Source organism: Cotesia typhae, unplaced genomic scaffold (genome assembly GCF_013202065.1).
Source record: "Cotesia typhae breed Kobodo isofemale line unplaced genomic scaffold, CoteBio_Ctyphae contig_28, whole genome shotgun sequence".
NCBI classification, from domain to species: Eukaryota; Metazoa; Arthropoda; class Insecta; order Hymenoptera; family Braconidae; genus Cotesia; species Cotesia typhae.
Window position 1 is genome coordinate 501,370 of NW_027423736.1, and position 140,239 is coordinate 641,608.

A 140,239-nucleotide genomic window follows, 5' to 3' on the forward strand; every position below is an offset into this window, starting at 1 on the left:
GCCGAAAAAAAATTATACGCCCTTTCACCTTTAGATCACCAAAATTTCGAATTCTTAAAAGTAAAAGAGCGTATAATTAAAGGCATATGCCATTTTACCTTTATAATTTTTTATTCAATTGTAAGCGTAGAATGGGTCTACTACTCGATTGGCAAAAAAAAATATTTACGCCCTTTTACCTTTAGGCACATGAATTATTATTCTCGATTAACTATTTTTTTACGAATTGATTATTACTATAAATTATTTCTAATCAATTATTATTATTAATGACACTGATGAAGTAAGCAGACGTCTAAAAATTTTTTTTTATTAATTAAATTACAATTAAAAGGATATTTTTAAACAATTGCACTTATAGTTTTTCAAGTTTTTTACATGTGAAATTTTTTTTTAATTGAAATTTTTTCAATAAAAAATCTGTAAATTTTGAAATGTCAGCTAACTTCATATTTATTATTATTATTATTATTATTATTATTATTATTATTATTATTATTGATAATTATCCCTAATTGATTATTATAATTATTGATTATTACGATAAAATCATATGAATTAATGTAAATAAATATTTTAAATTAATTTTAATAAAATATTTAAAATTAATGATTATTTGGAGTTTTTAAATAAACGAGCCGTGCGCATGCGTAAAAAGGGCCGCCAAGTCCGTCAAATATGACAGCACGGGTACGGTCAGATTTCGGAGCAAACGGTAATTTACCCGTGCGCATGCGCGAAGAAATGGCAGAAATGACCATTTGCCCCGTGCCACCGTGCCCCGTGCTGCCCCGTGCCATCGGGCGAATATTCACTCTCTTTATTATTCAATGATAACGATAAAATCGATATACCAATAAGTTGATATGCAATAATAAAAATGTAAGGTTACACATAATTTTTCATAAGTCTATGAATATATACTAATATATTACATAATTAACTCCGACAAAAGTTCCTTAAACTAGAGGAACAAGTATTATATCTTCAAAAGAACTGATTAAGTTAATAAGCCAGCTGAGCCTTAAACAAATATTATAAAATTATACTCTTATTTAATTATAGCTAAATCTTGTGTGCTTCGATATGTTAGGTCTCATACACTTGATATCAAATATAGATGTACTTAAGTTTAAGAAATCCCTTGCGACTGCGAGTCCACTCTGGAACCACTCTGTTTCCAGAGTCAGAGTGGAATCATACTAGATCCAGAGTGTTTCCAGAGTGGTTTTGTGCCTTTTTTTCAGAGTGAAACCAGATTGGATACAGATTGAAACCAGACTGTATTCAGAGTGATTACAGAGTGAATACAGAGTGAATACAAATTGAATACATAGTGGACCCATAGTGAACACATAGAAAATTCAAGATCGATACAGAATGGAATCAACGTGAAGCCAAAGCGGAGCCAGATTGGTTATTCAGTGAAATTATAGTGGAGCCAGAATGAAACCAAAGTGGATACACAGTGGATTCACGATCGATACAGAATGAATTCATAGTGGACCCGAAGCGGGTCCAGATTGGTTATCGAGTGAGACCAGAGTGGATGCGGAGTAGAGCCAGAATAAAACCAAAGTGGCGTCGGAGTTGAATCAGAATGCAACCTGAATAAAATTCGATTGGAATCAAAATGGAATGAGAGTAGATAAAGAATAAAACCAGAGTAGAACCAAAGTGAATACAAATTGTTGCAGAGTGAACTTTAATTATTTTCTTAGCAAATCCTTTATGAATTTTGAGTTACTCCAAAGTATTTTTAGATTAAATCCAAAGAATTTTTAGAACGGACCTGTCATGTTTACACTTCAGTATACCTACTGTGAATTTATATCGATCTTGTTTCGTCTGATCAAAATACATATGGTTCAAAACGTTCGTATTGCTACATAATTTTTAGTAGATTTCATAAAAATCTAACTATTGCAGCCGTCCTCATGGCGCAACTTTTAAAAAATTTAGCCATTTTCTGACTCAGTTTTTTGAGCTGATTCAGAAAATGTAGTTTATTCAAAAGTTTATATATATATATATATATATATATATATATATATATATATATATTGGCCACGTCTAATCATATATAATCAGATTTACTTATGCATTATTATATATGATCATATATAATTATTTTTACTCATATATGTCTGATAAAAAAATGCTTTCGAGAATAACAAATTCATTTCATAAATACATAGAGAAATGGAATAGTACGGTAATGGTTCGTTACAATATTAGGATAATCAATTCATGACAATATTAAATAAAAAAATCGCAGGCGTATGGAGGGCTCGAACTCAAATCTTTTTAGCTGGAAGCCGTCTGGAACGCTGCTCACTCGTCCAAGTCACCAGCATTAATATTGAAAGACATAAATTTATTAGACTTTTAACAACAGAAAGTACTGGTTTTTATAAAAATTTTTGCAATTTCATCAAATTCCGGAATTCAATAGATTTTTGTAAAGTTTAAGAACTTATTAAATTTGATAAAATTCGCAAAGTACAATAAAATTACAAAAAAATTATGTCATTATTAAAAAAATTAGAAAATAGTCACTGTCAATAAATTTTTCGGTAATTATTGACAAGCTGTATGTCAGTGTCAAAACAATCGTATTGCCAGTCTAAAAAAAAACTTTTAAGGTCCCAAAAGTATTATCGCAAGATGTTTTGATCATATATGTTTGATCATTCCAAACCTCATGTATAATCATATATGATCAGACAAAAATTTTTTTTCATCGTATATACGATACTACTTGACGTACAAGTTCATAGAAATTGACGTGATAATTAATTTGGATATCTAAATCGAAACATTGTCAAGTTTGGTAACTAAATAAAATTGTGTAATATCGTTATAATATTCTGATCGTTTCATTTTGTTTATAATTATTGGACCTACTAATTCTTGAATTTCATTTTTTCACTGGAAACCGACGAACGAAATGCTACTACGTTGGTCATCATTAATTTTTGACTTCTTTAAACCATAAAATTTGAAAGTAAAGTAAGAATGAAAGTGAACTTTGAAGTATTACGACAAATTTATTTTTACTTTAAATAAAAGTCATTGGAAAATTAATTTTTTCAAGTTCTATATTTTTTTCCTGTGATTTTTAATGCACAATTATAGACTGTATACATATAGTGAATAGGTTCATGTACGAAAAGCATTTTAAAAAACAGCTGTAGTAAAAACTATGTCATGATTGATATGTAATTTTTTAAGAGAATTTAGGAGATAAATTGAAGCATACATTTTTACCGACATATATTACGCATGACTTTATTTTCTTCACCAGATATATTATATATAGACATTTACAATTTTCTGAAACTTACGTTCTATATGATAGGAATTTTATATTTTCTATTTTTGATTTTAAATACAATTTTCGATGCTGATCAACTCATAATTGATATAATAAAGTTTTTATTAAAATAGTTTTAGTGTACGTAAGATTGGGAGAAATCTTTAAATTTGTCAAAGATGAGATGAATAACAACTTTGATTATAAAAACTGATTGAGAAGAATTAATTTTTAATACTCTTTAATCAACATTTTTAAATAGAGATGTGACTAAATAAACAAACTGTTAATGTTGATTAATATATTAATATATATCATTGAAATTATAAAAGGATACGTTTTCCACTATGTAACATCTTATTATGTACATTTATATAATAAAGATGGAAAAAACTTTAAGAAGTATATTAATAATTGATTAATTTTTTCCAATGAAGGTAATTTATTATTTATATTAAATTATTTACACATTCAGATCCCTATGAAGTTTTATCGGGTCTGACTTTAGTTTTGCTGTAGTTTTATCTTAATTCATTTCGATTTTATCCGAACTTATTCTAAATTTACTGACAGTTTAATCTAATTTTTAATAACTCCATTGTGACTCATGCAAATTTCACGTTGACTTCACGCTAGTTTAAATCTGAATGAATTCTGATTTGATTATTATTTTACTCTGATTTCATTTTAATTTCATGTTGATTCCACTTTGAAGCCATCTTGATTTTATGTAAAATTCACTTTGATTCTAATCTGGTTCCATTCTGGTATCACTCTGGTCCACTTCGGTTTCATTCTGGATTCACTTTGATTCCACTCTGGTTCCACTTTAATTACATTCTGAGTCCAATTTGATTCCACTCTAGTTCTAGTCTGGGTCCACTCTGGTTCCACTATAGTTTCATTCTGAGTCCAATCTGATTCCACTCTGGCTTTAGTCCGGGTTCACTTTGGTTTCACTTTAGTTTCATTCTGAGTTCAATTTGATTCTACTCTGGCTTTAGTCTGGGTTCACTCTGGTTCCACTTTAATTTTATTCTGAGTTCACTTTGATTCCACTCTGGCTTTAGTCTGGGTGCACTCTGGTTTCATGCTGGAAAATAGGCACAAAACCACTCTGGAAACACTCTGGAACCATCATGATTCCATAATGTTTCCAGAATTTTTTCAGACTGATTTGAAAGTCGCAAGGGAACTGAAATAACAAGGGTTTGGATGCATTGACAATTTCATTATTTAATGATGTAGCAATAAAATCGATATTACCATTAAATGGATTTTCGATAATGATTATGTAAACATACTTACGTTTTATTAAGGTCTATAAAAAATATGTAATATTGCTATTATAAAATTAAAGTGCCATTTCTTCAATAAAATTATTTTTGAATGTATAGTTTTAAGAAAAACTACTCAAAATACTTTCATATAACTGTACATGAATATAATGGTTTTATAATAACATATATAAGTGATACATAATTATATATAACTTTATCTATCAAATTTAATTGCAATGCATGCATATATTTTTATATAAGATATATAGCTATATATATGTTATATCTACTTATATATAAGTTATATATAATTAGACCTGGCCAATTTTCAGGTCTAATTATATATAAGTTACCATATATAATGTAACAGGCCGCTTTTAGCGTCACCTGTTAATCAGTTGTTTCCTATTTAACTTTAATTTTATTTTTAAATAAGCAATTTTCCAGTTGTGAGGAAGGTCATTGGTTGGATTCGCCGCGACCGAGTCGCCCTCGCGCGGGTAAAAAAAAAACGATCGAAACTCAACTGCGCGCGAAATCAATTTAAATTACGATTGATCATTTGAGTTAGATAATAAGTTAGTTTTAAGATAAGGAGTATTGTTCGGTACTATAGACGACAGCCATTTTACCCGAGAAGAGGATCATCGACGAGCATCATCGACGTGGGATAACCCCGAGAAAATCACCGACGACGGAAAGCTGACCCGAGGATCAAACGACGGACTGGTCAGTCTACGGGGCTGAACGAGTGGCGCAGGCGCGAAGTTGTCGAGCTGGCTGTTGAGCGAGCCAATGCTCCAGTCAATAGATCAAAATAAGATAAGTCGATATTGGAAAATTGAACAGGCAGAGCCATCTCTGGAGCGTCAAGCGAATCAAGTGTCCAGAGAGAGGGGAGTGCAGCCAGGCGGGGAACAACCAAGCCATGCTTCTTCCTTCCACGTGCTCCCGCTACAAGAAACAGACGCTGATATTTTGAGGTTTTTTTACACTGCGATATTTCTTGTCAGTTGCTGTACACTGGTTTATTTTTTGTTACTTATTGATTTAAAGTAATTATTACGACGACGTGAATAATTATAAATATTCTTACGACGGATTGTCGATAATTTTGAGCAATCGACTACGACGTGAGAATTGCTTGTCAACTATTGTGATCGCCCTGATTAAAAATATTGATTGAAAAGTATTGAAAATTTTTTCAATTCTTTTCAATCCACACAGAGATTTTGAAAAATATTGAATGGAATTGAAACTTCAATTATTTGAATACTTTCTAATATCTTATAATGGAATTAAAAAGTATTGAACAAGATTCATTCTTGGATGTCTTTAATACTTTTTAATTCTAAAATGGAATTCAAAAGTATTGAATGGGACTAAATTTTTTATCGTTTCAATACTTTTCAATTAAGAAGTGAAATTCAAAAGTATTGAAAAAGATTCATTCTTGGATGTCTTTAATACTTTTCAATGCTAAAATACAATTTAAAAGTATTCAATATAATTGAAACTTTTATGATCTGTAATTTATTCTTATTTTTTGTAAAGAATGAAACCCCGGAAAAAATAATTAGGCCGCATAATACGTGGAAAATAAACGTGTCAGGTAAAATCAGAAGGCTATAAAAAAAATTGCTCGTCCAAAAATTCGAACCGTGCATCTCACACTCCCCAGAATGACAGCTTCCCAGTCAACCCAATATATATATATTGTTGTCTAGAACCATCGTGTATGATGTCAAGTTCAGCTAAGAATGAATTTTATCAAATTTCAACCTCAAAAGGGATTGGGGGCGTTTACTATGAAAATCTTTCATAGCCAAACAATAGTTTTTATGGACTCAAAGTTTTGTTGGAACCTTTTATTTATAATGTGAAAATCATCTCTAATAGGATCTTACGAAATTTCTCTATCACATAGGTGTGCGGGAGTGATAATTGTCAAAAAATTAATATTCTTCAAATACAGTTCCTGTAGATCTAAAATTTAATAAGAATCTTAAGAGCAATAGGAAATTGCAGGGATAGCCTCTAAGGTCAACAGATTTAAATATTTTTTTTTTTTTAAATTATATTTTCTTACAACTAATGTTACATAAATTATTGCAAAAACTAAAATTGGCGGTATTACAAAAATAAAATTTGTTTTTAAATAATGTATTGCATAACAATAAATAAAAGTAAATAAAAGTAAACAAATATCATGATTCTTCATGATTCATCAATAATAAATGCAGTCGAGTCCTCCGAATCTGGCTCTTCGTTCAAATCGTCCATTTCTCCATCAACACCGTTATTAATTTGGATCTCCCCTTCATCTTCAGAATCATGATTTGATCTTAGCGGTGGGGTTGGTTCTTTGACAGCTTTTTCAGTTTTGGTTTTAATTGTATTGCCTTTAAATTTAGCAATGAATTTTGAAATGTAACGTTCCAAAGAGCCAAGGTGTTAAAAATGATATTTTCATGCATACCATGAGTAAACACTGAATTTCGGAGATAATGTTCGAAGAAACCTAAATGAAAAGAAATATTGTTAGACTAATTATTAATAACTATTAAAAAACGGAAAGGAAGAGTCAGGACAGGGAAAAGTCATTATTGTGGGAAATGTTAATGCAAGAACATGGAATTAAGAAAGTTGGTATTCCGGAGTGGAAGAAGATGTTAAAAGAACAAGAAATATGACGCAGAAAAAAGAACAATTTCTGGTTAACTATGCTATAGTAGATACAGAATATATGAAAAAAATAAAAGAATTTATAGTACTAGAAAATCGAACGTGCGTTGCGCGCTTCTGTCAAAATTTTTATTATCGACAATTTAATTTATCAATATTTTCACAAATTTAACAATTAGAGATAATCATAAATTTTTTAGCTGTAGAGCAGTAATATTTAATTACTGAACACAAAATTATCGTGAATTATACATTTACACGGTCGACGGTGTAAAAATATTCAATTCACACCGCCTAAATTTAACACCGTATTTAAAAAGTAAAGATGGTGCATTAATTATGGATATTGTAAATCAATCATCAGCGGGGTCTATTTCATTTTACAGTCGATGTTTAATCAATGGTAAAATGTATCACAGTCAGATGTATAATCAGGCTAAAAAGACAAATAATTCATTTATTAAAATGACAGATGGTAGAATGGCCCAAATCATACGATTTTTAATGAAAGATGACTATGCTTTCGTAGAAGCTTGCATTCTGGATGTTGACATGATGGAACAATGTGATCATTTGTGGACAATAACGGACCGTGCCAAAGAAACCGTAATAATGCCGGTAACCATAATTGAAAGCAAAATGATATACATATCGATAAAAGCGATGACATGTAATGAGAAAGATCAGAATTACTTAACTCAACAGCCGAATGACTTTGAAGTTCAGTAGTGTAGTAGTGATACTCCAGATGTAACTTTGTATATAAAAAATAATTCAAAAAATGTAACTTGTAATCAAAATGAACTCGTTTTTACTTAATATTATGTAAATGCAAGAAAAATTTGTAAAAATACAACAATAAAATTTATTATTACATAAAAACTCACATTTCATTTAGTGATTTAGATTTATCATTTGATAAGGTAATTTGTAACGTAGAGATCAAACTTTCTATTCGATAATAAGAAATTAAAATTTTACAGCTTCTAAGCAAAAAAAAATTTCAATTGATTTCAGGAGATAAAAGATTGGAAAATTTAAATTTTGGCTTCAGTTAATTAATTAAAAAAAAAAAACAGAAACATTGAAAACTCTGATTAATTAAAATTTTTTGTAATCCTACACGTGATCCAAAATATTAAACTATTAAACTACTAAACTATTAAATATTAAACTATAAATAGGAGAAAGATTGAAAAAAATTCACAAATTTGAATTAATATCAATTAAATTTGAAGCCAACGCGTCGGAAATTTAGGACTATTGTAATATTGAGAATGATGCAGAAAGATTCACAAATTTCAATAAATTTTAATTTTTTCAATCTTATATGTGACCCGAAATAAGTGACTATTTTGTTATTGAAAAAGATTCAGAAAAATTGACAACTCTAAATTAATTTTAATTTTTTCAATCCTGCACGTGATCGAAAATTAAAAATTATTTTGGTATTGAGAAAGATTCAAAAATATTCACAAATTTGAATTCATATCAATTTATTTGAAGTCAACGCATACTTAGAAATATAGAACTATTGTGGTATTGAAAAGGATTCAGAAAGATTCAAAAATTGTTATTAATTCTAATTTTTTCAATCTTATGTGTGACCCGAAATAAGTGACTATTTTGTTATTGAAAAAGATTCAGAAAAATTGACAACTCTAAATTAATTTTAATTTTTTTCAATCCTACACGTGATCGAAAATTAAAAACTATTTTGGTATTGAGAAAGATTCAAAAATATTCACAAATTTGAATTCATATCAATTTATTTGAAGTCAACGCATACTTAGAAATATAGAACTATTGTGGTATTGAGAAGGATTCAGAAAGATTCAAAAATTTTTATTAATTCTAATTTTTTTCAATCTTATATGTGACCCGAAATGAGTGACTATTTTGTTATTGAAAAAGATTCAGAAAAATTGAAAACTCTCAATTAATTTTAATTTTTTTCAATCCTACGCGTGATCTGAAATAAGAAATTATTTTGGTATTGAGATGGATTCAGAAAGATTGAAAGCTCTCAATCAATTTTAATTTTTTTCAATCCTACACTTGATCTGAAATAAGAAACTATTTTGGTATTGAGAAGGATTCAGAAAGATTGAAAATGTTAATCCATTTGAATCTTTCTTAATCCATCTCATAACTCGAAATGTGGAATTATTTTGGTATTGAGAAGAATTCAAAAAGATTGAAAACTGTCAATTAATTTGAATCTTTTTCAATCCCACACGTAACCCGAAAATACGGAACTTTTTTGTTATTGAAGAGGATTCAAAAAGATTAAAAATATCAATTCATCTGAATCTTTTTCAATTCTTTAAGAGTTCAGAAATTCTTATATTATTTTTAGATTCAATATAATTGAAAAGTATTAATTTTATGTTCAGATGAAAAACTTGTGGGATAGGATTTATTCAAAAGTATTCAATTCTCATCTTTTTCAATACTTTTCAATGAGTATTTTTAATCAGGGCGACGCACTTCCCATTGTTGGAAAATTCTTTTTGTACATCACACCGTGTTGAAACGCGGGGGTCAATTCGACGTGGAAGCCGAGGACGACGGAGCCGTGCGACCCAGCCCGGACAATATTTAATTGCTGTAATTTTTTTTTTGGGAGAACGACGCCTTCTACCAGGGTAAGTGGCCTCGTCTTTGAAAAATCTCCTGGGATTCACCTACTCGGAAGAAGCTTACGAGTGACTTAATTTTTTTTTGTTGTTCTTAATTTTTTTTAATTTTTATTTCAATTTTATTTTGTGCATTTATTCCGGAGATTATCCCACGAGGTATTTCTGGTACCAAAAATAATTGTTGTAGTGATTATTCACATTCTTATGTGTTACTGTCATAATCCCGATTATTGAGCTTCGGTCGTGCGGGTAATGCGCCGGTTGAGAATGTTATGTTGACAGAATCAATCGATTTAATTGGGTATTTGCATGATTTTGATATTCATAAACTTTTGATATTTTTACATTCTATATAATTTTTTAAAATTTTTGGAAAAACAATTTTTCGATTTTGTTCTTAAAAATTTTAATAATTTAATAAATAAAAATATGCAGATATTTAAATGAATAAGTAGCTCCATCTCGTGTATGTGACGTCATAGTGCTTATTTCATTTGAAATTTTAAGCGCCAATCTCTTGTAAACACGTGGCAGGTGTAAACAATTGTTGTGTTAATTGTGATTGATTAAAAAAAGATCCGGTTGTGTTGTTTATAATAAAATAAAATTATTTAATTACTCGAAATGTCGTCAAAAAATGAGTTTTATTGGTGTATAGTTCCAACGTGTAGAAATACTGGTAAATCGACACCAGAAAAAATTTTTATAAATGTTCCATTAAATTCTGTTAAACGGAAAAATTGGTTAGATGCATGTGGAAATAAAACTCATTATTCATCATCAACTCGGCTTTATTGTTGTGAAGATCATTTTGACGTAAGTATTTATTAAAAATTTATTTTAATGTTTACATAAAATCATAACCTAAATTTGTGATTTTCGTCTCATTGCATGAATTGATGTTGAATTTTATTCATTTTAGCTCAAAGTGGATTTAGAAAATTGGCTGGAATGGACAATGGTTGGTGGTAACAAACGTATGAGGAATAATGTTATACCTCATAAATTTATTGAGCAATCAAAATCATTAAGCATGGGTGATGGAAGTAGAGAGAATCCTCAAGCTCCTTCAATGAAAGTTGATAAAGTAGGTACTGAAGCAATGGATCTAAATATTGGCAAGTTACGGCTGGATCAAAACTTAGGAGGTATAATGGACGATTTACATTCTGACCTATTAAATTTCAATACACCAGAAGATTTTCAAAAGAATAAATCCAATGTTTGTGACGATCCCCCTGCCACTGGAGGTCAAAAACTCCATGTTGGTGTCCAAGTAAAAATAAGGAGTTCATACAGAAGTGTAAAAGTTCAATGTAAACCTGTGACTAAAGATCGTTCATCATCTCCAATTGAGCAGTTGGTTGATGATATAAATGCGCATAATTTTATTTCTCAACCAGCTAATAATGATCAATTATTGAATCCTTCACCTAATACTACGAATTTATCTTCTAACACAACGGCTAGTTCATTCCCTACTTCATCAGATAATTTTTTAACATCAAATGGAAGTACAGAAAATAAGTGGAAAAATGCATTTCAACAAGGAGAATTTCAGAAGCGTAATTTAAAGCAAACATTTGAAAGAATTCGGCTGTCACCTCGTAAATACATCGGGATTCCAAGTGATTGTATGATATGCATGATATGCATGGATATTATCGATATTTTACGTATGGCTAATTTAAGTGACATTGATATATTTATTACGTTAAAAAAAATAAGATTGAATGAGAGTTTTGCGATTTTAGCTGATGACTTTGGAATGTCCACTTCTAATATAAGTCGTATCTTTACTAAGACTTTGCCAGTCATGGCAGAATATCTAAAAGACTTTATTATATGGCCTTCATCAGCAAGAATTAAACTTCAGTTGCCAATAAGTTTCCGAAGCCGTTATACAGCAGTAGAAACAATCATTGATTGTTTAGAAATTGAAATTGAAAAGTCAACAGATCCTGTTAAACAATCATTAACCTGGTCTAAATACAAAAAATGCAATACGGTCAAATATTTAATTTCTTGTACACCTGATGGCATAGTTAATTTTATTTCACCTGGATTCGGTGGTAGAACATCGGATGCTGAAATAGTTTCTCAATCTGGATATTTGGATTGTTTAAAACCAGGCGCTGCTATACTGGCTGATAGAGGCTTCAAACACATAGAAAATTTTGTAGTTGAAAAAAAATGTACATTAATTAGACCACCAACAGTAAGTTCTGAGAAGCAACCAAGTCATGATGAAGTGTTAACAACAAAACGAATCGCGAATCTCCGTATTCACATTGAAAGATTAATAAGAAGAATACTAGAATTTGAAATTTGCGAACCTCATTCATGTGTAAATATTAAACTTATTCCACAGATGGATAATATAATGACAATCGCCGCAGCTTTAACTAATCTACAAGAACCATTGATCAAAAAAACATAAGTTTTAAAAGTTGTTGTTCAATAAAAATGTAATATTTATATTAAGAATTCAATTTTTGTATTTTTTTTTTTTATTAAATAATTTAATTTATTTCAATGAATTAAATAAACGCTTGAAAATACAATTTTTCCAAAATTTACTTAGGTCTTTTAGTAATTTTTCAACTACTTGTGAATCATAATCCATAATAATAGATTTGAATTGCCGTGTTTCTTCAAAAGTTGGGTCTGCTACGATAAACATTGCTTTTTTTCTTCCTGTGAAAAGCATTTGCATCTGCATTTGAATAAAATATTTTATTGCAATTTTATTGTAATTGTCAGTGTCAATATAAGTGCGAAAGCTTTTTTGAGACGTCGGGCATTTAATTTCTACCACGAATTCGTCATCTATTGCATCTGGAGAAGCTCCTAAGTACGGGTGATTTTGGGATAAGAATAAACCACACTTTTGGAATTTACGCTTCAACTTCTGCTCAACTTGTTGTAAAACTGTAGCTTCCAGCTCTTTACCTCGTTCCATAGCTTTTGTATTGCGTATTTTTTGACTTCCAACTAGCAACTCTACTAACGTTCCATTAGGTGTATTATAGCGGGATGCTTCATAAGCTTTCGACGCTGTTATTCGTCCATACCGCAATGAAAACCAAAGATCACAATCTGCTTGGTTTTGAGTTTCCTTTTCTATATTATCACACAAGTCAGAAGACATTCGATTTGCACTAAATTGTATAAAATTATCGCATAATGTTCCTCCTAAATTAATAAAGTCCACTAATAAATTGTGTATTGAGAGGCTTTTTTCAGTATTCTCAGAGTTGAAATACTTCAAGATTTGGCTCTGTACGTTTTTTTGTTTTGTTCTATTGACAAATTCTTGCAAAGTATTGAAAGACTTAGGTACAGCAGTAATATTTGTCTCAGAATCAAAATCTGTCACTGGAATGAATTTGATTGCTGACCCAACTTGAGATAAAACTGATTTACGCCAGTAACATTCAACATCAGTTGGAGATGGTTCTTCCGATCGTCTGTGTAGCCACATTAAAAACGCGATTGAGTGCTTACATCCACCTAAAAAAAGTATAACAAGAAGTGATTATTGGTTATAATATTATCAAAATATTTATTTTAGCATATTATATAACGTGTGTATTAGATATGAATGTTTATGCAAGAAATTATGAAACAAACAATAACCGCAATGATTTTATTACTTGAATATTGTTAAATTATTTTATTTACCTGACGATGCGGCGCAATCATGACACTGAATCAATAAAATTTCTTCATCAACAATATTTATAACTACAGTCACTCTATATGATTTATTATGTACTCTGTGTTCAGGACAAATAAGACACTTGAGAGTACATTCAGGTCCCTAAAGCTTAATTTGTACATATTCAATGGCTGCATCTCCATATGACTTTCTCCCAGATCTATAATTCAAAATATTAAAATAAATATTATTTATGTAACAGCTAATGAATACTTTATGAACTTGTTGATAAAAAAGCACCGATTTATTTATAACTAATATCTAAATAAACAGCTGTATTAAAATATACGAACATGCTAGCTTTTGCTCCTTTCATTTCTGCTGATACAAAATCAGAGTTTGTAGCGAGATAAGTTGCAACCATGAATGCATCAACTCGCGGTAAATTATCAGACCGTGCTTCACTAAAACCAGGATCCACTTTTCGCCGAGGCATTTTTATTAATTCGTTGATAATCACAAACTACACTGTTGAACTGATGCTTCTCAAAAGTCTTAGTATAATAACATTGACATGTTCATAACCTCCAAACACATTCACTTTAAATTTAAAAAACATTTCACAAAAATTTATTTCACTTTTAATTATTTTCAACAAAATCTAGCATTAAAAATAGGATGTATAAAACTTAAAATTGAAAAAACTTAACTTTAAGTTTTTAGCAATGTAAAATATTATACATGACTTAAATGCTCATTCAAATATACGCGCTACAAACAGCTCAATGACGTCACACCAATCACATCACGTTTTACATCACGTGACTTTTATGTAATTTAGGACCACTTTTATTTATTAAATTATTAAAATTTTTAAGAACAAAATCGAAAAATTTTTCTTCCAAAAATTTTAAAAAATTATATAGAATGTAAAAATATCAAAAGTTTATGAATATCAAAATCATGCAAATACCCAATTATATTTACATTATCAATCAATAAAATTTTAACATTAGCTCATACAAGTGACAGGATGTTTATTGAATAATAATTTTCAATTAGTGATCATTAATATAACATAATTTTTATTACATTATTTTACTTGCAATAATAAGTTATTATTGTAATGTTTTGTATGAATAAATTTTTCAACACTTAAATTATTAGAACCAAAAGCTACGCTTTTGGTTCTAATAAACCATCATCAGCAATCAATTTTGTCAATAAATTGTCGATCAGTAATACGCATATTTTAAAAATTTTTTCGAACAATATGTCATTTGATTGAAATTTCAATCGTGATGTAATTTTCGGACATTTAATGTCATTAATGGATGATCGTCTCGAGAGATATTAACATAGCCATTAACATTCTCTCGAGAAATATTCTACATTCAATTCACTCTAATAGTTATTTTACGGTAAATTTCTTCGCCTTCCTTTCTCAATTTTACCTATATTGTTTTTCGTTCTAAATTCCACAAGAGGACATTTCTAGCTCCCATTTAAAATAATCTAAATTAAATATAAATTCGCACTTCGCTGGCTGGTAGTGTCACCTGATGGAAGCATCTAGAGGCATTACAATAGATTCCCAAGGCTCACAATAAAAATATTGACTTCTTGGTAGACTTTACTCAACAAGAAGTTAAAAATTAATAATCGTCAACTTAAATTCAACATAAAATTAGTGAAAATAAATTAGTGCCGCTTGGATTTTGAAATTTTGAAAATTATTCATACCGAGGATATGAGTATAAAATTTTCTTTTTCGAAAAATGCATTTATTTCCGCACAAATGAAAAGTTTAATGTGCACAAGTGCGTTCATTAAAATGAAAACATCACTTTAGAACGATTCACGAACATGGCCTTGTCACAAAACACGAGTTTTGTGATGATTTGGTAGATAATCTGGACAAAACACAACCAAGAATCACTTCTCCACATTGAAAGTAGTCGTGAATACATATTCAGAAATAAATTTTTATTTCACTATTATTCATTTGTTTTTTACTTAACACGATGGAAATTCAAAATCTGAATACCCCGTTCGGTGAATTTCTTTCTGGAAAATATGAAAAGTTAGTTGTTTTTATTATTTAATTGAGTTTTTAATGTTAAGATTATGATGATTGATTAAATATAGAGTTATAATAGTTTGTGATAATAATTGACTGTTTTATTTCAGAAGCTTCGCTTATAAAACGATAAAAGATCGCTTGCCTGTCATCATCACAAGTATTATTGATAATATAAGCCAATGCAAAGATTCAATAATAACAAAATATGGTTTGGTAAGATCAGTGGAATTTTTTTATCAGTTTAACCCGCTAGCAAATAATATAATATGAATGTCCTTTTTGAAGTGAAACTTCTTTAGGCGCATGAGGGTAAAATTTTTACAGATGAAACGTCACGCCGGTATGCAACGGAAGTGTCGGAAAAGAGAGAGAGAGTGATCGAGACCGATTGAGAGAGAGTAAGACAGGGCGAACGTAGCATGAGCAACTAGCCGTGGAGTGAGAGTAGGGAGCAAGCGAGTGAGAAAGATTGAGAGAAAAAGTGAGACAGAGCGAACGTCGTATCACGCATAGTGCTATGGAGTGTGAGGTGGGAGAGAGCTATAGTGAAAAAGATTGAACAAGAGAGAGAGAATACGGGATATCGAGAAAGAATACACGCCTTATTGGTTGTGTATTCGTTTACTAGTTAATTATTAGAACTTTAGATGGCATTTCTGTCGCATAGCGTAATATTTACAATATTATTAGGCACTTATACAGTGAATAAACAGTAAGTGAATTTTATAAATAAAAACTTTGTGAAAAACTTTGTGAAAAAACTTTGTGAATAAATTTGTAAGTTGTCCTGTATCAAGCAATTATTCGAAGTAAGTAATATATCTGTTATCTTTTTGTTTATTTACAATTTTTTATGATAATTGGTTTGAAGGTTAAGTAGTTTTAATATTTACAAATAACATGTGGTATTTCAACTTGCCGCTCGTCATTTGATAATTTAATAAATCATTTACCATAAAATAAAAATATTTCATAAATTCGCTTTTCTAAATTTTGAATTCAAAAACAAAACTTAATTAATAATTTCTAATATTCGTCATTTGAGATTTCAATAAATCATTGTGCATAAAATACTAATAACAATATTTCATAAATTCTTTGACGAAATTTTAATTTAAAAATTGGAATTTCTAGAGTTATCATTAATTTACAAAAATTTTGTATAAATTTAAATTGGATTAGGTATTTTTAATATTTACAAAAATCACGAGGAATTTTAATTTAATATTCAACATCTGAGATTTGACTATATTATTTTTCAAACAATATAAAATAAATTTATTTTAATAATTCTCTTTAATTATTTTTATTATTAAATATTAATTTCAAATAACTTTTCATTTTCAGATTGCAATGCCAAAAATTGTGGTGCGAGAGTGTGAAACACTTAAAAATAAAATATCTATTAGACGGCCAGCTAAAATATCAACAGAACGTTCACGAGAATTTAGAGAGCGAAAAAAGGCTTTAAAAAATGCAGCTAGCCAAGAGTTGAATATCTCATCGTCCATCATTACAAAAACTACACCAAAAACTCCAGCAGAGCGTAGTCGTGACTACAGAGCTCGAAAAAGACAAAAATCTGAAGAAACTTAAGAGTCAAATGATTTGACGCGAATCACTGTTGAAGTTGAAGTACACCAAGAACAAGACAATTCTCAACCTTCGACTTCGATTTTACCAATTAAAAGAAAAAAAACTTCAACAGAACGTGTTCGTGAGTTTAGAGCAAGAAAAAAATCATTGACAAGCCTTTCAGAAAACATCATTGAAGATTTTCCAACATCATCAAATATTATTAATGCTAATAACAATAATAATAATAATAATAATAATAATAATAATAATAATAATGGTGATAATAATAATATTAATAATAATAATAATAATAATAATAATAATAATAATAATAATATTAATAATAATAATATCGATGATGAGAATCATGTCAATATTACAAATAATACGAGACGTATTCAAGATAATGATTTACGAGTACCTTATCCTACTTTTCACAGGCATCAAAATGCTGACAAGGAATTTAAGGAAAAATTTATCAATAACTCGTTTGAGCATGTTTGCTCAGTATGTGAGAGATTGTGGTTTAAAGAAGATTTAAAATATGCATCTATTCAACACCAAGAGATATTAAATATAATTCTTCCTCATGTATCAAACGACAAAATTGCTTTATGTAACACATGTCTTAACGCATTAAACAAAAATAACATTCCAATAATGGCTGTATATAATGGGTTCAAATATCCACAGTTTCCAAGTCATTTACCGCCACTAGATATTTTATCTGAAAGATTAATTTCACCTCGTATACCTTTCATGCAGATCAGAAGATTAAGACATGTCAACGGTCAATATGGAATTTTAGGGCAAATCATTAATGTGCCTGTTGATGTTGATACAATGATTAAAAGTCTACCACGAAACGTAGATGATGATTATTGTATTAATGTCCATATCAAGCGAAAACAAATTCATAAATCAAGCTATTTGCAGGGCATAATTAATAAACGCACAATAAAAACCTGGCTACAATTTTTATTAGCTACACCACTTTATACTATGTATGAAATTACAATGGATCAATCATTTTTTGACAATAATTCAATTTCAACGGAAATTCCTTTAGAAGATATTAGTGAACATATACCTATTGAAGAAAGTCTAATTGCTCAACAACATACACTGTCATGGGATGAGGAACAATATCTTTGTATTGCACCTGGAGAACAAAATGTTCCACGGAGCTTACTGTTCGATGAACATGCAGAAGAGCTTTCATTTCCGTCAATTTATTTGGGTGAATTTCGGAGATTCAGAGAAGGAATTAAAGCAACACCATTCATGATGGCATCAAGTGAATTACGAAGATCTGATCGACGAGCTGTGACACCGCATCATCTTTTATACGTAGCAATGAAAATTATGAGATTGAGAGTTCGGGATTCCCTGACGATTGCTTTTAAACATGTTGGTAAAAATACAACGGTCACTCGACAACAAATTGAAGACGAACATTACATCAATAATTGTATTGAAACAAATCTTGCTTTTTTACGATCAATTCCGAATTCAACGTGGTATTGGTCGAATCGTAAAAAAGATCTTTTTGCTATGATAAGGCAACTAGGCAAACCAACGATTTTTTTAACATTAAGTGCAAATGAAATTGGTTGGACAGATCTAATACAAATATTATATACATTGAAACATAGTGGAGTTGAAATTTCGAAATTTCGAAAAATTCGAAAAAAAGTTGCTGGACATGTTACGGCAAATAATATAAGTCGAACTGTCGTACCAATCGGTAGACGATCATCAACAATACCACTAAATAACAATAAAACAATAAATGTGAAAAGGTCCCATTTGCCATTAGTTTGTGCTTGTGCAACAACAATTCACAAGTCTCAAGGAAGTACGTACTCCGAAATTGTCTACGAATATAATAAAAACAGTCACAATCATTGGTATATGTTGCATTGTCTCCTGTCACAACTATCGAAGGACTACGGATTACTACAAGAAACAATGATTTGACCTTTTACTATGGACGAAGACCATCAACAACAATGATACATTTACGAGATGAATTTAGAAGACTTTCATTAAATTGTGTAAAAACGGTTGATAGTGACATGCTATATTTCATACGACAAGAACAGGGATTAACTGTATATACTCTTAATTGTCAAAGTCTTCGAAGTCATTCTCAAGACATTAAAAAATCAAATTATACAAGAATCTAACATCATACTTTTATCTGAAACTTGGATAAATAACTCTGAAGAAATAAGTCTAATTAATTTTGACTGTATTGTTAAATTTAAACGACCGAACGTTCGAGCAGGTGGAGTGGGTATTTATTTCAATAAAAAAAACAATACGACAAATATTGTTACGCCAAACGTTACAATGACAGCAATTAATTCATCATCACAGCAACTAGTATCAACATCAATTGGTGACATTTGCATGGTGGAATGTCAAACTCTTCATGGAAGAAAAATAATTTTCGCTGCTGTATACATATCAATTAATCAAAAAATTGAAGATATAATTAGTTTCTTGCATCACCAATTACTTCCATACAGCCACGGAGGTGCTGCTATTCTCGGTAATGAGAATGATAAAATATCACTTGTTTTGGGTGGTGACTTTAACATTAATTTTGCAGTTGATGATTCCAAACCATTAATTAACTTTCTAGAAGAAAAATTTAGTCTACAGCTAAATAATAATCCAAACACACCAACTACAAATTCAGGAACGACAATAGATGCTATTTTTACAAGATATTTAGATAATGTTGAAACACGAACTTATGTTGCATATTTTACCTATCATAATGCTTTAGTCACAATAATACCAATACAAACAACGTCAAACAATGTAAATATTGAAGAAATAAATTGAAAAAATTAAATTTATAATTTACATTAATTTTCAAAACTTTTTTTATTTTAATGACAATTAAATTCCTAACCTATCTTCCTTTTTCCCTTCCTCTTAATCTTGGAAATTTAAAGTTTTAGATTTGTATAAATATAAACAAGATTTATAAATTAGTTCGCCAAAGAAGTTTCACTTCTGACATGTGTACTTTGTACGCACGCATGTTTTTTTATCTTACTGTCGCCAATTACAACTCACACATGTACAATAATATTAGAGAAGGACATTAAACTCACTTCCATGACTTACATATTGAGACTCCCGACGTCGATCTGTAAAGATTAAGAGTCTAAAATAACTTATTTTTGCAACAAAAAAATCTTGTTAACAGAGCAAGATCACTTAAATTGGACAGCCCATTTCCCACTGAATCCTGTAAATTAAGTCTATATATTTTTTTCTCTAGTAGTCACAATGATGAAATTAATCCCGCAAACGACTTTCAAAATTTTTATCTTGACAACAATTTCTTTTACAATGAAAATTTTGAGTACTTTTAATTAAAAAGTAGATTACAAATCAACGGTTAAAGATAAATTAACGAAATTTTCAGGATTTATCGTTAAGTATCTATATCATAAAAATATCAATAGTTTAAAATTGTTAGTTTATTATCCTATTGTTAATCAACTGTTAAGTTGACAAATGAAAACTTCATTTTTTTTTTTTGCCGAAAAATCAATGAAATTTTCATTTGTCAACTTAACAGTTGATTAACAATAGGATAATAAACTAACAATTTTAAACTATTGATATTTTTATGATATAGATACTTAACGATAAATCCTGAAAATTTCATTAATTTATCTTTAACCGTCGATTTGTAATCTATTTTTTAATTAAAATTACTCAAAATTTTCATTGTAAAAAAAATTGTTGTTAAAATAAAAATTTTGAAAAATCGTTTTACGGATTAATTTCATCATTGTGACTACGAGAGAAAAAAATATATAAACTTAATTTTCAGGATCAAGCAGAAAATGAGGGGTCCACTTGACGTGATCTTACTCAACATTAATTATTATCAAAGTGGAGAACAATCAAATTTTAATCTTGACGATAATGATTGTCACAGATTTTCTTCTGAATTAGTGGAAGTTTTTCCTGATAATAGAAGACAAAAACTGTAATTGAAAGCAAAATTCTTTAATTTATCGGTTTTTCGCAGAGTAAAAGCTACTGTTTCATAACGCACACACTGAACTGCTTAATCTTATAATAAAAAATGCATATCTCGTAAACTATTGGCTATTTTAAAGGATTCAAAAATTAAAAGTCCAATTTTAATCTTTTAATCAAAGTGAATTTTGTTCGTTAATCTCTTTTCTAAATTTTATCTGCGGCGTATCAAATAAATTTCAGTAGCTTTACGACATATTTTAACGTAAATTTAGTGTCAATATTATTATTTTCTAAACAAATTAAAATCCAGCCTTACTTTATGTTCATGGTCGAAGAATTGTTTTAGAATTAGGAAAGATAAAAAAAGTTTAAACCATAAATAAACTAAAACTTTCCAGATTTGCAAATACGGTCATTGTATTTGCAAATCAACTGGATTATTAAGTTTCGATATCACCCAATTTTCTTTTACCTGTATAATGAAATATCAATTGTTAACGTTATAGAATTGTTCTGAAGAGCTAAAACAAGTAATAGGGCAATTGAGTGAACTAAAAAGTGAAATGATGACAAATAAACCATTAAAATTTATCGATTCATCTGACAATGGGAAAGAAGATATCTCAAAATGGAATGAGTGCATTAAAAATCAACAATTTCAAAACGAAAATTTGTTAACATGGTATAATTCTGTATGGTTATTCAGTGAATGTTATATGTATCGTCGAGTAGCTCATATTTTTTTATCAACGTGAGTAAAAATAAAAACCAACATTAATAAGTAACTCTGAGACTTACAATAAGATGTATTTGATAAATAATTAAAAATTTTCAAACATGTCGATAATCACGATAGTGCTACATTATTCACTTACGATTATTTTGAAAAACAAAAGCACGATAATTTTACTACGTCTCTAGAAACAATTTCTGTGTTGGCAAATTACACTATGAAGGTGTTAAATGAATCAAAAAGTAATTTAATAGAAAATCAAAAAAATTGTTTTACAACTCTCCTGAAATCAACTCTCTGGGGAAATAAGTATGTTTTATTATTGTTTAATTAAATTATGAGCTCAAATTTTTTAACTAAAAAGAAAATTCTTAAATTGCAGATGTGACCTGTCTCTGAGCCAAGGTAGTGCAGTTAAAATAGAAGACATGGTAGATCAAACAAAAACGTTAGATGAGAATATTTTAATTGATCATAGTGATTTAATTTGGACTCGTCTTAATCATTTTCATGCTGATTATAAAGACACTACCATAGACATCGTTCTCGACAATGCAGGATATGAATTATTCACTGATTTCTGTATTGCTGCATTCTTAATTGAAAATGATTTCGCTAAAAAAATTAGGTTTCATGTGAAAAGTATTCCCTGGTTTGTCAGTGATGTAACTGAACGGGATTTATTTTGGACAATTGACACTATGAAAAATTCAAATCATAAAAATTTAATGAAATTGGGTCATCGTTGTTCAAAGTATCTAGAAGATAATAAATGGACTGTTGAAGTATGTATGAAATTAGATATTACAATATTTTGAGTCAGTCCGATCGAAAGTACTTGTGATTTCAAATATTTTTATCCTTCACAACTCACAACAATTACAACTTGAGTGAAAATAGTATTTCTGATTTGCTGAAAATTTTTACACTTCATTAATTATACATGACACTTTTTGAAATGCTTTAACTGCCCATTGAAATAATCTAAAATGTATTTATGAATATAATTTTTTTGTTTTAATAGTTATGAATTGTACTACTTAAAAAAAAAAAAAATAAGCTGAACTAAAAAGAGCACAAAAAGTGTTTATATTTAAATAATTAAAATAATTCAATTGCGCAAATCGAATTGTAAAAAATCATCGGAAATGTATAAATCTCGTAAAAATATTAATTATTTTTGTCCAGAATGTGTTTTAAGAAAAAATTTTGTGAATTAAAAATCAAAAAGTTACATTTTTAACTTCCCGCTAAAAAAATTGAAAATTTTCAAAAATCGAGAAGTTAATTTTTGTAAGTTACTTTCTCTCCACAATTATTGCCAGTAATTTGGTTATGAGTTTTTCTAACCTCGTGCCATTTTCAGTTTTTTATCTAGCTATTGATAAAAATAAGAATAAGTATTTTTAAAGAAAAAAATCTTTATTTTCGATAAACTTTATTAATTTTTAGATTTCATAACAAAATTTATAGCAAGATGGTTTTTTACGAGAATTTCCGATTTCTTTCAAAAGTTCATGTTTTTAAAGCGAATGATAAATGTGTTTTTGAATTTTTTCAAACTTTTTTTAATCTTTTATTTTAAAAATATATGATTATATTTTTAAAAATCTACTAATTCAGTAAAAATTTTCAATAAATTCTTATCTCTTTGGAAACTCACTATACTAACAATAAAATTTTACTATCATAATTTTTCATTTCAAATGATGACTGTTCACGATAAATAATGAGAATTATGTGACTTTAAGATTATTCTTATCATTAATTAATTTTTATTTAGTATGATAATCAGGTATTAAAGCAATCTCTAATTATATTTTAATTTTTTATAGATTGAATCTTTTTGGACGGAACCATACGATTTTTCACAAATGAAAGTAGAATCACTACAGCTGTATAATAAACTATCTGAAGCTATTTTAATTATATTTAAAGGAGATTTAAATTATCGAAAACTAATGGGAGATATCAACTGGGACTATGAAACTGATTTAAAAACAGCACTCCGAGGATTTCAACCGACTAATATAGTAGCATTAAGAACAGTAAAAGCTGATTTGATTGTCGGCGTGCCTCATAAAAAAGTAAATGAACTATTTAGTAAACAAGAAAATTGGATGGAAACCGGCCAATACGGTCTCATTCATTCCTATTTCGTTGATAATAATTTATGAAAAAAACAAGTTTACTTTTAAAATAATATTTTCTGTAAAATAAAAAATAGGAATGTAAATATTGTATGAGCGTTTTATTTTATTGATTTATTTCATGATATTAATGATTAAAAATAAAACATGATCTTGATCTATGTAAAATCATATTTATTTCTTTTAATAATATAGTTTAATAAGATAATAATCACTAAGAAATGTGACATTAAGTAACTAGTATCCGTAAATACGTAATATTTTTGCAATCTATGAATATTTGTACAGTTATTTATTTTATATTAAATAATACAACAATATTTTTCAATTTTCGACAGAACGATCTTACGAACAATTGTAAGATGATTGATTTTAAACATTATACACCGATAAAAATAAATTAATTTGATCAAAGATATAAATTCTTAAATCAAGTAAGATTTACTCGAATTAAGAATACTTTCTCACACCAAGATTTTATTCACTTGATCTAATCTATTTAACTTTAAAATTTTGTCCTTTGCTGAAGAATTTTTTTTCTTGATTTAAGTTAATTGTTTTATCAGTGTATAAATGATTTAACATATGTTTGAACTAATTTGATCGTATAATACATTTTAAAATAATTTTTTTATTTATCTTTAACGAACTAATTATAACTTAATTAATAAAAAAATTGTTTTTATGGAAATTAAAGATACATTAGAAAAAAATAACATCAATTATAATTTGCGATATTAACTACAATAATATAATTAATCTGTGTTAATGAATAATAATTTCGAATCATTACTAAAATATTCTACATTAATTTACAATTATATCATATAAGTTGAAATTAATACTGGAATGAATTTTGGACACGGAAAAAATGCCATTACATTGGTTACTGTTTCCTATAGTATATTTAAATAGCGATTTTATAATAAAAAAGTTCGATGTGCTTGGACAACGATGAACGCTTTGTAAAAATTTTGTAATGTATTCACTACTGTCGAAGTATATCCAACCTTGTTATTTTTATTGCACTACTTACTACTGTGCGAAACAGTATAGTAAGCCACTATGTTCTTTTTATCTGGGTAAAAATGATCATTAGGGAATAAAAATTATAATAATAAGTGAGTGTAACAATATCGTCAACGTATATGTAAAAACACATATGTATTTTTTTTTTTTTTTTCAATCGACATCTTACAATAAATAGAATTAATATTTCCTCAACATTACTTTCGAACTCAAAAAAGAAAAAATTCCATATGAAATGTTTAACCATCATCTTTTTTGCTTAATTTCTTGCCAGCAAGTGTTGGGAAGATGAATCATTGTGGAAGAATTATTCCATTAAAATTAGTACAATTATAATAGCTTTAACCACTTAATCGTGATTTATGCCACGTTTAAAGAAGGATCCTGTTAACATATGAATAAAAATCAATCATTTTATCAATTTACTCTTCTATATAATTCTAAAATAATTAATTAAAATATTTCTCGCAATGTAGATAAATCACAATTATATTGGGAAATTGTTAAATAAATAATAACCCTTTGAAGAGTATCAATCTACCAACAATTTTGAAATACGTGTTGTAATAGGTCAGAACAAATTTAAGGATTGTGACCGTTCACTACTGACAATAAGATTATAAAAGTAAAAATGATCTAGAGAAATTAATGAAGCAAAAAGAAAAAAAAATACTAAAATTCATTTGAAAATACGATATTTAATTTTGTTATTAAAAGCCTGAAAATTTATTTTTTTTAATTAGTTTTTCAAATTTCCAAAATTACAATAAGTATGTATGAGTTTTTATAATCTTTGAAATCCTAAGAGGTTGAGTATTAGATTTCACTACTTGATGGGAAAAATTTGAGGTTGTCTCTTTACTAACGATAATGAAAAAATATTCCGGTGAATCTGTCAATTATTAGATGATCTTCAAAAATAGTTAGTTCAAGTACAAGTTCTTTAGTTATACTAAAAGATAATTTAATTGGAATTTTGTAACTGATAACTTGTCTGAAAAAAATTTTTTTATTGAAAAAATTTTTCCTATGAAGTTTTTAACTCAAAAAATTAAAGTTTTGATGTAGACAACGTTGAAATATTTATTTCTTACGGATAACATTATTTTCTATTATTAAAAAAACTTTTGCGGCAATTAACTAAAAATTAATAAATTCGAAGTTGTGTGAGTTTTCGGTAATGATGCATTTGATTTTGAAAAGAGTTTGTACTCGATTTCAAGATAGAATAATACCGTATTTATTCCTAAAATTACAAATATCGTTTTACTATAATGAATGAACAAGGTTTGCAAAGAACTTTGAAAAACCAAATACCTTTTAATTAATATTGGCATTAAAACTTGGTTTTAATGTTTGAAGTCTGTTGAAACAGGACGATTATATCAAACTAACACACATAAGTATTAAATATTTAGCATAAAACTTTGAACCCAAATTTTTTTTTGACGCGATAACTCAAAATTTTTTACTGTGCACAAGTAATTAAAAATTTACTATTTTATAGGGCTGTACAATTTAGCCGGTTAAGCCGGTTAAAAGAGTTAACCTGACTAATTAGCTGGCTGACTGCTCGGCTTAGCCGGTTAAGCGAAATTAGCTAGGATAATTAGCTAAAGGTTAAACCGGCTAATCGGCTCCTTTAAAATTTTATGAAATATCTATGTTTTCAAGTATTGAAAGAAGTATTTTTTAAATATGACTGAAATTCATTAAAATTATTTGAATTTGGCGGCTTAGTCTTAGCACATTATGGCGGTGCTCAAAAAATATTTAGTACGTTTTATCGACTATAGGGGCGTAAAATGGCGTTTTTTCTTTTAAAATCATTTGTTAGTACATATTTTTGAAATATATATATATATATATATATATATATATATATATATATATATATATATATATATATATATATATATATATATATATGATATACATTCAAGTTTTGGATCATACATTCCTTATCAATAATATTAGTGAGTTAATTGTTTAAAAATGTCGTTACTGTGGAATCAGTATATACGTATTTCAAGTGGAATAGCTCAATGTGAATATTGCAAAATGCAATATAATACGAAAAAACCACGTCATCATTAAGATACCATATTAACAATAAACACTCGGAAAAATATCAAGCCACTACTCTGATCGATGAGATTGATTCTGATTCTCAGTAAGTAAATTTCGATTTTGTTTCAGTATTTAATATAATAATTTAGTTATGGCTTATTAAAAATAAAAAAGCATTTTTATCAGTATTTCTAACAAATTAATTACTCCATAATTTTCGCATATAATAGATCCGAAGCGTAAAGCGGCCCAAGTACGCAAGCAAATTTAAATAAACGACCTAGACTATATATACCTAGAAAAGAGTATTATAGTCGTAATGTAAGTAAATTTATTGAAAAATTCATTGAATATTGCATACAATAAATTTGTATTTAGATTTATAAATTCTCTAATTAAGAAAAACAATTTTAAATACCCTGAATTGGATCCCACATAGATAGAGATATACACTTTGCATCGATTGAATCATTTTAAATTGATTTTCTTAATCAGGGTTTAGAATAGTTACGAATACTAATAAATTTTATTTTCCAGAATCCTAAATCAGAAGCAATAACAATTTCCCTGGTGTAAAGGATTGCAGAGGATATGCTGCCATTATCATTTGTAGAAGGTCTCTGAGAGCCAGTCTACTCTTTCTATGCTACGGCCAACTGTCTATTCATTATTGGACAAATTTTTACAGCAGCAAGATCATGATAGCGAAAACATTTCATGACTAAAAAAAATTCTTGAAGAAGAATTAACAACTCGTTTTTTAAGTAACATAAATGTAACTTGTTGTGCAGTTGCATTTTATTTAGATCTACGGTGATTATTTTTTTAATTTTTCAATATGACTAGCCAGGTCAACCGTATTTTACAGTTTTTTAACTTCCCGCTAAGAAAATTGAAACTTTTCAAAAATTGGAAAGTTATTGGTTTTACCCCGTTTTTCGAAAATCGAGATTTCATCAGATCTCGACGTTTTGAGGTCCTAGGAAGCTTCCCTGACTATTCCCGCGAAGGTGTCACTATATCTGTATGTACGTACGTACGTACACGCGCGCGCGCGTGTGTGTGTGTGTGTGTGTGTGTGTGTGTGTGTGTGATAAAATGTGTGTGTATGTATAAAAAGTAAACCTCTTATAATTTTTGAACGGTTGAATCGATTTCATCGCGGTTGCTCCCATTCGAAAGGGCTTTGCCAAAATTAGATCTCCTGAAAATTTGAACCGATTCGGATCGATAGATTTTGAGAAATTTGGAGAAATTAAAAAAAAATAGAAAAAAAATTTTTTTCAGAAGTGGTTTTTTTGGAATAACTTTTAAACGGCTCAACCGATCGATTTAAAAAACTAATCAGCTCTCAACCTTGAAAAACCATGTCGCTCGCCGCCAATCCGGTCAAAATCGGTTGATTTGTTCGAGAGACATCGTGAACGAAAAAAAAACCGAAGAAGTGTTTTTTCGGAGTTACTCCGAAATTTCTAGTTTGACCAATTGAAACTTAAAAATTCTTTATGAGGCTTAAAAACTGCGTAGAATGCCGCCAACCGCGTAAAAATCGGTTCATTCATTCAAAAGTTATTACGGTTTAAAAATCCAAAAAATAGTGTTCTATGAAACTTCTATCAGCTTTTAAGCTTAAAGAGCGCAAAAGCACAGAAAAGGTATCTTTTTGAGCTCGAAAAGCTCAAAAAAAATGGCCATGTATTAACGGAATCAGCGGGAAGTTGCAGAGATAGCCTTTATGGTCAACCATTTTCCTAATTTTTTAATAATCATTTTTATAAATATTATAGTTACCAAGATTTAGCAGATGAAGAAGAACCATTTCAAGATAAGATCAAGGAAAAATTGATAGAGATGACAAAGAGAATTATAGTAAATGAACCTGATTTTAGTAAAAATCAAAAGGAGAGAGATTAAGATTATTTTTTTGATCCAGTACGCGGGTTGCCTGGAAATCTGCAGAGAATGGCAAGTCTTGAAGACCTAAGTATCGTTGAAAAAGAAATGATAAAATTTGACCGAGAGCCTATAATTCCAAAGGCAGACAATCCACTACTTTGGTGGAATTTCAAGCGAAACGAATTTCCGATCCTGGCAAATTTCGCCCGAAAATTTTTATGTATGCCGTCTTTCAGTACACATTCCAAGCGGGTTTTTTCAACGGCAGGCAATAAAATTTCTGCCAAAAGAAGCTGTTTGTCACCAGAAACTGCTAATGTACTAATTTTTTTATACCAAAATAGAGATATGATAGAAAAACTAGATTAAAAAACTTTCATAAGTGTAAATTGTTGTTATTAATATTAAATACTACGTAATCAAGTTCATTTTCAGTCGAATTATGTCTCTTTATAAAATATAAAATTAGCCGATTAGCCGATTAAACCTTTAGCTAGTTAGCCTAGCTAATTTCGGTTAACCGGCTAAGCCGAGCAGTCAGCCAGTTAGTTAGCCAGGTTAATTTTTTTAACGGGCTAAATTGTATAGCCCTACTATTTTCTACTTCTGTGAATTCCGTTATAAATCGATAATAAAACTTTCATTAAATGTGTTAATTTTTAATTTTTATAACAACTAAGTAAGTTTTTATTATTATAAAAATTAAGCTACAAAAAATTTAAATAATAAATTATCCTATACTCGTATGATTACTGGATCAGTTATTTCATAATTGACAACAGCCAAGTTTACTATTTTTTAAATAAGTTTAATGTAATCTTATGTTAATATATAATACATATTTTTTCTCTATCTTAGTGGATTTGATATGTCACAAATATTAAAATGCCGATGTTATTTCATAAATTTAAATTATTTTGTAAAATCATTAATACTTTGATGATAAGATGTTAAACAAAGTTAGATAAATAAAATCAATACTACAAAATAAAATTTGATTAAGATGTAAATTCATACCTCATATTTATTATTTATCGTATAATGTTACTTCGTAAATGCAGCAAATACTGCCCATAAAACTTGGTTTGCATTGGGTTTATTGGCTTCTGCTTCAAAATCAAGTTCTAATAATGTTCTAACACGACGCATAGCTACTTCATAATCATCATCTGATAGAGGTGCAAATGCATTTTCTAATACATCTGCTGCGTGAGCTAGGAAAACAAGTGCGAGAATTCTTCTATCCATACGACTGGCATCATTTACCCAGCGACATAAAACAGCTTCTTGTATCTAAAACATGTATTGTAAATGATGTCATGCTTGAAAATAAATAAAAAAAAAAAAAACATGTTTGTGTACCAGAGTACAAAGGTAGGAAGTGAAAATTTTTACGACATATAATTTTTCTACTATTTACAACTTCAGAGAAATTGGGTAGATAAGGCTTAAGAAAACAATTTTTTTCCGTATCAAGGGGTTACATGGGTTTCACAGTTTCAAAAAATCGATTTTTTTTTAAATGTTTAAATGTTTTAAATTGAACAATAGTTTAAATATTGTATCTCCGAATAATAGTTTCGGAGATACAATTTTAAAAAGTTGGGCGCTCCAGGCGCTGTTGAATTGAAACTCAAAACTTTTGAGTAAGCGCGTTTTTCTAAAAACTATGTTTTCAAAAACGGTACTCACGATTCCTCGAGAACTACTCAACCGATTTTGATGAAATTTTGGACAGGTCTTCGAGCTATAATTTACAAGGTCTCGAATGGAAGATTTTTTTTTTTTTTTTTTTTTTTTTTTTTTTTTCAATTACAACTATTTAAAAAAAAATCTGAAAAACGGTTGACCCTAAAGGCCATCCCTGCAAATTCCCGTAAATTTCACATCTAAACACTTAAAATTGCACTTTTATGACGTTTTTGAACTCTTCGAGCTCAAAAATGTACTTTGTGTATTATTTTGAGCTCTTCGAGCTTAAAGAGATAGCTTTTCTCTGCTTTTGAGCTCTTCGAGCTCAAAAGTCTGATAGAAGTTTGATAAAATACTATTTATTGAATTTTTAAACTGCAATAACTTTTGAATGAATAAACCAATTTTCAAGCGGTTGGCGTCATTCAACGCAGTTTGCTAAGCCCCATAAAGAATTTTTGAGTTTGGATTGATCGAACTAGAAACTTCGGAGTACTGCAGAAAAAACACTTTTCTTGGTTTTCTTTCGTTCACGATATCTCTCGAGGAATTAACCAATTTTGACCGGATTAGCGGTAATCGACGTGGTTTTTTAAGGTTAAAAGCTGATTAGTTTTTGGAGATGGTCGATCAAACCGTTTAAAAGTTATTCTAAGAAAACCACTTGAAAACAACATTTTTTTCACATTTTTTCAGTTTTTTTGAGATTTCTCGAAATCTATCAGTTTGAATTTTTTATTTAAAATCTAGGTTTGGTCGAGCCCTTTCGAATGGCGTCAACCACGATGAAATCGGTCACATCGTTCGAAAGTTATAGGAGGTTTACACACACACACACACACACATATATATATATATATATATATATATATATATATATATATATATATATATATATATATATATATACACTAGTCACAAAAATTAAGGGATATAAAAAAATTCCAAATTTTTTGGTGATTTTCAGCGAGCTGTAACTCCGAGGAAAATGATCGCACAGAAAAAAAAAAAAAAGCAAATTGTAGCTCCAAGTGTTTAGTTTTTAGATATGACCATGAAAATTTTTGTCATCGTCAGGTCTGGAGAAATCCTAAGAAAACTACTGAAAAAAATTTTTCGAAATTTTTTTCGTCTTAAAAAAGGTCTACGGGCTTCAAAAAAATTTTTTTCGATTGTTTCGTTTAAAAGCTCTTTTAGTAAATTTAATACCCTTTAATTTGACGTAATCAAAAAGCCTGTACGATAATTTGCCGCGGAGTTATCGTCAATCAAAGCAAAAAGTTTTTTTGACTTTGGAAATCAATAACTCTGGAAATAATGACCGTATAGGAAATCGAAGGAGGGTTTTGAAAACTACACAATATTCTCTATAAGAAAACGTAAACCGCTTTTGAAGAAAAATTTTTTTGAATTGAAAACTCGGACTGAAAAAAGACAAAAATTCGCATAATTAAGGATATTTGGATAACTTGGTATAACTTTGGATAAAATGGATGAACGAAGGATATCGTTGGTAATTTTTAACTTCAAAGTGTCCCCTAAAATCCCTAAGAAATTCAAAGCGCTGCGATTTTTTGTTCATAGTGCCCAGAAGCTTCAAATTCTGTGTTTTCGCAAAAATCACCATTATGAGCAATTTTGTGATTTTTATTCATTTTTCCATTGAAAAAATTTTTTTCAAAATTCTTTATTTTTCGATCAAAGAGATTGATTTTTCAAGAAATTTAAAAAAAAAAAAAAAAAAATTTTCAATTTTTTTCGAAAATTTTTTTCGAAATTTTTTTTATCAAAAATTTTTTTTTAATTTTTTTTTATCGTCTTCAGAATGCTTCACTATTGTTAAAAAAATTAACTCAATTTTTTCTGTCCGCTACAACTGCCTTAGTTTTAAATCTCATTTTAAAAATTCAATAAAAACAAATTGATATACCCCCGCGGAGTTCGGCTTTTCCTCACACAAAACTTGAATTTTACGTTTTCTTTTTAGCCTAAATTCCTTACGTGAATTTTATGTAAGCTTTTCTTTGATAATCACCTTTTGATATGCCTCGTCGACATTTAGCTGCCACAGATGTGGCTCGCATTGTTACCCTCCTTCAAGAGGGCTACAGTCAGGTGGAAGTAGCAGCTTCTATGGGAGTGAGCCAGTCCGTTATCAGTCGGGCCTATGCCCGATTTAACGCGACTCAAAGTTACGATCGTCGTCCGGGTCAAGGTAGACTACGAATCACTACCGAGCGTGATGATCGAGCTATCATTCGAGAAGCTCGTCGAAACCCTACTGCGCATGCCCACACGATCGCTCATCAATTTCGCAATCGTCGACAACGTCCTCCCCAACAACACATATCGGCATCGACGGTTCGAAATCGCTTTCGAGAGCAAGGACTACGCGCTAGACGCGCAAATCGCGTGACTATGCTCACTCCACGACATCGCCGAGCCCGATTGGCCTATGCTCATGATCATCACCATTGGGGTCGTAGACAGTGGACCAGTGTATTATGGACTGACGAATCTCGATTTTGTCTTCATGGCAGCGATAGACGATCTCTCGTTTGGCGCCGTCGTGGAGAACGAGATCGGGATGGTTTTACGAGACCAGTTACAGCTTTCAATGGTGGATCAGTCATGGTGTGGGCAGGCGTGTCCTTCAATACCAGAACCCCGTTGGTCATCGTTCGTGGGACGTTGACTGCCGATAGGTACGTCGACGAAATTCTGGAGCCACACGTCCTGCCTATGCGCACACGCATGGGGGCAAGACGGTTCATTTTGATGCAGGATAATGCTCGTCCTCACACTGCAGTTCGTACGCGAACTTTTCTCCGCGCCAACAACGTAACAACGCTTATTCATCCAGCGATGAGTCCTGATTTGAACCCAATTGAGCATGTTTCGGACATGCTTGGGCGTCGATTGCGGCGAGACTATCCGCAACTGCACAATCTTCATCAGTTGACTCAAGCGTTGTTACGTTGTTGGCAAGGAATTTCGCAACGTGATATTCGACGATGCATCAACATGCAAGAGCGTTTACGAGCTGTGATTCGGAACAGAGGTGGCAATACACGGTACTGAGCAGTTACTGCCGTGCGTACAGAGGTCATTCGGCAGCTGCAAACAGACAAACACGCCGACAAAGACACACACACACACACACACACACGTGTGTGAGAAGCGTAAATCCGACCGAGCAACCTCCACGTGGTACGCTTTGGGTAACGCTAATGCCGGCGGTAAAACAACAGTCGAAAAAAATGAGAAAATTTCGAAAAAATTTTCGAAAAAATTAAAATTTTTTTTTTTCAAATTTCTTGAAAAATCAATCTCTTTGATCGAAAAATAAAGAATTTTGAAAAAAAATTTTTTCAATGGAAAATGAATGAAAAATCACAAAATTGCTCATAATGGTGATTTTTGCGAAAACACAGAATTTGAAGCTTCTGGGCACTATGAACAAAAAATCGCAGCGCTTTGAATTTCTTAGGGATTTTAGGGGACACTTTGAAGTTAAAAATTACCAACGATATCCTTCGTTCATCCATTTTATCCAAAGTTATACCAAGTTATCCAAATATCCTTAATTATGCGAATTTTTGTCTTTTTTCAGTCCGAGTTTTCAATTCAAAAAAATTTTTTCTTCAAAAGCGGTTTACGTTTTCTTATAGAGAATATTGTGTAGTTTTCAAAACCCTCCTTCGATTTCCTATACGGTCATTATTTCCAGAGTTATTGATTTCCAAAGTCAAAAAAAACTTTTTTGCTTTGATTGACGATAACTCCGCGGCAAATTATCGTACAGGCTTTTTGATTACGTCAAATTAAAGGGTATTAAATTTACTAAAAGAGCTTTTAAACGAAACAATCGAAAAAATTTTTTTGAAGCCCGTAGACCTTTTTTAAGACGAAAAAAAATTTCGAAAAATTTTTTTTCAGTAGTTTTCTTAGGATTTCTCCAGACCTGACGATGACAAAAAATTTTCATGGTCATATCTAAAAACTAAACACTTGGAGCTACAATTTGCTTTTTTTTTTTTTTCTGTGCGATCATTTTCCTCGGAGTTACAGCTCGCTGAAAATCACCAAAAAATTTGGAATTTTTTTTATATCCCTTAATTTTTGTGACTAGTGTATATATATATATATATATATATATATATATATATATATATATATATATATATATATATATATATATATATATATACATTCATACAAATACAAACATACAGACATAGTGACAACATCGCGGGAGTCATCAGGGAAGCTTCCTGTGGGCTTAAAACGTCTAGATCTGATGAAAATTCGATTTTTGCAAAACTGGGTGAAAACAATAATTTTCCGATTTTTGAAAATCTTTGATTTTTTATCGGAAAGTTAACAAATCCGCGCAATTTTAGCCAAATTTTCATTTTTTTTGTTGAAACCTCTGCCAAAAATCCAATTTTTATTTTTCTTTTTTCTTCCGTTGAAGTGTTAATTACACGGAAAGAACAAAATGACACTGCATATCCTCCTATATTATACCCAGTGTAATCTGTGGTAAAAAAAATTTTAGATAGTAACAAAAATAATCCAGATTATTCTAACTTATCTTTGTATTATACTCAGTGTAATCTCCGATGTGACCAAGTAATTTTTCTGATTATACCGCCCCATATTACACTGGATATAATCCGAAAAAATATCCCATATAATTTGAATTATACTCAGTAGAATCTTGTATTATATTATTTTTTCAAAAATTGTGATTATCAGGTTTTTTTTAATTGCGCATTGTTTTTTTTTTTTTTTTTTTTTTTAATACATCAATTAAATTAAATAGAAATTTCGTTCAAAAAAATAAAAATTAAAATGGTGATCCCACTTGAAAATATTTACCAAAAATTTTTCAGCCCCAAATTATCTGAAAAATTGTGCTTAAATGATCCTTAAATATTTTCTATCCAAGCATTGCATTGCATTTTTGAAAAATACATAAAAAAAAAATGAACAATTTAAAAATAAAAATAATTATTACAATTTTAACAAATTTTCAAGAAAATTTATAATTAAAAAAAAAAAAAGTTGAATATCACAATTTTTGAAAAAATGATATAATCCAAGATTCTACTGAGTATAATTCAAATTATACGGGATATTTTTTCGGATTATATCCAGTGTAATCTTACGCGGTATAACCAGAAAAATAACTTGGTCAAATCGGAGATCACACTGAGTATAATACAAAAATAATATAGTATAATCTGGATTATATTTGATATTATCTGAAATTTATCTTTTCCGAAAAACTTCATTTTTTTACCAAGAAATCAATAAAATTTTCATTTGTCAACTTAACAGTTCATTAACAATAGGATAATCAACTAATAATTCTAAACTATTAATATTTTTATGATATAGATATTTGACGATAAATCCTGAAAATTTCATTAATTTATCTTTAACCGTCGATTTTTAATCTATTTTTCAATTAAAAGTACTCAAAATTTTCATTGTAAAAGAAATTGTTGTTGATATAAAAATTTTGAAAACTCGTTTTAGGCATTAATTTCATCATAGTGACTATGAGAGAAAGAAATATATGGACTTAATTTACAGGATCAAGTCGAAAATGGGAGGTCCAGGTTAATTATCGATTCTCTTCGACTGTGAGGACTTGGCTCATTGCTTAACAAGCATTGGCTGTACATGATATTCATAGAGGCCAGCTTGACGTTTTAAGGCCACAGGAAGCTTCCCTGATGACACCCGCGATGTTGTCACTATCTCTGTATCTGTATGTAAATATGTGTGTATATGTATGTATGTATATGTGTGTATATGTACCGATTTCATTGCGGTTGACGCCATTTGCAAGGGCTTGGCCAAACTGAGATTTTGAATACAATTTGGACCGATTCGGACTGATGGATTTCGAGAAATCTCAAAAAACTGAAAAAAAAATTTTTTTTTAATGGTTTCTTAGGAATTACTTTTAAATGGCTCTATCGATCAACTTAAAAAACTTATTAGCTCTTAACCTAGAAAAATCACGTCGATCGCTGCCAACCCGGTCAAAATCGGTTGATTCGTTCGAGAGATATCGTGAACAAAAGAAAACCGAAAAGAGTGTTTTTTCGAAATTACTACGAAGTTTCTTGTTTGACAAATTTAAACTCAAGCATTCGTCATGAGGCTTAAAAAACTGCGTCGAATGCTGCCAACCGCGTGAAAATCGGTTCATTCATTCAAAAGTTATTGCGGTTTGAAAATTCAAAAAATAGTGTTTTATCAAACTTCTATCAGACTTTTAAGCTTGAAGATTGTAAAAGTATAGAAAAGCTATCTCTTTGAGCCCAAAGAGCTCAAAATAGCAAACAAATTATATTTTTGAGCTCAAAGAGCTCAAAAACGTCATAAAAGTGCAATTTTAACCGGCCAGATATGGAATTAGCGGGAAATTGCAGGGACGACCTTTAGGGTCAACCGTTTTCCTAATTTTTTTATATTTTAATATTATTTTTGCACTTTGCTATTTTTTTTTTTTTTTTTATTTATTTATCTTTTCATTCCAAGTTTTGCGTGCCGTTTTTAACTGATTATGCAGACTGAGTGTGTGCCAGCATCAATTGTCATGCACATCGGTAGAACATTTACTGATGCGGATATTTATAGATATACAAACATTCATGTGTATTTTTTTTTTATTATTTTAGTTTTTCATGTCTAACGATTAAACAACATTGAGTAAGATGACTATTTGCAATACCAATCTCCGCAAAGTGGATCTCAAGTTAATAAAAAAATAACTGATTGAATTCTCGAATTTTTACGCAAGTTATTGTGTTTCAAACGGAAAATGTGCTGATTGACAGAAATTTTTTTTCAACTATTTTGGTATTTTTTTCTGGTTCTTTTATCTTAAATTGATTTTTACCACTGACAGAATTAATCTTCATGAAATTATCTATCCAATGATACGCAAATTAATTAGACTAACTAGGTAACTAGTCAAGTAGTTAATTAAATAATTGCGAAACTAAGGCTAAACAAATTTTTCGATCGTAAAGCACTCTCTGATGTTTCGCATAATGAGCCGTGCAAAAAAAGTAACCATATATAGTCATGGAACTTGACCAGAGCAAATGTTTATTTTTCATAAAAGTAATTATTGAATCCTCTATAATGAGTAACCACTAATTATAAAGAGGCACATGACAGATCATTGATTACTAAGTCCATTTCTCAGTCAGTTCTCACAAATAGTAAGAACTATATGGAAAAAATTGACTTTTCAAAAAATTGTACAGAAAAAAAGGTTCACTTGAGTCAATAAAATATTTTTCTTCCTAATTATTTTCTTGAGCGAAAAAAAAAATTTTTTTTTGACACAAGAAATTTCACTTATTCCAACAAAATTAATTCTCTTGCTTTAATAAATACGTATCTTGATCCAAGAAAATTTATTTAAGTCAAGAAAATCTTCTAGTTTTGAGAAAATTTAGCTTCTTGCTCCAAAAATCAAATATCTCGATAGTAAATTTTCATTAATATTTTTATTGACTAACATGTCAAATTGGAAGATCAAATAATATTGAATCATTTTTTTTCATTTAATATGCAAAATTGCATGCTGAAATTGTATAAAATGGGTATCAAGAAAACATGCAAATTGAAAAGACAGCCATCTTTGAAATTGGAAATCTCTAAACAAAGTTATTCGTAAAGGTCGAAGTCAAAAATGGTCGATTTGGCATGGAATGCCCCATATGTACGATATAATCGGTATTGTCTATTCTCTAACTCCCGCAATTCTATACGGATCTCAATAAAACGTGACATATTCTTAGGACGATTTACGAGATCAAGTTCAAAGATGAACCAAATCGATCGATTTGTTTAGAAATAACAGCAATTCAAAAATTTTCAAAAATTGCAAAAATTCGGACTTACTGTTTTTCTGCGTGATTACAATTGAATGCGATACCCTATTAAATTTTTTCTATATATTGTATCTCAAAGCTTGATAAAGAAGCTGTAATTTGCTTGCTGATTTTTTTTTTCTAAATTACATAATTTAGGAATGATAGCAATTCAAAAATCATCACTTTTACTTTTTTTTCACACAATAACAATTAAATGCAACATCCTTTTAATTTCTGTAAATTGCATCTGAAAGCTTATGAAATAAGCTTTAATTGGCATACTTTTTTTTTTTTTTTTTTTTTTTTTTTTTTTTTTTTTTTTTCAATCAAATAGTATAGGTCAGTTATTTAAATTCTTTAAAATGTTCAAAAATTGTAGAGTTTTTTTTCGTATTAATTACAACTAATTAATTACAACAAGTAATTCGTAGAATTACAACAAAAGTAAAACAAAAGAGTACTTGCAATCTTTTTTTGCAAAATAACTATTGAATACAATAGCTTGTAAAATTTTTGTGGATTGCATCTAAAAGCTTAATAAATGAGTTTTAATTTGTATATCTAACCATCAGTCTAAGTCAAAAATTACCTAATCTCTCAGACAGATTTAATGAAATTCTACTTTTGCATTCGTTTTGATGTCATTGTTTTATTGTAACAGAAATTTATTTTTGTTTCTTACATATGTATTTATGAATTTATTATTTTTCTGTATACGATCCTAAAAGTTTTTTTTTTTTTTATTTATTTATTATGAAATCGAGTTCCATTTCAGCTGCCGAATGGCCTTTTTTAGACTAAATATGGTAACTATTTTATCAATTCTATAAATTTAATAATATTTTTGTAATTTTCGTAAAGTTCCTATACCTCTTTAATAAAAATTAATGTATAATAATGAATACCTTTTTAACAAGCCGAGTTTTAGCTAAATTGTCAGTCAATGGGTGGGTGGTCATATCAAATAATAAAAAATTTTGCTTCTCAGTTGTGAGAACACCCTTTTCAACTAAGTTTTTAGCCAATCGTTCTCTAACATTTTTTAATTGATACCTCAGTTTTAAGGGATTCCATGTTTCTCCTAAAAGCAAAAATTGAATTTAATCAACAACAATACATAACAATTATACCTAGTAAAATTATTTTCAACAACAAACCGCTCAAGTATTCAATCCAACTTTGAACTGGTTCCGGTGGTTCATATTCTTTCAGATGTTTCAAAGCTTCATCCAATAGTACATCTCCAGTAGGAGCATCATTTTTGACTAATAATTTTCTAGCTAACAAACCACGTTTTCGCATTCCAGCTTTTTCCAACTCGACTCTGCCGCGAAGACCTAATTCTGCTAATATGCAACCTCTCAGTCCAGAACTTATGCAGTCATTCCAAAATGAAGTATAACCCTGCGTAAATAATAACAAAGTATCAATATTAGTTTCAATTAGTTGTCTTACGATCATGCAAACTTTCGTAATTAGCAGTCATCAAAATTTTTAGTCATTAGATCCTAATCTGATTTCATGTCTGCCGATAGATAACAGTAACAAATTATTTTTTAAAAGATTTAAAAATTATGGTGTTCTACCTCTTTATCCTTCAATCCAAGCAACAGAACTTCTTCCATCAACGTTAATCTGGTCTCTTTGTCTGAATCTTCATCGACAGTTGGGTTGCAATTAAAATCTTTCAATGAATTACCCTCGACGTCAGGTGCGTGGCCAGATGACTGATCATTGTAAACTCCATTAGGATCAGAATATCCATCCTGACCTATAGTATTACCACTATTAACTACTCTTCGTCTTTGAACTAAACCATCAGTACGATTCATCTTATTTTTCTTTTAACGAAACGTTTTATTCTGTTTTGTATCTGTTATCACGTAACAAAATTTTAACTACTTGATTCTAATCTTCACGGCTATAAGTTTGATTAACATCTACTGCACAATAACAATACTTGTTGATGTCGATAATAACATTAAATTCATTTCAAAATGGCTTGTCTATTACTGTTCTGCTGTCTTTTAAGGTTTTTCATAATAATAATCAGCAATCGCAAATGACACGTTTGAGTAATAAGTCTTTATCCACTAGATGTCATTGACGGTCAATGACACTTTCTTTTACAACGGAAGTGATGATAATTTATCATCATAGTTTTTTTCTGTTTAATTTGAATTAATTTATACCTTTAGTAGAATGTGTATAAAAAAAGCCCCACAACTCTATACAAAATATATATTTTTGAACTCTATACAAGATATATTGTGAATTGGATTAAAACAGAAAATTCTCTAATTTATTCTGTCACGATATTCCGATTTTTATGGATGCTCTAGCGGAGGTGATTTTATCTAAACATACAACTTATTTTGGAAACAATTATGTGTGAAACTTTAATAACGTTCAATTGGTAAGCTCAATACGTTTTCGAATTAAACTCGTTTGGAATATAATTCAGTAATTTTTGCAAACTTCGCTAACGGTATACAAAAATAAAATTTTCAAGCTATTTATAATGTAATATATAATATATAATACTGCATGACAAGTATATAAAATTATATGTACATATTAATATAATTATCTACATAAGTGAAATGAAGGGTAGATATTGAGTAAATTATAATGTCAACATGATGGCAGATTTTTGCTCGATGCTAACAAGAGAAATGCCAGAAGAAAACAAAAAATAAGGAATCCCCCTGATAGCCACCTTACCTATAACTTACTGTCAATCTACGTCCGCAATTTGAAGCAAACTTGACGGAAAGAGTTGGCAAAGCGAGCGATTACCTATTAGTTACCTATAACCTACTCTGCAAATAGACGTCAAAACTTGCTCTACAAGTATTTCCTTCAAATTGTAGTAAAGTTGAAAGGAAATTTAACTACAAATTTGATTATTAACTTGTATTCAAGTTGCGGCCGTAGATTTCCGTCAATTTGCTTACAACTGTTGTTGAGAGAAGAATTACCGCCAACTTGGTGTATAAATTAACCGTAACTGCTGGAAGTCAATACTTACTGAGAAAGCGCTGGCTATCAGGGCCACTGCGCTGGTCATTTGACGATAAAACAGTTTAATACAAACGAACGACAGTATGAAATTCGAAAATATCGTTTCGTACCTCCTCCTTACATGCTATTTTTTAAAGATTTTAAAATTTTACCAATTTTTTAATTCTAAGATCATATTCCATCCATGAAAATGCACCCAAGTCATTAACAATCGTGTTTAATAGATTTAATCTCATATTTATAATTGCAATTTTCCCGATTTTCTTTGGTTTTTTGATATTTTTCAAAATTTTAAAAAGTTCATGAGATAAGATTTCGTCAAAATACATGTCCGTAAGTGGGTCCGGTCCAAAGTAGAAACAACTTTTTTTTTGTGTGCCGTCGTCATAAATTAAGTACAGAATATTGATTAATAATTAATTCATTTAACTTAATTTTGTTCAACTTCAATATTATATAAAATCATATTTAATTATAAATGTTATTTAATAATCTTATTTTCTTTAATTACATATCACTTGTACTATTACTTGTTTCTTTAGAACAAGGGTCTATTGAATTTCAAGCGTGTCCTTTACGACTTTTCCTCAAAGAGTTTCAAGTTTCATGAGGCGAAAAATAGTCCTCGAATTACTCAAGTACTTTTTATGGGTTTTGAGAATTCGGCTACAATGTTCTTTTGTGTCGAAATATAAATTTTTATTTTATTTCATTTTATAAATAAAACAGAGTTAACTAAGAGATATTTATTACAACTAGTAAAAGTAGAAACATTAGATAAATGATTTGAACATTTATTTTGAACTTAAAATTACATTGATTTTGATTGTTTAATATTTTGTTATTTGAATATTTTATTTGAATTTCCGCTCCTTCAACAGGTAGCGTCACCTGCTGGATGCAACCAGGTGCTCACACCTGTAAAGGTGTAACCTCATGCTGACGCTTGAGGGTGCCATACGAATGTCCTAAACCTTAGTTTATTCCAGTCTAAGGATATATCAGGCGCTAATTGTTCCTGTCGTAGAATTGTTATGCCTCCATCTAGTTGCGAATTGTTTTATTGACTCGAGCGTTACCTACCGTCGTTTTTTCGCCTGGGAGTATTAAAATACTCGGTTCCAGTGCGGGAAAAGGAAATTTGAATTTAAATTAATTATACTGAACGACTTGTTATTTAGTTATTAAATCGTGTAAAATATACTTATTTCATTTATTGACTAAACATTTAAATATAAGATTATGATTTGAATTACAGAGGGTAGATTATACAGTTCTGGGCTCTCAAGGAGAAGTGAGTTACAAAAATGTCGGCTCGAAACCTCCGACCTCACGTCTCCGCTCCATACGTCACACATATATACTCAACTATTACAATTCGTACTTCGCTTGACGCTTACACTAATACATACAACTAAACTTATCTCGAAATACACTTATACTTATTGCTTTTTACATGTATATCTACAATATAAGAAACTGAGAATATATATATATATATATATATATATATTAGGGTAGGGGTTGTCTTATTACACCAAGTTTCTTATACCTTAAGTTTCTATTTTATTAATTAACTTAGATTACTATCATCATATCTACTTTAAATATCGTTAATATCAACACTAATTATTATTATTGTTACTACAATTGTTCGTATGTTTGTATTTTGTAATTACTATTATTGTTAACATTATAATACTATTATACTAACTTATTATTATTATTATTATTATTATTATTATTATTATTAAGTTAATTTTGAATACTATCATTTACTTATCAACAGTGATATTATTATAATAACATAATTATTCATTAATTAATTTCTATTGTTGCGGCTGTGGTCCGACTTGTGCATGGTGTATCGCATTTGCCCTGCTCCTCACCCCTTTCTCTCAGGCTCTTGGAACAGTGACACGGGGAAACCACAGAGAAAACCCATGTCGATACATATATGTATAAAAATGAATCGATTATAAAAATATATTACTTATTATAGAAGTACAATTTCCAATTTACGATGAATATTTAAAAGTTATTTTAATATTTCCTTAATTATTCATGTAACAACCGTGCCATTGTTATTTGAATGTTATAATTTTAAGTTTTCTTATTTTGTATTTATATTTTATTGCTTTTGGGAAATGTTGTTGCAGGATATCTAAATGGTTAAGGGAACCCCTTGAAAGGTTCAACATGTGTTTTCTTTTTATGTGTTTCCACAAAGGTCTAATTGTTAGGCGACACGTGTGGGTCATATTCGAGTGTATATTTTTTCGTTTTGAAGAGGTTTACAAGGATTTATTTATTTATTGTTTACTCCAAAAGAGTGTTACCCAAAATTTATGAGCCATAAAGATTTCTTTTTGGACGTCGATTTAACCGGATGTTGTATTTGTTATTAACAATTATAGTTTTACATATTATCGGACAATTTAAATTCGCGCCTCCTGATTGCAGCGTCATCTTACGGATTCCGCTGATGACATTACAGTATTGAAACAAGCAGTATTAGACCTGTATAAACCTGGTATCAAATAATTAATTTTAATTAATCGGATCTATACAAATCGTTTGTTCGTCGTTTGTTCTTATTTGTTCGTTAAAAATATTTATTTGTTCGGTTATTGTTTATTTATAAAAAATTAAACAAATTTTTTTTGTTAAGTTAGCGTTTTATGGCTCGAATTAAAAAAATTTTTTTTTTAAACGATAAATTAATTTTTTTTATTGTTTGTTCGATTAATTTGATTGTTCGATCATTTTTCCATTTTAATTTAATTTTTTCTTAACAATATTTTCAGTTTTTTTTAGTTAGTTCGGCGCATGCGCAGACTTGTGAAGCTGTTAAGCGACTCTTGGTCCCACGGAGGCTAGATATATCTAGCCTCCGTGCTTGGTCCCTTAAATGTATCTACGTTAGCTCCAATCAGCTCCAATATTGTATTTATGGCAATATTGCTAATTAAATTTATTGAAATAGAAGTATTACGGAATATAATCCACTCATGTATTCAATTGTGATAATGTCGGTTGGTGTTTAGTTATTTGCATAATAGTTTGGAGTATCTATTATAGAAAAATCTGCTGATTGATTTATCAAAAAAATCCTTAGCAGTACAATGAGAGGTCGAAAAATTATAGCTGATTAATTTATTAGTAATTGTAAAGATGAAGTTTCGTTTTTGTAAGTATGCATTTTTTTTTATCTAATAAATTTTTTATGCATTCAAAAATTAAATCCTTACAATTTTTATAAATTTTCAGATCTCAGTGAATAATCATTTACATATAGCCTAAGTATTTAAACAAATATCACATGATCATAAAAGATCGTAATAAAGTAAATATAGGCTTTAATTTAAGCAATTTATTAAATTTGTTATCGACAAAGGACATACTGTGAAAGTTTAAGATGAACGGAGTACTTATATTGAATGCGTCAACAAAGTGATACATATGTTAAAATGTTTTAACATGATTGGAGTAAGTTGATAAATTCTTTTTAAAATATTTAAACTACCATTGACAATCTCTTTAGAAGAAATTTCTTTAATCCAATCAGTAATTATTTTTACTAATACTTATTTTTATTCCGTTATATCAACAATCTTATATTATTTTTTTTCATTTTCAATATATAATATTAATAATAATATATTAGTATAATATTAATTAACTTTACCGTCCATCTCATGGATAAAATCAAATTTCATACTACTTTTTATGATTTTGAATTTAACTGACATCCGACTATTTGTTGGTTTAAATAAAAAATAAATTAGTATAAAAAAATATTAATAAGAGTTTCAGGGACAGTTTTTTAAAACTTTATCAGATGGAATTTTTGTAAAAATAAATTATTTGTTGAGAAAATCTGAAAATTTTCCGATATCTGCTATATTTATTTTACATCAATTTTTGAATTTTGTTCATTTGATAATTATAGTCATCTTAAATTTATACAATAAGAGACAATAATTTATTCCTGCTCGTGTTGCTTTGGTATCGATGAAAGTTTGGATTTATGAAAATTTGTCCAAATAAATATGAAAGTTTAAAAAAATGCTGATAAATATAAATGAATAAAAGCACAGAAAAATTTGTGTATAATTGGATATAAATACAAATGATTCTATGTAAACTAGATCATCATCTGTTCAATTTTACAGTTGTTCACATGACCAACTGAACAAATAAAGTTCCCTATTTTTAAAAATACGTATAACTAATAATATAATAATAATATGTTTATTTGATTTCAATTCCAAAAGTATAAATGGGAAAATGAACATTACTATAAATGAAAATTTATAAATTTACTAGTTAATAAAAAATATCATTTGAATAAATGATTAATAATACAAGTATATAAAAAAATAAATGATACATTCACTTAATGAACTTATGTATTTAAAAAGATATATCGGGATGTAAAAAAACTATTATAATTATTTGAACAAAAGAAATTGCGGATAAATAATCATAATGAATAAAAGTAGAAATGATTTTATGAATAAACGACATTATGATAATTAGTGAACAGATGATCAAGTTTACACAGAATCATTTGTATTTATGTTCAATTATACATAAATTTTTTTGTGCTTTTATTTATTTATATTCATCAGCATTATTTTAAACTTTCATATTTATTTGGACAAATTTTCGTAAATCCAAACTTTCATCGATACCAAAGCAACACGAGCAGACATAAATTATTGTCTCTTATTGTTTACTTAATCGTTACTTAACGATTTGCAGGGTTGGAATTATCTTGACGGTCAAATTTGTCGGAAGAATTGCTATAAAAAAGGAGTCAACTATCATATTATGATTAAATAACCAGACATTGTTAATAAAAAAAAAGACTAGCAACTTGCAGTTGTCAGTGCTTCGTAGACAGTTGATAATAAAAAATACGTGCTCAGAAACTACTGGTCAATATGACACGTAAACCAATAAAGACACAAGGTGCTTTCTTTATACAGAATTCCTTCAGATGGTATTGCTATATATTCCGATTTGGATTCAAAATATCCCATAGTTCGATAATTAAACGGTTGTTATCGCGTAAGTCCAAATATAAATCGGGTTACAAAATGGCGAGGATAAATTTTCACAAGTCATTTAGATGATTTGTGTGTAATAACTGTACGAACTTAGAAGCTGTCACTCATGGTCTGTTACTCAGATAAAGAAATTCAGGATATAGAAGAAATTCATCCAGACGAAAATGATCGATCATAAATCATTAATTGTTTACTATAAACCGGAAAAACATCATGTTGACATCTGATAGTGAGCGATACTTAAACTGCGGCGAAGATTTCTGAAAAAGAATGATTTAAAAACACCAAATAAGATTGAATCATTTTAGGATAAGATAACGATTTATTGTGCTTATTACATGGTAGCTCATTTGAAAAAATACTCATAGAGAGCTAAAGAAGTACATAAAGTATGTGATTCCTTTCATGGTAACCATGAAGAATAAAATGCAGGTTTTAAGCTTTACTGCACTTAACTTAACGTTTGAATTTGATAAAAAAATCATATTCAAAAGCAGCAAAGTATATTTAAAGACCACTTTTGATTTGAAAGATACAGAAATCCGTTGTACTGACGATGCAGCTGAAAAGACTGAGGAAAAATGCTGTTTTGGATCTTCTACAAGTTTATTTTATGATATCAGGAATGGTTGTCAAAGCTGTGCACAACAGTATATCAATTATTTCACCATAAAATGACGATATTCAAGATCTATCATCAGTATTTTTTGATCGATAAGTAAAGTTAGCCCTCTAAAACAATACTAACCCTGGAAAACATTCTCAATGAAAAATTACTGATAATTTGTAAACAGTAGGTAATTTTTTTTATCAAATTAACAAATAGATTAATTTATTCTTTAAAGTACATAATTTTATAATAGTTTTCAGAAAAAGTCGGTGAAGAATGCCAGAAATTGATGGAATGATGCAAGAATCAAATAGGCTGATATATTAACTAAGTGTTTCCGTACTGCTGGATGTGAGTATTATTCCTTTATAATAGAATAAAAACCTAGAAAAAAATATAGGGCACTTTAATAGAAAATGTGCTGTTTTTTGTCAATTAATGAGAGCATTTTTTCTTAATTTAACGCTTACAGTAACTGGACTGAATCTTTTTTGTTCAATAAATTTTTTTTTTTATTTTTCAAGTTATTGAAAATTAAATTTATTATATTAAAAATCTTAATTTGCAAAAATTAGTTTGTTTCATAACATAAATTTACTATTCAGTCTCAATATTATATTATAAATAAAATATTATCTAATAATAATTATAATAATAATAATATGTACATCTTGGAGTAATTATTATTTTTAGAAATATTTTATTTTAATTAAAATTGAACTGAGAAACAAATTTCATTTATTATTTATTTTATTTACTTAATTTTACTGATTACCAACCCTGACAGCCATACAGACCGCAAGTTACGGCCAAATTGTATCGCTAAGTTGTCATCAATGTGCGACCGTATTGTGAAGGTAACTTGACAGTAAGCATTGACGGGCAAGGCTTGACGATAACTTTCCTTTGAATTGGAGATAACTTTTATCAATATGGCGGACTGCGAATTTTTCGCTTAGAGTCGATAACTAATTATCAACAATAGATAATTGGACGACTAGCAATTAAATTTAAATGCTTAAATAGGTGGCGCTGTACGATAATGCTTAAATTACGAATAAAAATCTGGAAAAATTTAGAAAAAGAAAAAAAAATACAAATAGCTTTCATATCAAATGAAAATTTATTACAGAAAACATTATTATTATTATTATTATTATTATATATTATTGCCAAATTTTCATTTTCTTATTAAATAAATAAATAAAATTATGCAGTCTCATCTGCATTATCAGCCTTTTCCTTTGTACTTTTATTAGTATTTTCTTCATCTGAGCTCTCGTCTACTGGAATCCAAGTACTATTTAAAATAGAAACACTTGTTCTTTTTTTGGCTGCTGGACCTTCAGATTGTTTCTTATTTTTGCAGCGTTGATATATGCGGGAATTCCCAGCCTTCAATGCTTTTTGTATAGTATTCTTTACATCAGTCTCAGTGCTGTTGGGATACATTTCCAATAAAGCTTCTGCAAAAAAAGAATATTAACAATGAAAAGTCTAATACCATTTACATGATATTGATAAACTAGTCAATGACAAAAAATAACGGAAAAATACTGAGAGCGGTCAATTAATAGTGAAAGAAAACGAATCACAGCTCTATGATGGTCACAGAAATCAAAAATTCTACAGCTTGATGAAGGTAAATTGGTTAAATGAAGTAGCAGGATACGTCTTGGGTTTAGAAAGGTCATATGAAGCATTACATGTCAAATTATCGAAATTTATAACCAAAACTCCAAATCGAAGGGCTTAGACTTAAAATGAGAAAAAAGAAAAAAAGCATTGGATAAAAATTAAAGTTCTTAAGCATAAAAAGACCCACTTATAATCAATGCATACTTACTACTTAAATCATAAGTAAGGCGCCTGGAATGCAGCGGAAACTTTTCATCACCCTCAATTCGATGCCCAATCCAAACCAAATTTGGTATTAGTTCTTCCGAGATCAATCTATTTTGCTGTAATATTTCTCAGGTATTTTCTAAAATGTTGGTACGTCGAAAATGGAATTGTAACCATGTTCTCTGTAATGAAAATAAATAATATAATTTTTTTTGTTCTACATTTTTAAAAGATTTTATAAATAAAGATGATACTAAATGGGACAAATACGTCATAGATGATGGTTATAAATATAGAAGAGTGTATGCTGTTGGGTCGGAAATTAACAGTGGACAGCCGAAACAATATGTTGAAAATACTATTACCATGTCAAGCAATTATGGGACATCTGATACGATGAAGGGTAAAGATACCTCTACCCTTCATACCTGATACTTACAGCGACGGGTCAGGTAATTAAAATTCGAGACGTCATGACACTAAACACGCAGGGTGAATAAACAACGAGCTTACCATTTCATTCTGCTCCTCAAGTGTAGCCTTGACGTATTTTTTTAAATCAGGATACGTCATAAACGGGACAGATTTAGGCTTAACAACCCCCGAATTATTTTTGGTAGCGCGAAGAGTCCCTAGAGTTTGTTCAATATTTCTGTAACAACATAAAACCATAAGATGTGAGCTATACTTATTTTCATGCACCAAAATGGTAAATAAATTAAATAATTAATCATTACTAATTCTTTAAAAGAAAACTTATCTGCAATCTATTTATAATATACTGTTAAACTTACGCAAGACGCTTGTTGTGACACTCCATGTGTTGCAGTATCACGCTAAATAAGTAAAAGAAGTAATAATTAAAAATATACTCATATTTTGAAACCATTTTAAAGGCGTTCAGCATATAAAAAATCAATTTTAAGTGCTATATTTTGTTAAGCAAATTACTTACTTCTGAGTACTATCAATTTTATTTAATTTCCCCTGCAGATCAGAAAGAGTTGCTAGTATAGTACGAGCATCTTTCATTGGCATTACAGCAGACGAGGGTATAATTTTTAACGGCTTTGACCCATTCGCTGAAAGATTATTAGAAATCTGAAAATAAACATAATCATTAAGTTGGATGCATTCAAAAGCATATGTCTTTAGCGTTCTTGTCGTAAATATTTAGGTTTACAAAAATGATAAAGAATTTTATTATGTTACAAAGACCTGCACAATTTGTCTTCTCGAGGGACTTGGCATGGTTCGCATCTCAATATTTTCATTGACAGCACCACTCAAAACAGGAGTCGCTGGCCGTGAATTATTGTTCTAAAAATCAAAATATTATTCATTTATAAACAATTATTATAAGTCTTTGAAACGTAGCAGGTGCATTTTTGAGTCCGAAAGGCATCCTATTGAATTGATAGTGTCCTCGCGGGGTCGTAAATGGTGTTTTATGCTTGTCCCTATTGTTAACTTTTATTTGATAAAAACCCGATTTCAGGTCAAAAGTAGAAAAGTACATAGCGCCTCCTAGTTGGTCGAGTATATCGTTTATGAACGGTAATGGGTATGCATCCCCAATCGTCTTATCATTTACTTTTCGATAATCTATAACTAGACGATATTTTACGTTTCCTTTTGAATCCTTTTTCTTTGGAACTATGAAAAGAGGTGAATTATACGGTGAAGTTGATGGTTCTATAATATCCATTGAAAGAAGTTCTGTTATTTGTCTTTCGATTTCATCTCTATGCGCGGGTGGGTGTCTATATTGTCTAGTATTTACTGGGATGTCATCTTTCGTGGGTATTATGTGATCAGCCACTGTGGTTGCCTGCAAATTTTCTCCCGGAATGTTGAAGAGGTCTGCGTATTTTTCAACAATTGAAACTATTTCTTCGCGCTCTTCTTCTTCTTCAGATGTTCTAAACGCAAGAGACTAATAACTTTATCAACGCGATTTTCCCTGGCCATGGTGCTATCGCTTTGTTGAACCGTTTCATTTTGCGATAAGTAAGTGCTATCTTCTTCGCTTGTTCCAAATGGGTACAAGGAGATTGTTGGCATCTTTACTTTGACATCTTCACTAAGAGTATTTATTGCATACAAATAAGCTATCCCATTTCTATTACTCACTAATGCTTCTCCGGCAAATATACCGTTTCCCATATCTAGACGAGGCACGTATCCCTCTTTGAGATTACTATCTATCCGAGCGAACATTGCTGTTTTAGTACGAGCTTTTAAAACAAAATATTCTCCTTCTGTCAATGAAATTTCTAAATTATTTAACTTCGTAAACGTAACCGTATTTTCTACTAGGTTTATTATTCCGCCGTATTCGCGTAAGAATTCCATTCCTAATATACCTGAATAATCTAGGGGGAAGTCGTCGGGTATTACGTGAAAGTCTGTTTCTGTATTAAAAATTTGTATTTTTATTTTACCTAGAGTAATTGCTTCTGATACTCCGTTTAAATTATAGCAATATGATTCATCAATTAGATCTTTATGTTTGACTTCCCCGTATTTTATTAGGTTTAAATTACATCCCGTGTCTAATAGAATTTTCCCGTAATTAGAAATTATATTTTTAGATTTTATCATTATTGAGGTAGGCTTATAATCTGGTGACATTGCGCCTACAAAGTATGTTTTTGTGGGTATTCTGGTATTTAATTTTGGGTTTGGCTCTGTTGCGTTGAGGTGTTTCCCCTTGAAGAGCCTGGAAGGGGAAACATTTGTCCGTTTCCCTGAACTGTTTGTGCGACATTTAAACCTGCTTGTCTACCATAATCGTAAATTTTCTTTCTACAAATTTTTTCTACGTGTCCTATCTTTCTGCAGTACGCACATTGTATTTGGGGTCCGTTATTATTATTATTCGTATTACCACTGATCGGATTATTATTATTCCTAGTGTAAATATTGTTTGTACTATTGGTGTAATTGTTATTATAACGATTGTAGTTTTTATTGTTATTATTATTATTATTATTGTAATTGTTACTTGTCATATTACGATTATCTCTGTTATTGCTATCATAGTTTCCGTAATTTCTAAACTTTAAAAATCTGCAATCCTCTGTATTATGATTGTTTCTTTTGCAATTTGAACAATATTTGTTTGTATTAATAATGTTATCTTTAAGTTGAATTTTGTCGTCGTTTTTGTGTGTCACGTCTGTATTAGGAGTACTTTGAATAGCATGGCAATTTGTGTCATTAAAGGTTTGAAACATAGAGTTAATATTGCTCATCGATTGTAATTTTCTTTCTGCTTCACGAGCAGCGGTAGCGGCTGACTGAAGGTCGTTATATTCTACCTGTCCTAAATATAATGCTATTTGCGGGAATAGTCCTGATAAAAATGTTTGAATTGCTGTCTCTGTCGCTATTATCGTTTTCTCTTCGAGTTTTTACATTTTGAATTTTCAATTTCTAGGATTGTTTTTCTTAAATGTTCATCTATTCTACTATGAAAATCTATAACTCTCTCGTCTTTTCTTTGTTTAAATTGTGTTAGTTCGTTTAGTAAAACTGAGATAGGTTTACTCTGTCCGTAATTTAGTGTTAATGTTGAAATTAAGTCGTCTATTGTTTTTATATTAGCGTTTAATAGTCTAACTATCGGTCCGTTTTTACATTTTGATATTAATAATCGTACTAGTACTTTTTCTTCTACGTCTGTTATAAAGTTCTTTGCTTCTTTACATATTTCTGTAAATGATTGTACTGGGATTGTGTGTCCGTCAAATTCAGGAATAGTTTTTATGAAAAGATCGAATTTATTATAATTTATACCGTTATTATTGTTACTATTATGTGTTGATGTACTTTGTCGTGCATTTAATTCAGCTTTAAACTGATTAAGTCTGTCTAATATTACATTGTCGCAACGTTTTTCGAAGTCGCTTTTCATTCTCTCTCTTTCATCTAACAATTCTTCTATAGCTTTTTCTAAAGCTGCTATTTTTCCTTTACTTTCTAATATAGTGGTTTCCATTTCGTTATCGTTATCTAAAGTCATTTTGATTTATTTAAAACAAGTCAAAAAGGGAAAAGAAAAAATATTTTTTTTTTTTTTTATATATTCCGTCAATTTTTTTTTGAAAAGAGAAAAAAAATTTATACTGCGTGGGCAGACAAGGGGAAAAATTGTAATTTTTGATGAGAAACAAATAAATTCGAATTAATAAATGACTTACTACTTCGTTGTATATTCTTATGTTGTTAATTATATTTAAATGCTTGGGTTGTCCTTTTTCGGATTCGTGAGCTGCCTCTCAGGTGATGTTGGATTTGGGCTGCTTGGCTCTTATCGTTGTTGTCCTAGGTCGTCACTGCTTGGCTGTAGTTGCTTCTGCTTGAAGTTTTTAAGTAGATTTTTGGTGATGATTCACTTATTTTACAATTTAATGGTTTTTATTTTTCTTTTTGCTTATTGTTTGTTGAATAGTCTTTTATTTTATTCGTTGTTATTATTAATTTTATTTAATTTTTAATTTGTTTTGATATACTTTATTTATAATTTAGCAAAAGAAAATGATAGATTATATAAATTTTTCAAAAACTTCTCACTGATTTTTGATTTTTAACTTTTCACTAACTGTATCACTTTATATATTTATTCTCGTTGATTTTTTTTTTTTTTGAAGATTTGTATTTTTTTTTTTTTTTTTTTGATTGTTCCCAGAAAAGAAATTTTCGATTTTTGAGTTGATGGTGAATTAATACTTTCGGAGATGAAGATCGATGTTGAATTTTATACACAAAAAAAATTTTGCGCCAGTCCTCTTCGGAGTGTGTTCGAATCCGTTGCTGCCACCAATTTATTATATTAATTAGTTGTTACGTCCTCGTAACCGCGCGGTTTGAGAAGAACCGGCCCTAAATAATATAAAGGGGTCTGGAGAATTAGGATGAGACGACCTCCAGTGTCGTCAGTAGGTGGACTCGAGTTTCCTCCGAGATAAACTGATTTAATTTGAAATTAATAGTCTCCGATTTATTTAATTAGTAATGCGATACAATTTAATTATCAGGAGGGAAACCGTCGTACAGTGTAATGTTTATCGGTTTCTAGAGCAGTACTTAGTAGCTTAATGATATTATGAAAAAGGCCTCGAGTTCCCGATGCAACTCGCTTTTATAGACTCCCCAAGGGACGCGCCCTTGTAGGAGTAGGGTTGCTTATCAGGTTCTCGAAAATATAGAATGTTCTAGACTTTGGAGTTCACGCTTCCTGCGTCATCACGGTGAGCTGGCTCATCGGCTGATGCCACTTCAGAGTCTAGTCCACGTAATTGTTTGTTGTTGACTTAGGACATTCTTTTCGTGAAACTTTCTGATGTTGCCGCGTACTGTACTCTAGTTTCCCTTTACATTTTATTATACATTAGGGTGATTCAAAAAAAAAGAATATTTTTTTTTTCGTTTGGTACTCTGAAAAATAGGTTCCTAGACACCTCTAAGAAAGCCTCTCCAAGCATGAGTTCTTAATTGTAACGGGAAGGTCCTCCTTCTTACAGTTTTCTATTTTTTCTTATTATCAGATAGAAAAATTTATATCTCGCTTCCAACTACTTGAAAAAATATCTTGTTCCTTAGATTTTGTAGGAAATTGAATGCTCTACAAAAAAGGTCTCTTACGATTTTTTCGTAAACCCAACCGTTTAAAAGATATTAACGGTTAAAGTTTGATTATTTTTGGGAAAATTTTTTATTTCTTATGAATTTTATAACTCAATGAAAAAAAATCATTATGAATGATGAAACTCATAGTTTTGTAGGAAATTTACTGCTCTATAAAAATGGTCTCTTATGATTTTTCGATCAAGTTGAGCGTTTACGAGATATTCATCGTCAAACATCAATGCATATCAATTTTTCTAGTTTTTGATCAATAATTCGAAAAATTTCAATTTATTCTGTGAGTTTCAAGGAAATTTAGACAAATTTGAGTTCCTATGAATAGAAATATGTTATGAACTATTTTTTTAATTAGTTTTTTTAGTCTTGGACATGTTTGATTACATTAAAACAAAAAATTAGTGCATTTTTTTAAATATATAATTCAATTTAGTGTGTTTCACATGTGTTTCACTTTTTATCGAAGAATTTATTTATTTAATTATCAACTGCCATATAATTTTCAATATTTTCAACATAACGGTACAGTTTTACTGTAAATAATTTCCTCTATTGCAGTTTGGGTAGTTTTTTCGATGTTCTTTGATAATTTGCAATAAGTATTGGAATTGCTCTTCATTTTTGTCAAGCATTGATTATACTCACTAACTAATGCAACAGCTCGTTCTGCTGAATCATTAACAACTTTCAATTGGTTAAAGTATTCTTTATTTTCAATGTAACTGTCATTAGTAGGCCACGATTCAATATCTTTATCAAGGAAGTCATATGGTAAATCAAAGATTTTAAAGAGATTTAAAGACTTTTTAGAAACAAAGTCACTCAGACTTTTTTGCGTTAATGAATTCAAATCGTTTTTATCAATTATAAATTTTTAGCTTTAGAATCTGTACCGTTACGAGTATTAACAGCTCCAACAATATTTTTTTACTTCCAATGAAACGGTATCGTCAAATAATGATAAAATGGCAAGTTCATCACTTAAATACCATAAATGCAAAATCATTTTTTCACAAGTTGCTGAAGAAATCAATGAATTGATATTTTTGTACTCGAATAAATTTTTCAAAAACTGCAAGTCATGATTAGCAGCAGTTGTTGCAGAAGTTGATGAAAACCAAGCTTTTAAATACAGTGTAACTATAAATATACAAATTTGCCGAAGACCGTCCAATTCTTTATTAGAAAGTTTAAATTCATTTCTGAATAGAAACATTTTTAAACTGTAAATTGCCTTCGCCAACCACCTAGCATGATGAATTGCACCAGGACGTTTGAAAAAATTTCTTCTTGAGGCATTTCTCCAAGGAAAATCAACGACAATTCCAACAATTCTTTATAGTCATCTCGGGGTTGTAGTAACTATCAAAAACAATTAAAAATTTATCAGAAACAAGAAAATTTTTTTCTTAAAATCGCAGTTAAATCATACCTGTAAGGATTGTGCAATTAAACTAGATATTTCATTTTTTTATCCAAAATGATATCAGCAACAACAGTATCTTCAATTCCAGATTTATAATTAGTTTTATTTATTTCATCCCATGATTTTTTAAATCTTCCGAACATTGGTACGTTTGGCCCAGATGACACAGGCCAATATACTTCAAATGCACTTCTCAATATGATCTCAAAAATGTGGTGACGACATGGTAACCAGATTAACTCTCTTCCCAAAGTCTTTTCAATTGCCTTACATGTACCGTTATGAATTCCTGTATAAAGAAAATAGATAACTATCGTTAAATTTAATATTTTCAACAAATTGTAGATTATATTTAAAATCCAAATGAGTAAATAATTCTCAATAATTTCAAAAGTGAAATTCAGTAAGCAATAAAAATTAAACTAGAACGTTAATAATTAAATATTTTTAGATTAAATTATCATTGATAAGTTACCTGTATTAACTGCCGTCGTGTCAAAACACATCGCCTTAACATAATTAGTAATACCCCATTCACTCAATGTCGATAAAATGGCTGATGTTTGATTGTCTGCCGTCCCAGAATTCATTTTTGGAACCCCAAGTAATTGTTCGGTACCAAATGCAGTTAAAATAACTGGTAACCGTTCCACAGATTTTGATCCAACAAGGTCATTCAGCATTTTTCCGTCCCAATGCACAACGTATTTATCGTGTGTCTTAAAGTTGTCATTAAGTCCTGTAGCAATGTCTTCTCTTTGAAGCATACGAGCTCGTTGAATTGAACTATAACTGAGCGTTGTATCTTCAATTTTAATACCTACTGCTAGTAAAACCGGAGCAATAATAAACATCGCATTTCTACTGCTGACATTAGCTCGGTCGAGTCCAAAAATGACTTCAGGAGTTAAGACATCAAGTTTTGCTCGTTTTGTCGGAATTGGAGGTTCATACTCTGAATCAGATCCAAAATTTGTAACTCCAATTAATGTATACGTAGAGAACGACTCTGATTTTTCACTTGGAACAATCGCATGACTGGTAGACGGTTGATCTAAGTCTGGAATAAGATCTGTTTTATAAATTAAACGAAGAAAATGTATAGAATTTATTCATTTTGATGACAAATAATTAAGAAAGGACTCCAAAAATTGTCTAGTCAAATGTCATCTAGTCATCTATGAAAAGTTACACTACTACCTGACTTTATAATAATTAAATATCTCAGATACTTACTACTCTCATCTATTCCCATCATAGTTGTGGTTAAGTTTGATACAGGTACATTATTAGAAAGAATCTCTTTATGGGTACCGAATTTTTGATCCAAATACAACTTTCTAATATTATCATCAAGCACTTTTAAGGATTTTTCGCTCACAATGTCGAATAATTGTTCAAGATCAGTCTGAAATTTCATTTCCTTTTGGTTTTGCGCTGAATTCTTTTTATCGAAATTTTTTTGTAATTTTAACCATTGACTGTGATAGCGAAGAAATTTTTTGACTGCATTAGGAGCTCCACTAGTTGGAATCTGATTTTTTCTCCACAGTTCAATAACTTGGTCAACTGAATTTTTAGCACTTTGTTTGATTGAATACTTTAAAATTTTAAGTTGGTAGAAAAACACACGCATAACCTCTTTCACTTTTGGTAACTTACGTTCCGAAATTCTTTGTAGAGGTATTCCGATGAAACGTATTTCTTTATTCATTGTAGGTTAATTGATGATAAATAAATTTATGTGATGATTATAAGACTTATTTAAAATGAATTATTTTATTACGTATTCAAGATGATCAGTTTTAGGAACACTGAAAATACGGTATTAAATGGGTAGATACTGAAGATAGTTGAGAGTAAAAACATAGATGGCGTTAGTTTCAGAAGACAAACAGAAGAAGAAATGGAATTCAAAACAAAAATCCCCTCGAACGAAAATTTTATGTATATTTTGTGAAAAACAATTTAAAAATACGCACTGAACAAATTTCATAATAATAAATGACAACGCGATTAAGATTTTAAATTATTAAAGATAAAATTTAAAAAAATATTATTAGAATAAAAACTTTCAAATGAATTTTTGAACAGAAAACATCTATAGGAGTTGCTTTTATAATAAAAACTCAAATTTATCTAAATTTCCTTGAAACTCACAGAATAAATTGAAATTTTTCGAATTATTGATCAAAAACTAGAAAAATTGATATGCATTGATGTTTGACGATGAATATCTCGTAAACGCTCAACTTGATCGAAAAATCATAAGAGACCATTTTTATAGAGCAGTAAATTTCCTACAAAACTATGAGTTTCATCATTCATAATGATTTTTTTTCATTGAGTTATAAAATTCATAAGAAATAAAAAATTTTCCCAAAAATAATCAAACTTTAACCGTTAATATCTTTTAAACGGTTGGGTTTACGAAAAAATCGTAAGAGACCTTTTTTGTAGAGCATTCAATTTCCTACAAAATCTAAGGAACAAGATATTTTTTCAAGTAGTTGGAAGCGAGATATAAATTTTTCTATGTGATAATAAGAAAAAATAGAAAACTGTAAGAAGGAGGACCTTCCCGTTACAATTAAGAACTCATGCTTGGAGAGGCTTTCTTAGAGGTGTCTAGGAACCTATTTTTCAGAGTACCAAACGAAAAAAAAAATATTCTTTTTTTTTGAATCACCCTATTATACATTTGTGTTATCGTTAAGCGTTCCTTGTTGGAATGTTAATGGTAACTTAAAAACAACTTATTTGTTCTACTGCGTGTTGAATCATTGTTAGATAATTCTTAAGTGTTCTAGTATCTACTAGTTATTCTTTACTTATCGTTATGGTCCCTACTTATAGTTCTATAATTATAATCTATTATCTATATCTAATTATATGTTTTAGTCTAGTTTGTAATATTTGAGATGAGCGATAGTGACATCTGCGAATGAAGGTGAGGACGTAACATTTTTAACCTCAATTTGGTATTACCGATATAATTAATTTCAGTCTCATAATTTTTATTATTAGTGTTATTGTTATTATGACATTGTAGTAAGTAAATGACACAATACACCACGCGCATAATTGTAAGACTTTTCACCTAAAGATTAAAATTATTTGAAATCCACTTGATTGGATAATAATGCAACCTATCGGCAACGACCACAAAATCATAGAATGGTACTCTATCCAATGGGAATAACCTCTGATTATGATTGTTCATGTACAAAAAACCTTTGTTCCAACTTCAAATTGTTTATTTCTTGTTTAATTAACATTTTTAATTAGCCGAATATTTGTATTCTAAATATTTGCACTGCGCATGCGTCAACTTTACGTTTAGACTTTCAGCGCGGACTTTTGAAAATTATATTGACCAGCAGTGTGATTAGAGTAAGTGTATTTTTCTTGTAATTTCAATTATAGAGGTCACAGGACAAAAGGGCAACGTGTAGTTTTTAATAATTTTATAATAAGTTTTATTTTAATAAAGTATTGAAATTTTTTGTTAATTGTTATGGATTTTTTTTTTTTTTTTTTTTTTTTTTTAATAGTTCGTATTATTTATGAAAATAGAATTGATGAAAAAAAAAAAATGTACATGCATTGATTAACAATTCTCTCGATATTTTTAAAAAATTTAGAATGAAATGAATATTTATTAGTTATTTATTTATTTACTTAATGACATTGATATTGGCTGACGTCTAACAATTTTTTTTTAATTATTTGAATTAATTAAATAGTAATTCCTAAAAAATTACACTCGTAAATTTTTTAATTTTTTACACATGAGATGTGCTTTTTACTATAATTTTCAAAAACCGCGCTAAAAGTCTATATACGTAAAGTTGACGCATGCGCAGTGCAAATATTTAGAATGCATACATACAGCTAATTAAAAATGTTAATTAAACAACAAATAAAAAATGTGAAGTAGGAACAAATGTTAAATATATATGAACAATCAAAAATAGAGGCTTGATGACCCAAATTGCTACCAAAATATTAAAAAATGCGACAGGGGGCTAACTTAAAGGTACATTATTAATAAATTCTTTTTAAAATAAATAAATGGAGAACGATCAAATGTTGAGAGTGAATAATAAAGAATAAACGAAAAGCTGAAAACGTGATAGAAAAAAACATCAAAAATTAAAAGAAAAAAATTTGGGGTTCTAACTTCAGTGAGCTATCCCGTTGAATCTACAGTTTATGTAGAAATAATTCCAGTGCACTCTGGTGGTTGTAGATGCAAGCTGTGAATTAACTTTTTCAGTGTAGTTGCGTATTTATAGTAAGATTACTACACATTTTTATTTTATCTAGTCTGTGGCGGTGACTTTTCTCCATGAAAAAAGTCAGGATCGAAATTTCTGGGCTTACTATAGTTTGTGCTGATAAAATTTAATAATTTTAAGTGAATTAAATGTTATAATTGATTATAATAAATTAATATCAGTAAAATAGAGTATGACTTACTTTTATGATATATCATTTTGGAAAAAGGAGTACCATATAATTAAATAAAATTTTGCAACCTCGAAATACCATTCTGCTTACAGTAAACACAGTCGGTAGTCTGGCGCTCCGTTTACAACGGAATTTTTGAACGGAACTTGGCACCAGATTCTACCGAATCTGTGGATTATTAATCTAACGCTTGACGCTGGTTATAAGCGTCAAATTGTGTCACGTGGTTAATTTAGGCCGTGCTGCCACCTGATAAAACTTAGTAGCGTCAAATCGTAAAAAGCTAAACTCGAATTAGCTTTTTATTTAAAGGATTAAACAGAAATTTAGAATCTATATAATCGAACTCGAAAGTAATCGATATTGAATAAGTTAAGAATCTTGTTATTGTTTATTTTAAAAATAAATTTTTATTTAAACATTAGATTAAAGTTGTTGACTTTCTGTTATAAAAATGGCACTATTCGAAGATTACCTAGATATAGAAGCGTTGGAAGTAGGGATGTACGATATCGCAAAAAAGATCGATTTTCAAAAATCGAATTGAAATTTCAATAAAGAATCGATTCTAGAGAAAATCGATAGTAAATAAATCGATTCTTAAAAAATTGAATTGTAAAATTATCGAAGGTATATATTATTAAATTAAGATATAAATTTTTATTTTTAAATTAAAACCATTATTTAATTTAATTAATTCAATAATTTAAATTAAACAAGTTAAACAGTAACATAATGACAAGTTAAACAGTAAAATGATTATGTTAATTACTTAATAAATAATTATAGTTTAAACAGTTAAATAATTAAATAATTATAGTTTATATCTTTTTTAATCAAGTTTCCAATCTTCAATGTTAATTGATTTCAAATACAGTAATTGTTGTAAATGAGGAGCACTAATCCGATTTCGAATAGCTGAAGCTATTTGACCAGCAGAAGAAAACAGTCTTTCCGATGGAACAGAAGTAGCTGGTATAGATAAATATTTTATTCCTAGTTTCGATAACCGAGGAGCTTCATTTTTTTTTTGAACCAATAGTCAATTGGATCATTTTCAATTTCAATGATAGCTTGATCCAAAAATTTTTTTAGATCAATGTCCCCTTCTTCAACAGTTGAGTGTTCGTGTAATTCTTGGTCTTGTTTCACTAATTGACGATGATAGTTGAAAAGATCATTGTCAATACTGTTTTTATTAATTGGAGTTTTAAGTTGGTTAGTAGGTTTCGATTTTTCAGTTCCGGACAAGAAGTCATTTATTTTTTTTCGCATGGCAGAGTACGATGTTCCGGGTGGAAAAAATTTTCTTTTCATTCTTGGATCGAGGATTGCAGCAGGACCAACCAAAGAATGATTTTCAATAGATTTGAAACGATTACTTATAGACTGCACCAATTTTTGTTTCACTTTTTGGGTAATTTCAGTGGTTACAGGTAACTTTGATAATGTTGTGAACAAATAATATAAATGGTATAACATTTCACTACAAGTCACATAATTTTGGCCACTTACTCTTTTTGTAATATTTTTTGCCGGTCGAAGTAGCTCTACTACTTCACGAAGTATTGTTACATCAGACGCTGATAATAAGAAATTTGCTCTATCAGATTCCACAAGCGCAGTCACTATTGAATCCAACATTCGTAAAAATCGTTCAAGCATGTAAAATTTTGAATTCCACCGAGTAGGAACATCTTGAATGAGTCTTAAAACTTCATCACTGTTTTGTACCTTTTTCAATTCAGCAGCTGCTATTGGACTTTTGAAAAAATAACTACATTGTGAACTTTGTCAATGATTTCTTTTAGTTCTTGACATTTATCAAAGGTATCAGTCATAGCCAAATTCAGAGAATGTGCAAAACATCTTAAGCCTTTGTGAACTCCAAAAGTATCATTTACAGCTTTCACCATGTTTGCACCATTGTCAGTTACAACTGCAGTAACTTTATGTTTTGGAATATTCCATTTTACGAGTATATTTTCAAATTGTTTTGAAATATTCTCAGATGTATGCCGATCAGTCAATTCAATCATATCTAAAGTTAAAGTTTTTAAAGAGTTTTCTTCTACGTAATAGACTGTACAGCCTAGGAAATTTCGCGAGGTTTTTGTCTCTGTCCAAACATCAGCAGTCATCGAAAAAGAATCGATAGCTTCTAATTTTTTTTTTTAATAACATGGTCAGAACTTTAGCTTTTTCTTCAATCAACTCAGTTCTTTTCTGTCGACTAGGAATTTGATAGTGAGGACAAATTGTCGTTAATAACATTCTTAAGCCCTGTTTCTCAGTAGCCATGTACGGTAAATCATCTTTCACAATCATAAATACTAATGTATTTGTGATTTTTTCATGTTGACTGCCGCCATCTACGTAAAGACATTATTAATTTCATTTAAAATTTGTAAATAAAATTAACATCTTATAACTAAATAAAAATTCCAATTACTTACTTTTAAATGACAACATTCGATTAAAATTCTCTGCTGCTCTGAATTAAATGTTTTTGATTGAGTATTTAAATCTTTTTTATTGCTGTTGATTTCAACTCCATCCTGAAAAGTTATTTTATCTCAATTTCAATTGCGATAAAAGTAAAACAATAATATTGGAATTAAAATAATAAAAAAAAATCACCTCAAAACGATCATTTACGCTAAGATCAGCGAAGACAATAGAGTAGCTTTCATAATGTGACCTTTTTAAATGATTTTTCAAATTAGTCGTGTTACCAGGAGCTGCAATATTTTTTGTGCATAATTTATATTCTCCTCCTTTTGGAGTTTTAATAAAAAAGCTCCAAACAGAAGATTTTTTCTTCCTCGTATTTTTAATTATTTTTCTAAAAAATTTTATAGTCATTAAACTATTGAAAAAATTAACAAGTAATCACTAAAAGATTTTTAAAATAATAAATAATAAATAATAAATAGAATGAATACCCAGGATTAGAATTTTTTGACTTAGGTTTGGTAGATTCCATTTCAGGTCGATTTTGAGAACTTGACTTAATAACTTCTTGTACCTGAATATCATTGTTCAATATTGTTTAATGTCGTCGTTACTGCTTAACTTTTCTATGAAAATTAATTATTATTGTTAAATTATTGCTCATGTTATTGTGATTTTAGTTAGTAAATACTAATTACCTTTGTTCGTTTCATTTTCTGAAGAATTATCTTTGTCTGTTTTTGAGTCATCTTCGGTGTCTGTAAGTCTGTCAATTGACTTACTAAAATCAAAAATAGTTATAATTAAATAATTTAGATTTTTATTAGTTAATGTATCTCATATCTATTTAATGAATTATAAAGAAAATACATACAAATCCAGACCGTTTTCACTCATGTCTATACGATGAACTCCATTATCAGGAGTCTCGATTCCTCCTCCCATAACCCGGTCCCACATAAAACGACGAGCATGGTCATTATTACTAAATAATTAAGAATGTGTTAATTAAGTTATGGAATATATATATTAATAAAATATGTTTCTGCGACGGGTGAGTAATAAGAAACAAAACAAACCTTGTTATTGCCATATAATTTTGGAAATTAATCCCTTCTACACACCAAATCGTATCTTGGTTCAATGAAAAAAAAATTTGAATTGTTCTTTCAGAAGACGGCACTGAAAGTAAAAATTAAATTAATTTAATAAAAAATAAATGTAAAATGTTTATTCCATATTTCATAATACCGAAGTTAGCTGTCAGCTGTCAGCTGTCAATTTAAAAAATTTTTTTAACAAATTAATAACAATAAAAAAATGCTTCTAAAAATTTTCACTTATAATTTTTATTAAATTTCACATGTAAAATTTTTTAATTAACTTTTTTTTATAATTTATAATTTAATTGCTATAAAATTCTAAAAAAATTTTTAATATCTGTCAACTTCAGTATCATTATATTTCAAAAGTATTAATTAATTTATTTTTTTGCATGCACTTTTTAATTATTTAATTTATTATTTGATTATATTATTCTGTAATTTAAATATCAATTGAATTTAAATAAAATTATTTAATACTTACAAGCTTTAAAACACCTCATTATTAGTAAATTGATAAACAACGTTGATTTGTACCAGTAACAGAACTTCTGATATTATACTTATTATTAAAAACAAAAGACGATTTCAAACTCAACGATCGCAGCGCCGTAACTACTTCCCAATGCTAATGCTATATACCTATATGATCTCATTTATTTGTCGCGAGCTTATTGAGCTATTGTTCTAAAACTAAGTCTTCTGAGTCTCCCCAGAGAAAGACATTTTTCAGAATTCTGGAACAACTGTATATAATATTTCATAACGAGATTTCATTCAAGGTATCCCGATTGTTAAATTTGACATTTTATTTTCTGTGGTAAAACATGGCACAAAAAGATGAAATAAAAGTTTCTGCAGTTTCGCATAAGTACTTGACTTTATTTAAAATAATTATTATTGTAAATCAATAAAATCTATTTGATAATTTTTCTAAAGTATAACCCGGGAAAAAATGATCAGACCTGATCAGACATGAACAGGCATGAGTCTTCAGCCCTGATCAGACATGAAAAATGACCATGCCTGATCAGGCATGAATTGACCTGATCAGGCCTGATCAGACATGGTCAGGTCTGAAAACCCATTACTATTTTTAATTAATTATTTTGCTTAATTTTATGGTTGTAGTACTTGATAGAGTCGTACGCAATTCTCTATAATAAAATAAAATAAAAAAAAATAATTACATATTATTGTAAGGATGTAACACCAGCGGTCAACCATCCAACTACCAACCATGCTCAATGCTGTTTAACTCTGGTGTTATCCGTTTGCCTTGAATTTCCCGCCTGCTGTGCTGCTATATTAGATGTAACAATTCTATGAAGTACATAGAGTATCGAATAAGTTTATGATAAATATAATGTTAAAATTGGTTTTATAATATATTTTGATAGTCCTAATTTATTTATGTAACCGAATCTCATTATAATATCACATTTATTTAAATAATATAATAAGTAATGATTTTCATATTAGGCAGGAGCAGAGCAGACCATAACATCCCATAGAAAATGTAATAAATTTTTTATTTCAAAATTATTTAAATAAACGTAATGTTAAAAATAATTTTGCACTTTTTGTGATGACCAAAAATTTTTTTCGTCAAAGAAAAAATTTTTATCATATCTCTGACTATAGTCAGAGAGGAACAGTCATAAACAGGCATGGTCAGACATGAATAGACATGAACAGGTATGAACAGGCCTGAGCGTATTTAACACTTCAGACATGAACAGGCATGGACAGGTCTGATCAGGCATGGAGAGGTCTGATCAGGCATGGACAGGCCTGAACGTATTTAACACTTTAGACATGAACAGACATGAGCAGGCATGGATAGGTCTGGTCAGGCATGGACAGGCCTGATCAGGCCTGAGCGTATTTAGTACTCCAGATATGAGCAGGCATGAACAGAACTGATCAGGCATGATCATGTATAACTTCAGGCCTGGTCATACATGAACAGGCATGATCAGGTCTAATTTCAGGCCTGATCATACATGAACAGGCATGGTCAGGTCTGATCATTTTTTCCCGGGAAGTTACAATTTAACACCTGTATATTGTACAGATCAATCTGGTGAAAGAAAATATATTTTTTACTTTCAAATCGATGAAGAAGCTGCTTACAAAGTGGAAAATTTGGATTTTATAACTTACTTAAACATTAAACGTAAGTAAATATGAATTCATGTTCAGCTATTTTATTGATATAATTCTAATTAAATTTATTATATAGATGACAATAATTACGCTTTGTTGTTTATTCTTAATCTCATCGAGAAGGGGTACCATCCAGTGACATCAAAGGAGTACGCTTCGATCTACAAAAGCATAGATTGCATCGATTTTGAAATTATAAATTAATATCGCTTATCATTATTAAAAATGACTAATAAAAACTAAACATTGTAATCAAAAGATTTTTATTTGAACGTGAAAAAATTTTATTCCTTAAACTATACACTAGAATAAAGTGTACATTTTAAAATCCCCGGTCATTCCGCCATCTTATTTTCAGTCAATCAATCTTCAACCAAAAAAATCGATCTCTCGAATCGTTTTCATGGAACGAATCGATTAAAATAATCGAATTGTCTACATAAATAAATCGATTCTAGTGAAGATCGATCTTGAATCGTACATCCCTAGTTGGAAGATGTAAGGGTTATATTATATAAAATCAAACGGATAATTATAACAGAAATATTTTTTCATTTTTCTGTGTAAGAAAATAAACTCACAATATTTATTGTTTTTATTTTTAGGAAATATCACAAGTTTATGTTTGTGGTATATGTGAGGAGATTTGCAATAGTTACTTAGATCATAATTGTTTAAAAAAATATAAAAATCATCATATCGATGAGAATCATTATTGCTATCCTTTACTAGGTTAGTAACTTATCAATTTTTTAGATTATTAAATAAATAAATAGTACAGAAACTAACAAAATTCATCGTTTTGATGTATTTAATTTAAAGAGGATGGTGTTACAATAATTCGGCGTGCTTTATTGGAAAATGGACGTGAGGAACTTATTACGGAGAAAATTTATTCAATAAGTAAAGAAAACAACAAAACCTCTGGCAATGTAAGTATTTTAAAACTAATTTAAGTGTGATGTTTCATTAGACTTGCATAATTATTCCTATTAACAATATTAATTTTAGTTTCAAATTCCTAATTCCAAAAATAAGAAGGTAAAAACAAAAGCGCAATTTTCTGTATAGCCAAATAAACGATTAAATGATACTGAAGTCGAGTTGTTAATAAATGAGGTGCAAAAAAGAGTCCCTCTGTGGAACCATCATGTTCCCCTCAAAGAAAGAAACCGAGAAGCTGTTTCAAATTTGTGGAAAGAGGTTTCAATGGCATTGAAAGGTTAAAAAAAATCTAATTTTTATTGCTTTCTTTTTTTTTTATCTCACATTTACCTTACGCTCTGCAAACTAATTTTGACAGGTAAGCTAGATGCTGAAGAATGTAAAAAGAAGTTTAAATATATTCGAGATACTCATCGTAAAATAATTCAAAATGAAAACAAACCAAGTGGTTCATCAAGGGTCGATTCTACTGATGAATGGAAATATTACAGATGTTGTGAATTCCTACGAGATACTTGCTTAATTCGCCCGTACACGAAAAGAAAACTGTATGAAAAATTACGGTAAAAACATCGTAATTTTTAGTATAGAATATTATAATGCCGGACCTAAACTCAAACATCGTAATTTTTACGATGCAGTATCGTAAATTTCTATCACTTAAATTAAAAAGAAGCTTAGGTTACCGAAAAAAATAATTCTGCATCACCGAGGAATCGAACCCGGAGACCTCTCCGCCACAAGTCCAAGGTTTATCCCCTCACGCTATCAGAGGCATATCTAAATTTTATGTTCAGTCACATAATAAGACCCTCCATACAGTATGGAGTAATTGGTCATCTTTTGGTGGTGGCGCCGCAAACTACTGGACTCTGTCTTTCTTTTATTAAAACATATAGTATGCGTCCTTTCACTTGCTCTTACAGAAAAAAAATTTACTAAATAACATCGTAATTTTCAATAATTCAAATTGTATTCTGTAGACGGCAGCATCGTAAAAATCAAGATACTAAAAGTATAGTCCTGGATTACGATATTACTATTGTAATTTTTCATATAATTTTTTTTCCGTGTATGTATGATCATAAATTTTAAATGATATGATATTATGTCGATAGATTCTTTTAATTACAAATAAATATAAATTAAATACTAAATCGTAATTTTCAATTGCAGAACTAGAACAAATGTAGATGAACATGCTACCGCTGGTTTTAATAACGACGGAAGCTTTAATAATGATTCATCAAATGCTATGGACGACAGTTTTGATGAAAGTACTGACCAGGATAATAGTAAATATATTTTTTTTGAAATTACAAGTCACTAAGAAAATATTAAACTAAATTTCCTAAATTTTTTAGAATCTGCCAATACAAAAGGAAAAAAACGTCAGGAAATTGCGGATTCTGTAAATGCAATCAACCGTATCGCTGATATTATTAGTAATGATAAAACATCAGTCGCTCTACCGGCGCCGCCAAAATTGGATCAAGTTGGTGGATTTTTAATCGGTATCGGCTATCAGTTACGACAGCTACCAGATGATGTCCAACTGCAAACCATTATTAAAATTTTACAGTTGATTCGAGAAAAAAATAACCTATACGTACAAAATTAGTGAAACAAATAATTTACATAAGTATAAGCGTTAAAATATTAAAAAAGTATTTCATTGATATTAAGCATTACATTTTTATACAAGTTTGATATTAAAAATATATTTATCTGTCAGTAATTGTTTTTTTTATCGATTTCTTGGCTAAATCCTCCTTTAATTTTGAAAAATAATAATAATTACAAATTTTGCATTCACAATATATATATATATATATATATATATATATATATATATATATATATATATACAATTTAAATACAAGGCGATTTTAATAGATTTTTGACGGTATTAAAAAGATTTTTACAATTTAAACTTTACGATTATATTGCCAGGGAACAGCTCCTTCGGCATTAAAGTATTCACAAAATTCATCTCGAACAGCTACTGCAGATCTGCTACTGAAATTATTGCCATAAGCTGTTGTGTCTTTGAGAGCAGAATCGTTAACTTCATGCCTCAAATCTCTAGAAATTATACCATCAGGGCGTTCTTGATCAATTACTAAGTTAGGTGGGATGTAAACATCATCTTTGTCATGCTTGCGAAGCCAATTATGCAAACATATGATTGCTTGAATCATATCGATTGTATTCTCAACTGTAGCATCAATTAGTTTTTTTAGAATCCTCCATAAACTCACTATGATCCCGAATGAATTTTCAATAGTTCTGCGTGCTCGACTGAGACGATAATTATATATACTTTTTTCTTTATTCAAACCACTTCTACCAGGATATGGTCGAAGTAAATAGTTTGTCAATTGAAACGCCTCGTCTCCCACAAGAACATATGGTTGAGGTATTCCATCTACAGTTAGCAAGTCTGGTTTTGGTATGTTCATGTCACTATTCTCAAACTTCTGACCCATTGCTGAGCTCCGGAAAGTCCCTCCATCACTTCTTCTACCGTAAGCTCCAATGTCAACGAGAGTAAACAAATAATTAGCATCACAAACTGCCATCAATACAATGCTGTGACTATTTTTATAATTGTAATATGAAGAACCTGCATTATCAGGACACTACAATAATAATAATAATAATTATTATTATTATTATGATAATAATAATAATAATAATAATAATAATAATAATGGTTTAACATAATTCAGATATACACATCAAACTACACTACTGGAAAAAATTAAGGGATCAAAAAAAAATTCCAAATTTTTCGGTAGTTTTCAACAGGCCGTAACTTTGAGAGAAATGGTCGTACAGGAAATAAAAAGAAAGGAAATTGTAGCTCCAAGTGTCTAGTTTTTGGATTAGAACTTCAAAATTTTGTAGCCTCCGCGGTTTCTGAGTAATCGTAGAAAAACCAGCAACAAAAAAATTCTCAAAATTTTTTAGTTTTTTTTTTTGGTCTACGGGCGTGGAAAAAATTTTTTTAGCTTAACCACCATAAGGATCGGATACTTTGTTCAATTAGCTTTAATTTCTTTTTTAAACACCCTGATACGTCCACTCCTCGCTGAGATATCGGTCTTCAAATGGAAAAGGATCTTTTTGTCTTTGATTATCGATATCTCAGCAACCAATGATTGCACAGAAAGTTAAAGGTAGGTTTCAAGAACTTGAATGAATTCCCTTAACGACTGTCCATTGTTTTTTCGAAAAAAATTTTTTCTTTCCGTCACATGAATTTGAAAATGCAACAAAAAAAAGGGCTTTTAGTGGTTTTTTGGAAAATCAAGCGCTGGATCGAAAATATTGAGGAAACCACTAATGTTAAGTGTGCCTTTTACAGTTCAATATGTCCACAAAAACCCTACAAAGAATCAAATTAATCCAGCCAGCCGTTTTTTTGTTTCACTTGATCGAATTTTTGAAAAATTAAAGGATCACGTTTTTTGCTCTGAAAAGCTCATAATTTTTAAAAATGAGAAAAAAATGGTTTTTTCGAGCTTTTTCCACATTTTCGTTCCAAAAAGTGCTTAAATTTTCAAAAAAAAAAAAATTCAAAAAAAAATTTTCAAAAAAAAAATTTTTTCAAAAATTTAAAAAAAAAAATTTTTTTGGAAAATTTTTTTTTTTAACAAGTTAAGGAAACTCAAAAAACCATCGCCCAATGATTTTTATCACCTTTCCACCGCTGCATTCCTTGATTCTACTGATCTCCTTTTAATTAAATTAATTAATAAAAAAAGTTAATACCCCCACCCAATCGAATTTCGATTTTTTTCATACGCTTTTCGGAGTTTTTTTTTTCTTTTCTTTTTGTGAATCCTTAGCAAATCGCTTCATTCAACAGTTTTTTTCAAAACTAATCCCTCTGCGCTAAAAAAAATTTTTTTTAATTTTTTGGTCAAAATTGAAAATTTCTGACTTTTGATTCTTAATCATGGTTAGACGACATTTATCGGAGGTGGAAGTCGCTCGGTTAGTGACTCATATCGACGAAGGTTACACTCAACATGCAGTTGCTATCCGGATGGGTGTAAGTCAATCTGTCGTATCTCGAGCTTATACCAGATACCAAGAGACGAATCAATATCATCGTCGCCCCGGACAAGGTCGCCATCGAGTCACTAATGCCCGCGATGATCGAACAATTGTTAGAGAAGTTCGACGACAACCTTTCGTCAATGCGAATATTGTCGCTCGAAACTTCCCCAATCGCAGACAACAGCAACAACAACAGCAACAGCGACGACGGCATCAAGTGCGAAACATTTGCTCTCGAACAATCATCAACCGTCTTCGTGAAACTGGGTTACACGCACGACATCCTAATCGTGTACCCCTGTTGACAGCAAGACATCGTCGAGCTCGTTTAGCGTATGCTTACGATCATCGAAATTGGAACTTGAGGGAATGGACAAATGTTTTATTCACTGATGAGTCTCGTTTTAATCTGTATGGCAACGATCGACGTCCTCTCGTTTGGCGCCGTCGTGGAGAACGTTTTCGCTAGAACTTTGTACGTCCAGTCGTTGCCTACGGCGGTGGATCAGTTATGGTGTGGGGCGGCGTTTCACGAAATTGGAGAACACCTTTGGTAATTGTACGCGAAAATTTGACAGCTAGACGTTACATCGACCAAATTTTAAGGCCCATTGTTCTGCGCAGACAACATCTGAGGTCGTTCATATTGATGCAAGATAATGCACGTCCACACACAGCCAACATTACCCGGCGCTTCTTTGAGCGGCATGACATCACATTGTTGCGACACCCAGCAATGAGTCCAGATCTCAACCCCATAGAGCACGTTTGGGACATAATGGGCCGTCGGTTGCGCAGAGAGTATCCAAATTTGCAGAACTTAGCTGCTTTGGAGCGCGCGCTTCAGCACATTTGGAATACCATTCCGCAGCCTCAAATTACCGTCTGCATAAACATGGCTGAACGTTTGAGAGCCGTTATTGAAAACAGGGGTGGTAATACCCGGTATTGAACCAACAAAAACCTTCAGAGAATGAGTTTGGAGTCATTAAATACGGTGGAACTGACGAGCCACCGGGTCTCAATTCTCCTGAAATACCTTACACACACACACACACACACACACACACACACACACACACACACACACACGTAAATCCGACCGCGCGACCTCCACGTGGTACGCTTTGGATAACGCTAATGCCGGCGGTAATTGTTTTCTTAAACTTTTCAAGAGAAAAAATTTCAAAAAAAATTTTTTTTTTTCAATTTAAGCACTTTTTGGAACGAAAATGTGGAAAAAGCTCGAAAAAACCATTTTTTTTTCTCATTTTTAAAAATTATGAGCTTTTCAGAGCAAAAACGTGATCCTTTAATTTTTTCAAAAATTCGATCAAGTGAAACAAAAAAACGGCTGGCTGGATTAATTTGATTCTTTGTAGGGTTTTTGTGGACATATTGAACTGTAAAAGGCACACTTAACATTAGTGGTTTCCTCAATATTTTCGATCCAGCGCTTGATTTTCCAAAAAACCACTAAAAGCCCTTTTTTGTTGCATTTTCAAATTCATGTGACGGAAAGAAAAAATTTTTTTCGAAAAACAATGGACAGTCGTTAAGGGAATTCATTCAAGTTCTTGAAACCTACCTTTAACTTTCTGTGCAATCATTGGTTGCTGAGATATCGATAATCAAAGACAAAAAGATCCTTTTCCATTTGAAGACCGATATCTCAGCGAGGAGTGGACGTATCAGGGTGTTTAAAAAAAGAAATTAAAGCTAATTGAACAAAGTATCCGATCCTTATGGTGGTTAAGCTAAAAAAATTTTTTCCACGCCCGTAGACCAAAAAAAAAAACTAAAAAAATTTTGAGAATTTTTTTGTTGCTGGTTTTTCTACGATTACTCAGAAACCGCGGAGGCTACAAAATTTTGAAGTTCTAATCCAAAAACTAGACACTTGGAGCTACAATTTCCTTTCTTTTTATTTCATGTACGACCATTTCTCTCAAAGTTACGGCCTGTTGAAAACTACCGAAAAATTTGGAATTTTTTTTTGATCCCTTAATTTTTTCCAGTAGTGTAATTCATTTATATGAAATCAAATATACCTGTATGTGTATATGTTTCCCATCGATAGCTCCAATGCAATGTGGAAATTGCCATTGCTTTTCGAATTCATCAGCAATTTTCAGCCAATGAGATTCAGTCAAAGGATGCGGTAATACTTTTTCTTTAAGACAACTCCATAGAGCTTGGCAAGTTTCGACAATTATATTTGCTGTTGTTGTTAACCCAACTAAATACTGATACGACATCGTTGACATTGAGTCACCAGTTGCTAGAAATCTAGAAATTAATTGTTATTATGGTACAATGATGACTACGCTAAATAAATTATCAACTATTTTGAAAAATTCTTACCGCAAAGTCATAGCTAGTCGTGCTGGAGCTGAAATAGGCTCTCTTACAACTTTTTGTTTTGATATTTTCGGGCCAACTAAACATAGAAGCTCTTCAAATTGGACTGCTGTCATTCGGATGTAATTTTCAATTTTTTCAGAATACGAAGAAAGAGTTGGGAATATGGCCTCAAAAAAGCCATAGTCTCGCCGTAATTTGAATAAAGGATGAATCCAAAATTTTTTTTGTGTATATTTTTTTCTACAATTTTGTATAACTAGTTCATTGCATAATAAAGCACTAATAATCCTTTTGCGCCTAATTTTTTTTTTTTTATTTTAGCTTCACGGATTATTTTTTGACACTGATAAATCCATAATTGATAATCATATTCACCTGCCATTGAAATTTTGATAAGTTACTTAAATTTGATGTAATTATTTCATTAATGTTTAACATTTATTGTTGTCATAAGTTATTTGTTTACAATTACCATGTGTTTATTATAAAAATTAGGTTAAGGACTAGCTTCGAGGTATATCTCGAGATATCGACTTTTGATATTCATACATTTTTTTGCAGCTGATTTTTTTAATTTGACCACGGAGGCTAGATATAAGGAGGACGATCGTAATGTATTACAAGCGTCCGAAAATTGGAGGACAGATCTTTCACCACTAGAGTGCGCAAGTGTCTCTAATGTCAGGTTTTTAAATAAATGACGCGGAATGCAATGTACAATCACATTTATCAAAAGAAAACATTAAAATTTCATTTTTAGTTGCGAATTGGGATAATAATAATAGTAATAATAATAATAATAATAATAATAATAATAATAATAATAATAATGTGAATCAGAGCATGCACCCTAACTCATCAGTCGCCAGGATGTACCTCTCCCGGAACATCGGAGGGAGAGGATTGCAGAGCTTGGAGCGGCTTCACGATCGTTTGGTTCTGGGTTTAACATACGAGGTTGCCAATTTCACAGCAGACGAGGACGACTTCCTGATGCAATTTGTTCATAGTCATGAAAATGTGCGGAAGGGATCGTTCTTGTATAAGGCAGCAATCTACGCGGCAAATACCTTAGGTCTCGGAGAAATAAACGCTCTCATTGAACTCCCGAAAAAGGAGTTCAAGAGCGTCGTCAGGATAGCCGAGGAGAAAAAACTCCTCGGTGAACACATGGACAAGTCTATGCACAGCGTGTATTTCAAACACGTCCGTGACCATGGCTTGTCCACCCAGCTGACATTCTCCTTCTTGAAGTCAGCTGGCCTGATGTCCGAGACCGAAGGGTTTATATTTGCCTGCCAAGATGGTGTTATCAACACTCTCGAATACCGTAGCAAGGTGCTCCAGGCGCAGCTTCCGGACATGTTCTGTCGGACGTGTAAACAACATCCAGAGACGCTGATGCACCTTTTGTCGGCATGTCCTGTGCTGGCAAGAGGTGCCTACATACAGCGTCACAATGCTGCCCTGCGAGTACTCTATTATCATCTCAGATATAGCTACGGTATCGATGAGACACCAGTGCTGCCTTATCTGCCAGGAGATATTCCGCAGGTTGTTGAGAATGACAGTTCCAAAATTTATTGGAACATACCATTCGCAACAACCCGGCGGATTAACCACAACAAACCTGATTTGTGCTCTTCGACAAGGCTACTCGTGACATTTATGTCATTGAGTTTTCGGCCCCAGCCGAATACAATATCTCGGCCAAAGAAGAGCACAAACACCAGATATATCAGGATCTCCTGTTTGAAATTGGCAAACTCTACCCAGGTTACCGTGTCAAGCTCGTCGTTTTGATTGTCGGCGTCCTTGGAGGGATGAAACAGTCTTTTGTGTCTTCACTTGCGAAGATACCGGCTTGCAGTTCAGCAGCCGTGTCTCTAGCAGTGCGGATGCAAAAGGCTGTCATTTTGGGATCCCTGCGTCTACTTAGGCAAATGAATTTGGCCTGCTGCACTCACTAACCGCCTTGTTGTGCGGAGTGGTGCAGCAGTAATGGATGGCGCTCAGGCTGGGCCCTCGGAGAGTCGGACTCCGGGGAAAACCCCCCTGAGCAATTAATAACAAATAATAATAATAATAATAATAATAATAATAATAATAATAAAGTATTCAAATAGTTTAGGTAATTTTATTCTTAATTAATAAGCGTATATATGTTGAAAGTAGAATATTACTGAAGAGTTTAATAAGTTAAGCTAGTTTAGAAATTTTACGATGTTTCTTGGCCATCATCTTTCGTTCGTTAAGAGTTCGGTTGATAAGATTAGCTAAAAAATTACCTCTCATAATTACAAAATTATTCAATATTTTAGCCGTAAGCTCCTTTTTGTGTTCATCACATCCTAGGATTGGGAGGCATTTAGCTTTTGCTATTTTCTCTAGCACTTGGTGCATAGTATTTATTTTAACAGTTTTAGTACCAACTACGGTTAAAACTATTTGTTCCAATTTTTTAATTAGTCTGAATAAATTTTCACTGGGAAAAATTAATCCACCGTTGCTCATTAATTCTATGACCCGATCACGTTCAGAGGAATTCGCAGAGCGTAATGTTTCAAGACATTCACAGCAAGAAGTCATTCGCTGAAATTTTCTCGCAACATATCCAGCAATATAAGCAACTATACCATCACTGGTGGAAACAACATCATAATCATGATGGTAATGCTGGTCATCACGAAAACTATTACTTCCTTCCCAATCATTTTCACTTTGTAAAAAGTTTTCATTTAAATCAATATTAATTTTATTTTGATTATGATCATTAATGTTGTTTTCAGTAGAAGAATCGTCAACCTCAGTTAAATTTTCGAACGGATAATGATTATCGTGATACAAATCATCATCGTCCTCTATATCATCCTCACTATCTTCGTCTAATAAACTTTCGAATGGTTTTCTAATAAATGACGGCATAGTATCATCATTGTCGTCATCACTATCTTCGTCTAACGAGCTTTCAAAGGGTTTTTTAGCCACAGAGGTATTTGGATGAGAAAATGTATTATTATTATCATCACTAGACGAATAATTATTACTAGAAATACCATTTTCAACAATAGCGTCAATTTCATTCAGCCAATTTTTTTTTTAATGCATTAGCTGTAGCCAGAGAATCTTTGGACTGCATTAAAGATTGTAGCAATTCACCAGCTGTGACATTGGACCCTTTCGGTGGCGTGACTAATGAATATGAACACAATAATCGAAAAACTTGCCCGAAAAGGATTGCATCCAGATGATCGTTGCAACGACAAACACTCCGCATTATACCGAAGAACTTCTAGAAATTAAATAAGATTCAAATATTAAAAAAAAAAGAATATTTACTATAACAATTTTTAATTATTCATTTGATAAAAATCCAACGATTAATACATACTTCTAATTGATCTTGATTAAGCCGCGATGTCATCAAGTACTCAAAATTACATTCTTTTTGCAAAAATTCACTTAGCTCTAAAGTAGCCTGTAACGTAATTTTTAATCCAGTAAGAGTACTAGGAGTAATTGCGAAAAAAAATTTATCATCAACTTCATTTTCATTTTTTGATTTTTGTTTTTTGCCTTCTTCTTTTTATAAAGTTCTCTTTCTTCATTAGCTTTGGCTTCCCAAATCTTCAAATAATCAATAAAATCACTTATTACCTAGCAAAATAAATAGCATTACTTATTTATCCTCTATCTTATGGTAGTAGAAATTACTCTAGAAAAATGCATGTTTCAGAAAATAGGATACATAGTCCAAGAGAATATCAGCTATGATAAAGATTAGGAACTTCCGCAACTAATAAACTCAAATTCATTGAATTTGACTATCATTTGAAGTTTCGTTTAATAAGTTTCATATTGAAAATGTAAGTAAACTTGCGAGACTGGATTATGTGCAAACATTAGTAGGAATAATGTCATGATAAGATTGGAGTGTCTTAAATTATTTTTATAGTTATATACTTACATATATATACTTTATAAATATTTTCCAATATTGGTTATAATATGTGATCATGTACACATGGTATAATGATGGTTTTATGTTGACAATGGTTCTCCGTTTAGAACTATAATTTTCGCTTTATTATTGCGAAAAAATTGTATGAAGCTATCAAAAGACCTAATGTATATATTAAAAATTACCTTTTTCGGGGACAATTATCATTTAAACGTAAAGCATTCAAAGGAGTACGTGAACTCATGGCTTCAATTAAATCATTTACTCTTTTAATAAAAGCCACTGTTGGATCGCAATCACTGAGCTAAGGAGTAGCGTTCTTATAAGTCGCCATTGCAACTTGTATATTTTTCGAAAAAGCTAAAAACAAAAAGTTTTAATTTTTCTCATTAAAATTAGATAAGCAGTTGTTATGATTGAAAATTTCTAAAAATTAATTTTTATCAAAATAAGAATAAATACATCTTATTATTTATTTTAACTGAATCAGCTATTTATAATATGAATTGTTAGAAATTAAAGATAAATATTAGGCCAGTTACCTCGATATTAATGATAATCTTAAATTCATTTTAACTTACTCTCACAGCTTTATAATTATAATTACCTGATAAGCCAACGGGACATTCATCTTTTGATATCCTTCTGGATTTAAATGCTGGGGAGTTAGTTGATAAGCTATTTTTAGATTGGCTTTCAGATAAATTTCATGCAATAATAAAGCTTCCCAATGACTTTTTCTTACAAAACCATCTGGAGTCTAAAAAATAAATAACATTTTCATAAATAATTAAATACAATCATTGAAAAATTTGATAGTTGTAAAATTAAATAGGTCACTTATGAATATATTCATTCCAATGCTAACTAAATTGAAAATTCAATCGTGAATAACAGTACACTGGTGTTAAAAATCATATTATGAGAGAAGCTTACCCAAAAAAACAATCGTTTCATAATTTTGTTCCTGAAACATTTTATGAAGTGTGGAAAATCTGAAATAAACCAAAGTCTGCGGTCAAAATTGCATGGATGATCACAGCTACATTGTCCATCTTTGACACCGAAAAGTGTCCATGCTCCTCTGTTCCATTGAGCTGCATCAGAAGTAACGACATCAACATAAAACCCAGCATTCTCCAGTAATACGATGCATTCAATGAGTAATTTGTGAAGAATGGCACTCGTGACAGAATTTCTGCTCAGGAAGCTACCAACTACTTGCACCCAGTCACCCTGAAAAGGTTGGTACATGAAGACTAAGGCATGATCAGCCCGACTGTTGATTAAATTTTCCGGAGTATGTGCCCCCAAGTCTACAAAACCATCAAGCTGCATAGTTCTCCGATTTAGCTTCACGGCTTCACTTAAAGCTACTTCATCTATTAAAAGGGTACCTAGGAGAAAAAATAAAAAATTGTTAGAATGAAATAAATGTGAATCAGATGTAGTCTAACAATAATAGCCAGCTACTGTTAATTAAGCTACTGTTAAAAGTTAATGAAGCTTTTAAAGAGTTATTTAAAAATATCAAATACGAATTACTTTTTCAGCTAAAAACTTATGCGCTCGGATTTGTTAATATAATCATACTCGATAGCTAAGTAGAGTTGTTAGATATAGTTAAAATGGTTGTGTTTTTAAGATTTGCAGTTAGTAGTAAAGTGTGACAGGAATGGTACATGGATACCCCGTTTTTCATGTGGTTCCATACGTGAACTTTTAATACGAAGAGTGTCGAATATGGCTTTAGGGAAACCAAAAGCGCTATCCAACTTCTGGATATATTTGTTAAGGGTGTCTTTGCAGGGAAGAGGGAGGATTTGACGTTCTCTGAGTCGTTCATATACCGCAGCATTTTTTATACGAAGTAGCAAACATTCATAAACCCACTCAACCGTATATCTTCGTTGTTTGGCATTTTTAGCTTTTACTGCATTAAAACAAGCACGAATTGCTAGTTGTTGCACGGGAGGCAAAATAGAAATTTCCGCTCTTAGAGCTTCATCTTTAATTGCCATACAATTAAGTCGTTGCGTTTCTATAATTTTGATGAGTGATTCATTCTGTAAAGGGTTAAATAGTTAAATAAGCATTTACAGGTGATTTAATTTAAGTTTTCAGATTGTAGTTGATTAAATTTGTATTCACAAACTAAACCGTATTGACGAAATGATAATGTAATGTAACGAGCATTGTATCAAACTTTTAAGTTTATTGAAAAAAAAAATAAAAGAATATTGATCTTAAACACTCACAACCTGTAAATAGTCAAGTATACATGAAGAAACGATAAATAAGTAAATACCTACTTTACGTTTGAGGCGCTGAATTTGTTTAGTTTTCAGGCTCTCCTGGTACTTCAAGTCAGTGTACGAACTTTTAATGTCGGGTTTGACTTTGTACGATCGATTTTGCAATTTCCGTCTCAATTGCCGACAAGCAAAGCATCGAAAAAGATTCATCTGTTTCTTATATTGTTCGTCAGGCAATGACACACCAGAACACGCCGATGAACATCTATTATTAATGAGAAATGATACTAGTAAAGTTCATTTAACAAGTAATAAAAACCTTAGAATTATCATTTTTAGGCAATTGTAGAGTATACTAATGTGCTCCGTACTTAAGACACACAATAATTATTAAGTTTGGTAATCGATTTTTAAACATGGAAAGTCGATAGCAAATTTTTTAAATTTATTAATAACAAAAATTAATGTCCGTAGCCAAAAAATGGAAAAGTATTTGTATTTTAAAAAACTAGATTTGATAAAAGTTACTAATTCTTTACCTCGAAGCGAGGTTATTACCTACCTTTCCTCATTAAATCCAGTCCCTTCACATAACTCACAGTTTTCCAATTCCTTCAAAAACTCCCAAAAATCAGATATTTGGGAAAAATTGGTATTGAATTCTACCGACTCTTGCGTTTTCAAGTTAAGTAACTAATCAAAAGTATAATGTTAACATTACCACAAAAAAAAACTGACGTTCGAACATTAGATTCCTATGAATTTTCAAAATTCTTGAAAGCTATTCTATCAAAATCTTCAAAAATACGCGAAAAAATCGAGAAAATAACTTTGAGAACTGATACATTTCTGTGTAATGTTCGCTTCGAAGAAATTTGAACATTCGTTAGCAACCAACGTTCGGAACTTTATGTTTATACTGTGAAAAATAAATTACAAGATCTAAAAATTCTTACTGATATATTGAAGTCTTCACTTATTTTTATACGAAATTTTAAATTCATGGATACTTTATCTAAATGACATAAAACTATATTTTTGGATTAACTAAATCTGTTGTCCAACTCCAATTTTGTGGCAAAGCATTGAATTTCAACACGTTGATAATTGTTAATAAAGAACATTTCTCAAGACGTAATTCAGGAGTAGATAACACACGTGACTTGAAATGATTAAATAAACAAAAATTAATGATTATTTTTTTGTAATAATAGTTCTAAATTTATAGGAGACGATATAAGAGACATGTCTAAAGACTTAACTTTTTTAACATATTCATAATTCAGATTGTTTGATTTATTGAAATATCTTATAACATGATTCTTTAATTATTTCATTTACTTTTGTTTTAAAGAATTGAATAGAGAAAAGAACGTGAATATGAAAAAAATAATTAATAATTTCTTTTCGAAAGACTATTTGTTTTATAACAATATTTTTCAAATTTAACTCTCATACACTGCTATAATAAATTCGAGTAAACTTGATAATTTTTATAGTGAATGTTTCTTATTATTTATAATAGTATATTACACACCTACGGAAGAAAAGTAAGAATGTCTCAGATCACATGTAATTGTCGGCCGAGGCGAAGCCGAGGTTGACAAATATGTGATCTGAGGCTTTTTATTTACTTCCCGTAGAGTGTATACTATTTTTTTGCTCCACGAAGGCAAGGAGCTTCACTTTCTCAATATCTCAAGTACTTAAATAAATATTCTAACAAACAAGAGTAATTAGGCCTCCTAATTGTTTGTGCTTTTATCTTAAGTTGCAGAGTAATAATTCGAAATTTTAATTTTTCTTACCTGCATTTCGTTCTCACAATTATCATTTTCTTCAAAATTTTCAAATACGTCAATGCGTTTTGGTGACTCACAATTAATTATGTTTATGAGATCATTACTAATTATTGGTTCTTGGTTTTGTGGTGAGTTAGTTTTATGGTCATTTGTAATTAATAAGTGGCATTGCATATACTGAGCTTCGTTATTTTCATTGTTGCAAGCTTTGTTTACACGGTTCGGATTCAACGTCGGAATAGCACCAGGCTTTAGCGAGTATCTTTTTCGAGGTAATTCTTCATAAATTCCAGTAGTCAATAATATTTTATCAGTTTTAATAATATCTTGATCATTAAAATGTAATTCACAGACATAATCTTTTTTTGGGGTGAGATCTTGCTTTAATCCACAGTACCACAATTTTAACAAGTCTGGACACTTGAATAAACAAACAAAAAATTGACATGAAGTTATATTTGGAAATAATTTTGATAAGTTACTTTGAGTAAAACGTTAGCTCCAAAAAAATGGTAACGATGCAATTTTTTTAAAACTAATTCTAAGAAGAAAAAAATTACGTTATACCTTTTTACAATTTCTTTTTTAACTTGATCAAAAATGATACTAAAATCTACTGATATAAAAATTTTTGGGATTCTTGTAACATAAATTATTAAAAAAAAATATTTTGAAAAATAGCACTTATAATTTCCTTTAATTTCTATAGGTAAAATTTTTTTTATAATCATTTAATTAATATAAATTTAATTAGTATAAAAATTATTTCTTACAAAAATACTAAGTTAGGTTATATTACCTGTGGCACAATAAATAAAGACGTGTTTCGACTATTTAATTTTAATTTTTATTACGATCTTTTATCCGGCCACTCAAACACCCATCAACTATACATTTATTTACCATTTTAAACTATTATCACTTTGATTATTAATTAAAAAACTAATTAACTAACTGAATGTCAATTTGGTGTTATTAATAAACAATAACAAACGGACGCCATGATCCGGACATTAGCGAACGTAGTGATGCCCTAGCGGCTTCTTTTTGAAAATAATCTATCCTCAGTTTTCCGGACGCACTAACTGTACATTTACCTATGTCGATCGTCCTCCTTATATCTAGCCTCCGTGAATTTGACGCTGGCGTTTGACGCTGCACGTGTTTTTATTCATTTCAGCTAGGTGGAGCTATAGTTTGACGCTGAAAGCTAGCGTCAAGCGTCATCATGAGGTTACAACTTAAGAGATAAATTTATACCTGGCGGCATAGTAACAACTCTACTCAGAGTTCCTTTATTCAGAGCCATCTTTACTCAATATTCGAGGATATGTGCAATTAAGATAAAATCGAACCTCTTCTCCGTTGTTTGTTTACTCCATAGCAACTTGTACTCTATGCTTACTCTACTCAATGACATCTGAACTCAATTCGAACTTTATATACTCAAAAGTACTGATGGTAAGACAGGGACTTTTGGTAAAGAAGAAATACAGATCGAATACGATTACTGAATCATAGATGGCAGTTAGTCACTATTTCTGATATTCATATAAAACACCAAGATAAAGAGATGTAATTTAAATAGCTTCTATTATGAAAATATAAAAATTAATAAATTAAATGAATAATTTTAATTATATTCCAATGATAATAGTAAGAATGGTAATAATTAATAATCATGCTCTATGGTGGACTTTAACTTACGAAAAAAGCCCTCGGTTACAAAAATTATGCAGTAATTTAGTAATTATAAATATTGAAACATGAACCTTTTGTTAAAAAAAAATAGATTGGAAAGTTTATATAACAGGTGTATACATAAACGTAGGTAAAAGTAGCTACCAAGAGAGTAAACAAATCAATATCTTTAGTTTCATTTGTTTTGCTGTCATTTTACTGTAATTAAAACAATTATTACCATTTCATATCTCAGAGGCTAAGAAAAAAATTATCTGAGTTCAGTTTGATTGACGTTGGAAATAATTGAAATTACATCTATTACAGAAATTAATTTTTTGTTCTCGTGAATTATCATTTGTACAGATTTTTTATTAATCATTCATAATTTAAATGCTCATATCTAATTATACAGCAATAATATACTAAATACATGCTCAATTGTGAGAAATTTGTCCTTTAATTACTAATTGCGTGGATGGTTGATTAAATTTCTAGTTGTTAATGAGTATTATTAATGATAGGTACTTCTAGATTTATTGAAAAAGAAAAGATTGGAAATTGAATGAAAAATTGGAATTATTATAAAATGTTAAAAAACACCAATTTAATAATAATTATTTTAATTTTTATTTTTATAACTGTGACAGGTCTGTAAATAAAAGTTAAGATTTTGTGGTTAAAAAAATCTCATGTCTTACATCTAAAATGTTCCCGAAACTTCTTATATTTTTATAAATGTTTGAAAATTAAGAATTGTAATTATAGTTGCAATTTTATAACTACAGTAATAGGAATAAGTTACATGAATAATTTTTAAATAATTAAAAATTTTTATGACTAGGCTTAGTACTTGCAAATTCATGATGACAATTTTTGGGTTTTTTTAACAGATTCTTACAAAAAAAAAAAAAAAAAAAAAAATAAAAAAAAAATAAAAAAATTCACTTATAGAAATTTTGAAGAACTGAAAGTGAAACTTTTCTAAAATATATTTTTTACCCTCATTTCATTCTTTAATAAAATAAAAATTTGACAGGTTGTCTGTTTATTTCAGTATCATGCAAATTTACAATTTTCTTGAACTGAAATTTTAATTATTTATTAAATTTCTATCAAAAATTAGATTTTAATACAACTTGTAAATACACGATTCAATATAAAAATACGGCAGCTGATTTAAAAAGGCGTCTTACAGTAGTAACTGCTTCTACCGCAAGGAGAAGCCACGCCCCCGGCTGATTTTCCAATACACCTAAGTGTACAGTCTCCATAGTACATACGATGGAGACTATACAGTGTAGTCTCTATAGACATACCTAATTACATTCATTTCTGAGAATTACATTACCTATACCACCACGTGTATATGATGGAGTAAATTCAAACATTGATATTTAATAATTGACTGCAACAAATAAGAAATTAATCGTCTAATTATATTTATTATTGTCACCTCGTAAGTCATTATTAAATTTATACTGATTAAACACATTTCAACTGTTTATTCAATTATGAGTACTGCAAAAGGATTGTTTTTTCTATCAACTTTTAAAGTAACTTTCTTTTTACTAATACTGGTCTAATGTCATTAGTTTAACTGGCGATATTTATTTGAAAAAAAATTTAAGTATTTGTTTAATTGTATGTTATTATTTATATTTTGACTTTAGAGTTATAACCTACAAAATTCTGGGAACAAGCTATGATATGATCGTTATTATAGTGTACCAACTTAGTAAATATTTTTATTTCAGCACAGAGCGCCAATATTTAAAATCGTTTAAATTTTTACGATTTTTCAACTAAAATGCCAAAAAATTTACGGGTGAAAATAGTAAGGCAGTCGTAGCCAAAGCAAGAAAAGCTGCTGTAAAGGAAGCTGAGAACTTGAGGAAAATTCAAGATGCAGAAGACAACGCTTGGAAAGATGATGATAAACAACTGTTGAAAAAAAAACAGAAACAGGTAACATAGCTTTCAATATTATTTATATTGTTGTTGCTTAGTTGTTTAATCGTTGCGTGATCTTTTTCAATAAATATTAGACTCATTCTATTGATACAATTTTGAAAAGTACTCAAACGTATCCCTGAATAAAAAAAAAAGTATTGGAAAGTGTTCGATTGACTAGAAAACCAATACTATTCAATACTTTTTTTAAATTAGGGATTCCTGATTAAAAAAGAGAATTAAAAAGAATTAAAAATTGAACGCATCCTTTTAAATTCTCCTTGGAGAATTAAATAGGATTAAAAAGACTTCAGGATTATAAGTTTTTTATTCTATTTAATCCTCCTTGGAGAATTAAATATATTTAATATGAACATATATAATCATATATAATTAGACAAAAACTTTTTTCATCGGGTAGGTTTAAATAACATTTCAAATAAGAGACATTCAATATTTTTAAACTCTCCGCGGGAAATTAAATAGTATTAGAAAGAATTCACATTCAGAAATTTTCTGTACTTTCGAATTCTTCGCCAAGAATTGAATAGTATTAGAAATAATTCGTATTTGGAAACTCTTAATACTTTTAATTCTCCGCAGAGAATTAAATAATTTTAGAAAGTATTCACATTCAGAAATTTCTAGTACGCAAAATTAATTGCATCCTTTTTAATTCTCCGCAGAAAATTGAATAGAATTAAAAAGGATTTAGTGTTATAAGCTTTTTATTCTTTTCAATCCTCCTTGAAGAATTAAAGAGCATTAAAATGGATTCAAAGTGAAGACTCTCATATTTTTTTGAAAAGAAATCAATTGTATTAAGAAGAATTCATGTTTGAAAATTGTCAATACTTCTTAATTCTCCATAGAGAATCAAAAGGAATTTAGTATTATGAGCTTTCTATTCTGTTCAATTCTCCATAGAGAATTAAATAGTATTAAGAAGAATTCATAATTAGAAAATTTCAATACTTTTTAATTTTCTGCAGAGAATTAAATAGAATCAAGGAGAAATCAAATTATTTTGATTTTTACATTTTTTTTTAATTTTTTGAAAAAGGTGGAGGGAGGATAAGGTTTCATATCAAATTCACATTAATTCCTCTTAAGTTGTAACGCTTGCCTTAAAATTAAGTTTAGAAAAACGCCTATCGTATGAACGTTGGAGAAACTTATATGTTATGAGTTTCATTAACCACATGTAGTATTTAGAATTAAAAAGGATAAGTTTGTATTAAATTTTTTCGAAGTATAATTCATTCTCTTGTATTCTTGTATAAAAGGGATACACTAAGAGATAATAACAGGTGGAAGAAAAATCCACTGCGTAGATCGTTTGAGAACAAAAGAGTTTGATACCAACGAAGAACAGTTTGAAATTCAAAAAAATCGTTCTCTTTATTATTATATTTATGCGTCATTTTTTATAGATATTACAATTGTTCATATTTTCAGATTTTTAACTTGTATTTAATGCGTGAAAAAATATGAGAAAAGTATTTAACCATGTTTTATAGATTTTTTTCATATTTTTGATTGTAATTTTCTCGATTTTTTGAGGTTTTTTTAATTTTAAAATGTTAACGGGGCAAGAAAACTTCAGATTCAAACTCAGCGAAATAAAATACATGAAAATCATACTCAACCTGGGTCTAAAAAAATGTTTATTTTTAAAAACTTCAATTTTTCGTGATTTATTGCCATTTTTTTGGATTTTTCGTTTTTTTTTTTTTTTTTTTTTAATTTGAACGGCTCATGGGGCTAATGGACTTTTTGATTTAGATTGTTATTTGAAATACACCAAAATCATACGTGATCCGGGTCCACAAAAATTTTTTCATTGCTGTGACTGCAGTTTTTGCAAGTTTTGTCCTTTTTTGAGATTTGTTGCATGTTACTCAAAACTGGAGGGTGACCGGACAAAACAGACTTGAAATTCGGATTCAGCAGGTCGAAAAACATGTCGGCCCGGTCCAAAGTACATTCCACTTTTTTTTTTGTGTGCCGGTGTAATTCATTATTTGTGTTTAGAATAAAACAATGACATTAAAACAAATGCAAAAGTGAAAATTTTAGTAATTTAAAAAAATTTTTAAACTGCTATATATATATTAGGGTGTGCCAAAATGTAACTTATGTGAGAAACCGTTTAAAATTGAAATTTTGAGTTTCGCTTTTAACAGCAGCTGTGTTTAGGCATTTTCTGAGATATTTCGGGGTGAGAGGATTTATTTTATTTTCATAGAATTTTTAACAGGAGATTCAGTTGGGCACTTTCGACCAAATTTTGAATTTTCAGCGGAAGTGCCCAAATAAATATAAATATAAATATATATATATATATATATATATATATATATATATATATATATATATATATATATATATATATATATATATATATATTCTTCAAAAGTACACTTTGAAAGAAGACGATCCTGAAAATTTGGGCCCGATATAATCAAATCTGGCCGCTGGAGAATTTTTTGAATTTTCAGAAAAGTCGATTTTTCACTGACTTCTAATAATTTATATCTCAGCTTCTATATAACTTAAAGACTTCTACTAAACGACATTCTTCTCAGTAGGCTGTCTACTTTTAAGAAAAAAATTAGTATTTAGTCTAAACTCATATAGGGCTTAGCTGACAGCCTCTAACTAACGAACTGTTTTGGTTAAATTTTACCTATTTGTAAAACACTAGTATATGTACAGTGTTTGAAGTTAAGGGTCGACTAGCAGCTAATGTATTCTATTGTGGTATACTTTAGTGGATCTATGCAATTTTTACTTGATTGCTTCTATTAAGTAAAGTTATAGCCATCTGAAACCAATCAAATTTTAAGAAACTACAGTTTTCAGATGCCTAGAACTTTTTTCTCCGAACTTCGATTTCCTTCAAACTTTCAGGAAAGTTGCTTTATTATGTTCCTAAAAAGTCCTGAAAATTTGAGCTAGGGAATCGAACTTGTATTCAAGTTATGAATTTTTGGATATTGTCAAAATTGCGTTGAATTCAATAAGGGATTCCTTAATAGTCATCACTTGAGCGTATAGAATAATAATTACCGAACGAAGCAAAAATAATTTTTGAAACATAATCTATGGTTATTTGTATTTTGTATTCTAATATTACGTCAAAGTATAAAGAAATATAAAGGAAATTACTTTTTATTAAATCCTAACTAACTAAAAAATTTTTGAAAATTACTGTCGGTTTAAAATATTAAATGTTAATTGTTAAAAAAAAATAAAGTTAGCACCAGTTCATCAAACTAGCTTTCGAGCGTCTATTTTCTTAACAACTTTGGTTAGAAAATCAGTTTTTTTATATGCCGAGTTTAAATTAATTTCTTCATATAATTGTATGATCTTTTTTGTCTTCAATTAACAATATATGAAAAAGTTATAAAATTAAATAATCGAAATTAATTGTATGCTTTATAATGTTTAAGCAATGGGTGTCAATAACTAGTACATGATTTTCAAGTTGAATCTTATATTGATAGCCAATCGACAGCGCTAAGACACCATTTTTTTAAGTTAACCTAAAAAATTAACTGTAAGAGTTTGAACTCTTCTGATTATATAAATTATTTTTAAGTTAATTTTTACTGTTTTGATAAAAATTATTCATTTATGGAAATTATTATTAATAAACTTTAATAATATTGAATACTTAAAAATAAGTTTCGATAAATAAAAATAAGCAGATGATTCGACGCATACGAAGTACAGGTGTCAATAATTGGGGTTAAGGTATGCCAATAATTAGATCAATCAGTTTTTTAACCCGTCAATAATTGGTGTATCCGGATAATCGATTTAATTATTTTAAATTAATTAGTAAATATCACTGATAATCATTTTAAAACAATGAATTGATTAGTAAAAACATTACTTGAGACATTACCACAAGCAAAATTCAACGATATTGATATTTGATTGCTTAAAAAAATCAAATCATAACTTTGTCTCTTATAGTGTCAATAATTGGGGCTTTTACCTTATATGAATAATTAGACCTGGGCAATTTTTGGATCCAATCACATATAGATCATTATGCATGATTATATATGATTAGACAAAAACTTTTTTCGTCGGGCAATCAGACGCTAAGTGAAACGGTTGAAATTAATTTACAATTTTATTATTATTATTATTATTATTATTATTTTTATTTTTATTATTATTATTGTTACTAAGTGGATAAAATAAGTTGACTTGATCCACAATTTCTATCATGCCTGGACATTAATAATAAAAAAATTTATTAAATAACTTAGGAAGAGCTGGAAAGAAAACGATTACAACAGCTAGAAAAAAAAGCTGAGGCAAAAGCTCTTTTGGAAAAAGAGTTAGCTACTATAAAGGTTGGCGGTAAACAACTTAGTTCAAAAATTACAAGAGCAGAAATTATGTTAGAAACAGAAAAACGAAATCAAGTGGCTTGTAAAAAGAAAGAAGTAGAGAAACCAATCGAAGAAAACCTTAATAGGCTCAACTTGGAAGGAGAATCTGCTCATGGAATAAATGAAGCGCTAACATTATTAAGGTATATTCAGATGTCATACTTTCTCATATAATATAAAATTAATAACTAAAATGAAGTTAGTTTAGTATCGAAATTATATCAATTCTAATCGAAAAAATTAATGGCCCCTGATTTCTTGTTGGTTCCGGATTAGAGCGCGTACACTAATAGAAAATTTATGTTGACTGAAGAGATATTTTCTTGATCTAAGAATTTATTTTCAAAGACAAATGATTATTTTGCTTTAAGAATTTCTTGTCTTGATTTAGATTATCTTGGCTTAAGAGCTATTTTATCTTTAATCGATACATATAGTTTTTCAACCATAATAACATTATCGTTTAAAAAACTTAAAATAATTCATCAATGTATATTTCAAAAACTAAATATTTTTTAATTGTTGTACCGAACAAAAATTATTTCTTGGAAATAAGTAAATTAATGACTCAAAAAAAAGCCATTCTTAACACAAGTCGGTAACATTTTGAATCAATGTTATCGCCTATCTTGAACCAAGAGACAAAAATTCTGGAAAGAAATATATCTATATCTAGTTTCAAGAGTTTAAATTTTGAAGAAAAAAAGTTTCTTGAATCAAGATTTTTTTTCTGTCAGTGTGCGTATGTGCGCAATTTGAATTTCTACTTATAGTTAGTGTTTGCATTTTTTAATAATATATATTAATATTTTTGCAGCATGAAAGAACCAGAAATTGATCGTCACCCAGAAAGACGAATGAAAGCAGCTTATAATAGTTTTGAAGAGCAAATGATGCCAATAATTAAAGAACAAAATCCAACATTAAGACTTAGCCAGTTGAAACAACTACTGAAAAAAGAATGGATGAAGTCACCTGACAATCCGTTAAATCAAAGGTTTACAAGTAACTAGTCTATTTTTATGCATGAAAAAATGTGATCATTATACATAAAAATAATTTCTAATTCTTATCAATCAATAAATATATAGTAAGATAAATAAAATAACTTATCATAAATAGTCTTTGGTAATTCTTATAATTTACAAAATTAAGTAGATATGACGAGTTTCATTTTATAATTTCAACATAAATTTGAGAAATAGTCAATTCTACTTATCCAATTCTATTAATCCTCTAAAACTTTTACTTATTTACGTATAGATAAATTTATAAATACGTATAAAAATATTCTCAGTCAATATATTACAATACCTAAAAATCTATTAATTATTTTTAAATACTCAACTGTGAAATAATTAATCTAATCAATTAGGAAAAACATTAATGTTAAATGATAATTTAAATTGCCAATTATTTTTTATGTAAATCCTATCAACTGTTAGTTTAAACGATTATAAAAATGTAACAAGCTTAATATAAATTATAATAAACATTGATTTTCATTTATTTTCCTTCATTGTATCATGTTTTTTTACTTAGTAAATTAATGAAACAATGTATCATGTGATTAACTTGATTCGGAGTATCTATCATAGGTAAGTGTCCAGCTCTTGAAATAGCTTCAAGATTAGCTTTCGGCATAGTCTGAAATACAAAAATTATGGTTTTAACGGAAGCAAATTTTCAATTATTTATTCTTAAAAACTAACATTTTTAACTTACTCTTTCCATTTGACATTCTTGCACAAGTGATACTTTGTCGTCTTTAAGTCCATGTATAAGCAGTGTAGGAACGCAGACTCTTCTGTGAAAAAGATAATCGCCTTCAGGCCATGACATACCATCCAAAACATATTTCATATGAAAAGGCCATTGATTTTCTTGTTCTGAACCACAATAAGGATGTTGTCGACCTCTTGTTGCATATAATATATCTCGCCGGAAACCACACATTAAAAGTGGAGATAAAATTATCCTTAAACAGCAATGATATGCACCTTCTTTCGTCGGCGATACTAAAGGTATTGGTCCACCCCCAGATATTAGAACCAATCGATGAATTTCATGTGTATATTTATTTGCCAAAGCTGTTGCTAAGCTACATCTGAAAACATCAATAGTATTACGTTTCTGTGATTATTAAGTCAAATAGAAGAACATTTTTAATTTAATTTATTTTTAATCAGCATATTTTAATTTAATTAGCGTCATAACATTTTGTCAGGTAATTAAATCACTATCGGAGTCATATTTGGTCATAACCACAAATTATTATGACCTTTCAAATTATAGCGTTTTTTTAAATCTTAGAGTTCATTAGATTTAATCATAAAGTGTTTTGTGGTTGATTTATCTTTGACAAATTACTCAATTTTTATGAATTCATCCACATTGATCCTAAAAATTTTTTCACGAAAAATTTACACCAAATCGAATAATATGGAATTTTAATAGCAAGATAACGGCACGCACTTTGAATTTTTTCTCCAAAAAGCTATTAAGTTGACTGTTGATGAAAATTTATAGAGAATTATGACTTTTAATTACGCTACGTGAATTTCTTTAATGTTATATAAAGTTATTCGCTTACTTACATACATAGTCAATGCTCGAAGTTTCCCTCATTCAAAAAAAGAATTAGAAAGAATTCAAAATGATTTGATTTTTAATCATTTTGAATATTTTCTAATCCTTCAAATCCTTTTTAATACTATATTTTATGGGCATATAACATGTGAGATCATTTTTAATTCTTTTTTTATAAGGGTTATGTCATCTAAATAAATTATTTTTTACATATTTAAACGTTAGTTTTATAGAATTTAAGTTACAGATTACAGTGTAAGCCGCACTAAATTTCAGTATTAGCTTCATCGAAATAATTTTTGAATTGCCGTTCAAATAACCATCCATTGTCCTATTTATAGCACTTAATTATAATTGAACCTATGTGTGTTTGAACCTATGTGAATGCAATAATAGCAGAAAGTTCTAGGAATGGCCTTTGAGGTCAACCATTCACTATTTTCTCTTTGTAGTATATAATATAAATAAAACAAATTTCAAGTCACCGTTAAAAATTGTTGTTATTTCTTACATAAAATAGAACACCCCTCCCTCCATTAAAATGAAACAATAAATTTCTTTTCAAAAATTAATTAAAATGTCAAATGAAAATCTGAGCTGTTCATTGATATGATGCAAATGTGGGAGTATTGAATTGAAAATTCGTTAAAATATAGTTATATACATTGTTGTGTGATATTCCGTGTATAATAAATATTTTTAATTTCTAGAGTAGTGATTGCAATAAATTGTAATATTACTGCTTATATCAGACCTGATATAGACCGTTCATATCAGCCATGATATCAGACTTGATATGGCCTAATCAGGGCTGATATGGCCATATCGAGATGTAGACAAACCTGAAGCATGGATAAAATTTTTCATTTCTGATTTTATTTTGTTGTTTAGAAAATATGAATGGCATTAATGCGTCGTTGATAGTAAATTAATTATAGTTGTTTGCACAACTATATTCATAAAAAGATACATTCTGTAATAGAATACAAAAATCCTACTCTTCTTGGAACTTAACACTTCAAAGTCAAGTATCTAGAAAAGGAACAATTCCGCGGCCATGCGCCCTCTACCGAAAACTTTTAATACTAGTTTCGACAGTGTGGAACATGTGATTGCTCCATGGTGATGTCTTTGTAACTAATGAATGTGTCATCAGATTTATAAATTTTTAATTGATTGTTTGAATTTCTTCCAAAATTTTCAAATGATTCTAATAATACATTAATAAATAACTGAAAATTACATTTCGTGATGAATATGTAAATCATACACAAAAGATTTTTCCATTTGGCATAATATTGCATGAACAATAATAATAATATTAATTTCATATTATATTCAAAAGATAAAAAAAAATTTTAAAAACGGTAGACCCTGAAGGCCATCCGTGTAACTTCCCGCTAATTTTATATCAAGTGCTTAAGGGGTTAGGGGTACTCAGAGGCCTGAAAAAATGATGATTTTCAATAATTTTTTTTTTGTAGTTAATTACTTTATTTGACAAAAATAAAAACATAGCTTTATTAGAACACGTTTCGATTTGACTTCACGAAAATTTCAAAAAAAAAAATTAATAATTCAAAAAGTTATCGCTGTTTTTGTAAAGCCCGTTCCTCCCGAAGTCCTTTGCGGTGATCATCATAAGTCCTTGGAGATTCATCTAAAATCAATCGGATAAGAAAAATTAGTTTTATTAATAGATAATCTTGTGCCTGATCGAAGCTTTTTTTTTTTTTCGAAATTAACAAAATGGCGGCTTCAGGAAATTTTTTTCTAGATTTTCGGGAAAAAATCAACAGTTCATTGTTAAAAAAAAATCGAAATTTTTGACAAAAAAAAAAATCCTTCGATCAGGCACGAGTTTTTAATGTTTTTCAAAAGTACAATAAATTTTATTGAAATCTACAGAGCAGTTTTTAAGTTACAGTGATCACCAGTTCAGAAAACATAGTTTTGAGAAAAACGCATTTAAAGTTTTGCTATGGATTTATGTCAAATTATAAGAATTATTTAATAACTTACACTGAGTCATCTATTCCTGGACCATATAATAGCTCTTCAGCCGTCATAGCAGCTTCCAAAATATCGATTTGCTGGTGCCTACGTTGCAATCGACCTTCTCGGGTGTTATCATTAGCGCGCTTATCTGCTACTTTCATACGTGCAGCATCCATTCTTTCTACATACCGATGAGAATTAGGCCCACAATTAAGTCCTAGTGTATTCATCAAGACTAATAATGAATTTATACCCTCATTAAATATACACATAGCAACGTATGCAGCTATTTGTACGATAGTATAACTAGTATTTACCGTTTTTGGGCATATTTTCCATACTAGTTGGTTAAAGCTTTCATTATTATTCTGATTGAATCCACCTATACATCTTGAAAGTAAATTTTCATTACTAAGATCTTCGTATATAGGCTTGATAGCTTTTAAAACATCAGAAGGTAAGGGAGAATAATCGTGAGAATAGGTATCAAGCTCTCCTCTTGCTTCAGCGCGCTGGTAAGAGCACCAAGATTCTTCGCCTTTTGAACACATATCATGATTCGGTTTTTCATCACTCGAGCCGTAGTGATAAAAGGTTGCCATTATAGCAGATTTCATATTTTCAATAGAATCACAATGCCGGCGTATTGCTAAACCATAGTACACAGTTAGTTTGTCTATTACTTTTCCTGTGAGCTTACCTCGACCACCAAGACCTTTTTGGTTACTCTTCAGCGTACGTAATCGACTCCCCATCCGCTTTTGGACATGCCCTATACATTCCTTTTTATTTACAGTTGTATTTTTGTAAGGATCTGATTTTATAATTTCTGAATAGGTCTTGGAGTCACCATACCAATATAGTTGGCATACTTAACTCCATATTTAGTTTCAGAATACGAAAACATTTCGACCATCGCATCCACCTCCATTTTCCCAGAAGACCCTTTATGATTAGCAGAACACACATCTTTGTGCGATTGATACCATTCCTAGAACTCAACAGTATTTGGTTTTTTTTTCCAATACTCATATAGCTTACAATATGCACTTTTAATGTTTATGTCAAGAATCTTTCCAGTAAAATAGCCAATTATAGAAGAAACTCCAAATGACGATGTATATCCCCGTTGTTGCCAGGTTCCATCTCCCGATACAGTTAGATGATTTATATCTTCATTTTCAGTTGTTGGCATTGCTTGCTTTTCTTCATTCACAGCTTTCGTCATGAAGGTTTCTGCGACGGTTTTACTACAATTCAAAATCTGTTTCAGTAAAATTGTATGCGTAGATTTATCTAAAAAAGACGGCATGTCCATCAGGCCGCAAAACTTGCACAATCCTTCGTATCCTATTCCTAGTATTCTCATTACAAAAATGAAACGTCTGTTTATTTCATAAGAATGCCCAACGAAAGAACAGGAAGGAAGGAATATATTCATTTCCACAGTTATTACATGCAACTACAATTTTGAATCCCAGCCCACGTGTACTTGCTGTTTGAAACACTACATTTCCATCACATTTTTTACATTTTATAAGAGCAGAAATTGCAGTGAATACCTGAATAAAATTTATTATTCGAAATTCAGTACTGCTGTCTTCAGGTACATCATCTTCAGTGTTTTGTTTTAATTTTTTAGAAGATGTACTCTGAATACTTTCATCACGTTCGGCTGTTTTCGGATTAAAAACATTCTTTCTTTTGACTGAACGCGACATTAATTTTTTCAGAACTCCGAAGTTCTCTTGAAACCTTTCTAGAATCACGTCCCATGGTTAATAATTTAATTCACTTGAGAAATAATTTATCACAAAACTATCGACTGATCAGTGCAACGACTACAGGTATACTGGCAACCAAAAATTATTTTTCAGTTCTTGTACTACCTACAAATTGTGAATATATGTAGAAGGATTTATATATATATATATATATATATATATATATATATATATATATATATATATATATATATATATATATATATATATATATATATATATATATATATATTGGGTGGGTCAAAAAAATCGAATAATTTATTTTTGACTTTATACTCTGAAAAATAGGTTCGTAGACACCTAAAAAGAATTCTCTCCAAGTATAAGCTCTTAATTATAACGGGAAGGTCCTCCGCTTTGCGGGTTTCTATTTTTTTCGAATAATCAGATAAAAAAATTTATATCTCGCTTCCAACTGCTTGGAAAAATATTCCGTGGCATAGATTTTGTGAGAAATTGAATGCTTTACAAAAAGGTCTCTTATGACTTTTTCAAAAACTCAACCGATTAAAAGATATTCATAGTTGAAGTTTGGCTATTTTAAGGAAAATATTCGTTTTTATTATGAATTTTATAAGTCGATGAAAAAAATTATTTCGGATTGCGGAACTCATGATTTTGTAGGAAATTTACTGCTCTACAAAAATGGTCTCTTATGATTTTTTGATTAAGTGAAGCCGTTACGAGATATTCATCGTCAAACATTAACGAATATCAATATTTCCAGTTTTTGATCAATAATTCGATAAATTTTAATTTAAACTATGAGTTTCAGGAAAATTTACATAAATTTGAGTTTCGATCGATAAAGAAATGTTATAATAAGTTAGATAAAGAATTATTGGAATTATCATTGATTTTCCTTGGAGAAATGCCTCAAGAAAAGATTTCTTTCAAACGTCCTGGTGCTGTTCATCATGCTAGATGGATGGCTAAGGCCATTTATAGTTTGAAAATGTATCTATTCAGAGATGAATTCAAACTCTCTCAGAAAGAATTGCATGGTCTTCGTCATTTCTGTATTTTTATAGTCACATTGTATTTAAAAGCTTGGTTTTCATCAACTTCTGCAACAACTGCTGCTTATCATGACTTGCAGTTTATGAAAAATTTATTGGAGTACAAACATATCAATCCTTTGATTTCTTCAGCTACGTGTGAAAAAATGATTTCGCACTTATGGTATTTGAGCGATGAACTTGCCATTTTATCACTGTTTGACGATGGCGTTCCATTAGAAGTAAAAAAAGTATTGTTGAAGCTGTTAATACTCGTGAAGGTACAGATTCTAAAGCTAAAAGATTTGTAATTGCTAAAAAGATTTGAATTCATTGGCGCAGAGAACTCTGAGTGACTTTGTGTCTAAAAAGTCATTAAATCTTTTCAAAATCTTCGATCTACCGTATGACTTTCTTGATGTCGATGTTGAATTATGGCCTACTAATGAGAGTTATCTCGAAAATAAAGAATACTTTCAACAACTAAAAGTTGTCAATGATTCAGCAGAGCGAGCTGTTGCATTAGTCAGTGAATATAATCAATGCTTGACAAAAATGAAGAACAATTCCAGTACTTATTGCAAGTTGTCAAAGAACATCAAAAACATTCCCAAATTGTAATAAAAGAAATTATTTATAGTAATAGCGTACTGTTATGTTAAAAATATAGACAATTATATTGCAATTGATAATTCAATAAAAAATTTATCTATAAAAAAGTTAAATACTGGTTGTTTCTCACTTGATTCAATACTTTTCATATTAAATTTGACAAATAAATATGTCATTCACTTCAAATTAAACTAATCATTGGCTATATGTCGAAAAAAATGCTCTAATTTCTTGTTTTAATGCAATCAAACAAGCTCAAGACTGAAAACAATATTAAAAAAATTGTTTATAACATTTCTTTATCGATCGAAACTCAAATTTATGTAAATTTTCCTGAAACTCATAGTTTAAATTAAAATTTATCGAATTATTGATCAAAAACTGGAAATATTGATATTCGTTAATGTTTGACGATGAATATCTCGTAACGGCTTCACTTAATCAAAAATCATAAGAGACCATTTTTGTAGAGCAGTAAATTTCCTACAAAATCATGAGTTCCGCAATCCGAAATAATTTTTTTCATCGACTTATAAAATTCATAATAAAAACGAATATTTTCCTTAAAATAGCCAAACTTCAACTACGAATATCTTTTAATCGGTTGAGTTTTTGAAAAAGTCATAAGAGACCTTTTTTGTAAAGCATTCAATTTCTCACAAAATCTATGCCACGGAATATTTTTCCAAGCAGTTGGAAGCGAGATATAAATTTTTTTAACTGATTATTCGAAAAATAGAAACCCGCAAAGCGGAGGACCTTCCCGTTATAATTAAGAGCTTATACTTGGAGAGAATTCTTTTTAGGTGTCTACGAACCTATTTTTCAGAGTATAAAGTCAAAAATAAATTATTCGATTTTTTTGACCCACCTAATATATATATATATATATATATATATATATATATATATATATATATATATATATATATATATATATTATATATATATATATATGTATAAATTATACATACATTAAAATGGGGAGATATTCATGACAATGAAACCCGAAAGGTCGGTTGCTTGCAGCTGTTTCTAGCTACCTGCTCTCGAATGCCACGTAGCACCCGAGTGTCCTTTGGTCATTGTTAAATAACTCGAAAGGAATTTGTCGGATTCACTTCAAATTTTCACACAATATTTTTAAAATATTATACTTTAAGAAAATGCAAAAAAAAATCGATTTTTTGAAAATTCTGACTACCCCTAACCCCTTAAAACTGCACGAATGATGTTTTTGAGCTCTTCGAACTCAAAAATACAATTTATGTGTTATTTTAAGCTCCCTGAGCTTAGAGAGATAATTTTTCAAATTTTCAAACTGCAGTAACGTTTGAATAAATGAATTAATTTTTACGCGGTTGGTTGCATTCGGCGCAATTTTTTAAGCTCTATAAAGAATCTGTAAGTTTAGTTTGATAGAACCAAGAATTTCGGAGTAATTCTGGAAAAACACTTTTTTCGGTTTTCTTTCGTCAACGATAACTCACGAATGAATGAACTAATTTTGACCGGACCGACGGCGATCGACGTGATTTTTTGATGTTAAGAGTTGATTAGTTTTTGGAATCGATCGGTCAATCTGTTTGAAAGTTATTCCAAAAAATGTCGGAGTAATGTTGAAAAAATCCTTGTATCCAAATATTTCGTCGAGGATATCTCTCGAACCAATCAACTGATTTTTACGTTCTTGGCTGCAATCGACGCAGTTTCATGAGCTCTAAAAATTATTCTATTTCACCAAAAACGATCCGAAAAGAAATATCGAAGTTATGTGAAAAAAACACTTTTTTTGGTTTTTTTTCGTTCACGATATCTCTTGAACAAATTAACCGATTTTAACCGGATTGGCGGCAATCGACGTGGTTTTTTAAGGTTGAGAGCTGATATGTTTTTGGAATCGATTGGTACAGCCGTTTAAAAGTTATTCCAAAAAAACCACTCCTGAAAAAAACTTTTTCCCTATTTGTTTTTAGATTTCTCTAAATTTCTCAAAATCTATCGGTCCGAATTGGTTCAAATTTTCAGGGAATCTAAGTTTAGTGAAGCCCTTTCGAATGGCAATAACCGCGATGAAATCGGTTTAACCGTTCAAAAGTTATCAAAGGGTTACACACACACACACACGCGCGCGCGCGCGCGCACACACACGCACACATACAGACATACGGACATTATCGCGAAAACATTCAGGGAAGCTTCCTAGGATCTCAAAAAGTAAAGATCTGATGAGAACTCGATTTTCGAAAAACGGGGTGAAACCAATAACTTCCCGATTTTTGAAAATTTTCAATTTTCTTAGCGGGAAGTTAAAAATTTTACTTTTTTTTTTAATTTTAAATCAGATGAAAAATGGTAACCGATTGATTCTACGACAACAGGAATTATTAATTTTTTTTTAAGTTTCTTCAAACTTTTGAATAATTCAAAAAATTAATCTATTTTTTCACTTAAATTACTATTAACAAAAAAATTAATTTTGAAAGTAAAAATTCTAAACTATCAATTTCTTTATTAAAAAAAAATTTTGTGAAATGTATTAATTAAAAAAAAAATGAGAAATGTAAATTTGCCGATTCTTAGACTTAAAAAAACTAGTGACCCAATAACAGAATTATCACTCAGATTTGGCCATATTTGATACTATTAAGTCAGATCCGGACTGATAAAACCATATCAGAACATATCAAAAAATTAGAAACGGGTGGATCAAATTATATCAGGCCATATCAGAATATATCAACAAATTATATATCGCTATATCAAATTATATCAGCCTCAATCAAATCATATCAGGCCAGACCAAGCCATACCAAGCCTGATCAAGCTATATCAGGCCTGATATGGCCAATTTTTATACCAGGTCATATCAGTCCGCATGAAAAAGTATATATGTGAGAAATATATGTGTATATATTAGGGTGTGCCAAAATGTAATTTCCGTGAAGAACCTTTTAAAATTGGAATTTTGAATTCCGCTTTTAACAGCAGCTGTGTTTAGGCATTTCCTGAAATATTTCGGGGTAAGAGGATTTATTTGATTTTCACAGAACTTTTAACAGGAGATTCAATTAGGCACTTCCGGCCAAATTTTGAATTTTCAGTGGAAATGTTCAAACTAAGCTTCTGTTAAAAAATTCTATAAAAATCAAATTTATCGTCTCACCTTAAAATATCTCAGGAATTGCCCAAACACATCCTCAGTTAAAAGCGGAACTCAAAATTCCAATTTTAAAAGGTTCTTCACGGAAGTTACATTTTGGCATACCCTAGTATATATATTTTCTCATTTATTTTTTTTTTTGCGCTAAATATATGCAAACTTATATTCCGACATAAATAATAGAATATATGTCTACATGTACGCTCGCATTTATAAATATATATGTCCACAGATATATTAACATATATGCGCGCATATAATTGTCTAGATATACATAGAAAAAAATTTCTTTTGAATCAAGTAAATAATTTTGAAGAATTTCACCTTCTTGATTTGAGTAAAAAAATTTTTTAAATATTTTTTTTTCTTTGCGTAAATATATGCGGCATATATATTATATATGTGACATATATATTTCTCCATGCGGGAGGTCATATCAGGATTTATCAATAATTATACATGGACATATCAGATCAAATCAGGCCTGATATGATTATATAAAAAATTTTGATATGGCTATATCAGGACATATCCAGTGATCAGAATATTTTTTCACGGGCGCTTAAGTTCTTAAATCGATTAAATAAAATTTTTGTTATTTTTTTATTATATATTAATTAATGATAATGTGGGTAAGACATCGACTATTTTTTATAATTCGGCGTTACAAAAAAAGTTGTTATTATTGTTATACAATTAATAGAAAAAAATAAAAATTCCATATTACCCGTAGTTATGAGCAACTAAGACACATTTTTGCCCAAATTTAAAAGCATAATGATAAAGAACTTCTTCCAAGTCATTGAGTAGCTTATCAAAATGATAATCGCACTTTTTATCAGGAACAGAACTCATACCATGACCCAATAAATCCGGAGCTATGCACGGATAACCCATCATTGAAAAATATTGAAGTTGATTTTCAAAGATTTCGGCAGAGGATCCAAATCCATGAAGAAATACTATTGTAGGTTTTCGAATTTTTTTTGAAATAGTTAATTCCGTTAAAGATTCTTTGCAGCTTTGAATAAGTTCTTCAACATTTTTTTCTTTTTCACCATTTTTCGATTCCTCGAGTTTTTGTTTTAATTTTAGTTTACTTGTTTTTTTATTGTCACTACATTTACTAGTATCATCAAATTTTGAAGTAACATTTTCATTCAAAGTAACTGTTGAATGAAATTTTTCAATTTTATCGTTTTTTTGTAATGATGGTTTGTCATGAGAATCAATATCAAAAATTAGTCTCTTTTCATCAATCATATTTTTAGCAACTAATGAAGTAAAATCAGAGTACACGATTTCTTCAAAATTTTCAATTAAATTTATTGTAAATTCTGTAGTTTCTTTCTCTGTAATTATTTCACTACTATTTTCTTCTTGGACGAAACCAATACAATCTGTATTTTTCTGAAGCTGTGTAGCTATATCTGCAGTATTGTCATCATTTAAATTCGAAGATTCTAACATGTGATTAAACTTATCTTCGATCATTTGCGTAAAAGAGTTTTCTACATTGAAATCTGATTCCATTGAAACTTCCATTGTTTCAACGCTATTAATACCAGAATCCAGGTAATCTATCATGTCGAAATCTTTTTTATTAATTGGTTCTTTTAAATAAAAGTCTAACTTATCAGGATCACTTATACATGGAGCAAATGCTTGATTTACATAGCCACCAAAGTCAGATTTGTCAATACTTGCAACACAATATCTACTACTGCTATAATCATCACTGGAAAAGTCAAATTTTATGTCTAAAGGAATACTTGTGGGCGCATCATTGATTATCGATTTATTTCGTTTTGAACTAGTAGATTCATTTTTATCGCTTAAATAGTGTATATTATCTATTGTTCTTTCACAAGAACTTACAACGTTAATTGTATGATTAAGAACATTTCCCAAAATAAGATCAATAGATCTTTCTAAATCTCTAATAATTTTACTTTTAATAGCCAAAGTTTCAATATTTAAGCGATCTTTAAAGTAATTCCTAAGTTCAATTTTTTCAATAATTTTATTATTTGCTTTTGATTTCACTGATCTATCGAAATGATTTAAATCTTTGGAAACATTAATTTTAAATTTACTCGTTTTTTCTTTATCATCATTTTGTTTGAAACGAGTTTTAGTTTGATTTAATTTAAAAGAATTTTGCTCATTAATATTATTCCGAGTATAAAACTTATAAAACGTGCATCTACAGCTATGAAATGAATGAGGTCTTTCTATCCAATTCGAAATGAACTTTTCATTTATAGATTCTGAGTTATATATAGATAAATTATCGGATTCACTAGCTTTTTGTGTTGGTTTCAATATTCGAAGTGTACGTCGAGGTCCTACGGTGAAAAAATCACAATCTGGTAATTTTGATTTTGCAGGTTCGATACGATTTCGATTTTGTAGATAACTGTATATTTTGGAGTACCAAGATGCTTTTGAAACCTCTACAGTCATTTTTCAATGCTCATAATTGTTTTAGGACACACTTTTTATTAATCCAATACTCAAGTATTGGAAATTGATTTTATTTCATGTAATTTAAAAGTCCATACAAATTTTCAAATCAAAAATCAAAACTCACACATGTCCCACTTATTAATTATTCATTCGCTATAACATATTTTTCGTTTAATGAAACAATTAAAAACTTTGGTATTTTAAAAATTACTCACTTTTACACTTTCTATAAGAAAGTTGTGCTATTCATATTATAATTCAGTTCAACTAACGACTACATTTTATCACTGATACTGTTAAAAAATATCGGCAACTAAAAAAGCTAAATTAAGTATACGTATGTTTTTTGTTTATTTCACTGTTTGATGTAATAAGAGATTATCAGCCAAAAAATAATTACATTCATGAAGATACAATAATAAGATGAATAAAATTTTATTGAATTAATAAAGTTCATGAATACAAAACTGTTGAATTTTCACACAATACCACTAAAACTTGAATAAACGATCAAAGCATTTACCATGAGCATGTGACGCTCTTTTATTTTATTTCACGTATATAATTCGAAAATAACTGGATTTTTTTTTTTACGAGCCAAATTCAGTAGTAAAACTGTCACTGCTATAACCGAATTAATAATAAAAGCATGATCGAACTTATGGACCGATCCATAGCCAATCCAATACAATCAACTGTACATAGATTATGGCAGCCATTATAGTAAGAAAGTACTAAGGCATATGATCCGTTGAATAGATTAACTTGTTTGCCATTGACTCGGGTTTCGGGGCCCGTTATTTTTGAAGTTCACTGGTATGACGATTCTATACGCGACAAACAGCTACAGGAACCGTCAAGGTTGTTATTAACAAGACGACTCGCTCAATAACAGTCAAATTATTATTGTAATATAATAAAATTAATACAAATGATATTAATCACATAAAAAAAGTTATGATAAATGAAAAAAAAATAATTTTTAATTACTTTAATGACTTATTTAAAATAAAATTCAAAAATTCACGCTCAAAGCGCTCATTCCACTGGAATTAGGAAACAAAATAGATGTGAAAGAACAAATAATACACTGAAAAAAATGTTTCAGTCCTATTGGTTTACACTTTTTTAAAGAATTGATATTGCGAATATGATATAAAGAAGTTTCAGTGTTATCGCAATACACTGTTAAAGTGAGTGACATATTTTCCGTGGAATATGCACAAAGTAAGGAAATATAGATGTATTTGATCTTAAAAAAACTTGAAAAATGTCTAAAAAAGAAAAATGAAATGATCGAAAAAAAATTAAATTCGTTTGATTAGTTGATTAGACTAACTGTAATTATAAATGAAGTCAAAGTCACTTGAGTGCAGAGTGAGGAATGTGATCATTCTTCGAAACAGCCCTGATAGCCAGCGCTTTCTCAGTAAGTGTTGACTTCCAGCAGTTACGGTTAATTTATACATCAAGTTGGCGGTAATTCTTCTTTCAACAACAGTTGTAAGCAAATTGACGGAAATCTACGGCCGCAACTTGAATACAAGTTAACAATCAAATTTGTAGTTAAATTTCCTTTCAACTTTACTACAATTTGACTGAAATACTTGTACAGCAAGTTTTGACGTCTATTTGCAGAGTAAGTTATAGGTAACTAATAGGTAATCGCTCGCTTTGCCAACTCTTTCCGTCAAGTTTGCTTCAAATTGCGGACGTAGATTGACAGTAAGTTATAGGTAAGGTGGCTATCAGGGAGTACTCTTGTGAAACTAAGTGCTTAATCGACAAAATAGTAAACTTTACTACCGATAGTTGTGAGTTATGTTGATAAGCAGGAAAAGATTATTACGGGTCGGGACAGTTTCGCCGAAAAAAAAAAGTAGGTAAAACAGGGAGGAACTATTCACAGATTCGGTAGAATCTGGCGCCAAGGTCCGTTCAAAAATCCCGTTGTAAACGGAGCGCCAGACTACCGACTGTGTTTACTGTAAGCATCGCGTTTTTTAGATAGAGGTTGCAAATTTATTTTTAATTCTACGGTCCTTTTTTTCCTTAAATTAGTATTATAACGGTAGTTCATACCTTATTTTCTTGATATTAATTGATTATATGCAATTATAACAATTAATCTGCTTAATATTATTAAATTTAATCAGCACAAACTATAGCAACGCAAAAATTTCGATCCTGACTTTTTTTCGATGGGCAAAGTGATCTGCCACAGACTAAATAATTCGAGAATGCATAGTAATCCTCCGATAGATGGGAAACTACAGTTAAAAAAAGATATTTCGCAGCTTGGATCTACACTCGCCACGGTGCACTGGTTCTTTCTACATAAACTGTAGATTCAACGGGATAGCTCACTAAAGTTACCACCCCACAATTTTTTTTTTTAATTAATTTTTGATTTTTTTTCATCACGTCGTTAGCTCGTCGTTTGTTCTTTATTGTTTAATATCAACATTTGTTAGTTCTCCATTTATTCATTTTAAAGAAAATTTATTAATAATGTACCTTTAAGTTAGCCCCCCTGTCGCATTTTTTAATATTTTGGTAGCAATTTGGTTCATCAAGCCTCTATTTTTGATTGTTCATGTATATTTAACATTTGTTCCTACTTCACATTTTTTATTTGTTGTTTAATTAACATTTTTAATTAGCTTTATGTATGCATTCTAAATATTTGCACTGCGCATGCGTCAACTTTACGTATAGACTTTTAGCGCGGTCATTTGAAAATTATAGTGACAAGCACATCTCATGTGTAAAAAATTAAAAAGTTTACGAGTGTAATTTTTTAGGAATTACTATTTAATTAATTCAAATAATTAAAAAAAAATTGTTAGACGTCAGCCAATATCAATGTCATTAAGTAAATAAATAAATAACTAATAAATATTCATTTCATTCTAAATTTTTTAAAAATATCGAGAGAATTGTTAATCAATGCATGTACATTTTTTTTTTATTTTCATCAATTCTATTTTCATGAATACTACGAAGTATTAAAAAAAAAAAAAAAAAAAAAAAAAAAATCCATAACAATTAACAAAAAATTCAATACTTTATTAAAATAAAACTTATTATAAAATTATTAAAAACTACACGTTGCCCTTTTGTCCTGTGACCTCTATAATTGAAATTACAAGAAAAATACACTTACTCTAATCACTGTGCTGGTCAATATAATTTTCAAAAGTCCGCGCTGAAAGTCTAAACGTAAAGTTGACGCATGCGCAGTGCAAATATTTAGAATACAAATATTCAGCTTATTAAAAATGTTAATTAAACAAGAAATAAACAATTTAAAGTTGGAACAAAGGTTTTTGTACATGAACAATCATAATCAGAGGTTATTCCCATTGGATAGTGTACCATTCTATGATTTTGTGGTCGTTGCCGATAGGTTGCATTGTTATCCAATCAAGTGGATTTAGGTGAAAAGTCTTACAATTATGAGCATGGTGTATTGTGTCATTTACTTACAACAATGTCATAATAACAATAACACTAATAATAAAAATTATGAGAATGAAATTAATTATATCGGTAATACCAAATTGAGGTTAAAAATATTATTATCATTATTATTACTGAATGAATTATTGTTATTATTAAATTAATGTGTATTAGAGTATTAAATCCCAATCAACAACTTTTTTAATTCAAAAAAATGTTAAAATTTTTACTGTATATAAATAAAAATGTAAAATCCCTATTAATAAGATAGTTAATCGCTTTTAACCGCGGAGTTTACGCGGATCAGTCACGTTAAGTCTTTTAATGCTACTAGCTACTATGAGAGAAACAGAATTTTAATTTTTTTGTTAGGATTTGATTTTCAAAATTAACGAAAAAATAACCTTTTATATGATAATAGCTTTACCTGCATTAATTAATTTATTTACATATTTCTAATTTTGCGCGGGAAAAGTTCAATTTTAAAATTAAGAGGCGAGCAAAAAATTACACTTAACAAAAAGATATGAAATCCGAACAAAAACAGTTTCACTGTAAAAAATTGCGCCAAGTCCACGTTCATAAAACTCATCTCAATAACATCTGCACTTTGCAAAAAAAATAAGACTCGTTACAATAATTTTCATTCTATACAAAAAAAAGTTAAATACAAAAAAATACCAAGAAACCGTCATAATGTTGAAAAAATTGAAAAAAATTTATTGAAAATTTAAAAATTAAGGAAAAAATTTTTTATCGTACTTGGCGCGCGTCATTGAGTACCCCAAATTTTTTCGAACGAATTTCAACCCGAGAAAAAACGATTTCGCTTGAATTTATGTAATGTAAATATGTATAATTATATAATATATATATATATATATATATTTTTTCAGGATACATGAACATCCTTTTAATGTTTCAACATTTATAAGTAAGTCAACCTATAAAATGCATAAATGTAATTAGTGAAATATTATTTTATGATACGTTTAACAAAAGTTAGGTAAAATCAACATGGCATACGTATTTTATTTGAAATTTTTAAATTGTCCGCCCATCGTTTATGATTTCAATAAAACGCCCTCTCCTGTTCGGTTATGCAATTTGCTTACAAGTGAATACGCCTGCATACATTGACTCTGTCGTGGAATCAGTGCGAAAATTGAGTTGATTAAAAAATAAAACGTATGGCCGACTAAATTGAGAAAATGCGGTGTGATTGCCAATCAAAATGTGTTAATTACAATTAAACGAAGCATGATCAAGTTTCTTCATGAAAGCTTAATGACGGAACTGAAAAAATTGAATTAAAAAATTTTGTGTTATTTCAGATATCTTCACCAGACTACCATATTGACAGATATTTTCACTAAAAATCTGAAAAAATTTTCGAAACGAATTTTTCACTAGAACTGATATTAATCCAGTAAGCAGTGTTTTTAATTCGTTGAGTATACTTCACTGATGTGAATCTATAAACATAACAATGTATGAAATCATATATTATATAATTAGAGCTGATAAGATATATATATATATATATATATATATATATATATATATATATATATATATATATATATATATATATATATATATATATATATATATATATATATATATATTATATAATTATACATATTTACATTACATAAATTCAAGCGAAATCGTTTTTTCTCGGGTTGAAATTCGTTCGAAAAAATTTGGGGTACTCAATGACGCGCGCCAAGTACGATAAAAAATTTTTTCCTTAATTTTTAAATTTTCAATAAATTTTTTTCAATTTTTTCAACATTATGACGGTTTCTTGGTATTTTTTTGTATTTAACTTTTTTTTGTATAGAATGAAAATTATTGTAACGAGTCTTATTTTTTTTGCAAAGTGCAGATGTTATTGAGATGAGTTTTATGAACGTGGACTTGGCGCAATTTTTTACAGTGAAACTGTTTTTGTTCGGATATAATGTAAAGGCGGGAATGCGCAAACTTTAAAATGAGAATTGGCGCTGCAGTAGATAAAACCACTATTATAAGAAATAATAATTCAGCGAGAAAATAAGCTAAGAGATGGCGTTATTTGGACTATATTAAATAAAAATATATGTAAATATAACTTGTAAATTAATTTGACTAAGAAATCTCATAAAAAAATAATGGGTGAAGTATAAAAATGAATATTATTACAAAAATAGATATAAAAAAAAAATTAAAGGATAACTTATAATTAATTGATGAATTATAAAAATTAGAAATTTTATTGAAAACTTATTGCCAGGATATATTTGTTGACAAACAGTAAAATGTAAATAATTAATTACAGTGTATACACTGTTATCAATAACACGCTTAAAATAATTTCTGCTCAATTTGTATCAATGAATTTCCAAGAAAATTATTATACGCCACAAATTTAATCTGATAATTAGTTAAAGAAAAAAAATTACCACGCATATATTATTGATAAACTAAAATAAAAGTTATTGATTACTGTGTAAAAACAGTAATTAAAAAAACGGGATAGGTCACAGACATAGTTGTTATCGATTATGTTCTCTGCAAGTCACTTCCAGCATCGAATTCGATTGAGTAACTGTTTAAAATGAAAAATTTGTTACCAAAATATGAAAAACAATGCTTAATTACTGTGTACACGCAGTTATTAATGAAATGCTCAAATAAAAAATGGATCAATAATGTTTAATGCGGAATAATTTATACAAACGATTGGATTAGATAATTCATTTTGAAAAAAATAATTGCAAAAAAATATTTACAAATCAACAGTAGCATTAAATTAATCAATTACTGTGTACAAACAATTATGAATAAAATCCCGAAAATATCTAAGTTTGTGTGTTCATTATTTCTTTTAGATGCTAGTTAATTTAAGACAAAAATTATTTCAGACGGGGAGTTTTCTATAGAAATTTTTACCATGAAATATTTACAACTCATCGGTTGGATTAAATTAATTGGTTACTGTGTAATAACAGTTATCAATAGAATGCTAAATGAAATGTTAATTTATTTTTTTTAAGCAAAATTAATTACGGCCAACAATTAAATCATATTATTCGTTGTAGAAAAAAATTTTCGTCATAAAATATGTACAAGTAAACAGTTCAATTAATTTAGGCAATTACTGTGTGCAAACAGTTATCAACAAAATGCTAAATAAGATATTAATTCATTTTTCTTTTTGCAAATCAACGAAGGCCAACAATTAGCTGATATCATTTGTTCTAGGTAAAAATTATTGTGACAAAAAATTTAAAACCTAGCAGGTCAAAAAACTCAGGCAATTACTGTGTACACCCAGTTGATGATTCGATCCCATAAGTATCTCATATTTTATATTTATTAATTATTTTGAATGCTAGTTAATATATGGTAACGATTTTCTTAGAGTATTGAGGTGTGAAGAAATTGTTGCCCCGAAATAGTCACAAGATATCAATTGAAGTAAATTTATTAATTACTGTGTACAAACAGTTATCAATAAAATGCTAAGTAGAATATTATTTAATTTTTGTTTATGCGAATTAATTAAGGCCAACAGTTAGCTGATATCATTTGTTCTAGGTAAAAATTATTGTGACAAAATATTTGAAACCTAGCAGATAAAAAAACTCAGGCAATTACTGTGTACACCCAGTTGATGATTCAATCCCATAAGTATCTAATATTTTATATTAATTAATTATTTTAAATGCTAGTTAAATTATGCTAACGATTCTATCGTAGAATTACATTGTGAAGAAATCGTTGCATTGAAATATTCACAAGACATCAGTTGAATTGAATTAATTAATTACTGTGTACAAACAGTTATCAATATAATGCTAAATAAGATATCAATTAATTTGTTAATTAATAATGAATAAGTTGTTGAAATCTTTTATTTTATGCATGTCCAATCATTTTTATTATCAATTAATTTTTTTTTTGTCTAGTATATAAAATATTAAATCTATCAAAGTAAAATAGATATCACTGTACATAAAATGTTATTTTCAAAGAAATAAAAATCAAATGTGTAATATGCCGATATTTTCTTTTCCTTCGCTGCTGTCTTTTTCAGATGTATCACTGTCACTATCCCTTTCACTGTTTATATCTTCGTCAGTTGAATCATCTAAGTAATCAGTCATATTGAGTACATAATTCTTTAAATTCTTGATTACATCAAAATTTTCGAGTTTATCGAGAATTTCTTGTAGTGTTATGCCCGTTATCATTCTCGCATCTAATTCTTTCCAAAACGAATGAATCTCTCGATTAGATTGTTCTGTTTTTTCTTTTGCCTCTCGAGTGCAATACGTTCCAATTTCTATTTGCGCCTTAATTCGTCGTGATTTTTCAAAAATTTTTTTTAGTCCATCTAAAATAGAATATGCGTTATTTTTCTGTATTCATTTAATAAAAATTACGCTATTTATATCAATTATGTTCGATACTTTCTGTTCACTGAATCATCATAACGTTGATAAAAATGTAACTTTAATATTATTTCAACACAACTACTTACTTATGAAAACGTTGGTATGTGAATGTGCCGCTGCTAACTTATTCATATCTCGATGAAAAGATTCCTGATGATTGTTGGTTCTGTCACTTAACATGCCATAAACCGAAAAGCTTTCAGGTTTCATTTTTAAAAGCCAATAACTTTCAAAATAAGAAAAAAATTTAATGAAAGCTTCCCCGTGTGTTTCTTCAATTTTTTTTTTTATTAGATTATATGTCTCCATTATCAATTGGGCAGGTAACAATGCCAGTAACTTAATTAGATGGAGAACTATAAAAATTTCAGGTACAATTTTTTTTTTTTTTTTTTGATATTAGCCCCAATTTTTTTGCCTTGCGAAACAGGGCCTGAAACATTAAAGATACATTTTTTTTTTTCTTTTAATTAATAAAATTAAAGCTTATTCATAAGTTGTTTATTGTAATACTGACTTGCGCAAAGTGAAAGTAATAGTGCCTTGGCATTATTTCAGGAAAATTACGTTCGATCGCATTGTGAAGGCCTTTCTCGAAATCTGACATGTAGGACTGTGGTTTGAACGTTGGAAATTCTTTTTTGATGTAGCTAAAGACGTTAGTATAGCATTCTTCTTCCTTATTACTCATCAAAATCATCATACATGGAATAGGCTAGACAATTCGATTATGAAATTAGTAAATGTTGCAAAAATTACAATGGGTGAAGAGATATCTCCACATTAAAGTTGATTCAGTAAGATGTGATGCTTTCTTGGAGAGATTGTAAATGGGGTTATAATGGGGTCTCCTACGGCTGGGAGGAGGGGGGGGTTATCATTATAAGGGTAATAAGTGCTCGAGATCATTTTCGTTAATCTGAAAAGAATTGGTTTTCTAGTCAATCCAATACTTTTCAATACGTTTTTCTTTATCTCAATACTTTTTTTTATTCAAGGGTATAATATTGGTTTTAGAAAAAATTATTGCTAGAAAATAGTTTTTGATAAATTAAGAAATGCAAGTTATTTAGTATTGCGTACGAAAAGTAATTAATTAAATACTTGAAATGTTAGGTATTTGATATTTATCAATTATATTCTGTACAAGTATCTTCTTGCATCAAATTTAATCGGATAAAAGTTCAATATAAAAATTTATTGTTACAAGTGAACTTAAAGTAGAATATTACTATATGAAATTGGGAGTATGTCATTAAAAAATGAAATATTAAAAGAATCATTAAAAGAGGAATAGTTTTTAAATTGCAGCCTTATTAAAATACCTTATCACAATGTGTCGATACATTTTTTATTTTAATCATCACAGTTAATAGTTGAACTGATGAGTCAATGAAATGAGGTGGGCAACGAAACGTAGCATCAACATGAATATCTATATGATCACGACTTACTGATTCCAGCAAATCATGATCATAGATAAACAAATTGGTAGCTGTTTCATTTTTTTTCGTCGTTACATTTTCTAGATGGATAGTTAATTCAAACTCTTTCTTATCACCATACTTCAATTGTCCATCAAGTTTCCCTGCAACAAGCGATCGCCAAAACCCGTGGAGAGTTCTGTCGTGCTTTGGCAAATGTACCAAATTAGGTTGCGATTTCGATCTTAAATACTTTATTGTCGATCGTTGTTTTGTGTATGGGTATAGCTCAGCAGCTGTGGTATCACTATAAAGAATTCACGTTGATTAAAGACAATTTGTGTACTTAGAATTAAAATATTGTTTAATCATTTTTAATTATAGAGTATCTTACTGACTTAGTGTTATGGCCTAAGATACTGATATAGTATATAACACACCTAGGGAAGTGAAGTAAGAAATGTCTCAGATCACATATAATTGTCGGCCGAGGCGAAACTGAGGTTGTCAAACATGTGATCTGAGATGTTTCTTACTTTACTTCCCTAGGTGTGTACTATAATATTTACATAAAAATAAAATACTATTGTTTAGCCACATAGTGAAAAATTATCTAAGTTTTTCAAGTTTTCCATGAATAATTTTCTTCATTTTTAATATTTGTGATAAATTAATAAAGAATATTAGCTAAGCGTAGAATAATTGGTTCTTTTTCTCTAAACACAAAATCTCGTAATAATCTTTATGATTGTAAATAATAGGTCGAATTAAAGTTATCAATTATTGTATACCCGAATCAATGAACGTCACTGCAGTCATCAAAAAAAAATCATTTCTCATTAAGAAAATAAAAAATTTTACTGTATACCGACAGTAGAATAAAATTAATTTTACTGTATAATGATAGTAAAAATAAAATCAATTTTACTGTGTAACGACAGTAAAAATAAAATTAATTCATAAAAATTATTCTTCCAGAAGAAAAAGTTTATTTTTGAGATCAAAACTCTTATAAAATGATTATACTTTGATTAAAAATGACATAACGGATGTTCTACTTACTTTGAAACGGCAGATTCATAAATTTGGCTAGGAGTTAAGAATGGAACGGAACTAAATTTCTTCAAATTATCAAGCATTCTGTCTTTAACTGGCAAATTTTCATTTCCCAAATGATTATGGCCCTTCTTTGATGTTTGAGTATACACGTGATTAATGAATGTTCCGCGAGCTGTACATCCTTTTTTTTCACGTACACATTTCACGTAACTGTTGAACAACATTCAAATTAATAAGACAAAACTTACCTACTTAAATTTTTTAGAAGAGTATAAAACATAGAGATTAAGTTGAGACAAATAAAGACTAAGTTTTATAATTTCGAATTACTTCACGACAACACCATCCTTTCGCTGGTAAGGTTTGCGGTCTCGATGATAAACAAAACCTTCCCAATGTCATTTCTCTCGATCTCCTTTTTTACTTGCCATCAATAATAAATATTCAAAAATTGATGACTTCGTTATAAAAATAAACAATCGTTCAAAAAAAATATTAATAACCAAAACAAACTCGTTATAACATTCAAGAAACCAGAAATAGCAAAGAAACATAAAACAGCCATCTTCGAATTGATCGGCAATTGTTTCAGCCGCTCAGATTGCGTATGTGGATTACTTTGGATACACAGTAAAAATTAATTTTTTTCCGCTTATTTCCTGAGATGAAATATTTGATGACTTAATTACTAACTAATATAAATATTATTTATACTAAATACTAAGTGTTATATTAATAACTTTACTACAATGTATTAAATACCTGGTTTCATTTTTAGCGGTATTTAAACACTTCTCGTTTTACCTTACCAATAGATCAATAGTAATGACGAATCAATTCATTTAGTAATAGATCTATTAATAAATCCTCGAGGATCAGATACGTAGATACATATAAAATAAACATAATATATAATATTGATGACTTCAAACTAGTTATTATTAATCTGTGAAATGACAATTATTTGTTACTGTGTACACCCAGTTACTAATAAAATCCCAAACAAAAATCAATATTTTATGGTGATTAATTATTATTAGTGCATATCACTTCACGTTGAATATTATAATATATAATATCGGTTTAAAAAACAAACCTATTGCTCTAAACTCGTTACTATGAATCTGTGAATTGACCATTGTTAATGACTGTAGACACCCAATTATTAATGAACTGCTAAAATTAAATACTGATTAATTAATTTCTATGCAAATCAATTTATGCCATAAATTATATCAGATAATTAGTTTTAGAAGAGATTATTGCCACGAAGTGTTTACAATTCATCAGTAAAATCAAATGAATCAATTACTGTGTACACCCAGTAATATTTAAAATGCGAAAAGTATTTGCTTTGATTACTCGTTTTTAGTGCAGATCAATTTTTACCCATAATTATAATAGATAATTGATTGTAGAAGAAGTTATCACTACGAAATGCTTAATTATAAACTGTTGAAGGCAAGTAATTCAGTACTATGTACATACAGTTATTAATGGAAAGATAAAATTATTCGATACTTCTTCATCATTAGATGTTTTCTATGCAATTCATTATTAGCATCAAGTTTAATTGGACAATGCTCGATAAAAAAAGGTATTCCTACGAAAAATTTTTTAATTATTCTGTTGTGTGATTTGTATGCAACCTTTTATTTGATTTACCCCTTATAATTTATAATTTGAATTTACTTTGGCGCCCGCAAGACATACATCAAATGTTATGGTTACCATTCTCGGTGTTTAAATATTCATGTGCATTGCCCTTAATGTAGTTCCCTCTAGCTTCTTTTCGCGTAACTTGTCGCGTACATGAGAACTTAGTGATAATTTACTTTGTTCGGCACTATTCTTACTTCATTTCGAGGTTCACGTATCTGCTTCGCTCTTTTGTTATTTAATATATTATATACGACGTAAAAGACAAAAATGGCATTGCCAAAGACTTTTCTTGAGTCATCTAAGTACTCTAGTTATGGTGAATTTTTCAGATCTTTAAAATATCATGAAATGATATCGGGCCATGAATATAACGTAAATACCTCAACATCATTAGCCACATGTAAAGTGCATGGCATTCACCCAAAGATGGAATATTATTATATTCGGTATGTTTGCAAATTTGGGCCCAAGTCATGGGGCATGACAAACAGTCAACTGTTATATTTGTCAGTAAGCACATGCTGGAAAAGGCTTGTTTATATATTTATTGACCCAATCGTTTGTAATTTTTGTTATAAATATTGTTGTGTTTATCAAATTATCAATTGGTAATTACAATGCTAATTATATTGAAACAGATCATGTACGTATGTATCTTCAATCTGAAGATAATTTAGATATGTTGAGAGCTTGATAAAGTCTTAAATGAAGACGAAACGTTGCAAATCAATAATTATTTGAATTGTTGAGCATTATTTATCCAATTTCCCGTGATCCTGATCATATTGTTAACATTTATTTTTGAAGTCTCTAAATTTCATTGTTTCTTCTTTCAGAGCAAAGATTACAACCAGGTGACTGATAAGTCAAAGAAGGGTCCCAGGCAACAGTTACGCGCGAGTAAAAGATCAAAAAAATAAAAAAAAAATAAGCGATTGAAAACAACAGACAATGAAGATCAGGTTGATGAAGACTCCCAAGGAACTAAACGATCTGCTGCGACTCATGAAGAGTCATCTGACGACCCGCTGCCTGAAGACAACACCACCCTGGCAGATAAACAGAATAAGGCTGCATATAGACACCAGGAGGCTGAAGACTGCCAAGAAAGTAGATCATCTGCTGGGACTGATGAAGGAGCAAGTGACGATCCACCGCCTGAAGTCAACAACACCTTGGCCGACAGTCAGAATAAGGCTGCATATGAATCAACTGAAACCAGCCCGCCCACTACTGCTGATGGAAAGCCTCCACTCGAGGGGAAGTTGAAAACCACGGACGAAAGAGAACAGGGGACTTATTGCCAAAAATCAAGCCTGTCCGCTGCTGGTGGTGAGCGAATATTAAACAAAGAGAAACCATCTAAAGTCCACGCCTGCAAAAAGGCTTCTATAGGAGTAACCGCGTCGGCCATCTCTAACTCTAATGCCGACAATGATCAAGGAACCCAGCAACCTAAATCCTCAAGAATCGGAAAACGGAAGCGAGGATCGAAGTTGACTCAACAAAAAAAACATAAACAAAGCAATGAAATATTGCAAGTTATGCAACATAAGCAAGCGTGAGAACATGCTTCCATGCTTAAAATGTTCAGATTTTTGTCACCAACATTGCTTTAAAAAATTACTTGGTGGAACACAGATTTGTAAGGATTGTCATGAATAAAAAATCTTTTTTTTTAAACTACTAAATATAAATCACTTCTTATAATTTTTAACGTAAATTAACCTACACAGAAAACAATTGATAAACGTAATGTAGTTAATACTTTTAGGGCTTCATCAATTACTAGGTGTACACAGTAATTAAATAATTACATTTTACTGATAAGTTATGAATAGTTCATGGTAACAATTTCTTCAGAACGTAATTCTCTGATATAATTGTTAATACAAAATAACTAGCATCTACAATAATTAAAAAATATAAAATATTAGATACTAATAGGAATGAATCATCAACTGGGTGTACACAGTAATTGCCTGAGTTAATTTAGTTGCTGACTTCTAAATATTTTGTGACAATAATTTTTACCTAGAACGAATGATATGAGCTAATTGTTGGCCTTAATTAATTCCCATTAACAAAAATTAATTAATATCTTATTTAGCATATTATTGATAACTGTTTGTACACAGTAATAAATTGATTTAATTCAACTGATGTCTTGTAAGTATTTCGATGCAACAATTTCTTCACAACGTTATTCTACGATAAAATCGTAAGCATCAATTAACTAGCATTTAAAATAATTGATAAATATAAAATAGTAAATACTAATGGGATTGAATCATCAACTGGGTGTATACAGTAATTACCTGAGTTTATTTAACTGCTGACTTTTGAATATTTTGTGGCAATTATTCTTCTCTAGAACATATAACATGGTTGAATTGATGGCTTTAATTAATTCGCATCAACAAAAATCAAATATCTTATTTAGCATTTTCTTCATAACTGTTTGTACACAGTAATTAATTCAACTTTTAAATATTTTATGATGAAAGTTTTTTCTAATACGAATAATATGATTGAATTGATAGCCTTCATTGATTTGCAAAACGAAAAATGAATTAATATATTATTCAGCATTTTGTTGATAACTGTTTGCACACAGTAATTGCCTAAATTAATTGAAATGTTCACTTGTACAAATTTTATGATGATAATTTTTTTCTACAACGAATAATGTGATAAAATTGGTGGCCTTAATTAATTTTGCTAAAAAAAAAACGAATCAATTAATATCTAATTAAGCACTTCATTGATAACTGTTTGTAAACAGTAATTAATTAATTCAATTCAACTGATGATTGAATCATCAACTGGGTGTACACAGTAATTGCCTGAGTTTATTTGACTGCTGACTTTTAAATATTTTGTGACAGTAATTTTTCTCTGAACACAGAATATGATTGAATTGTTGGCATTAATTAATTCCCATAAACAAAAATTAAATGATATTTTATTTAGCATATTATTGATAACTGTCTGTACACAGTAATTAATTAATTTAATTCGATTGATATCTTGTGACTATTTCATGGTAACGATTTCTTCACACCTCAATACTCTAAGAAAATCGTTACCAGATCTTAACTAGCATTTAAAATAATTAATAAATATAAAATATGAGATACTTACAAGATTGAATCATCGACTGGGTGTACACAGTAATTGCCTGAGTTTTTTTATCTGCTAAGTTTCAAATATTTTGTCACAATAATTTTTACCTAGAACAAATGATATCAGCTAACTGCTGGCCTTAATTAATTCGCATAAACAAAAATTAAATAATATTTTACTTAGCATTTTATTGATAACTGTCTGTACACAGTAATTAATAAATTTACTTCAATTGATATCTTGTGACTATTTCGGGGCAACAATTTCTTCACACCTCAATACTCTAAGAAAATCGTTACCATATATTAACTAGCATTCAAAATAATTAATAAATATAAAATATGAGATACTTATGGGATCGAATCATCAACTGGAGTACACAGTAATTGCCTGAGTTTTTTGACCTGCTAGGTTTTAAATTTTTTGTCACAATAATTTTTACCTGGAACAAATGATATCAGCTAATTGTTGGCCTTCATTGATTTGCAAAAAGAAAAATGAATTAATATCTTATTTAGCATTTTGTTGATAACTGTTTGCACACAGTAATTGCCTAAATTAATTGAACTGTTTACTTGTACATATTTTATGACGAAAATTTTTTTCTACAACGAATAATATGATTTAATTGTTGGCCGTAATTAATTTTGCTTAAAAAAAATAAATTAACATTTCATTTAGCATTCTATTGATAACTGTTATTACACAGTAACCAATTAATTTAATCCAACCGATGAGTTGTAAATATTTCATGGTAAAAATTTCTATAGAAAACTCCCCGTCTGAAATAATTTTTGTCTTAAATTAACTAGCATCTAAAAGAAATAATGAACACACAAAATTAGATATTTTCGGGATTTTATTCATAATTGTTTGTACACAGTAATTGATTAATTTAATGCTACTGTTGATTTGTAAATATTTTTTTGCAATTATTTTTTTCAAAATGAATTATCTAATCCAATCGTTTGTATAAAATATTCCGCATTAAACATTATTGATCCATTTTTTATTTGAGCATTTCATTAATAACTGCGTGTACACAGTAATTAAGCATTGTTTTTCATATTTTGGTAACAAATTTTTCATTTTAAACAGTTACTCAATCGAATTCGATGCTGGAAGTGACTTGCAGAGAACATAATCGATAACAACTATGTCTGTGACCTATTCCGTTTTTTTAATTACTGTTTTTACACAGTAATCAATAACTTTTATTTTAGTTTATCAATAATATATGCGTGGTAATTTTTTTTTTTCTTTAACTAATTATCAGATTAAATTTGTGGCGTATAATAATTTTCTTGGAAATTCATTGATACAAATTGAGCACAAATTATTTTAAGCGTGTTATTGATAACAGTGTATACACTGTAATTAATTATTTACATTTTACTGTTTGTCAACAAATATATCCTGGCAATAAGTTTTCAATAAAATTTCTAATTTTTATAATTCATCAATTAATTATAAGTTATCCTTTAATTTTTTTTTTTATATCTATTTTTGTAATAATATTCATTTTTATACTTCACCCATTATTTTTTTATGAGATTTCTTAGTCAAATTAATTTACAAGTTATATTTACATATATTTTTATTTAATATAGTCCAAATAACGCCATCTCTTAGCTTATTTTCTCGCTGAATTATTATTTCTTATAATAGTGGTTTTATCTACTGCAGCGCCAATTCTCATTTTAAAGTTTGCGCATTCCCGCCTTTACATTATATAGTTACTCCCTGTTTTACCTACTTTTTTTTTTCGGCGAAACTGTCCCGACCCACTTTGACCAAAACAAGTCGACAAATGTATACGATAGCTCTCAACAGCATAGTTTACAAACAAAATTAAAATGGCACCGGACACCTGGCTGACGTCACCCCGAAGCCGGAATTCAACAACACAATTGTTGAATTTCGGTATACAATTATTCTCGGACTTACATGCAATTGTAATTAGTTGTCCTTTTTTTTTTCTTTTAAACGTTAAAAAAAAATTTATATAAACAATTATAGCTTGTAACTCGGACAGGTAAGAAACCTATCCGATCTCGGTTTAATCGCGGGTCGCGGTGAAGTTACCCAGGTACATTAACAGACTGCGACCGCACTTACCCCGTTCAGTCGACGTCTCGGCACGGTGTGAAAGTCCAGGAAGCAGGTGTCGGCTGTGCTGACAGGCGGCAGAAGTTCTCGGCGATGGCGTCACAACGGAAGTTTTCGTTGTCGAAATGAAACTGACACAATGAAACTGACTTTCGGCGGGATCGACACTCAAAATTAATTAATTAAAGAAATTCACCACGTAAGCGGATGAAATTCCAATATAATCCGTCTTAGCTTGATTTTAGTGTAACAACAAAAATTTATCGGCGTTTCAATACTAGCTCGAACGGTATCCAGATCAGAATTGAATAATTTTTGTTTCGTTTTCCAGCAACATGTGGTTTTTCTCTAGCGCAGCTAAGAAGCTGCGCGTCCAATCAGCCGTTGTCGGATAAAATTCCATGCTCGATGGTTGGTCGATTCCCGCTTTACTTCTCCATCCGGCGTTCAGGTGGAGCCTCGGTGTGCTCCCGTTGCTTCAACGTCCTGTCATTCGTAGATTCCGATTCCGGGTTTCCCTCGTTGTCACTCCCAGATGTCTCCCTGGTCGTTGATGGTGAACTGAACTGCGGGTTCACCCGGTCGCCTCTGTGTGTGTGTGTGTGTGTGTGTGAGAGCATGTAAACCTCTTCTAACTTTTGAGCAGTTGAACAGATTTCATCGCGGTTGGTGCCATGCGAAAGAGCTTCGCCAAACTTAGATTTCCTGAAAATTTGAACCAATTCGGACTGATAGATTTTGAGAAATTTCGAGAAATTTAAAAAAAATTAGGAAAAAAAAATTTTTTAGAAGTGGTTTTTTCGAATAACTTTTAAACGGTTCATCCGTTCGATTTCAAAAACTAATCAGCTCTCAACCTTCAAAAACTACGTCGATCGCCGCCAATCCGATCAAAGTCGGTTCATTGGTTCGTGAGACATCGTGAACCAAAGAAAACCGAAAAAAGTGTTTTTTCGGAGTTACTCCGAAATTTCTGGTTTGACCAATTAAAACTTAGAAATTCATTATGAGACTTTAGAAATTGCGTAGAATGCCGCGAACCACGTAAGAATCGGTTCATTCGTTCAAAAGTTATTGCGGTTTAAAAATCCAAAAAATAGTGTTCTATGAAACTTCTATCAGATTTTTAAGCTCAAAGAGCGCAAAAGTACAGAAAAGGTATCTGTTTGAGCTCGAAGAGCTCAAGATAACATACAGATTGTGTTTTTAAGCTCGAAGAGCTCAAAAAAAAACGGCCATGTATTAACGGAATTAGCGGGAAGTTGCAGAGATGGCCTTTAGGGTCAGCCGTTTTCCTAATTCTTTCATTTTCAAACTGCTATAACTTTTAATTTAGTAAACCGATTTTTACGTGGTTTGCAGCAATCGATGCAGTTTTTTAAGAACTATAAACAATATGTTAATATAAATTGATGAAATGTAAAATTTTAGAGTTTTTTGTTAAAAAATTGAATTTTTTTCGATTTTTTCTATTTCATTCGTTCACGATATCTCCCGAACGAGTGAACCGATTTTGACGCGGTTGGCAATGACTGACGTGATTTTTCAAGGTTGGAAGCTCATTAGTTTTTGGAATTAATCGGTTGAGCCGTTTAAAAGTTATTCCAAAAGAACCACTTCAAAAAAAATTTTTTTTTGCAGTTTTTTTGAGATTTCTTGGAATCTACCTGTCAGACTCGGTTCTAATTTTCAGAAAATCTAAGTTTGGTGGAACCTAATCGACTGCCACCAACCACGTTTCGATCGGTCGAGCCGTTCAAAAGTTATAAGAGGGTCACACACACACACACACACACACACACACACACTCGCGCGCGCGCACACACACGCCGTGTCGGGCTGCTGAGACTCGACTCTTCCGACTCAGATCCCGGGCGCCTCCCCCAGGGAGCGGATAGGGGAATGCCCTGCAGAAATGTCAGTACCGAGGAAATTAAATACTCAGAGTGGACCAAAATCCAGCAAAAAACAGTATGGAAATGTCACAGAACTTTTAAACATCGTTTACCGTACAAGGGAGGGATACCTCAGTGCTGGCGAGGAAAAGCGTGCAAACGGGCCTGAACTCGTCATTATCAAGCGTCCGTTACTACAGCGGGGTGAACCCCATAGCTCTGCTGTCTGAAAACGCTACAGGGAGCACGAAAACAACCCAGATGGAAGGGAATGGACAGCCGAGCAACGTTTCTCAAAACTCCGCTAAGCCGGTGACAAGCCCGGGACCTCATCCTGAAGAGGAAGTAGGAGTCGGAAGAGTTCAACCTCGTATTGTGTAGAAAAACCAGGTCTAATCTAGCTTCGGATGGAAACAACCTGTAAGGGTCCCGGCCTAGGGTTGAAGTCACTTAAATCTCACTTCTTGAGGACCACACTGTCTTGAGTCGTTCAATGAGTCTTATGTGACAAAAACAGCCATACATTTACGTATGCCTATATGTATTATGGTATCGGATAATATAACTCTTATTTCTAAGTTCGAATCTGTAGATCCTCCTTAAACTGTCAAAGTCCAAAGGACTTATTTAGGTACTACCTAAAACGCATTAAAGAGGGTGGGATGATGACTAGGACCATGACGGTCTGCATATCCGAGAAGCCCTTCAATAGGCCGTAGTTGCTCGTGGCTACTATGGTGTGCGGGGGGTTGACTAGATCAAGGGAACCAGAGTTGAGGCGGTTCAGTAAATTTAACATAAAAAAAACCACGTCGATCACCGCCAAGCTGGTCAAAATTGGTCGATTCGTACGAGTGATATCATAAACAAAAGAAAACCGAAAAATTTGTTTTTTGGAGTTACTCTGAAATTCCTAGTTTGATCGATTCAAATTCAACGATTCGTCATGAGACTGAAAAAACTGCATCGAATGCCACCAACTGCGTGAAAATCGGTTAATTGATCCACAAGTTATTGTGGTTTAAAAATTGAAAAAATAGTGTTTTACGAAACTTCTATTAGACTTTTGAGCCCGAGAAAAGCTATTCTTTTGAGCTCGGAGAGCTCAAAATATCACATAAATCGTATTTCCGTGCTCGAAGAGCTCAAAAACATCATCAGTGCAATTTTAAGTGCCTAGGTATGGATTTAGCGGGAAGTTGTAAGGATGGCCTTCAGGTTTACCGTTTTCCTAATTTTTTTTTCAATTTCGCGTCTTAATTGATGCTAGTAACAAAATAATTTACTTTATTTAGTTGACTTCGTAGTTTACGCTGTATCATTGTTTTGCCCGGATTAACCTCTTACACTAGTCACAAAAATTAAGGGATATAAAAAAAATTCCAAATTTTTTGGTGATTTTCAGCGAGCTGTAACTCCGAGGAAAATGATCGCACAGAAAAAAAAAAAAAAGCAAATTGTAGCTCCAAGTGTCTAGTTTTTAGATATGACCATGAAAATTTTTGTCATCGTCAGGTCTGAAGAAATCCTAAGAAAACTACTGAAAAAAATTTTTCGAAATTTTTTTCGTCTTAAAAAGGTCTACGGGCTTCAAAAAAATTTTTCGATTGTTTCGTTTAAAAGCTCTTTTTTTAGTAAATTTAATACCCTTTAATTTGACGTAATCAAAAAGCCTGTACGATAATTTGCCGCGGAGTTATCGTCAATCAAAGCAAAAAAGTTTTTTTGACTTTGGAAATCAATAACTCTGGAAATAATGACCGTATAGGAAATCGAAGGAGGGTTTTGAAAACTACACAATATTCTCTATAAGAAAACGTAAACCGCTTTTGAAGAAAAAAATTTTTTTGAATTGAAAACTCGGACTGAAAAAAGACAAAAATTCACATAATTAAGGATATTTGGATAACTTGGTATAACTTTGGATAAAATGGATGAACGAAGGATATCGTTGGTAATTTTTAACTTCAAAGTGTCCCCTAAAATCCCTAAGAAATTCAAAGCGCTGCGATTTTTTGTTCATAGTGCCCAGAAGCTTCAAATTCTGTGTTTTCGCAAAAATCACCATTATGAGCAATTTTGTGATTTTTATTCATTTTTCCATTGAAAAAAATTTTTTTCAAAATTCTTTATTTTTTCGATCAAAGAGATTGATTTTTCAAGAAATTTGAAAAAAAAAAAAAAAAAAATTTCAATTTTTTCGAAAATTTTTTCGAAATTTTTTTATCAAAATTTTTTTTTTTATCGTCTTCAGAATGCTTCACTATTGTCAAAAAAATTAACTCAATTTTTTCTATCCGCTACAACTGCCTTAGTTTTAAATCTCATTTTAAAAATTCAATAAAAACAAATTGATATACCCCCGCGGAGTTCGGCTTTTCCTCACACAAAACTTGAATTTTACGTTTTCTTTTTAGCCTAAATTCCTTACGTGAATTTTATGTAAGCTTTTCTTTGATAAGCACCTTTTGATATGCCTCGTCGACATTTAGCTGCCACAGATGTGGCTCGCATTGTTACCCTCCTTCAAGAGGGCTACAGTCAGGTGGAAGTAGCAGCTTCTATGGGAGTGAGCCAGTCCGTTATCAGTCGGGCCTATGCCCGATTTAACGCGACTCAAAGTTACGATCGTCGTCCGGGTCAAGGTAGACTACGAATCACTACCGAGCGTGATGATCGAGCTATCATTCGAGAAGCTCGTCGAAACCCTACTGCGCATGCCCACACGATCGCTCATCAATTTCGCAATCGTCGACAACGTCCTCCCCAACAACACATATCGGCATCGACGGTTCGAAATCGCTTTCGAGAGCGAGGACTACGCGCTAGACGCGCAAATCGCGTGCCTATGCTCACTCCACGACATCGCCGAGCCCGATTGGCCTATGCTCATGATCATCACCATTGGGGTCGTAGACAGTGGACCAGTGTATTATGGACTGACGAATCTCGATTTTGTCTTCATGGCAGCGATAGACGATCTCTCGTTTGGCGCCGTCGTGGAGAACGAGATCGGGATGGTTTTACGAGACCAGTTACAGCTTTCAATGGTGGATCAGTCATGGTGTGGGCAGGCGTGTCCTTCAATACCAGAACCCCGTTGGTCATCGTTCGTGGGACGTTGACTGCCGATAGGTACGTCGACGAAATTCTGGAGCCACACGTCCTGCCTATGCGCACACGCATGGGGGCAAGACGGTTCATTTTGATGCAGGATAATGCTCGTCCTCACACTGCAGTTCGTACGCGAACTTTTCTCCGCGCCAACAACGTAACAACGCTTAATCATCCAGCGATGAGTCCTGATTTGAACCCAATTGAGCATGTTTGGGACATGCTTGGGCGTCGATTGCGGCGAGACTATCCGCAACTGCACAATCTTCATCAGTTGACTCAAGCGATGTTACGTTGTTGGCAAGGAATTTCGCAACGTGATATTCGACGATGCATCAACATGCAAGAGCGTTTACGAGCTGTGATTCGGAACAGAGGTGGCAATACACGGTACTGAGCAGTTACTGCCGTGCGTACAGAGGTCATTCGGCAGCTGCAAACAGACAAACACGCAGACAAAGACACACACACACACACACACACACACACACACACACACACACACACACACACACACACACACACACACACACACACACACACACACACACACACACACACACACGTGTGTGTGTGAGAAGCGTAAATCCGATCGAGCAACCTCCACGTGGTACGCTTTGGGTAACGCTAATGCCGGCGGTAAAACAACAGTCGAAAAAAATTGAGAAAATTTCGAAAAAATTTTCGAAAAAATTGAAATTTTTTTTTCAAATTTCTTGAAAAATCAATCTCTTTGATCGAAAAATAAAGAATTTTGAAAAAAAATTTTTTTCAATGGAAAAATGAATAAAAATCACAAAATTGCTCATAATGGTGATTTTTGCGAAAACACAGAATTTGAAGCTTCTGGGCACTATGAACAAAAAATCGCAGCGCTTTGAATTTCTTAGGGATTTTAGGGGACACTTTGAAGTTAAAAATTACCAACGATATCCTTCGTTCATCCATTTTATCCAAAGTTATACCAAGTTATCCAAATATCCTTAATTATGTGAATTTTTGTCTTTTTTCAGTCCGAGTTTTCAATTCAAAAAAATTTTTTCTTCAAAAGCGGTTTACGTTTTCTTATAGAGAATATTGTGTAGTTTTCAAAACCCTCCTTCGATTTCCTATACGGTCATTATTTCCAGAGTTATTGATTTCCAAAGTCAAAAAAACTTTTTGCTTTGATTGACGATAACTCCGCGGCAAATTATCGTACAGGCTTTTTGATTACGTCAAATTAAAGGGTATTAAATTTACTAAAAGAGCTTTTAAACGAAACAATCGAAAAATTTTTTTGAAGCCCGTAGACCTTTTTAAGACGAAAAAAATTTCGAAAAATTTTTTTCAGTAGTTTTCTTAGGATTTCTTCAGACCTGACGATGACAAAAATTTTCATGGTCATATCTAAAAACTAGACACTTGGAGCTACAATTTGCTTTCTTTTTTTTTTTTTTCTGTGCGATCATTTTCCTCGCAGTTACAGCTCGCTGAAAATCACCAAAAAATTTGGAATTTTTTTTATATCCCTTAATTTTTGTGACTAGTGTATTTCATTATAATAATTTCCTACTTAATAAAATTTTGGCTTGGAAGGAGAAAAAATAGTATGTACTCTACGGGAGAAGAGCAGGACATTTTATCCCGTATGTTTGCCACTCTCGCCTCCAGCTCAGGTGGCAATTTCAGACACGGGATAAAATGTTCTACTTTTTTCCCTAGAGTTACAATATACTATTGTTCTATTGTTAATTCATGAATTATTTTTTTCTCTCCTATTCAGCCCTCTGGAACTTCATTTCTGTTGAGTTTAGAAAATAAATGGACATGAACAATTTTGTAAAGAATTGGATTTTCTATCAGAAAGTTAAGAGCAAAACTAAAAAAACTTATTCGTGTAGTTACTTTAAAAATAGAAAAAAAAGAAATTTTACAATGCTATTTAAATGAGAAAGGAGACACCTCTTACGCCAGCTCAATTTTTGAAATATTGAGCTCAAACTTTAGTAGAATTTTTTTTTTTTTTTTAATTTAAGATACTTTTAAGATATGTTTGATCAAAAAAAAAAAAAAAAAAAAAAAAAAAAAAAAAAGTTATTTCGACTCAGTCTAGTATGTACGTGTAAATACACTCATATATACATGTATAAAATCACATAGAATTTAGTAGCGCCGGCGCGGAAAAATACTGTTGAACGCCTAAGTAAAGCACTTTATAGCTAAACGACGTCATCGTTGTTATTCATGGTAGCTCAGTTCACTTTACGTTTTCGATTATCGGCTGTACACCCGAAAGAAAAGTAAGTTTGACTGTTTTTATCCCCTATAGTTGCTGAATAATGTAATATTTTATAATATTCACATTGGAAACTGGTGAACTGTATCCTGATTATTTCTTTTTTTATATTTGCGATATTTATATTAGGTATATAACGTTTTCACGTTGTTATGTATAATAAAAATTTATGACTATTTTTTTCTTCTATTTTTGTACTTTTTCATTTATTCCTAAACCTAAAATATACATATTTTGATTGTTGACAAATCTTTAAATAACTTTTTCGATAAATCTACTTCAATAAAAAAACGAAAATATATCAGAAACAATATCCCACTTTGACACCCAGAACAAAAATTTCCTACATGAATCTCTCTGAGTATTCTTTATTGATTAAGCTACTGTTAAGTGGGACGAGTGGGAAAAATTCACATCAATACATTTTATAAACATAAAAATCATTCTTATGTTATTACTTGATTTGTTTTCTGTTCTTTTTTTATAATTGGTTTATTAAAATAATTCTATTATTTTAATAAACTATCTAGCTTCAGACCTCGAAAGTCGCGCTATTTTTATCTTAGAAACCTGTTGCTCTTACTTCATATTTTGCTATCTGTTGTATCTTTCTTTATAGATGGGGCATTCGACGCCAAATCGACCCTTTTTGACCCTGACCCCTCTTGATTTGGCTGAAAGTCGTCCTTTCTTTTCTATCCTATTAAAAATGTATCTCCTAATTTATTTACCCAACAAAAAAATACTTATGAATTTTCCAACAAAACCGCTTTTTATTTTTGAATTGTCATAACTTTTTCAAAAACTGTCTTATCGGGACAATTTTTTTCATTAAATGTTCTTTTTGGGAAAAAATAGAAAAAAAATGATTCAAACCTATCTTTATCGTTATTTTTTAGATTTTCCGAAAAACTCTGAATTTCTCGATGATAAACAATTATAATTCCTTTTTTCTTTCTATCATCAAATTTTGACATTTACGACAAATATCCTGAACTTTTAAGGATGGTACTTTTTCGATTTTTTTTTTTTTTTTTTCAATTGAAAAACAAATAAAATTTTTTTTCGTTTTATTTTTCATAATACCGGTCCAAAAATTTTCGGGAATACTAAAAAAACAAGAAAAAAGTACAGAACCAAAGGTTGAACATGTTTATCATCAAGGACGTTAATTTTTCTCAAAAAAAAGAAAATTGAAAAACAAAAAAATATATAGAACCAACAGTTATCCAGGTAAATTTCTCAGAATTGTTTTTAAAATTTTTAATCCTCACGAAGGCCCAAGTCTATTTTTGAATTACTCTAAACTTCTTCGGAAAATGATAACTTGCGCCGCCTACGAATTGTCTTTATAAAAATATTGATTAAGTACCATTTTCAGAAATAATATTAAGTTAAAGAGCATTTTCTTGCTTAGCTAAGCTAAATGTCTTTATTAGTTTAAGAATTATTGCATTTTTGACATTATATTCATATATTAAACCATTTGATGAAACTGTTACAACCATTAGACTCAAAGAATCGGAGAATTGTTCATTTCAATGCCCATCATTTTTTAAACAATAAATAAAAAAATAATTTTCTTTGTTTTTAAACAATTAATTTTCTCGATGATTAAAATGTTCAACTTTTGTTTATATATTTTTTTCTTGTTTTTTGAGAATTCCCGGAAATTTTTAGACCGGTGTTGTGAAAAATAAGACTAAAAAAAAAAAAACTCCTCTTTTGTTTTAAGTGAAAAAAAAATATAGAAATCGAAAAAACATTATTCTGAAAATTTCAGGATATTTGTATAAAATGTCAAAGTTTGATATGATAAAAAGAAAAAAGAAATTAAAAATCGTTATCATCGAGAAATTTGGAGTTTTTTCGAAACATCCAAAAAATAACGATGAAGATACGTTTGAAAAATTTTTTTCAACTTTTTCCCAAAAAGAACATTTAATAAAAAAAAAAAAAAATAAAAAAAAACACATCCCTGTGACGTCTCAATGAAGTACGTAAACTATTAATTTATTTATTTTTGGTCCAAGCCGAAGCCTCTAGACCGGGACTCAGAAGGGATGTAAAAGACAATATTATCGAAATGATTTTAATAAAAATTTTAAATTTAAACTATTTATTTAGATATAAAAAGAACAAAATTTGATGATACAAAATTATCTAGTTTTTACCTTAAATACAATCAATTTAACTAAATTAATTGGCTGTTCGTTATTTAAATTTGTTTAGTCGTGTTACAGAATTTTACCGGTAATTTTAGTAAATAAAATTTTCCAAACCTTAATTTCCGCCTAATTGCGACCGCAGAATTGAACCGTTGGTTTTATTTACTTCGAAATTACTTTAATTACACTTAAATTTTTTTACACTGATTCTATTTTAAGTTATACCTTAAATTCAAGTGAACAAAACACTGAATTTTACAATTTTTATTGGCGATCCGCACTTGACAAACTCTGGAGGACGAAGAGAGCGAGTTCATGCGAGGATCTCCGGGCCTCGAAGTTGGGCGTTATAAAAATTAAGATTTGGGGGAAAACAGTAACCAATTAGTGGCCTATTTTCCTCGGCTTCTACCCTCTCTTCCGAGTTTCCCGAAGATGTTCGCTTGAACTCTCCTCTATTGGGCCCTGAGGGTCCGCTATCCCTCTCTCTCTCTAACTTATAGACTATATATATTTCTATGTATCCGTGTACGTGCAAGCACATTTACATGCACACAAATACATAGTTTCTTTATTTAACTAAATCTTTTATTTTATTTATAACTATTACTAATTTATTTATTAATTAATTGTTTATTTCATTATTAATAATTAATTATTAATCTTCTATTTTTATCTAAAATTTTATATTATTTTAATTATTATTTCTTTAACATTTTTTTTTTTTTATTATTATTTTCCTTTAAAGAATTATTTAAGTTATTTCTAATTTACGTTACATTATTTTATCTACTATTATTCGTTATTTTGTTATTTGTTATTTAACTACTTTTATTTTTAAAAATTATTTATTATCTAATCTTTTTTTTTTTATTTTCGATCTTTATATTTTACTTAGGATTTTTTTCCCAAGTTTATCTTATTTAAAACAAACTAAAAACTTTCCCAGACTTTGTCAGTGATGCCATTGAAAACTAAGGGCAATAAAACTCCCATTTATTTGTGTACTTAGGATTTTTTTCTAACGTCGGGAAAAGTTTTTAGAGAGACCGGACGAGACACTTAATGTTTTTCTCATTAAATGTTTCTCGAATTTTATGCTTTGAAATAAAATTCGAAGAAACCATAAAATAAAAAAAATGTATTTTAAAAAAAAAGACATTAAAAAAAAAGAAACTGTCGTTGTAAGCCATGACATAACACCCCCGTGGTTAAACGGAAGCACGAGTGAAATTATTCATTAATGAACGAGAGCTACGTTAAATTCTGGTCCGTCTCAATCTTATCCTTAACTATTAATTCTTATTCTTAAACTACAATTTCTAAATTCTACTTAGCCAAAGCTCTTTTGCTTAAAGTGATAGTTTCGGCTGATGGTTCATTGGCTCGGTGTTTTTCAACATCGGATACAACTCCGGTGCACTTGGTGGTATTCCTTTTTCCATATCCTCTTGTTCTACTTCCGGGGATGTCGAGACAGGTTCTCGTGGAACACGATAATCTCTTGCGAGATGTAGGAGTAGATTAGTCACTGAGTCCCATACTGCTCCGATGAGGTGAATCGACCACCCATAAACTGAATGTAGTTCATAGCCATGCACTGCAATGTCAATTGTGAGTTTGATCAAACGTAAACACACAAATATTCCTATTACTCCGGCACTGAACGTGCCAAATTGTACAAATCTGCCAATTGTCTTCTGCCAAGCGCTTTCCGCTAACTTGCCGAGTACGTCTTCGTCCAAAATGTTCAACACGGATGGGTTGGAACGAGAACCGTTCGTGAACTGTTGTGCGACGGTCTCCATCACGGATGTTTGTTCGATGGGGAACATAATCCGAGCCCTCATGGTGTCCAGATCATCTTTGGTGTAAATGCCACTGGTAGCCAAATTGGACGGGCTGATATAGCTCCAATCTCCTTTAATTTCGGGTTTCAAGCTGGTAGGTGGAACAGCTTCGACTGGTGATGGCATAAATTTATACCATATTTTGCCCAACTTATAGTGTTGGAGCAATGGTGAATTGCACGGTATTTCTGATGCCTGCTGCGTAATAACGTGTGTTCTGGGCATCAAGAACATAGTCGTATTACCTCTTTTAACTGGGATCCGGTTGTAGCAAGCCTTGGCATGGTCGATTCGCACCTCCACTGGTATGCATTGGACTATGTGGACGACTTCTCCTGCGAGGACTGCCATGTAACCCGGTCCTCCCATGAATCGAAACGCAAACTCATCGGGCTGTGTTGATGCTATCGCTACAGTGTTTTTTAACAAATCTTTTTCTAATTTACAGCGGTATTTCATAACGTCTATGTAGAGTGACTCGACCTGACGCCTGATGTACCTTTCCACATAGATAATCTTAGCATTTATATAAAGAAATAGATCTAAATTATCTGCATTGATGTGAATTGCGTTGTTTTGACCCATCTTGTCAAGATTTTTACTCTCTACGATAAATATTCGAGGGTGTTCAGTTTTAATAATGGAAAGGTTACAGGACTCTTCAGATCCAGTCACTGCTAGTGAAAAGCTCGTATCATGTTCGGTCACAGAATACACAGTCCCAGACTTTGAAACAAGTTTGGACGATAGTCCTTTGTACAAAACCGAATACGTGCCTTCCTTACAATATTTTCGTGGCATTGACTCCCAGAAAGTGTGACCTCCGTCGGAGTCAATGCAATGACCCTTACTTGTTTTACAATTATATCCTGAAGGTAAAAATATTTTATTTAAGTCAATTTTAACCGTAGCTAAAGCGGTTTTTAAGCTAATTTTTACTGTGCCTAGTACGACGACAGCACTCCAAGTGCCATATGGGTCCGAATATTGGGCACCTGCGCAATTGCCACCCGAAGTAACGCTCCCAGCGAGCGTAATACTCCGTGAAGCTGTTGAATTGACTTGCAATCCGTCAATTATTGTGTTGCCAATCCTGAGGGTGCCATAGTGATGTGCCACTTGACACGCCTCACGAGAAATCGGGTAGACATACTCTATGTGGGCATTTTCTACTAAAGATATGTGGGAATGCATTCCACAATAGTAAACGACTCTAGTAACTTCTATTTTGCACTGCATGATTTCTACATGATCAAATTCATTTAGTTGTAACAACGCGATATCCACTAGAGACATGTCAACCCTTTTTTCATCAATATCGCAGTCTTCAATATCCAAAAGGGATATTGTCGTCATATTCAATATCTCGCTGCCGCAGTCATAACCTATCATGGTAAGGATAGGTTGCATTAATGACAAGCACAACATCATGATAAAAATCTTCATCTGTAACAAAAACAATTAGGGTTGGTAATCGGGATCTAATTCCCCGATTTCCTTTCTATTAGTTGATTGTTTCCCTTTTTTGATTTTTGGGGATATTTTTGAAAATTTTAAACGGTTAGGATGAACGACCTTCGTCGTGTTTTTAATTTTAAGTTTCACGTTGCCATCCGGGAACGTTTGCAAGATCTCGAAGGGGCCGTCATAATGGTCCCCAAGCTTATGGGGTTTCGGTCCTTTTAAAAGAAACACGTAATCCCCTTCTTGAAATTTTACCGTCTTAATTTTTTTATCATAGACTTCTTTTGATTTTACTTTTGAATTTATTAAATTCTCTCGAGCTAATTCTCGTACTTTTGTTAACCTTTTAACCAACTTGACTATATAATCTTCATACGTTGGTAATTTGTCGAGATCATGCAAAGGCTCCTCAGTAGGCACGCGTGCCGTTTTTCCATACACTAATTCATAAGGAGTAAAATTCGTTCCCTCATGAACACCGGTATTGTATGAGAAGGTTGCTAAATCCAACCAGTCATCCCAATCACTGTCTTTATTGACATATTGCTTTAAATATTCCCCGAGAACGTGGTGTGAACGTTCAAGGGAACCGTTTGATTGGGGCCGGAACGCGGTAGTTTGAATTTTCTTTATCCTAAAGCGTTTACATATTCTTTGAGTAAATGCACTAATAAAGTTCCTACCTTGATCGGTCAGTAAAACTTTCGGTGCTCCGAACGTACAAATTAAACGTTTAATAAAAGTATCCGCGATAGTAATAGCGGTCATATTAGTTAAGGGTGCGGCTATGCAGTATTTAGACAATTGATCTTGGATCGTAAGTATGTATTCGTTACCGCGTTTAGTTACCGGTAATGGACCTACGATGTCCATCGCAACTTTCTCGAAAACTAGACCCGGGGTATCGGTGATTAGCATCGGTTGTCTCGTTTTCACGCGTACTAGCTTTTTTAATTGGCAATCTAAGCATTGTTGAATCCTAATTTGCACGTCTTGTTTCAAATTTTCCCAGTAATAATGGGTTCTAATTCGGTTATACGTTTTCGACACCCCTTTGTGTCCCCCTATTGGAGATTTATGGGCCTCATAAAAAATCCGATCCCGATCTTCTAAAGGAGCAAACTTAACCGTACCTAGACATATTATTGGTTTTATTTCAGTTTCTATTCCGTAGATTTCGTGAAGTATTGAAAGGACCTCGGTCCACGGAACATTTTCTATAGATTCAGAGTATGCTATCGAAAAAGAAGTTATATTTTTGTCTCTCAATATTCCCTTTAATTTTACTAAAGTTTTCGCTATATTTAATCTAATGTTTAGGGATGATTCCCCACCTGACTTACGAATAACTAAACCAAAATGGTTTCTTTCCCCCTTTTTGGACCAATAGACCTGGCCAGTATCCATGAATCCTATCTTGGGAAGTTTATCTATTTCTTTTAATGATTCGGAACCTACATCGCAGGGTTGTCCACTTTCGTCCAGAAAGTAGACCAAATTATCCTTCCTGTATTGAAATAAATCCTTGACTACGATGATCTCATCGGGATTCGTATTATTTGATCCTTGATTATTTCCTGTGTACGGGACATATGACTCGCTGATAGGTGTTTCATCCTCACTATCAGTGTCACGTCCCGAAGATTCCGATTCAATTGGTTTTTGATGAATCGAATCCCCCTTTTTATTTAAATTTGTATTAATGTCCGTTTCTTCCGCCGGACTGTCCGATTCCCTGGTATTGGGCTTGTTTACCGAAGTGGAATCGCTTTCCCGAGCTCGTACTGTTTCACTGGAAGACTTGTTCCTCTCCGCCTGTTGGGAGATTTCCGGGTTCAAGTTGGACGATTCCAGGAGTCCTACCGTCTTTCGCGGCCTCCCTCGCCCCCTCTTCGACGGTCCTGTCATTTTTTCTGCAGGTTCTCTTCTAGCCGCCTCCGAGCTTCCTAAATCCTCCGTAACCCGCGTTAAACGTTGGTTTTGTGCACGTGTCGTTACGTTTACCGGTTCTATTGGGTTACGCGATAACGCATCCGCGTTCAAATTAATTTTTCCCGGTTTATATATGACGTTATACTCATATTCTGCGAGTTTTAGACGCCATTTCAAAATCCGAGCATTTCCTTCTTTTGAAGTTTTAAACCAGGCCAAAGGTTTATGGTCTGTTACCAAATCGAATTTGCGACCATATACGTACGGCCGAAAATTCTTTACTGCTTGAAGCATTGCCAATGCTTCTTTCTCGTACGTGTCGTAGCGTAATTCCGCGTCTCTCAACACTCGAGAATTGTAAGCGATGGGTTTATCTTTCCCTATTTCCCCTTGCGACAATACTGCCCCTATTGCTACTCCCGAAGCATCCGTGGTAATTATAAACGGTTTTGAAAAATCGGGGTACTGCAAGACCGGTGCAGTGCATAATGCTACTTTCAATTCTTCAAAGGCAGTCTGAGCGTCCTCAGACCACACAAATTCGCTATCTTTTTCCAGCAATTTTGTCAGAGGTTTTGTGATTTTCGAAAAATTTTTAATAAATCGGCGATAATAGCCCGTTAATCCTAAAAATTCCTTAATATTCCGTTGGGTCTTTGGAACTGGAAAATTTGTAACTGCTATTAATTTTTCAGGGTTAGGTTTCAACCCCTCTCGACTTATAACATGTCCTAAGTAATTTACCTCCGGACGCAAAAATTCACATTTCTCTGGTTGTAATTGTAAATTCGCAGTTCGTAACCTATCCATAAGATTGTCTATCCGTTGTTCGTGTTCAGCCAAATTTTTCGCGAAAACAATAATATCATCTAGATATACGAACATGGAGATTCCTTCGAGTCCAGTTAAAGCGCTATCCATTAATCTTTGGAAGGTAGCCGATGCATTTTTAAGCCCAAATGGCATGCGGGTGTATTCCCAGTGACCTTGTGGGGTTGAAAAAGCGGTCTTTTGACGGTCTTCGGGGTCCATTTCAATTTGGTAATATCCTGATGCTAAATCGAAAACGGAAAAGTATCGGGAACCTCCCAATTGGTCCAAAATCTCAACTATGGTGGGAAGAGGATAGGCATCGGTGATCGTTGTCTCGTTCAACTTCCTGAAGTCAATAACAACTCGTCATCTTTTGTTCCCCTTCGCATCTGTTTTCTTGGGAACAATCCAGATTGGACTGTTGAATGGTGACTCTGATGGTTTTAAAATCCCCATCTCAAGCCCCTCTTTCACGTGCTTTTCAACTTCCCCTTTTAAGTTATGAAGAATCCTATATTGTTTAGTAGAAATTGGAAAATTTGAATTGGTTGGAATTCGATGTTTATAAAGAACGCTGGAGCTTAAGGCTTCCCCTGGTATGTGGAAGCGATCCGCGTGTTTCCTGACCAACCGTTCGACATGATCTTTCTCTGTACTATCCAAATAATCCATCCGAAGAAGGGTTTTAATTTGTTCGAATCGGTCCGAGGTGAATATCCGTTTTTCAAAATGGTGAATATCCATTTTTTGATTCCTAATTGTTGATGAATTCCTTGGATTGGTTCAGTTTGATTTGTCGTAGAAGGGTTAAACGATCTCTCCACTTCTCGTACAGTTAAAGAAGGTATTTTAATCCCTACTTCGGTGTCAGTTGTATTATAAACTTGAAGATAAGCCCGACCGTTATTTACCGTTACTAAACAGTTTCCCGCGAAAATACCTTTATCAATTTTTAAACGAGGGATATAACCTTCTGAAATTTCAGGATTCTTTATTTTAATGAAGAAAGTTGATTCGCTGCGACGCGGAACGTACATAACCCCATTTATTACTCTGTTGGGTTTTTTAAACGGATATTTTTCGTTTCCAATTTCTAAAATTTGATTTTTATAGTCTATTTTTGCTCCGTATTTGGAGAAAAACTGCGACCCTACCAGACCTGCATGCGGAATGGCTAAGTTATTTGGTACGACATGACACTCGGTCGTTTTACTAAAAAGTTTTAAATTTACACTTCCTAGCGTGGATATAGGTGTGTTCGAGATTCCATGTAGTTCGATAATATTATTCCTGTCGATCTCACTATTTCCGTTTAAGTATTTTATTTTTACTAAATTTGGAGCCGCTCCGGAGTCCAACATCATAATGATGTCATTTTGTTTAGACGATTTACCGACTATGGCAAAGGGTAAATTGTCTAAATCTAAATTAACTTCGATTTTGGTTACTCGGAATCCTCTTCGACTCTTAAACTCCGTATTGTGTGTACAGGGTGTGTGTTCCTCGTGTCTTCCCTCGCGCCCCCCGAAGAAGACTGACTCGCGTTTCCTTGGATAAAATTTATTGCTCTTAATAATCTACAATTTTCGGATGAATGATTATTCATCCCACATACTTCACAGCCACTTCCTGATATTCCGTTGTTGTTATTATTATTCCTGTTGTTAAACCCCCTTTTGTTATTAGAATTTTTATGACCTTGACCGGGATTCGAATTTAAATTCATCCGACTTGGATTTAACCCACAGTATCTTGCAGAATATCCTTTCTCACCACACAACTGGCATCGTATATTGGAGTATTGGCTTTGATCCCCTCCCTGAGTTAATTGGGGGTATGATTTAGCATCGTGCCCCTTTCCATAGCAAATTTGGCATTTCCGATCCGGACAATCCCTCGCGTAATGACCCATTTTCCTACAGCGCCGGTAAACACATTTGGAAAGGTCTGATTTTGTTTGATTATTAGAGTTACTACCAATATTATTATTATTATTATTATTATTATTATTATTTGGATTACTATTATTCCTTTGACTCTGGTTGTTATTAATCTGGCCTACGGAATCGGCTGCAGCGGCAAAATTAACAGGATTCTTCTTTTTTTTCGGTTCTGTATCCTTGGGTTTATATATTAATTTATACATTAATTGTTCCCGCGCCTTTAATTTTTTTTCTATTTTAATAGCTGCTGTTAGAGCTTCGTCAACATTAGCGCAAGTCGGCATACGTCTATCGATTTCTGTAGCTAAGTTTTGAGTGAATATAACCCCGAGAAATTCGTTCATTTTATCCTTAAACGCTTGGATATCGGCCTGCGCCATTCCAGGATTATCACCTTGATGACATTCGACTATTTCGCGTGTTTTCTTCCTTAACCTATTCGCGAAGTCTACGACTGATTCACCCTTTTCTTGAAAAATCTGACCTAATTCACCCTGTAACTGGATTAATGATTTTGACGCGACATAGGTTTTCTTTAATGAAGTCGTTAATTCGGCGATCGTTTCTGGCAATTTATAGTTTAGTGAAGCCTTTACTTTGTCGTGCAATTTTACCCCGTAAATTAATTTGACAAGATTTGGTTCCGCTTCATTTGGCAATATATCCTTTGCCTCTTTACAACATTTACAAAAATCGATTAATTCTTCCGAAGCTCCCTCGAATCGGGGAACGAATGCCAAGGCGTCGTTGAGCGAAATACTTTGATTCGCGGCTAAAACCATTTCTTCTGCGTTATCTAATTCTTGAATAACTTGATTGATGATATCGCGATTTTCCGGGTTATTCAGATTGGCTTCCTCGGTTAAAGTCGAATTATTACCAATCGAAATAGAATTATTATTACTGGTACTTGCTACAGGGCCCGCGTTAGTTTTTTTTGGAGTTTCTTTATGGCTATCCGTACGATTTTCTTCTTCCGAATCTTCGTCTGACGTATATTCCCACTGTATCGTTTGTCCTAAACCCGAATCAACTGTTTTCTCAGCTTCCGACTTGTCCGTAAATTCGAATTTCTTATTAACGCGTTTCTTAGTAGGTGGGTCTAAACCCTTCGAAAACGGTGCGTCCCCGTGTTTCCTTAGAGAATAGCGGTTCTGATTCTCTTCATCAGACATTTACTTATAAAAAGCAAATATTCTTTTTCTTATATGTGGCTAAAGTTCCCTATTTAAATAATTTTATTTTTAACTAATTAACGGCAATTAAACTAATCGAGAAGAGAAAGAAAGAAAAAAAAAAGAACAAAATAATTCAAACCTAAAATAAAGTCGTTATTTCCGTTTAATTCTTCTCCAATACCTTGGTTTTCGATGAGAGAACGAATATTTCCACAATTTTTCACGTTACATAAACATTTTATAAATATCAGAATTATATAAAAAAGGTTTTTTTTTTTTTTTTTTTTTTAAAAAAAATACATAAATACAATAATACAAAATACATTTAATACACATGCAGAAGTATCAGTAAAAATTCTGTAACTGTCACGAGATCTCAAGAGTTATTATTTTTAATATCAAATATGCATGACGCACATTCACTGTTCCAGTATTATTTCCTTTTAAACTCAAAATTTTCTTCCAAAATCATTAAAAATTTTATTTTTGATTTAAATATTATCTCAACAAGCACTTCATTGTCCCTGTTCGAGCGCCAAATTGTTACGTCTCAATGAAGTACGTAAATTATTAATTTATTTATTTTTGGTCCAAGCCGAAGCCTCTAGACCGGGACTCAGAAGGGATGTAAAAGACAATATTATCGAAATGATTTTAATAAAAATTTTAAATTTAAACTATTTATTTAGAT

General features: G+C 30.5%; 14 protein-coding genes and 1 long non-coding RNA gene across 30 annotated transcripts; 6 read left to right on the top strand and 9 right to left on the bottom strand.

Annotated features, from left to right (window-relative positions):
• Nucleotides 1-6,984: 6,984 nt before the first annotated feature.
• Nucleotides 6,985-40,775, bottom strand: Sau (Golgi phosphoprotein 3 homolog sauron). Of its 2 annotated transcripts, none has more exons than XM_074240662.1 (5): nt 40,329-40,775; nt 39,900-40,146; nt 39,648-39,823; nt 30,158-30,433; nt 6,985-7,117 (listed from the first exon to the last, which is right to left on the bottom strand). In XM_074240662.1, the coding sequence occupies exons 1-4, from the start codon at nt 40,572-40,574 to the stop codon at nt 30,185-30,187; spliced, it is 918 nt and encodes a 305-aa protein (XP_074096763.1). In that variant the 5' UTR covers nt 40,575-40,775; the 3' UTR covers nt 6,985-7,117; nt 30,158-30,184. The 2 variants fall into 2 exon arrangements, with proteins under 2 accessions (XP_074096763.1, XP_074096762.1); XM_074240661.1 differs by lacking the exon at nt 6,985-7,117 and adding an exon at nt 25,285-25,558 and having other exon boundaries at nt 40,329-40,774.
• LOC141525924 (uncharacterized) lies at nt 9,861-12,380 on the top strand. Its single transcript, XM_074240626.1, has 2 exons — nt 9,861-10,739; nt 10,846-12,380. The coding sequence occupies exons 1-2, from the start codon at nt 10,548-10,550 to the stop codon at nt 12,361-12,363; spliced, it is 1,710 nt and encodes a 569-aa protein (XP_074096727.1). The 5' UTR covers nt 9,861-10,547; the 3' UTR covers nt 12,364-12,380.
• On the bottom strand, nt 12,385-14,150 carry LOC141525926 (uncharacterized). 2 transcript variants are annotated; one of them, XM_074240627.1, is made up of 3 exons: nt 13,938-14,150; nt 13,608-13,804; nt 12,385-13,436 (listed from the first exon to the last, which is right to left on the bottom strand). In XM_074240627.1, exon 3 carries the CDS (start codon nt 13,405-13,407, stop codon nt 12,451-12,453), a length of 957 nt encoding a protein of 318 aa, XP_074096728.1. In that variant the 5' UTR covers nt 13,408-13,436; nt 13,608-13,804; nt 13,938-14,150; the 3' UTR covers nt 12,385-12,450. The 2 variants fall into 2 exon arrangements, with proteins under 2 accessions (XP_074096728.1, XP_074096729.1); XM_074240628.1 differs by lacking the exon at nt 13,608-13,804.
• LOC141525951 (damage-control phosphatase ARMT1) lies at nt 14,716-24,313 on the top strand. Of its 2 annotated transcripts, none has more exons than XM_074240658.1 (6): nt 14,716-15,667; nt 15,778-15,880; nt 21,769-22,013; nt 22,119-22,304; nt 22,378-22,780; nt 23,831-24,313. In XM_074240658.1, exons 1-6 carry the CDS (start codon nt 15,609-15,611, stop codon nt 24,170-24,172), a joined length of 1,338 nt encoding a protein of 445 aa, XP_074096759.1. In that variant the 5' UTR covers nt 14,716-15,608; the 3' UTR covers nt 24,173-24,313. The 2 variants fall into 2 exon arrangements, with proteins under 2 accessions (XP_074096759.1, XP_074096758.1); XM_074240657.1 differs by having other exon boundaries at nt 14,721-15,667; nt 15,775-15,880.
• Nucleotides 16,185-20,362, top strand: LOC141525902 (uncharacterized). Its single transcript, XM_074240603.1, has 3 exons — nt 16,185-16,196; nt 17,015-17,213; nt 17,265-20,362. Exons 1-3 carry the CDS (start codon nt 16,185-16,187, stop codon nt 19,223-19,225), a joined length of 2,172 nt encoding a protein of 723 aa, XP_074096704.1. The 3' UTR covers nt 19,226-20,362.
• On the top strand, nt 27,041-30,185 carry LOC141525958 (uncharacterized). Its single transcript, XR_012478930.1, has 3 exons — nt 27,041-27,347; nt 27,475-27,565; nt 27,782-30,185. It is a non-coding gene; the product is annotated as an uncharacterized LOC141525958 (long non-coding RNA).
• Nucleotides 40,776-44,550: 3,775 nt separating the features above from the next.
• On the top strand, nt 44,551-69,156 carry LOC141525954 (uncharacterized). Of its 6 annotated transcripts, XM_074240666.1 has the most exons (12): nt 44,551-44,956; nt 45,037-45,255; nt 46,534-47,634; nt 47,705-47,802; nt 66,479-66,580; nt 66,647-67,068; nt 67,176-67,302; nt 67,393-67,502; nt 67,582-67,792; nt 67,874-68,078; nt 68,692-68,810; nt 68,880-69,156. In XM_074240666.1, exons 9-12 carry the CDS (start codon nt 67,780-67,782, stop codon nt 69,134-69,136), a joined length of 594 nt encoding a protein of 197 aa, XP_074096767.1. In that variant the 5' UTR covers nt 44,551-44,956; nt 45,037-45,255; nt 46,534-47,634; nt 47,705-47,802; nt 66,479-66,580; nt 66,647-67,068; nt 67,176-67,302; nt 67,393-67,502; nt 67,582-67,779; the 3' UTR covers nt 69,137-69,156. The 6 variants fall into 6 exon arrangements, 5 of the variants coding, with proteins under 5 accessions (XP_074096767.1, XP_074096766.1, XP_074096768.1 ...); XM_074240665.1 differs by having other exon boundaries at nt 66,479-67,068; XM_074240667.1 differs by lacking the exons at nt 66,479-66,580; nt 66,647-67,068.
• On the bottom strand, nt 49,339-61,564 carry LOC141525955 (uncharacterized). Its single transcript, XM_074240669.1, has 7 exons — nt 60,854-61,564; nt 53,502-53,659; nt 50,515-50,616; nt 50,252-50,397; nt 50,091-50,132; nt 49,810-49,948; nt 49,339-49,478 (listed from the first exon to the last, which is right to left on the bottom strand). The coding sequence occupies exons 3-7, from the start codon at nt 50,554-50,556 to the stop codon at nt 49,425-49,427; spliced, it is 423 nt and encodes a 140-aa protein (XP_074096770.1). The 5' UTR covers nt 50,557-50,616; nt 53,502-53,659; nt 60,854-61,564; the 3' UTR covers nt 49,339-49,424.
• On the bottom strand, nt 54,211-58,401 carry LOC141525916 (uncharacterized). The gene is made up of 4 exons (XM_074240619.1): nt 57,608-58,401; nt 56,847-57,443; nt 56,443-56,660; nt 54,211-54,270 (listed from the first exon to the last, which is right to left on the bottom strand). The coding sequence occupies exons 1-4, from the start codon at nt 58,083-58,085 to the stop codon at nt 54,211-54,213; spliced, it is 1,353 nt and encodes a 450-aa protein (XP_074096720.1). The 5' UTR covers nt 58,086-58,401.
• Nucleotides 61,573-66,472, bottom strand: LOC141525956 (uncharacterized). 3 transcript variants are annotated; one of them, XM_074240672.1, is made up of 6 exons: nt 64,378-66,472; nt 64,173-64,283; nt 63,997-64,079; nt 63,790-63,924; nt 63,301-63,689; nt 61,573-63,216 (listed from the first exon to the last, which is right to left on the bottom strand). In XM_074240672.1, exons 1-4 carry the CDS (start codon nt 64,389-64,391, stop codon nt 63,887-63,889), a joined length of 246 nt encoding a protein of 81 aa, XP_074096773.1. In that variant the 5' UTR covers nt 64,392-66,472; the 3' UTR covers nt 61,573-63,216; nt 63,301-63,689; nt 63,790-63,886. The 3 variants fall into 3 exon arrangements, with proteins under 3 accessions (XP_074096773.1, XP_074096772.1, XP_074096771.1); XM_074240671.1 differs by having other exon boundaries at nt 63,301-63,924; XM_074240670.1 differs by having other exon boundaries at nt 63,301-63,402; nt 63,485-66,472.
• Nucleotides 69,157-74,236: 5,080 nt separating the features above from the next.
• On the bottom strand, nt 74,237-83,428 carry LOC141525952 (uncharacterized). 2 transcript variants are annotated; one of them, XM_074240659.1, is made up of 8 exons: nt 82,765-83,428; nt 81,972-82,385; nt 81,120-81,325; nt 80,726-80,856; nt 80,217-80,428; nt 78,845-79,305; nt 78,516-78,668; nt 74,237-74,322 (listed from the first exon to the last, which is right to left on the bottom strand). In XM_074240659.1, the coding sequence occupies exons 3-8, from the start codon at nt 81,165-81,167 to the stop codon at nt 74,278-74,280; spliced, it is 1,050 nt and encodes a 349-aa protein (XP_074096760.1). In that variant the 5' UTR covers nt 81,168-81,325; nt 81,972-82,385; nt 82,765-83,428; the 3' UTR covers nt 74,237-74,277. The 2 variants fall into 2 exon arrangements, with proteins under 2 accessions (XP_074096760.1, XP_074096761.1); XM_074240660.1 differs by lacking the exons at nt 80,726-80,856; nt 81,120-81,325 and having other exon boundaries at nt 82,765-83,423.
• A 2,038-nt stretch (nt 83,429-85,466) lies between these two features.
• On the top strand, nt 85,467-91,132 carry LOC141525901 (coiled-coil domain-containing protein 124; the record flags this gene model as incomplete). Its single annotated transcript, XM_074240601.1, has 3 exons — nt 85,467-85,613; nt 89,888-90,156; nt 90,831-91,132. Coding segments are annotated over 3 exons (612 nt in total), but the record flags the coding sequence as incomplete, so codon positions are not given.
• Nucleotides 91,133-91,413: 281 nt separating this feature from the next.
• Nucleotides 91,414-103,823, bottom strand: LOC141525898 (uncharacterized). The gene is made up of 3 exons (XM_074240594.1): nt 101,885-103,823; nt 91,739-92,120; nt 91,414-91,660 (listed from the first exon to the last, which is right to left on the bottom strand). The coding sequence occupies exons 1-3, from the start codon at nt 103,621-103,623 to the stop codon at nt 91,538-91,540; spliced, it is 2,244 nt and encodes a 747-aa protein (XP_074096695.1). The 5' UTR covers nt 103,624-103,823; the 3' UTR covers nt 91,414-91,537.
• LOC141525900 (uncharacterized) lies at nt 92,754-96,476 on the bottom strand. 3 transcript variants are annotated; one of them, XM_074240599.1, is made up of 3 exons: nt 94,918-95,043; nt 94,625-94,835; nt 92,754-94,262 (listed from the first exon to the last, which is right to left on the bottom strand). In XM_074240599.1, exons 1-3 carry the CDS (start codon nt 94,937-94,939, stop codon nt 94,259-94,261), a joined length of 237 nt encoding a protein of 78 aa, XP_074096700.1. In that variant the 5' UTR covers nt 94,940-95,043; the 3' UTR covers nt 92,754-94,258. The 3 variants fall into 3 exon arrangements, with proteins under 3 accessions (XP_074096700.1, XP_074096701.1, XP_074096699.1); XM_074240600.1 differs by having other exon boundaries at nt 94,625-94,817; nt 94,918-95,019; XM_074240598.1 differs by having other exon boundaries at nt 94,625-96,476.
• A 4,936-nt stretch (nt 103,824-108,759) lies between the features above and the next one.
• On the bottom strand, nt 108,760-121,622 carry LOC141525899 (uncharacterized). Of its 3 annotated transcripts, XM_074240596.1 has the most exons (8): nt 120,923-121,622; nt 118,984-119,246; nt 118,823-118,911; nt 114,020-114,226; nt 112,859-113,264; nt 112,051-112,248; nt 111,620-111,966; nt 108,760-111,472 (listed from the first exon to the last, which is right to left on the bottom strand). In XM_074240596.1, the coding sequence occupies exons 4-7, from the start codon at nt 114,094-114,096 to the stop codon at nt 111,901-111,903; spliced, it is 747 nt and encodes a 248-aa protein (XP_074096697.1). In that variant the 5' UTR covers nt 114,097-114,226; nt 118,823-118,911; nt 118,984-119,246; nt 120,923-121,622; the 3' UTR covers nt 108,760-111,472; nt 111,620-111,900. The 3 variants fall into 3 exon arrangements, with proteins under 3 accessions (XP_074096697.1, XP_074096696.1, XP_074096698.1); XM_074240595.1 differs by having other exon boundaries at nt 118,823-119,246; XM_074240597.1 differs by lacking the exons at nt 118,823-118,911; nt 118,984-119,246.
• Between the last annotated feature and the right edge of the window lie 18,617 nt (nt 121,623-140,239).

Coding starts and splice junctions, on each gene's coding strand:
- LOC141525924 (XM_074240626.1), top strand. CDS start 10,548: ATGTCGTCAAAAAATGAGTTTTATTGGTGTATAGTTCCAACGTGTAGA. Junction 10,740..10,845: donor GTTGTGAAGATCATTTTGAC/GTAAGTATTTAT, acceptor TATTCATTTTAG/CTCAAAGTGGATTTAGAAAA.
- LOC141525926 (XM_074240628.1), bottom strand. CDS start 13,407: ATGTGGCTACACAGACGATCGGAAGAACCATCTCCAACTGATGTTGAA.
- LOC141525951 (XM_074240657.1), top strand. CDS start 15,609: ATGGAAATTCAAAATCTGAATACCCCGTTCGGTGAATTTCTTTCTGGA. Junction 15,668..15,774: donor CTTTCTGGAAAATATGAAAA/GTTAGTTGTTTT, acceptor GTTTTATTTCAG/AAGCTTCGCTTATAAAACGA. Junction 22,781..23,830: donor ATAATAAATGGACTGTTGAA/GTATGTATGAAA, acceptor AATTTTTTATAG/ATTGAATCTTTTTGGACGGA.
- LOC141525902 (XM_074240603.1), top strand. Junction 17,214..17,264: donor ACCAAAAACTCCAGCAGAGC/GTAGTCGTGACT, acceptor AAGAAACTTAAG/AGTCAAATGATTTGACGCGA.
- Sau (XM_074240662.1), bottom strand. CDS start 40,574: ATGAATCGTACTGATGGTTTAGTTCAAAGACGAAGAGTAGTTAATAGT. Junction 39,824..39,899: donor TTGGATTGAATACTTGAGCG/GTTTGTTGTTGA, acceptor TTTTGCTTTTAG/GAGAAACATGGAATCCCTTA. Junction 30,434..39,647: donor AAACTCGGCTTGTTAAAAAG/GTATTCATTATT, acceptor TACATGTTTTAG/ATACAAGAAGCTGTTTTATG.
- LOC141525955 (XM_074240669.1), bottom strand. CDS start 50,556: ATGCGAACCATGCCAAGTCCCTCGAGAAGACAAATTGTGCAG. Junction 50,133..50,251: donor AAAATTGATAGTACTCAGAA/GTAAGTAATTTG, acceptor TTACTTATTTAG/CGTGATACTGCAACACATGG. Junction 49,949..50,090: donor TGTCACAACAAGCGTCTTGC/GTAAGTTTAACA, acceptor ATGTTGTTACAG/AAATATTGAACAAACTCTAG.
- LOC141525916 (XM_074240619.1), bottom strand. CDS start 58,085: ATGAATAAAGAAATACGTTTCATCGGAATACCTCTACAAAGAATTTCG. Junction 57,444..57,607: donor GATGGGAATAGATGAGAGTA/GTAAGTATCTGA, acceptor TTTATAAAACAG/ATCTTATTCCAGACTTAGAT. Junction 56,661..56,846: donor CACGACGGCAGTTAATACAG/GTAACTTATCAA, acceptor TTCTTTATACAG/GAATTCATAACGGTACATGT.
- LOC141525956 (XM_074240670.1), bottom strand. CDS start 63,709: ATGACTATAAAATTTTTTAGAAAAATAATTAAAAATACGAGGAAGAAA. Junction 63,403..63,484: donor GCGTAAATGATCGTTTTGAG/GTGATTTTTTTT, acceptor ATAACTTTTCAG/GATGGAGTTGAAATCAACAG. Junction 63,217..63,300: donor TCGAATGTTGTCATTTAAAA/GTAAGTAATTGG, acceptor GTCTTTACGTAG/ATGGCGGCAGTCAACATGAA.
- LOC141525954 (XM_074240665.1), top strand. Junction 68,079..68,691: donor AAACTGTATGAAAAATTACG/GTAAAAACATCG, acceptor TTTCAATTGCAG/AACTAGAACAAATGTAGATG. Junction 68,811..68,879: donor AAGTACTGACCAGGATAATA/GTAAATATATTT, acceptor TAAATTTTTTAG/AATCTGCCAATACAAAAGGA.
- LOC141525952 (XM_074240659.1), bottom strand. CDS start 81,167: ATGAATTTAAAATTTCGTATAAAAATAAGTGAAGACTTCAATATATCA. Junction 80,857..81,119: donor GTGAAGACTTCAATATATCA/GTAAGAATTTTT, acceptor ACTTTTGATTAG/TTACTTAACTTGAAAACGCA. Junction 74,323..78,515: donor ATGTCCCGTTGGCTTATCAG/GTAATTATAATT, acceptor TTTCAATGGCAG/GTGAATATGATTATCAATTA.
- LOC141525900 (XM_074240598.1), bottom strand. CDS start 95,355: ATGGGGAGTCGATTACGTACGCTGAAGAGTAACCAAAAAGGTCTTGGT.
- LOC141525898 (XM_074240594.1), bottom strand. CDS start 103,623: ATGACTGTAGAGGTTTCAAAAGCATCTTGGTACTCCAAAATATACAGT. Junction 92,121..101,884: donor TTAGTTGCTCATAACTACGG/GTAATATGGAAT, acceptor TGATGTTTTCAG/ATGTAGCTTAGCAACAGCTT. Junction 91,661..91,738: donor AAGAATGTCAAATGGAAAGA/GTAAGTTAAAAA, acceptor TTTGTATTTCAG/ACTATGCCGAAAGCTAATCT.
- LOC141525899 (XM_074240597.1), bottom strand. CDS start 114,096: ATGCTTGATAATTTGAAGAAATTTAGTTCCGTTCCATTCTTAACTCCT. Junction 113,265..114,019: donor TATGAATCTGCCGTTTCAAA/GTAAGTAGAACA, acceptor AATTCTTTATAG/TGATACCACAGCTGCTGAGC. Junction 111,967..112,050: donor ATTACTTTCACTTTGCGCAA/GTCAGTATTACA, acceptor TTAATGTTTCAG/GCCCTGTTTCGCAAGGCAAA.